This window comes from Cupressus sempervirens, chromosome 3, assembly GCF_028749045.1.
Source record: "Cupressus sempervirens isolate cs-2001-9-10 chromosome 3, ASM2874904v1, whole genome shotgun sequence".
In the NCBI taxonomy this organism is placed as follows: Eukaryota; Viridiplantae; Streptophyta; class Pinopsida; order Cupressales; family Cupressaceae; genus Cupressus; species Cupressus sempervirens.
In genome coordinates, this window is record NC_143120.1 from 695,511,171 (window position 1) to 695,646,767 (window position 135,597).

Below are 135,597 nucleotides of genomic sequence, written 5' to 3' on the forward strand. Positions count from 1 at the left end.
AATAACTAATTTATTATTTCATATTACTTTATATATATTTTGTACTCTATATTTTTAAGTACTCATTATCGGGTATCCGAAATTATTTTGGATATTTGATATAATATCAGGTATCTGATATCAAATCGAATATTTGATAAGGTTCGGGCCTTGCTTTCTAGGTTTGGTACTTGGATAGGTAAAAAAAGTTAGTGGATTTTGAAGCGCTTTTAGACATTTTCAAACTCTATTTTTTTCACATCGCCACTTTTTGGCACAACATGATCCTGCACATACCCTCACAGAACCCTACACACATAAGAGAACATAAATGTTGTGTAGAAAGGGGTTCTACTAAGTCAAACATGATCTAAGAAATCATCTTGCTATTGTAATGATCTATATACCAAATCTGAAAAAATAAAAATCTCTTATACCTTGATGTAATCACAAGTGTTGATGCAGTAACATGACCCCAAAAAGACCTAAAGGAAATCATTAAATACACACTTGCATGAAGGTTGTTGAAGGTTTACACAATGGTGAATATGTTGGGATGAAATCTCTTGAATATTAAGAAGTTATCCCTTGAATACCTAGATGTGAAAGTGTGTTGAAAGCTCTGGTTGCATTTGAGTGATTGGTTGTGGATATCAAAATGAGGAATCAATCTTTCTTTTAAACCTTTGACAACATTAAAACTCAATAAATGCTTAATTGGGTTAAAAATCCCACTAAGACAATGTAACTATTGAGTGGGTTGAATTTAAGTCCAATCACTAACGAATGAGGTCACTAAGGCACTTTGTCTTGCATAATGTGGCCTTAAATTGGGGCAATGGGCTCTATTAGGAAAAAGGAAGTTGAAATCACATGTGAAATTGAGCTAGGAAAGAAAAACTATATATGCAAGGCCATACATACTCAAGTAGGGCATAGGTAAGAGGAAAATCGCATAAGGGAGCAATAATTTTACGATGCTAGAGTATTATATTATTGTAATGATTCTTGTCTCTTTTTTCATCTTTTCTAATTTATTTTGTTCAACAAGAAAAATACAAATTTTAGTTTACCTATTTGTGAAGGAATGATAGTTTCAACAAATATTTTTAAATGGATATTTAGTTTACAGTATATGGCCATAGATACTTTTTTACATTTTTCACGGTCTACTCAACCATTCACTTTGCTCTCAATATTTGTACATGAGAAAAAATTAAATACAAATAATCAACTCTTTTAGAATTCAGAAGAATTTTTCCGACCCCATATTGCAAAAAATATTAAGATGCATTTTCTTGGATTTTAGGAGTTCAAAGAAATTTAATACACAAAAATGTCCATTGTAAATAACAAGGATATTTCTTGAGTATTACTCATCTAGGTTCCCAAAAGAGGGTGTTAGATCAAATCAGCTCCATAATGTCTAATAAGCCTCTAGTGAATATAAGAAAAATCCAACACACTAATGGGTTTGCTAGGTTGTCTTATCCACAAGCTCTCAATAACAATGTTGCAAATCTCAAACCCTTGTACATAATGCAAGTATCCAAACTCTCAAAGTAGATGCATAAATTTAGCCACCATAATTTGGATAGTATTAGCTCATAAATTCTTAACAACCATTTGATGATTACATGCATTTTTTCTTCTATTTATTAGGTGTTTAAAATTTTTAAAAAATGAGAACATATTATAAAACCTAAATAGAAAAATAATATATTCTATATAATTCATTTTGTTCAACAAGATATCACATATTTGTATGTTTTGATATAGAGAATCTCCTATAGTAACTCCCTTACATAGATAATTATGGTAAAACATATAAACTCCTAACAAATAATCATGGATGTATATTAAGACTAACAAACTTATCACCTAAGATTCATTAATGATGTAATATTTCTAACACCACACATTACATTAATCTATAGAAGGATATAGATGGAATAACAATACTTGATGGCCACATTTAATAGATTGTAGAAATAATATAGGGGAGGCATACATATCTACTCACAAAAAATACTATCTAGTCTTACAAGATTTTTTTAATAGAATTGAACATGCTTAAAGGATATATATCCTAACACTTCTATCCAACTTTAGGAATTTGGGTAAGAGAAAACACATATATTCAACATTCAATTTATGTTCAAGAACACTCACATTTTTTATATAATAATTATGGCCGGTTTCAAATACTACTACTAAATGTGACTAGGGATAAAAAAAAATCACAATTTTGAATTGGGATGGAAATATCTAGTTTCAACATAAATGATTTGAGAATTTTGTATCATGTATTTGTTAGCATGAATGCTGATGCTATGGGGGAGGAATGCAGAATAATGTTATGACTCTATTTGTCATTGATGACAACATAGTAAGACTGACAGAGCAGCAGACTGAGATTTGTGAATTAAGGACATCATGTTGCATATCTAGCTATGCGTAGTTAACAAAAGATACTACAACATGTATTTGACATGTGGTCAAGTGCGCAAAACCTAAATTGACATCGTATAGAAGATATCAGTGATTTATAGAGAATCGCAGAAACAGAGCATTAGGGAAACAATTTTTGTTGTATGATCAATACAATACTATATGTTTGGAATAAAGAGTTGCACAATTAACTGGAGGAAGAATACTATCAACTGATGATGTTAGCAAGTGCGTAGGTATGGAAGCCACACGTGTGAAAGTTTTGACCAGCTGAGAGCCGACAACATTAATTAAATGTTTATTTCATTTAATTAAATATGGAGCCAACTCAAAATAATGTTAAGTATGTGGAGCTAACTCAGAAGGCTAATAATTGAGTATGGTATAAAGGAAAAGTGTTTTCCAAGTTCTAATTATCATTTGTATGATCAAGGAGCAGAGTAGACTTGCGAATTGCGAAGGAGAAGAGCAGAGTAATCTGTTATGTGTGTAAGTAACGTTAAGGGTTATTGATGAGTTCCAGATCTGTTTGAATGATCTAAAGGTGAAGAAGTCTGATGTACTAGAAAGAGAAAGAGAGAAGGAGATTGTTCCACATCTATTATTCGAAAGGAATAGTACCGAGGTCAATTGGACAATGGGTTCGTTGATCTAATCCAGAAGTTGTTTGGACAGTGGGTTCAACTGCCTTCTTCAACTCCTAACAGGGTTGGAATCTCCTAACAGGGATTCAAAGTCTCCTAATAGGGACTCTTTGTACGAAGCATTGTAACAGACTCCTAATAGGATCTATCCTCTAATAAGGAATATTCAGATTAGTACATTATTCTGTGGGCGTCACTCCCATCGAGGTTTTCCCTCTAATCAAGGGTTTCCCTAGTCAACAAATCTGGTATATGTGTGCATGCGCATTTCTTTATGATTGCTTTGGTTGATAAAGTAAGAATTGTTTAAAATTGATATATAACTGATTCACCCCCCCCACCACTCTCAGTTTATTGGTGAACTATCACTTCTAACAATATCTAGTCATCATTATAGATCACTACACTCTATCACATAAATACATGATGGTTGTTATTACAGCCTATAAACAGATCTTGGATTAGTCATATTGGTACAAATATTTCTATCAACAATACAATTGTCTAGCCCCAATGCTAGTAATTATTGAGAACTCATCAATTATTATGCAATATAAATATGATATCAGATATTGTTGTGTGAATTCTTGGCATAGAGAAGAGGTTGAAGCACTCTTAGGAGGCATATAAGACTAGGCTTGGTGGCTTGAGAAAAGCTTCACATCCCAATAGATTTGAGAGGAGGAACAAAGTAAAAAAAAGGCAACCATGCCTCCACCTAAATACATGAGCTTAGGAGAAAATTCTTGAACATGAAGATGCATAGCACATTTCTTCGTAGCATAGGAAGAACCAACAAAAGGATCTACTCTAATTGGGAGGGGTGTGTAAAAGGAGGGCATAGGGACCAAAATGCCAGAAAAACCATCCCTAGGAGGGACACACTAGTAACATCTAGCATTTGGGATGCATTGGCAAAGGCATGGACTAAAGTCAGAATGAACAGATGACACATGAGTGAAAGTTGAAACAAAGGGTGCTTGGTTAGGAGCTACCACTTTTATTTTAGGTTATGTAGTAATTAGATAGTAAGTAGGAAGAAATACTTTTTAAAGCCATGACGTAGTGATGCAAATGTTGAAAATGAGTAGTTGACTTTATGATGTTAGAAAGTGTAACCCCCATGTATGTCTCACATTTTTAATAGTAAGTTTGTCTTTGAAAAACTACTTTTGAATTGTCCGCAAAGATGTACACCGAATACAAGCAATGGTGTGTCTAATAATAATTGAGGCAATTAAAATTTTTTTTTTATATATAATTTTTAAAAATTTAGACATCTATTTAGTGACTGACAAAAATAGACTCTATTTTAGAAAATATAATATTATGTTGACTTTTGAATATTAAATATCTTTATATGAAGTAATAATACATTTTGGGAAATAAAACAAGACTAAGTTATAATGAAATGTACAAATATGGTAGAATAAAAACTTAAGTTCAATCTAAAAACTATGATAAATGTTCAAACTAATAACACAAAATTTAAAAAATCCAAACAAAATATAACAAAATTCTTGGTTCAAATGATAACTTAATGTCTTGATCAATGTGAGCTACATTTCAAATAGTGAATTTGGAGTTGTTGGTCGTGTTTCATATCTTGGGATTGGTGCCTAATCAAGCTCCAAAATTTGCATGTTAGTGTTGTATCAAAGACTAAGATTTACTCATTATTGTGAATATTCTAAATTTCAATGTCGTGACCCTAGATGTCAAGATCCTAGGAGCGTGGCTTATAAATACCTCCATGATAAATAATTATGCCATCATGTTGAGCACATTAATGTTTGCAGGTGGTCAATTTTATTGTTCAATAGAAGCCACTGACAGAGTGAGGTCTTGTGGCATTGCGAAGGGTTGGTTGTCTAGAGAAATTGTTAAACTTCTACTACAACAAGATTCAAATATATAGGTAATTGTATTAAGTATTCTCAAAAGTTATGAATAATCCTAAAAAATCTCTATAAAACATCACAAAATGAAGTTTAATTAATGTGGGTTTTAGCCACACCACATAGTTGCATGCATTAACAATGAAAAGGAAGAATACTCATTGTATAGGCTTTTCTAGCAATCAATTCATGTGGATAATATAGTACATTCAACTTTTAAAATAATGATTATAGCATGTACATTCATGGAATCCCTTCCATGTTCCATACAATTAGAATGAACTCGTGACTAGAATGAAATTGATGTCATTGCATGGTGCATACCCTACAATTTAAGTAGAAAAGGTGCATGAACAATAGATTGTTAATGCTTTGACAACATGAGTACAGTGTGTCCAAAGATACAAAACTTCTCAGTCTCTAGACAAAGGAGCAGAGTGAAGCAATCATTAGATCAAAGGTGAATGCAACTATTAGATCTAAAACTCTGATACTATGTCAATTATTTTAACTCAATTTACAAAAACTAAATATAAATTGTTATACACAAATATACTTCACTATTTTCATTTTCTTCAATAAGATATTACATATTTATAGGTCTTTCATATCTTATAATATAGGAAACCTCTTATTACAACTCTCTAGATAATTATAAAATAAAATATTTAAAAAGTCCAACTAGTAATCTTGTATGTATTGTAGACTAACAAACCTATCACATCATCTAAACAAAAAAATTATACACAAATATGCATCAAAATTTTCATTTTGTTGAATATAATATTACATATTTATAGGACTTTAGATGAATATCTTATAATATAGGAAACCTCTTATTACAACTCTCTAGATAATCATAAAATAAAATATTAAAAAATCCAACTAATAATCTCGTTTGGCTCTATTGTTTGTTGAAGAAGCATCAGGATCATTGTGGTAGAGGTGTCTTCTTATACGTTTGTTTTTTCTATCACTTTTTGCACTATACATACTTGATATGGGCTTGGAAGAAGTATTGTTCTCTACTCTAATCTATTGAGTTTGTGGAGGTCTCTTAGTTATGTGCATAGCCAAATAATGAAGAATAAGAAGCGGAGTCATGACCTCTTGCTATGTTTTGAGGAGGCTTTAGGTTGTGCTTTGCAACCTATGGATGAGGGTGAAAACCTTGAAAGATACAAGTGGGTTTTTGGGTTCAAAGAACCATGTTTGAGTTGTGGATGTCGATTGAAGTGTATGTTACTACCTTGCATGGGCTAAAGACTATTGGATGAAGATTTGATCAATCTCTTTGGTTTAAGGGAACTTGTTGAGTGGATGAGCGAGTTGCACTCCATGGAGGACATATGGAGAGAGTTTTGTTGTCCCTACTTCTTGGGCCCTCTCTTGTTATCTATTTTGGAACAATTGTGAAGATGCCAGTGAGTCTCAAGTTTATGTCCAAAAAAAAAATGTTTTTGCCTCATTTTGAAGTTTTAGTTGGGTGGAGGTTGCATGCTCTTGTTATGCCCTCTCCTTGTAGATTATTTTCTCTATTCTTTTGGTCAAGTGTTTGTGCTCCTTTTGCAACAAGTGATGGTGATTTTTCGGGTTCTTCCCCTTTTGTTGGCCAAACAATTGCTAGAAGTTTTCAAGGCCCGTATCTGATCTTGTTTGGTTTTCGGTTAGGTCTTGGTTTTGTCGGGGTTTCTCCTATTCCTTTATGCATTCTTTGTACTAACTTACTAGATAGGTCTCTGGAAGTGAGGGTTTTGGAGTCCTTATGAATACCCCTCAAGGTTGTGGGATCCATAGGAAACCCCCTTTCTCTATTGTGGTAGTGTTGTATGTCTCTTGGTTTGCTCAACTATGCATAATGATGTGGTTTGATGTTTTGTTGTTGTAATAAAAATAAGGATTAAGGCCCTTTCAATCCTTGCCTACCTAATAAAAAAACAAACCTATCACACAAGATTTTTTACTAGGTCCAAACACATGATCTTAACAAAAGACATAATGCATCAAAGTTCTTGTCAATAGCTAAAGAAATGGAAATAGAAAACTAGAGAGGAAATATATGTAATAGGTAAATCCGACAAAAATTTAAAACAATCACAACGTAGATAAACATGTAAAACATAAATAATCACTTTTTAATAGGTGTAAAAAGTCATTTAAACAAAGAAAACAAATGTAAAAGTAATTCTTAATATATTTAATTTTTTTTTATCTATAATCATGAATAAAATTAATTAATTTACAACATAAATACAATATAAAGAACAAACAAAATATGAAGATGAGTGTATTTCAAATTAATATTATTTAATATCTATCTAAAAGGATGCTTATTATTTTAAATTAATATTATTTAATTTATCTATCTAAAAAGATGCCTATTTTGACAAATTTGTTATTTTTCAAAACCAATTGAATACAATTTTATTCAATCTTTAAACTTAAAAAACCTAAACCTTATATAATATCACAAATTTCAAAAAAGTAAATTATATTAATGTTGAACAATTTCAATTTTAATATAAATATATTTATACTTAACCAAATTAGTTGACATTTATGATGTCTTGGCACTACATTAAGTGCCACAAAGTTGCCAAATACAATCGACAAAATGGTTGTATACGGAAATTAATTAATTATTACAAAATTGTAAAACAATAGCATTCTAATTTTAATTAAATAATATATAATAATAAAATATTAAAAACAACCATTTTGTTGGCTATGTAGACGCTTCCCAAAGTTGCCGCCTCGAAAAATTAACAGTGAAAAAAGGTTTAGAAAATCAATGACGCATTAAAGGTAATTAAATAATTCAAGCATGGACAAAATTTAATAATTTGATATTATGCTTGTTGGTCAAGGACCTAATACCATTAGCAATATGGTGTTGTCAAGCAAGATATTACTATGATGTGCTGACATTAATGATGAAGTTGTCACAAGTAGGTTGACAATTTTTAACAATTGAAAATTTATTTATTTTATTAAAAAAATTGAATTTAATGTTGATTCAAATTAGTATAGACCAATAAGATTAAAGAAAAATAATAGTTATATAATCCTAGAAAATAAAAATTAGAAATTGAGTATATAAATTGTATTTGATTTTTGGAATTATGTAATTTGATTGGTTAATCTTTTTGAAAATTTGAATTTCAATAGGAACTAATAATAGAATATTTATAGTATGAGATAGGTGGTTCATAGTCAATTTTCAAAAGTATGTCTACTCTAGATTTGTTGTTGGTGATACTCTTATAAAGACAACTTTACAATTATACTACAACTTGCAGCAGAAGAAGGTGCAAGGGGTACACCGATAGGTTGTAGTTGTGAAAGCAATATTCAAGTAATAAGAGATATTGTGGAATAGTGACTTATAACATTTCAATTAATTTTAACACATTAGAAAATGATGTCCCAATTGATTTGTATGAGACACTAAGAAAGAAACGGAATAACTATGGATGGAAATTAAGATGAATTTTGCACAAAGAAATTATAAGTATTTGCATGTCATTGGGTTTAAATAATAACATAATACATACATTATGTTTTTTATTATGTTAAGATACTTTAAAAATTAATATAAGTAAATATGACTCCATATCTTACTAGACTAAAACTTGCATCCGCATAACAAAAAAATTGATGCATGCGAATACAAATTTCTTGTTAATTAATTATATCAAAAATTGAGAGATGTCTACTATAATACTCTTTAATAAAAAAATTGCATGTACTCTTGTAGAATGGAAAGAACTAAATTGATAAGTCATTGGGCATTCATAATAGAAGCTCACCTTCAAAGCCTTATTAGATATGTTACATGTTAATATTAGGTTACCACTCCACTACTGCCAATGATTACAACCATGAATTGTTGATTATCCATGGAACTGTAGTGACTCCTGATGATTGATCATAACGATACTATCTTTGAATATGGTACCGAAGCATGTTGGTTCATGTATCAAAAACATCTTAAAACAATTCAACTTGTATCTTCATAATAAAATGGGGAGGGGGGCCTCCCCCTTTTCCCACACATTGGGGACTTGGGGATTCTATTCCCCTATCCCTTATGGTGCCACCAAATTCCACCACCTCTGCCAAGGATGGGGGACATCCTGATGTTAACTATTTGTTGATTTTACTATTTATGGTCAATGTTTGATGTTCCAATTCAATGCAATATTCAAGTATTTATTCTTTTACATATTTATATTTTATATTGAAATAAATCTTTTCATTTTAAGTACCATATGTATAATATATACAACCCCCCCACCCCCTTGCCGTTGTCCCCCTATTGTCCCCAGATTAAGGCTCCTTTGTCCCCCTGTCCTAGAAACTTGTACCCTCGTTCCCCATCCCTCCTTCTCACACTGTCCCATGTCCCCCATGGTGGTGTAACTATGTGTATCTTTTATCTGTTATGCCCATATGTGACATACATAGTGAAAAAGGGAAATGGAGATATATGTAAAGATACATAGTGAACAAGGGAAATGGAGATATATGTAAAGATGTTTTTATTAGTCAGTTTATACTCTACCATATTTGTAATAGTTTGTAATAGTGACTTTATAGATAGTAATATATGTCTGTTCTGCAGACCATTTGTGACACCCTCTAACCTGCTAGCAAGTGTCCTAAATTTGTATTTAATTCAAATGGCTTTGTGATCCCATTAACTGAATCTTTCAATAACCTGACGGTATTTCCAATTTAGAAATGCTATTCAAATGACTACCTACTAAACAATTTGCAAAGAGACAAGTAAAAATATAACCATGGTACTTTCATGTGAAAATTTAGATGTATTTTACATGTTCTTTCACCTTTGTTGCTAGTACCATATAAATGTCTTTCAAAACCACGCAACCCTAAAGGGGAAAATAGGAAACCATACATATTATTGCCTATTTATAAGAATTATTTTGATATAGTTTAGATTATTCTCTGAACATATTAGAAAATCTAATGACATCCTAGCATGAGAAAAATATATGTACCTAGCAGGAAAAAGACAGAGGAAGCATAAGAAACACACTAAGAAGAGCTAACTCTAAATAATACAAAACTCATTTACGTGGTAAAAATGTTTTTCTCCCCAAAATGCAGTAATTCAAAGAAATGAGAAACATTAGTGAAAGGATAATAGAGAAAGGGTGAAGCGGTCATTTTCAAGTTCTCAGTTACAACTGCAGAGGTCCATGGACTAGTCATTTACACCTTTTAATACCACAAACACTACAAAAAAATTTAAAGCCCTTAAAATATCAGGAAAAAAAAAAAAAAAACTCACCCTCTTCACAAACTTTGTGATTGTTGAGTCAAAAAAAGAGCAAAAAACAACTAAGAAATGTATGCTCACGGTGGATAAGATTATGATTGTGTAGATGCAGAGTGAATTGCTCGCTGTAAGAGAAACGAAAAACCTTTGGCTGCAAATGTTTCTCCTTGTAGAATCTCTAGGCACAACAAAACCACCTTGAGATGACATGAGGTGGCATATGAAGAAAAGAAAGAAACTTCGAGACATCCGCAAAAGACTAAATGGTGGCTTTCCCGAGCACACTATGGTAGACGGAAATCAACAAATGCCATATTCGGCTACGGAAGTGGAACAAAAACCCTCATACACATCACATATGCAATCTGTTATCTATCATGCTTTGATGGAGATCCATAATCTCACAGAGTTCGATTATTGGCAGTAGTGGAGTGGCTACTTCGATAGGGTATACAATCAACATAGCACTATGAGCAATACATGGATCCAAAGATTTGTCCACAAAGCCATTGAAACACTAGTTCCCTTTACTTTCTCCATGTGACCACGCCCTTATAAATGATAATAGTGATTGTTACGAACCGTTTAATAAATACGTATATGCAGAGGCACAGGGCCCTACATGATTGTGTTAATTACAACACATATAGGACCTAAGAATAATTTGAGCAGACTGGGCATACCAAACAATCGATCTCTATACCTATGACGAATCTGTAGTTGTGCATTTCGAGTGTGAATGTTATATCCTTTGTGGATGTGAACTGGTTCTTCGTTCTTCCAGTTACTATTGTTCATAGAGCGGTGTCGTCTGAAACTCACTATTACTTGTCACTACTATTTGTCATGACTATTTCTCTTGTCACTACTACTTGTCATGACTACTTCTTTGGAATTTGAATTGAATATGACAAGTCCATGACCACTTCTGTTGTCACTACTATTTGTTATGACTACTTTTTTTAGAATTTGAATTGAAAATGTCAGTGAGACCTAAGTAGAACAATGTGCTGGCATAAACATACACATTGTAATTTTGTGAGACAACTGACTGCGCGTGAGACAATATTTTAGAGCATTCACTCCATTGGAGAAGCCTATTGGCTTAATTACAATTGTTGATTCTTAATTAAAATATTCGATTGCTTTGAAATGTGGGAGTTTTCTTCCAAAAGGATTTGGCCCTTGCTGTGATTTATTACTTTGACTTTTATAAAGATGTTTGCATATACCTTACAGGCTTACACATTAACATGGGAAGCATACTTTGCATATCTGCTTCATTTCATCTTCCTTCACACCTGCTAGGCAAGGCAGGGTAAGATCTAAGGAAAGATCTATTGTAACAAAATCTCTTTTATCAACTATGAGGACATACACTACCAAATGTATAGTAATGTGTGAAGTTGACTACTTAGTTTTTATTGAAAGATTTGATTATATGATCCACACGTTCTTTACATGACTTTGAGCTTATAAACATCAAGAAACAACAACTTCAAGGCTTCAACCTGATTCATTGGTATATTCCCCTTACTGGATAAGGCCTCATCCCTTATGTATGGTGCAACCAGCACTGGACAATCGGTCATAAGAAATCAATAATAAGACATCTTACAGCTTAAGGTCATCATCCCATTTGACAATATTTGCTTGCCATATTGTTTCCTGTTTATACCAAGGGTTAAAAAAAATCTTTACACACCCCAAGATACAAATTTGATGTTCGTTTCTAGTATTTCCTCATTGGAATAACCATAATTCAATCAACTCTTTACCCACTACTCTGCCTATATTTCATTAACCATTAATGAAGCCTGACAGAAGTGAATCTATCTTGTCGATTTGTCGAGCAGCAAATGGTAGTCTGAAACTCAGAGACAAAAAACATAACTTGTTTCAAATAAAACTCAAGCAAAGATGAAATGTGTCGCAGGGAATGATTAAATTAATAAATTTGAGCATTGCAACTTAAGTAATTGGTTGATATTTTCTTCGACTCCATGAGTTTTTTTATGAATGCATAACAAAAGGAAAACAATAGCCAATAATATTCTCTAGTGACAAACTGTAAATATGATTACCAAAACAATTGAACTTAACAAAAGAATACATCACTTTCTAACTCTTACGCCTCAATTGAAACTTATACTTGAGAAACACCCCATGTATCTATTAGGATGCAGTTTACCCACCAGTTCGTAAGTTTTTGAGTGTTGTATTCCCTGCTGCCTTTATTAAATAATTTACGAGGCAATCAGAAGTTCATACATTCCATAGAAAACCTTTATTAGACATTTTCCTAGAAAAATCAGTACTGACTTCCATCTTGCCCTTCCTGCAGAGGCCTTAAGAGGCACATCACACATAAAGATGTCAGCAGTAAAGCATTCTTCTAATACTTGCATGGTGGACTACAGCATATTTTCATCAGACCATCAATCAATATGCCAAAAGTGGAAAAGTTAGGAGGAAAACCCTTGCTTCAGCATGTCAGCCAAGATAAACAAGGTATTATTAAATTCGTCTAACTTAAAAGCAACTGCTGAGAAGCACAGTGTAAATGAAAGTGCTGCAATTTTGCCATTTCTGTTTCAAATCACAAAAAAAAAATCAGTGGCCTCACTTGCATAAAGAATAAATAACTTCTCATTGTACCCAAAACCGTGATTCATCAATGCATATAACTGTGAGATCCTCTTTCAATTAGTACAAATGTCACTGACCATAATGTTGTAAGCTTTCATGAAAATTGAATTTCTGCTAAACAAGTTCACAACATTAACCACTTTTCAATTAGCCAAATAATAAACTCATATAGGTATTGGCATCAGGCACTTAACTGTTCTTGCATTTTTTTCAAGAGTTCACATGGCTGTATCAGCCCGCAAAACCTATATATAATTTTAATTAATGGTACTATAAAAACTGATATCTGAAGAGGAATCACAAACATGCACATGCAATAGTTCAAAAATCTCATCTACGAGATATCAACCAGTAAAGTGACCATTGCCTGTCGTATCAAGAAGTTATTTGCAAGACATATCTAAAGTCTTGCAATACAAAAGCCATCTATTAATGCAAATTAAGTACTTTTCTCTGCAAAGACATTTAACTTCAACAAAATGCGTAGAAGTGCATGTCCATCATCAATTCTGCCAGCTTGGCTAAAGGCAGAAATGGTTTCACTACAATACAATAGTCAGGGACACATTGCTGTTTTGCACATGTTACAAATAATTTATAGGCATTATCAAGTTTCCCAGCTATGCACAGAGCACTGACAAGAAATGCCAATGTACCTTTACATGGAAAAAGACTAGCTTCTATCACATCATTGAGAACTCTGTAGGCCTCATTCACTCTTCCCAAGCTACACAGAGCATTTATAGGCTTACAATATGTAATATTATTAACAATAAAATCTCTCTGGTCTGTCATTGCAAAATCCAACTGCAACATTAATAAGATTCCCTTAGCAGGGTAAAGAAACTACAATATTCATAAACCTTGTGTTGGGGATGATACAATTATCTTTCATACTATCCATCCTAAATTGACCTTCCGTGTCTATTACTTTTAAAGGCCAGTTAGCAATGCACCATAGCATTGAGTTATGGAATGAAAAACTTTAGAGACCACATTTTCAAATTAACCCAATGCTTCATCTACTTGTTCTCGTCAAGGAGACACTAATCCATGTGAGATGTACTTTTATACATTGGAATCAGCACTCTTTTCCTGGACTCCTCAACTAATATCCTCATTTCAAAAAGTATTCCTCCTGTGCCGAGTGAACTGACAAGTGAAACAACACCAACCTCATTTGCTGAAAAAAAATCTCCCCCCAGTCATTGAGAAAGTATTTTGTTTCCTCCAGCTTAACCTGGTCACACAAACTCTTAAATATTTATTGACCATCCAACCTTAACTTCAAACTTTCTCCGTGGCATTTCTGCATTAATTTCATTTACTACTGCAAAATGATTTCCTTCGAAAATATGCTGATCAAATCATTGAGGGAAAACATATCCAACATCAAACCTTCACAATGCATTTCCTCAAACATTCTGCAATGCCAATTTAGGCTTCCCTTTCGAAAGAATACCCCACAATTTAATTGCACTAAAACCATGGCACAGAATCAAAGGTTTCTTTCTGAAATGAATCCAACCAATCCTTAAAAACCGTAGTGAACTTTTCCCCAGAAACATATTTAAAAATGTGTAGTAAGCATTTATACTGTAGGTGTATTTCCTCTGCTAACTAGCCTAATCAAGATAATTCATCTCAAGGAAAAAATCTTTTTGGTGCTTCCCATAATTACACATTGTTCTGTAAGGGTTAAGATCCTTGAGTAAGTTTGCATGTCTGCAGGAAAGCATAGAATTTCTATGTTTTTCGATGGCTTGCAAATTTGCAATTGTGCATTTTGAGGTGTTCAGCATTGCATTAGCAATTCTTTAGAGGATGACAAAACGTTTCTCCTCTGATCATAGGGCTCTTTTAGATGACTTGATGCATAACTTAATGATAACCTGATGCATACCTCAATGTTGAATAATGCCTATTGATACATTTTCTTTGGCATCTTGAAATGAATTATGGGAATAATACGTTACCCTTCACCTCTTTGTCTATCTTCAACTCCAAGTGCAGTAAAGGAAATGACTTGTATCTTCACAGTATTTGATTTAACTTACTGCCTACTGGATAACTATAGTATCCTGCAGAACATTGTTATGAAAAGAAGAAATACTAAATAGGGATGATATTCAACACAAGTATGAGCACCTTCCACTGAAACAGCCATGCCAACAGACAGTGTGACCACATAGAACATCGCCCCTCATAATTTTTTGGCGATTCATCCTTTCCAACAGTTGCATAGTTGAATACCCTCCTGTAAGATGCCCCACATTGAATGTCTGTACAATGTTATAGACATTAGCCTCTGAATCTAAAGACAGAATTACAGATAGTTTTATCTAAATGTTGCGCATCCAAAAATTGACAGATCAATGCAATGAAACAGTCAACTATTAAAAGAAATCAAATCAACATCAGAAAACTCTGAAATATAATAAAGAAAAACAACAAAAACAAGAGCTCTGAGTGAGCTTCAGTCCCTGCCTTATGGAAGGGTACTTGTAAGATTAAAAAAATAATGTAAAAGATAATCTTATTTTTATATATCAAAAGTATAAAATTCTATATAAATTTGTAATTATAATTAAATTTTTTGTTAGGTTGTTCTATTGTGAATCATGTTCTAAAATTTAGTTTGATAAGGTGGTACTTGATTGACATATGCGTCTTAGGCTAGCCTAGTTGTCATGTACTCTAATAAGGCAACTTTATACTTCATTTGATTAAACTTAGTCTACTCATGGTATATTTGTAAAAAAATTAAAAAATTAAAATTCAATTAAAAGTACCAAAATATAAAGTAATTGCTCTTAGAAATCTATAGTTATTAGAGGTGAACATAAGTTTAAGATAATTTTTATAAAACCTTTAAAATATTTTAACATAATTTATTAGTCCTTATCAATATATCTATTTATATATAAAATTCTAAATAATATATTTATAAAATAGTTTATTTTAAAATAGTTTTTTTTTTAATAAGAAAATAAATTATATAATTAATAGAATAATAGAAAAAATTTAAATTCAAAATTTATCATTGCTATAAATCACTTAAGATAGAATTATTAAAAATGATAATGCAATAAAGAATTATACAGCAAGATTGAATATAATAAAAAGACAATTAGACAAGACCACAGACAATGACCGCTATAATATCATGAGACCAAAATAACATATCACTGTTAACGTTTGTTTGTTTCAAATGTGTATCTTGGAAAATGAAATGCATGCTTATTGGAGAAATAATATACAAATAATATACCCTTTCTTATCTTTTGAGAGGCCACCTGTTATATATTTATTGTGCGCAATTGATTTATCACTTTTTGTCGACCCAATAATACATTGAGCACCTGGCCACTGGCCAGGAAGGAACAGATGTATTACAAAGAAGTTTCCAGATTATTATTTTCCTAATTTTCAGAGTAAAAAAATATTTTTGCCTCTGGGATAATTGGCATGGACCAATTAGAAAATAAGTAATCTTCATTTAAAATTATTTTAAAAATAATGAATTTTTGAACTTTAAAATTTTTTAGTTTGAATTGTAAAAAATTAATGATGGCCACCAGCGACAACATTAGTACCCTGCCTTATGCAAGGCAGGGACTAATAATAACTCTGCCAATTAAAAGAAATTAAATACGCAAAAGCAACATTGAAATAAAAGTAAAGCAAACAACCAAAAGAAACACTTATAAATGATAGTTAAAACTCACAGATTTGGATTGCAAGCAAATAAAAGCATAGCTTTAACCCTATTTCTTGTGAGTCCATTCTCGCCTAAACAACATACATCATAAACATAGCAAATGTACTACTAAACCTGAAATGCGGTTTCTTTTACCAGTTATTTGCCATTAAATATGCCATTCTATCTAAAGTGTAAATCATACATTTTTGAGGAATCACCTCCTTCCATACAAGATATATTGCCAAATAAATAGCATATATTCTGTAGATCCGTGGCTCCTTGATCAACCAATTATTTCTTCCTTCTCCCCTTAACTGATCTCGTCCCATCTGATGTTATTGGCAGTACATAACTGCTATTCTACAACACATTAAGCATATAGCTATTTTGCAGATATTAATTTGTGATTTTCAAATAAGCATATGCAGGAACATGTTCAAGTGACATCAAATAATGCATTATTCGTAAAAAATTATTAGTGTCGTAAGAGTTTATAATCAAACTTAATTGCAACTTGGCATTGGATACAGTTTTATTTATTACCATCTTCCTAGCCTATTAATCTAGTTGGATTTTAATGATATGAAACTTAAATTATTACCAACACAATTTATAGACTGTTTAAGGCTTTGTGGTCTAACTTCCGAGAATTACTTTTACTATTATATTTATTATATAAAGCATAAAAGCATCAAATCTTCCTAACATCAAAATGGTGGTGTTCAATACAAAACAGCAGTTGCAAGTGTAAGTAAGTTATATTCTATGTAAAAAATAAAATACTGTACTTTAAAAACTATGCGCTGCTCTTACCACAATGCCTCTGGAAAATCCACAATTTCAAATGTTTCCACTCACTTCAGATAACAAACTGAGTCTGGGTGCAACATTTGGAGTACAGTGATACGTGTTTCCAAATATACTATTGTTTGAGAATGAATGTTATAAATGCCTAAGCGGAGTTTGCATATTAGTTAGATTAGAAATTCAAGCTACACAATTTGTGAAATCATGGACATTGTTAATATTCCACATTTGTTGTTGCTTAATCATTGATTGGCAAGGTATTCTGGGTCTTGCGTGGAACAAAGTGAATGAAGAACTATGACTAATAATCCGACTTAGATATATAATTGAGCCTCTCAAATCTTAACATCTTAATCCTGATAGTTTCCATGTACACATCCTGAAATAATTGTCATATGCAGACATTAAAATGCATCTCTATTTATATGGATATAAACAATTTGAAGACTATATTTATTAGACATGCTTCAGTATAGGAATTTGTTTCAATATTTAGTAAAGTTCTATTAGTAAAGGAATATTTTTAAAAAGAAACAATTTAGAAATCACAGAAGCTCACAAGATACCTTAATACTGATTGATTTTTAATCAATTTTATTCTCTCTCCAGTCTATCAATATTAGTATTGGCGAATGTACTGAAAATGGCATTCGTAATACTAATTGGAATATCCCAAGAGTACAGGCGCCCCCTGCATTCAATGGATCTCTTTGAGCAATAGCGTCCTTACAAATGGTCTTTGAAAAAGTCTACAATGTATTAGTATTGGTGAATTTAGCAAAAATGACATTTGTAGTAGAAATATCCCAAGACCCCCTGCATTCAATGGACTTCTTTGAGCAACAGTGTTCTTAAAAATGGTCCATTAAGGACTAGAGTAGAACATCACTATATAAATTTATCCGTGTAAAATAACTAAAATTTGCCACTATAAACTTGTATCCCTTACAGAGGAACAATTTCCAAGCATGTGCCACAAAAGTTGAATGTAGTGCTATTGCAAAGGATGTGATCGAGATTCTTTGTTTCCAAGCGAGATAAAATGAAATCAGTGCAAGTGCTTGAGAAATGTTTTTTAGAACCTTTAGCACTTGCTTGAAACTTTGAAAGGTACAAGAGCCACCCCATAATAATGGAATATTTCAAGTGTGTGATAATTTGCGTTTATGGTACTCATACTAGAAGCATTACAGCAAGCACAATTGAACTTCAAAGTATAAAATCTTACAGCTAGGAACCTCAACGCCAAAAAACAAAGCATATACAAAGGTGTTCAATGATTTTTTTATAAGATTTTATTCTCTTTCTGCCTGCAAATTTGGTAGGAGTCGGTCAAAATTGACTTAGCGGGTTAGCCGTGATGGCTTTTGTGGGAGAGAACTGTGTAGCCATCAGGAGATAAATTGTTGTTAAAATATGTGTGTGATAATTTGCGTTTATGGTACTCATACTAGAAGCATTACAGCAAGCACAATTGAACTTCAAAGTATAAAATCTTACAGCTAGGAACCTCAACGCCAAAAAACAAAGCACATACAAAGGTGTTCAATGATTTTTTTATAAGATTTTATTCTCTTTCTGCCTGCAAATTTGGTAGGAGTCGGTCAAAATTGACTTAGCGGGTTAGCCGCGATGGCTTTTGTGGGAGAGAACTGTGTAGCCATCAGGAGATAAATTGTTGTTAAAATATGTTTTAAAACTACCATCACGTTAACCATCAAATCTATCTCAACTAAATATTGGAGATGAGTCCATCTGTGCGATTTTGAAAAAATATTTTATGATCTAGAATTCTTGTACAATCACTATTATTTTCACATTAAGGGTTATTATTTGGTATAAATTTAATGTATAAGTATTGCATTAAACAGTGCTTGGAGGGGACTTCACACTAGTAGATACATGAGTTGTGCAAGTTAGCAACTGTGGACGGTACATGACAAAGGAAACAGCCTTGGACATTCAAAATAGACATAATTATGTGTAGTTCTTGTAATCGAAGAATAAACTGAGAACTCTGATTGTAAATACCCCTGTTAGGTAAGATTCTCCAGACACATGCAAACCAGTCCAAAGACGTTTAGTTTTCTAAGGCATGCAAATTAATTTAAAGGAACCCCAATAGATGACTAGCACATTAAGCTTTGCAAACATTTGATGCGGTCTATTAGTCAATTGATATGAAAATTTAGATCCTTTGTCACATGCCTGCATTTTGGCATCAAATTGTTGAAGTCTGACATCTACTCATCAGATTTCCCTGGATCAGCCTAGTCCACAGTCCTTCCACCTACAACAAGAACTTGGCATAGGAGCGATGATTTGATACAATTATCATGCCAGTAATCAAACTGTAAACTATACAATATCCTAACCTTCTACCTATAACATAAATGAGATAGAGGAAGTATAAATGAAACATTTTAAGTTTCAACTGCCAATTTTGAAAAGACTTCCGTACTTGAAAATAATAATAAACTCTAATAGGAAAAAATCCATGCACATTGGGACTCACTCTAATCTAACTGGGACTGGCTCAAGTCTATTTAAGACTTGCCCTAGTCTAACTCATTGTGTGCATTTTCAAGCAATTATTCATAGTTAAATTAGCTAACTTGGATAATAATAGGGGAAAAAACTCAGCAAAGCAATAAGAATTAAATCTGTCATGTCCCCTATTTTCTTCTAATAGAATTTAATAATAAATGTAATAAAATAATAATAAAATAGATAAAAAATAATTTACTTTGAGAAATTAGATATTATAATATATTATTATTATATTATAATATAATATAATAATAATAACAATAAATGTGATTTTTTACAAAAATAATCATACTATAAAATAATTAAAATAATAATATATAGTTATAATTAAAGTGATTATAATAATGATAATCAAATTAATAATAATTAAATAGTAAAATACTATTTAATGAATAACAATATTAATAGATAAATCAATACATATTCTATTTTTATATTATTATACCAATTGAAATATAATGATAATACAATTTATTACTAGCAATCGCATGCTTTTGTACATGCAACGAGTGTGCCGATAGGAAATGAGATTTAAAAGAAAGATGTAGAATGAACATTAAATAATGTAAATATAATTTTTTTTAAAATAAAAATACAAAAATAAAAAAAAGTTGACGATTAAAATATAGATATAAAATTTGCAATATTTAGAAAATTTAAATATTGCTTAAGAAACATGTTCAATAATTTCAAGATTTTATAATTAAATTCAATTTATCATATATGAAAAAAAAATCATTAAAAAAAAAATATCAAAAAATTTATTACGAAGAAATAAAAAAAAAATAATATGACAAATAACGACATCTCTAACAAATATTCTATTGACTAAATAAATTATAGAAATTGAAAAAATAATATTTAAAGAAAAACTAAATTAATATAAAAATAATAATTTAAATTAATTTAAAAACTAAAATCTAAATCAATTTAAAAAATCAAAAGTTTAATAAATAGAGATCGCAACATAATCTAATGTGGAGATCACAAGTAACAATTTTTTAAATAAATAAGAAAAGAAAAACAATAGTTAAAATGGATATTTAAAATATAATCTTATGTGAACAAATTAGATTATTAATAATTTTTAATTTAAATTACATAATATTTATTAAAATCTTTTAAATAGATTAAAAAATATTATTTATTTAAATTAAATTTATCAAATATCATTTAAAAAAATGATCAAAAAAACTATTATGAAAAATTAATGAGAGAAATATAAAAATATAATATGTCTAACAAATATTCTATTGAATAAATAAATTATATAAACTGAAAAATAACGTTAAAGAAAAAATTAAACTAAAATTTAAAAATTAAAATCTAGATCAATTTTAAAAATCAAAAGTTCAATAATAGATCACAACATGAGCTAATGTGGAGATCACAACTAATAAATAGAAAAATAAAAACAATAGTTAAAATGGAGATAACAACTAATAAATATCAAAACAAGAGTTAAAAGTGGAGGGAGATTAAAAAAATGGCGAATTTTCAATTTTCTGGCCAAACTGACAACTTTCCCAGCCAACTTGCAAATTTTTCGTCAAAATTTAATTTCGCCTATTAGCTAAATTAATAATATAAACAAGATTGCAGATATTAAAGATTGGTATATATATTAAAAACAACTAGACTTAATACCAATTGCTAGGCTTTTATCTATTGATGGAATACTGATCGTATTTAGCGATAGACATCAATTATCATTCACTAAACTATACAATAGTTATAACTAGTTGCGACTATTAAGGAGAGACACTTTAGTGAATAAACGTGTCTTTAAAGAAACCACCCTAACATCATATATATGGAGGAGGATTGGAAAGAACAGGGGGCAGGCCGGCAACACGGGTTGTTAAATCATTTTAACAAACTCTTCTGTGGACAAACCCATCGGAGGAGAACAGAGAGAAGAAGATATTGATCAGAAGAACACATGCTGCTCACCTACCAGGACAGTCAGCTATTGAAGGCAAACAATTCATCTGCAGAATGATCGACACAGTCAGCTTGATGCAGCGAATAAGGATGATGAGATAGGGAATGCTAGAATGTATCTAATACACTCACAAGCCCAGTCAGCATCCGACAAACACAGAAGGGAATACACGACAGCTAACAGAACAATGTGAAATCAGATAAAAGATTAAAGATATAATTTCTAAAAGACCAGACAGAAGATATTCCGCAAATGGAGATGGCAACTATAATGACCAGCATCTAGTATGGATAACTATAGTTGGAGATACAAATATCTTCCACAATATTTAATCCACATTGATGGTAGCTTTTCTTTAAAGATAATCGGCTGCATATACTCAGATACTCGTATATTGATATTCCTAAGACAAGTAACATTCAATGAGACGTTTTCCAAGTTGCACAAACTAAAACCTACTAAGATGAACAGTAGCATAAACTAGATCTTAAAGAATAAGATAATAATAATTTGAAGTAATCTATGAAGCAATTACTGGAAAGTAGACACCATAAGCACATATAGGATCATTATTTTGAGACAGAGCTAAGACATTCAAAGTAAATATAAAACATATATATCAGGAAAGTACTAAAATATTGTGAAGATCATAATACTGCAAAGAAGTCTACAACACAACTCTACCCATGATTTTAGTAGCATAGCTCTAGAGATATAATCTGTAAGGAGAGAGGATTGTTTGATGATTGGCATCATTTCTTTGAGATAGCCAACCTAGGGACATTACGAAATCATAATATCTTGTCCCTTGGGTTTTCTGCACCCAGCATTGGAGAATCAATCCTAGGACTTTTCAATAGAAACATCTTATCACCTAAGCTCATCCTTATCCAGGGAATAAAAATAGATTCTTCAAACACATCCCAAAATGTAAACTTAGGGTTCACAATTTAGACTCTAGGATAATCATTATTGTATCAGCCCTTTGGCTACTGCTCACCCTATATTAAGCCATTAATAAAGCATGACAGTAGATGTAGCACACCAAACCATAACAAAAGAAATTCTGAAAAATTACTCAAAATTTTAAATTAAATAAAACCTTCATTTATCTATCAATTTAACAGAAAAGAAATGGTTTCTCGTTCACATGAACATGAAATCTTCCAAAGGTGAATTAGCCACCTTCAAGTAAATGGAAATTAAACATTTACAAAAGGTTTTGCATTCATATGAACAAGAGTATAACTAACAGTCTATAGGAGATACAAATGAAGCAGAACACAACTGAATGACAGAATTAACTAATTTCATTCAAGAGATAACTAGAAGCTGAGTGAGAAGAGAATAACTATGCTTTGATCTATTCTGTTAGATTTGAATCTTTAATGTCTTTTTGAGAGAGGGAGAGCATCATCAGAGGCTTTACCTCCCATCCAATGACCATTGTTCTCCCATACAACTTCCCTTCATAAGTGTTCTGGCCCTACACAAGAGGTGCAGAAACTGTGTTCAGTATTGCCATCCAAGTCTTTGGTGTTTAGAAACTCCATAAGCTTAGTCAGTCACACCCTCTAGAATCCATGCCTACGAGTATGACCTTCCTAACTCATCCTTTCCGTTAATATGATTGGCTGTCACATGCTAATTGCTTAGCGCCACCTTGGCCAGGTTTATAAATATAAGCACTGTACCTTGTGCTGTCAGATTGACCACCTTTCTCGTATAATTGAGTCCATCAAACTCTTTTCTGTCTCTACGACTCATCTCAAACTTCTTGTCCATTTAAAGCAATAATGGAATAATGACCCTTAAGGACTGGTTTCCTTATTTACAACTATTAACAAAAGTTGTTTTTTTAACAGTCAAGAAACCAAGGGAAGTCCCTTCCCAAGAGACCTCAGCTGTTATAAAAGATTGTTATAATTTATTCATTCTATTTTCGTTGCTAAGATATAAAAAGGGAACCCTCCTGAAAAAGATTATAAACTAGTTCCATGTAATGTCCCACCCCAAAGCTGGAACACTGTAAACTACAAGTATAGGTTTTTTGATTTCTGATTTCTGAAAAGAACTTGCAACAGATATACCTAAGATAACTTCAAAACACAATTTATCAAAAACCTAGAAAAGTAATTTTAAATTGGAAATGTTATTAATAGGAATCATGAAATAGCTTCATACAGCAATATATATCAGATTTTACTCTGGAGCTGTAAATTTAAAATTTGATGAAAAAACAAGTAACCAATTTAACAAAATGTTTAACATATATGATCTAGACATGGTTTGAAGAAGCTCTTTGTGCTTTGACGAAGATGGCAATAAAAACAGTTGATTGCAGGTCTGAAACACAAGCTGGCAGCCACATAGGTCACTTGGAAAACTTATTGCTGTAACAATAAATCTATCCTTTCCAACAAAACCCTCTCAATAGGGTAGTTTGATTTGATCACTCAAGAAGTGCAACTAGGGACACCAAAACCTAGCGGATTTGGCCTAGAACAACATGCCTTTAGGTAGTTATATGGACTAGCCTCAATGTGGTTATTACTGTTAATAAACATTTAATCAATGAAACTCATGAAACCTTTGCTCCAAACCACTAAGAATATAGAAACTGTTGTAGACCAACACTAAGCAACAATAGAAGGGCTTCTTCAACTCCAAAACGAAGCCAAGAAAGTGTGGCTAGACAAGCAAGCTACTCTCACAGAAATGACTAGACGATGCTCCAAGAAACTGACTTCTTTACTGCTCAGATGAAAATACACAGGATTTCCTCACACACTTTTGGAAGATCAGGTGTGATGACATGTTAAGGATTGTTGTCCGGCAAAAGAGGTAGTTAGACAGTTACCGGTGCAAACACGGTTGTGGCTGAACAAGGATTTTGTTAGAGTTTCCAGATCCTGGTGAGTCATCCGAGTCAACAAGTCGAGTCATACTCGACAAGTTAGATGGACTTTGACTAAGACACCTAACTTGTCGAGTTAGTGAGTCAAGTGGCTGACTCATCGAGTTCGAGCCTCCTGATTCGACTGACAACAATCAATGTTGAAAAAGGAAAAACACCAAGGTTTTTTTAACTTACCTCCAACCCTAAAAGGTGTCTTATTTGGTCTTATCAATATTGTATTTGGCATCTTACAAATTCAAGAAAATGATGCACGCTATGGAGTTTTTTGTGGTTCTCAAGGTGCTAATTTGGTCTTGGTGGCAGGGGCACTGCTCCTAGACCTCACCCTGTACCACAACAACGAGTGCGCTAGGGTCACTGCCCATTGACCTTGTTGGGGATGTTACCCCAAAACCCTCATTTTATTTTTTAAGTACACTACAACTTCGAGTTTGCATAGTACAAGTCATTATCTATACTCTTGTCATTAGTCATCCCGGTATTATTTGATGTATACTTGTTGTCTGGAAGATGACTTTTACTTTCGGGGGGGATGATGTAGTCGGCATAAAATGCCTTTGTTGTGTTTGATAATTGGCTATTTGTCAGTGTATTAATTGTCATTAATGTATTAATTTGTCTTTAAGCTTTATTCAATGATGGGTGCATGAAACAAGTTAAAAATCCTTTAAAATCTCTAAATTTCAAGGGTTTTTTCACTTTGTTGAGTCATTGCTGAGTCACGAGTCGAATCAGCCTTCTTGAGTTCAAGCCAGGTTTGAGTCTGGGAACTATGGGTTTTGCCTCCACAAGCTGCTCCAAACCCTCAAGCTCAGCTAAGCTCCTCTTAGGAGGCAAGAGAGAAAATAATCAACATAACTAAAATGATCTCTAAGTTGCCTTCTATCGAACTCCAAAACCATGTGCCCTTTTAGGGTTTTCTCTAGGGTTTCTCACTTAAATATATCTAAGTTCTATTTTTTGTTATTTCCAACTTAAGTAGAATAGCCCCCAAGTAAAGTGACTTTTATTTTTTATTATAAAATCACTTTTTCTTCTTTCTCCTCAAAGGACACCCAACTCATAGCTCCTCTTTCTCTCTCCAAGAAAGGTCCCAGCTCATCGCACCTCATCCTCTCTCCAAGCATCTCTTTCCCTAACTACACTCATTATAAATGCACCATTTTTCGAGATAATATTGCATAGGCTTATTGTTTAAACTTGGCAACTCAAAATATAATACCTACAATTCATAGATCTTCTACTCATCTTGTTAGTCTACAAGGATCTAGTGATAGACTAACCTTGATTAACTGTTATGGGCTAACATGGGGGCATTACAATCTGCTCTCCCCAAAATTGCTTGTCCACAAGCCATGCAAGTGTTGCAGGTAGCATTTGTCGTTGCACCAAAAGCTCGAACTGTTAATGCCCGATACAAATGCAGAGACTTACCTAGATACGTGACACAAATCTCCAAGGAGGTGTTGACCACCAAGTCAACACTGAACAATCTCCCCCTCGGCACCGAATGAGCCTTTAGCTCCAACTGAAGGGAGACTTAAACCCATGACCCAAGGGCTCCGATACCAATTGTAGCTAGAATTCACCGTTGCACCAAAAGCTCGAATTGTTAATGCCCAATACAAATGCAGAGACTTATCCGGATTCGTGGCACAAATCTCCAAGGAGGTGTTGACCTCCAAGTCAACAATGAACGAGTGTAATCCAGAAACCAAGAGTGATGACAGGGTCCCAAGTTGTCCTCAAAAAGTAATCACCATGACGATGTTGTACTACTCTAGTATAAATATCATTATACCTAGAGTTGTGAAGTAACTCATGATGACCCCAAGGAAATAGTGCACCAATCAAGCCACTGCCAGGACCCAAACCATTCTACCTCCCACACTAAAAGTGAGGAGAGATGTATCTCACCATACCACTAATGCCAAGTGTTATCTACATGTGTATAACAAGATGGCATATCAATCTTCATAATATGGTTCCACTAATTTACCGTATTTCTCTGATATAGCTATCATCAATATGTACCAAAAAGAGAAGCACTCCATTCACCATGTGAATCCTAGGATCCCAAGTCATCGTACTATCACACTCCCTCAAAAGGAAGAGATAGTTATCTCTCATAGTTATCTCTCATCATGTCATTGATGCCCTCTATCCATGTAAGTGAATCGGAAAAAATGTGATGAATGCCCATCAAAGGTGCAAGGAAATATCAAACCATAATAGGCCGTTGTTATAATTCAAAATAACATTTAACAATCTGAAACCCATACCCTAATGGTGTAAGAAATACATCTAACATCGTGTGTTATTGGACCCTCATTGCCATACCAATATCCAACATTAGAGTAACGGTCCCAATCATTTCAATCTATCCCCAACAACTACTGTTGTCAAATTACAATTTGAAACTTACATAACCAACAATGTAGGACAGCTTCCTAATAACAATGCTTGAATTAAAACCCAACAAGTTCTAGTGGGATTACTTCTATTCTCATGATCATCTCAATTAACAGTAGCATAGAAAACTCACCATTTCTGAGCATATACCCATGACATTTGCCTCGATCCTAATGTTAGGATTACTTCATACTCCACCAGAGAATCACCAACATGATGGGGTTGTGTCTCAACGCTAGCGATCTCCTCAAGCTCTTCATATGTAGCTAAAGACCTCATCAAATCTAAGTCACCCATGTCTCCATCTCTACATTTAGGCATAACCACAGTGGCTGATTCCCAAGGTGTGTGTTCAACTACCCCAACTATATCTATGACACAAGCCATTGAATGGCTCTCCAAAAGTGACTTGTGATCTCCATGATGCAAGTTGTGTATATACTTAGTTAATTTAGAATCATACCTATTCTCAAGCCAATGCAAATCTAAAAACTCCTAGTTCTTGACCATTGCAAGAGGTTCTCCCCTCAAACCATGAGTACCACTCTCATCCTCAAATGATATGGCAGCCATAGAAGACCAGATTTCAGTTGTGGATGATGATGCTTGAGCCAAGCTCAATTCTTCACGAAGCTCATATTTCTGAATTTTTTTACTCTTGAAGGGCCATCTGACTGTTGTTCAAAGAATCCTAGGCAACCTTAAGCTCATCAATAAGCTTATCTACCTCCTCTTCTTTCCCTTGAAGCACATAGAGAGAGAGAGAGAGAGAGAGAGAGAGAGAGAGAGATCTCACCAAGCATGAAAAAAATGATTTCTATCAAAAGTAGTTGTAGTAATTAGTCCTCATTACTACTAATGCTTCTCCAAGTCCTTGTAAATCTAAAAAGAAAAGTTCTTCAGCAAGGTCCATATGTACCTCTGAAGATTTCCAACACATTTTTCCCACTGTCTTATGGATGTCATCAAAATGTTAAATAGCTGAAATTATTTGAAATTCATTTAACTCCAATTTAACTATCAAATGATATAATTCTTGAGACCTATAAACCCCGTACAATTTTATTGATTTATGATCAGCATCATGTATCACTAAATCCGATTCGTTTTTGAGGTTAATATCAACACCATCAATGCTATCAATGCCATCCTTCATGCACAACTGTAAAGGTGAAGTTAGAACACAACTAAGCTCAAAAGTAGATCCATCCCAAATAGGGTCCACATTATATGTAGGGCCAATGTCACCCAAGCATGAAAAAAGTTATTTCTATCAAAAGTAGTTGTACGTAATTAGTCCTCATTACTACTAATGCTTCTCCAAGTCCCTGTAAATCTAAAAAGCAAAGTTCTTCAGCAAGGTCCATATGTACCTCTGAAGATTTCCAACACATTTTTCCCACCGTCTTATGGATGTCATCAAAATGTTAAATAGCTGAAATTATTTGAAATTCATTTAACTCCAATTTAACTATCAAATGATATAATTCTTGAGACCTATAAACCCCATACAATTTTATTGATTTATGATCAGCATCATGTAACACTAAATCCGATTTGTTTTTGAGGTTAATATCAACACCATCAATGCTATCAATGCCATCCTTCATGCACAACTGTAAAGGTGAAGTTAGAACACGACTATGCTCAAAAGTAGATCCATCCCAAATAGGGTCCACATTATATGTAGGGCCAATGTCACCCAAGCATGAAAAAAATGATTTCTATCAAAAGTAGTTGTACGTAATTAGTCCTCATTACTACTAATGCTTCTCCAAGTCCCTGTAAATCTAAAAAGCAAAGTTCTTCAGCAAGGTCCATATGTACCTCTGAAGATTTCCAACACATTTTTCCCACCGTCTTATGGATGTCATCAAAATGTTAAATAGCTGAAATTATTTGAAATTCATTTAACTCCAATTTAACTATCAAATGATATAATTCTTGAGACCTATAAACCCCGTACAATTTTATTGATTTATGATCAGCATCATGTAACACTAAATCCGATTCGTTTTTTGAGGTTAATATCAACACCATCAATGCTATCAATGCCATCCTTCATGCACAACTGTAAAGGTGAAGTTAGAACACGACTATGCTCAAAAGTAGATCCATCCCAAATAGGGTCCACATTATATGTAGGGCCAATGTCACCCAAGCCAACATATAACACTCACATAACATATGGAGACGGCATCATTGGCTGATTGGAGAACATCTTCATATATGCTATCAATATGCTCACCATATGCACTAGTGTGACCAAGCTCATAGGATAACTCTACCAGTAAGTTTCCTACCAAGAATCTCGAGCAATTATTTCCTGCAATAACATCTTTCCCATGGCTGAAAATTGCACTTTCACGTGGAGAATTTTCCTCAAATGTGATCACAATAGATCACTGATTTTCTGATTTGGTAACCTTTATGGCAATGTCTCCTTCAATCTTCATGTACTCTTCATATGTAGCTTCAGTAGGTGACTCTTCTATGTCCTTATCCTCATAGGGCTAAAATGAACTCATGGCTCTATTTCTTTAGAGTTTAAAATCCAACCTCCCAAGCATGTTGACTGATTTTTAGCTTCTCCAAGATCACCTATAGGCTGCAAGTCAGAAGCAAGTACTTTGTCCTTCACTAATCCTTCTTCAAGGGTATGTTCTGATTTTTCTTTCATTATTCTTCTATCTAATTCACCATGCTCATTTTACCAAGTCTCAAGATTACAACCACAGTTAAGAATTCATCAAAGGGAACCTGTTTTTTGTACTCTCACACATGCTTTTGTCCTCTTCAAGAGTTGGATAGCTTCCTATTCATAATTCTTCTTTTCATTTGTCTCTGGTTTTAACATCTTATTTTCAGTCTCTAGCTCATACTTTGATTTTAACCAAAGTCTTCTAGTTATCCTTGATGTCAAGGTTCTCCATTAATTTAGAGCCTACCAGCTCAAAATCTGCCTTACAAGTATTCATCTTTCCAATATTTTTTATCCCACTCACAAATTCAACAGAATGCCAAGTTCTTAAGCTCTCATACCATTGTAATGTCCAACCCCAAAGTTAAAACACTAAAAACTACAAAGTATTGTGTTCTTAAGCAAGTACTTTGTCCTTCACTAATCCTTCTTCAAGGGTATATTCTGATTTTTCTTTCATTATTCTTCTATCTAATTCACCATGCTCATTTTACCAAGTCTCAAGATTACAACCACAGTTAAGAATTCATCAAAGGGAACCTGTTTTTTGTACTCTCACACATGCTTTTGTCCTCTTCAAGAGTTGGATAGCTTCCTATTCATAATTCTTCTTTTCATTTGTCTCTGGTTTTAACATCTTATTTTCAGTCTCTAGCTCATACTTTGATTTTAACCAATGTCTTCTAGTTATCCTTGATGTCAAGTTCTCCATTAATTTAAAGCCTACCAGCTCAAAATCTGCCTTACAAGTATTCATCTTTCCAATATTTTTTATGCCACTCACAAACTCAACAGAATGCCAAGTTCTTAAGCTCTCATACCATTGCAATGTCCAACCCCAAAGTTAAAACACTAAAAACTACAAAGTACTGTGTTTTTTGTTTGATTTTTGTATTTCTTACAAGAGCTTGCAATAAATATTCTTAAGATAGCTTCAAATATCAATTTATCAAATTCCTAAAAAAATCTTTTCAACTAGAAGTGTCATTAATAGGTGAAATCATTGTTCAAATATTGTTATCGACAAGTTACTTCCAAGGGCAAAAAAATTATTGGGAAATATCAAAAGATAAGTTGGCAACTTATTAGGAAAATATCAAGGATTTAAAAAATTGCTTAAATTTAATTAGAAAAGTATTTTTTGGCAAAATTCAATGAGATACATTTGGTAAGTCAGTAAATGAGTAGACATATCAAACAAGCTGATTCTATATATATATATATATATATATATGCAAATAGGGTACAAAATCCCATCCTCAAGTGGAATGTTGATGTACATAGCCTAATAGTCTAAACTTTGAAGCAAACTAAAAATAGCAAAGTGTCTTAGTAAAACTATAAGAAAATACAAGTATAACATTGAAATAGTCTAGCATCTTCTTCCCTTTCCCAGCACCTCTACTAAGAACTACTATAGTAGGGGGTGTAGTCCTAGAAGTCCACTCTGACTATGGATGTGCCTTCTCTCTCTGCCCAATTGGTTGTCACTCAATCTCCCTCTTGGATGCAGATGATGCTACCACTGGCAATGACTCCTCATCGTCTGAGTCCTCCTCATTGTCCTCGTCCTCTTGAATGTCATCCAATCCCACTACGAATCCATCCTCCTCCATAGCCTACCTCTCCAAATTGCAGATGTCATCTTCTATGAACAATTGAGGCTTCTCCTATGATATCTAATCACAATAAGGATCTATGTTATCCAAATTAAGTGAACAAATTGGTACTTCCTCTGCCTTTCTTATGCACAACCGAAGGTTATATTGCACAAAAACAGGTTATTGAGGCGCTTTTGTGCTAACTTGTTCCTCTTCTTTGTGTGAATCGCCTCAAAAAAGCTCTAATTGCACTCACAATTAGATGAACTACAAGCATGGCATAAAATTCGAAGGGAAAGTCTTTGCAGTTTGGGAAATTTCCACCACAACTTCACCACAAGTGTTTGCAAAATAAAATATTGGAGTTAGAAAGCAAGGTGAAAACATATTTTAGTAACTTAGATTTAATCTACTTATCCTACATGTGGAAGACTCCAAAAATCCAAATATTGTACCTAGGGTTCAAGTAGTTCTTCCTCTCTTTGCCAAGTTTGAGGAGAATAGCTTGCCCGTTGCATTCTGCTACACTTCCACCTCAGCCACAATAAGCTCTCACCTCAACCTCAAGTACCATCCTCTGCATGCATTTAGTGAGCCCCTCCATGACCTCTCCATTGGGATACACGTGGGATGGAAAGAACTTAATAGAAGAAATCAATAACTTTTCAAAAATTAAAAGCTCAAATAAAAAGATAAAAATTATTCTTTTTGGTTTTGAATATCGGGAGAATTTGATTATTTAATATAGGGAGAATTTGATCATTTAATATTATGAGAATTTGATCATTCAATATTGTGATAATTTTATCAATTTTATCTCTAAATTCCCACTTTAGAACTTTCCAAATTGATGATAAAGTGCCCACAAAATATTCCCTACCGCATGAATGGTTTGGTGGAGCTGATTGTCTCGTTTCCTATTAATAATTTCCCATATGGGGTCAAATTTGAGGTTGGCCCCCTTGTCATAATTTTTGATAGCCTCTTTGGCCCTATCCATGGCCTCATAAAGATACCGCATTGGGGCTTGATCTCCATCTACTAAACTAAGAACTCTAACCAAGGGCATCATCTCCTATAATTGAAAAGTAGAAAAAGGTTATAATTACTCATTAGAGAGTAGAGTTACAAAATAATAATGGCAGGCTCGATTCTTAAATACAAAAAAATTAAATATTCAACTTTTGAAAATTCCAAGTTACCTTCACAATTTATGTAGCAATTTGTGCAAATTGGTTGTCAAAGATGATGTATGCAACACTTTCCCCATCAATCTTCTTTGAATAACTTGATTCTAGCCATGCTTGACTCATAAACATTTGCTTCAAAGTGGTCAAAGGAGAAAGAAGTAATAATACTTTGCAAGGCTAATAAAATTATTGCAAACCTTGTGGTTGTCACTCTAACCAACTCCCTCCCTTGGGTCTGTTCTTTCATCAAGCAAAGAACCCAAGGGTGATTATAGATATATTTTGTTATCTTTCTTGCACCCTCTACAACTGGTCTCCCCAATCCAATTTCCCATGTCCTCTAAAAGAAGGTCAAGGACATGTGCTACACAAGAGACCAAAAAAATGTACTATATTTATCTTGGAGGATCCTACCCGCTGCCACAAATGTTGCTGCTGCACAAAAATAAAAGTAATAATACTTTGCAATGTTCTGAAAATAGTTGCAAACCTTGTGACTGTTGCTCTAACCAACTCCATCCCTTGGATGCGTTCTCTAATCAAGCAAATAACCCAATGGTGATGTAGATATATTTGATTATCTTTCTTGCATCCTCGACAACCAGTCTCAGCCAATCCAATTTTCTTATGTCCTCCAAAAAAAGGTCAAGGACATGCGCTACACAAGGATACCAAAAAAATGTACTATATTTATCTTGGAGGATCCTACCCGCTGCCACAAATGTTGCTGCTGCACAAAAATTAAAGTAATAATACTTTGCAATGTTATGAAAATAGTTGCAAACCTTGTGACTGTTGCTCTAACCAACTCCATCCCTTGGATGCATTCTCTAATCAAGCAAATAACCCAATGGTGAATGTAGATATATTTGATTATCTTTCTTGCATCCTCGACAACCAGTCTCAGCCAATCCAATTTTCTTATGTCCTCCAAAAGAACGTCAAGGACATGCGCTACACAAGGATACCAAAAATATGTAATATATTTTTTCTTGGAGGATCCTGTCCGCTGCTAAAAATGTCATTGCATCGTTGCTTGTGATTTGCGCCACATTAGCAATCCCAAACTCCATCACAACTTTGTCTATGTAATATCCCTAATCGGATATTATCTTGTTTTCCCCTTTTTCAGTATATTTAAAACTCAATATTGCAGATGTATTACAATCACAATCGAAAAACAGTAAAAAAACCAACCGGCATTTATCCAGCCTCTTTATGAATATAATATTCAGATTCAATTACAAGAACATGCAATACGAGACAACAATGAAACTAAAGGCTTCTACACAAGATAACAATTCGTTATTTCCAAAATAACATTCAAGATGTCAAACATATAACCATGCATTACAAACTAATAAAATGAAACCAACAAACTCTTATAATTCCTTAAACAATGTTATTGCATTATACAACAGCAATACAATAACCAACAATAACAAATCCAATCCTAAATACAGTTTAACAGTCAGATTGGAAAACTAGAATAAGAACCTGTAAGCGCAAATGAGACACCTGAATTGATGTCTCCCGGGACAATGGGTTTGCGTCCACTATCTGCCAACACGAGGGGCTATGTCCTCAAACTAGCTAACTCTCACAAAAGAGAAAACTGAACTGAATCATAAAATCAAGCATGCCCAACAATGAGCCTCTTTCCCCTTTTAATACACAAACCAAGACTCTTCGACTCCTCTCTGGTTTTCATCCTATTCCCTTGTGGCTCTTCAACTTCCCTAAGGTATTTCATCTTGTTCCTCCTTGACCCTTTGTCCTTTGTATAACATTAAATTGACCTTTTTAATATTTTGTGTCTAAGTCTCAGAGTCAATTTTAATATTATATAGAATAAGACTTAAATATTTCTAATGTCCCTAAAGGGAATAGTACACTCTACATTAGAGCTAAAGTTGCAGCTGTCTTTACCTTGTCATAGGCATCCAAGCATTTGAAAAAGACCACTATCCTTGCAAGAAACCAAAAAATGATGATGGTATGGTTTTTTTCCATTTGTCAATCCATCTGAAAGTATAGTGCAACCAAATTGATTCCATTGAAATTTTTGGTCTTCTACCACATCTTTCGCTCTAGAAATGTCTTTGAGCAACCTACAAGCATAGAGTAAAATTAACATTATCTACACAATTTTTATTAAAAAGACTTACATTCAATGAAAATAATTAAAACTATAAAATATTTACAAATTAAAACAAGCAAACTAAACTCCCACTCAAGTCTACAAGAGTAGAGGCCTTGTAGCCCTTCCTTGCTGAAATAATTCCTGTCACAAAATTCAGTCAATAGGACAAGCTGTAATATTGAAGGAGATGTTGAAATTCTAGAAATCAACACATCGAGTGCCAACTTGTTAATGCATATCATTCTTCCACCTAGCAGCCTTGAATAATGGTTGTGCTCTAGGTGTGTTTCCATGCACAACAAAACTATCTATACAAGATCATTGTGGAAAAGATGGCGGTGGTCTACTACAATTAGTATAAGTGGTGGACGAGGGGATGGTAGATTTGTGGATACATGGGCCACGAAGAGAGCCCACAATGCCCTCAATTTTTGCTACTTCTTCTTCAAGGTTGACTAGGATACCTAGTCACAACCCACATTATTTCATTATGATCATTGTTTTAGCAAACATTCATAAGATTTGAGTCAGCCCATTATTGTCAACTTTTGAACATTTGGATTAGATGAGATAGAGCAATACTCAGAAATAGTTACCCTCATGGCTAATTTTGCCCTTTCCTTTTAAAACTTTTTCTCTTCCTGGGTAGTGAACAAGGCATTCATATCTCTTTATTTCTTCCGTAGTGTTGTCACAAACTCTTGTATCATGATTTGTGATCCCTCCAAGATGGTGCTTCAAACGAGATATGCCTCCACTAATTATTTTTCACATTTTATGCATATTATTATACTATAATTTATATTAGGGTCCTTCAAAGCAATATCTCCAAGTCATGTTTCTAGCCCCTTGACAACACGTGCCTACATATTCATATGGACATGCGTCTATTGGGGTGCTAACAAACCTTGCAACTAACCTAGTTGTGGAGGTATCCCTATTTGTCATTTTAATGAAATATCAACCTACACATACAAATTGAAGGCACAAATCAATATACTATATTTTAATAAAAAAATTCAACAAACTAAGCTAGTAAGAAACTTTGAATAATTTTAAACATAGCTAAAAGTTGAAAAAAAGGATATGAATTTTTTTTTTGACATGAAAAATATCACTATAAAATGGTGTTAAGTCTTGTTCATTACCTCTAAAGCGATTAGAGTGCATTGGAAATGCTACCATATAATTTGTATAACTTAGATGCAACAAAGACAAGACATTAATTTTAAAAATAAGGAAAAAGAATTTTGAAAACTTACTTGTGAATCTGAATTTTGCTTGAAAATATCTTTGAAACTGTTCCAAATCAACAACAAATTGCTCTAAAATGCTACAAATCTCATTCGTTCTCCTCCAAACCCTTTTATTCCTTTCCAAACACCAATTTGTAATAAAAAATTGTAATATGCATCTTTTTGGACCGTCAGTCCCTATAAGTTTTCAAAATATAGCCAATATTTTGGTGATAAACAAGAGATATATTTGTGATATTTTTAGATCTTCTCAGTGATAAGTTTTTGGCGCCTGGCTCAACTTATCGCGATAAGTAGACTTATTGGCTACATTACTAGATTCGCGTGTCCAGCTCCCGAATTAGATTTAGGTTCGTACCAAGTCCAATTTTTTTGAATTCATACATACTAGATTCACAAAGGGTCTATAAAAGACCCTGCAGATTTGCAAGTTGGAAATTCTCACGGATCTGCATAGTCATTTACGAACCTTGTGCAAATCATGCACAGACTTCGAGTGAGTCCACACAGACCAGGGGAATCCGCCCAAACATATGGACCAAAAATGGTTTGTGGGCCCAAAACAAGTTATGAAAACATTTTTTAATTGTGGTTTTTTGCATGAAACCCTAAAACAACCCCTTCTAGTTGCTCTCAAGCTCATTTTACACTCGCTCTCTCATTCTTGCAAGTTTGAGGTGAAGTGATTGAAATCCAAGGAAAATGATTGTGGGGCGACAATTTTTTCCTAAAGACAGATTTGAGTGTTGAAAATATGCATTTGAACCATTTTCTTTAGTTTTTTCTTACATTGTTTCAAATTTTTCTCAAGTTTTAAATTTATTTCAAGTTTTGTAGAAATTTTGAAGCTTTCTTTTTTGTTATAGATTGCAAGTGCAACAATGAGTAGTCAAAGCTCAGTGTGCGCAAAGGGATCTCAATTTAAAATTGATAAAGGGTCTTCTTTATGGAGATGCACTAAAAGAATTTCACAATGTACTGGAGGTAAGGGGTTCATTTGGAAATGTAATTTTTGTAATGTACAATATAGAAGCTCCTACTCTAGAGTCAAACTTCATTTCTTGGGACCTAGGGGTAAAGGGATTAATATGTGTAAGGGGCCAGAAAAGAAAGGGTTGCCACTTGGCAAATAATAGCGTTTGCAAAAGAACAAGAAAATGCTAAAAAAATGTTTCAAAAGGGAAACACGGTGCTTATAGCAAGAAACAAAAATCAATGACCCCACCCTAGACATCCTTTTTTGCCTATGCCTTCTAGGGAGGATGATGATGTAGAAAATCCACAAATCACCACCCGCAAGAAAGGCCCATTAGATAAGGCATTTCAAAATGAGTTGAGAGATATAGTTGACGAAAAAGTCGAAAAAGTTGGACATTGCCTCTTCGCAAATGGTGTTCCGTTCAACTTAGTTAGATCACCTGATTGGAGGGAGATGGTGCAAGAAATAAATAATGTGTTTTCTAGTTACCATTGCCTTAGATATGAAAAGATACACACTACCTTATTGCACAATAAGAGTAAAAATATAGACTCAACTAAAACCCATAAGAGACTCTTGGATTCAAACAGGTGTCTATTGTCTCAGATGAATGGAAAGATTGCAAAAATTGTCCTTTGATAAATATTATTGCTATGTCCTCCAAAGGGGAAATGTTTTTGAAGGTGGTTGATTGTGAAGTACAAGTGAAAGATGTTAAATTTATTGCTCATTTTCTCATTAATTCCACAGAGGCAATGGGTAGTGATAATGTCGTCCAAGTTATTAAAGACAATGCAAAAGTTTGTTGGGTTGTGGGTGCATTGATAGAGGCTAAATATAATCACATCTTTTGGACACCGTGCACCATCCATTCCCTCAATTTGGTGATGCAAGCCATTAGCACCCAAATAGATTGGATGAAACAAATATATGAGGATGAGTAGATTCAAATTTTTGTAACAAACTAACATGTGTCACAAGCAATTTTCAGAACTTTCTCCAAGTAGGAATTATTGAAGGTAAGTTTTATTAAGTTTCATTTATGAAATATCATTTTATGTCAAGTTCTACATAATTAAATGTGTTACTAACTATTATTAACATGTTCTTAGGTGGCTGAAACCCACTTTGCATCGCACACAATAGTCCTTAGATGACTTGTGAGGGTGAAGGAAGCATTGTCACAAATGTTGATTAGCAACCGATGGGGCATTTCGAAACAATCCAATACAAGGGCCCAAAAGGTCAAGGAAATAATATTGGATGATGATTGGTGGGCTCAAGTGGATTACGTATATAAATTAACTGAGCCTATCATGCCTATGCTTAGGTTTGTCGACACGGATCTACCATGCTTAGGGAACATCTATGATGCCATGAACACCACGTTGGAGAAAGTCAAATTGGTAAGTTATAAATATAATCCTCTATCCTGGTTTATTATTATTAAGAGATTGCTAAATTTAAACAGTTTTAATTTACATTACTTACATCAAGATAACTTACATGAACATCATTTGTTATTCATATCCTAGATCATTCAAAGAAGAGAGAATGACCCTGCAGACACCTTATACATAAAGGTGGAAGAAATTGTTCTTCACCGCAAGAACAAGACGACTACACCTTTGCATCTCCTAGCTTATGCTCTCTCCCCCAGGCATTATATCCTACAGGTACTTTCTATTCAGGTACAGTGGCACCTTATAGAGATGTTGAGGTTGCTTGTGGGTATAAGAGGGCATTCAATAGGATATTCAACAATCCAAAGGTGGGGGCAAATGTTAGGACATAATTTGAATTATTCATCTCCAGAAAGATGCAAAACCTATGCTTCTGATGATCAAAGCAGAATGGATGGCATTACATGGTGGTACCTCCAAAAGCAAGATTATGTGTACCTCAAGCCTCTTGCCATAAATATCTTATCACAAGTAAGTTTTTTATTTTAAAATTTTAAGTGTTTCTTTTAGGCACTTGCAATGTATATTTCAACACTTAATTTTGTTTGATTTCTCTCTAGGTTGCTACCTCTTCTTCCATTGAGCAGAATTGGGGGACATACTCCTTTATCCACTTAGTGTAACCGATTGAGCTCCAAAAAAGAAAAAAAACATAGTGTTTGTTCACAACAACTTGTGCCTCCAATTACATAAGAATCCAAAATATAAGAAGGGGGCAAAGAAGCTTAGGATGTGGCACCCGAGTCTGCGGACTTGGATATGACGATTCAAGATCTTGCTAGAGCCACACTGCTTGAAGTAGATGATGAGGATGACACAACACCTTCTACTACTAGTGGAACCGACTTTTGTTCCAATGATGATGAGGATCTATTAATTGCAGCCATCGAAGACTCCAATGATCCACATTTTTTAGATAATCCATTTGATGATTGAGAACACTTTCATGACTATTGAATCATGTTCCAAACATTATTGAACTATAAGTCAAGCATTTTTATAAATTCGATGTGATGATTTTCTTTTGAATCATAATGTTTATCTTTGACATTTGGCATTGATGAATGGTCAAGTGTCATAGATTCATAGTATGAAATGATTTACTTTTAGAATTATGGATATTTCTCTCTTTTTTTTAATATATAATGCATATATAGATAGGTAGATAGATAGATAATGTATATATATTATATATATACTCACGAATCCTTACGAATCATATTGTGAAAAAATTCACGAATCTGATTCGCCAACCCAAATCAGCAATGTAGCTTATTGGTTCTGCACTATTGTGTTATATGAGTGAAATCATGAAACAGCCTCATACAACAATAAATATCAGATTTTACTACAGAGCTATATCTTCAAAAATTTGGTGAAGAAAAAAGTAACCCAATTTAGCAAAGTGTTTTACATGTATGATTTAGGCATACCCAAAAAATTATCTTTACACTTTGATGAAGATAGCTTTAGAAACAGTTGATTGCAGGCTGGTAACACAAGGTGGCAGCCACATAGACCACTCAGAAAACTTATTGCAGCAACAATAAATCTATTATTTCCAACCTAAAAACTCTCTCAATAGGGTAATTTGATTTGGATGCTCAAGAAGTGCAATAGAGAACACCAAAACCTAGGCAACTTGGTCTAGAAGCAACACACTTCAGGGGAGATGTACAGACTGGCCTAAATCTGATTTTTGTTAGTATCACTTTAACCACTGAAATTGATTAAACCCTTGCCCCAAACCACAGAGAACGTAGAAACTATTATTGATGAACACTAAACATCAATAGAAGGGCTTCTTCAACTCCCAAATGAAGCCAAGAAAGATGCAGCTACGCAAGTAAGTGTTGTGAGGTTCTCACACCATCACCCCAAATTCTTTGGGGACCCCTTTTTCTTGATTGCCTTGGCAAATTTTTGGGTTGTCCAAAATTTTTGAGTTTTGAAAATTTCACGCCTTGGCACCTTCAGGACAAAATTGGGGAGGCTTAGCTTATTTTCACCCGGCTCGGTTTAATTTTCCAAAGCCACCAATTTCATCCTTAGGCCAGACAAAATTTTAAAGAGCAATATTTGGCAGGATAAAATTGTAAATTTGTTCCTAGAAGTTTTCTTTTGAAAATCTGGATATAAATGTGTAAATTTGAATAATCTTTCAAAAGGAAAATTTTGTTAGACTTCAGTTTTGGAAAATCTCAAAATTTTCTTTGGTGAAAATTTTAATTTTATTGAAATAAGGCTAAATTGCAAAAATCGATTGTTGGCTCTAGAGGCAATTTTATTTTATTTTTGTCAAAAAAATTCTAATTGGCATAGCAAAATCGATTTGGGAAAAAATTGCAAAAAGTTGGCTTTAATAGATTAAAATTGCCTTGAAAACTTTTTGCCTTTAATGAAATTGGTAATTTAATATTGAAAAATGGCTTTTGGTTAGCCAAAATCCAATTTTAATGACGTATTAATTACTAAGTCCTTATTAAATGGAAATATTTAACATCTCCAAGGCACCATTTAATTTCCTTTTGCAATTTAGAACTAATTGACAATTTTAAAAGGCAATTTTCATTTTAACAAAATTAATATTTATCTAAGTATTTAATTGTGGGCCATAATTTTTGCACTAATTATTGTTTTTCTTGCTCTCAGGGTCTAAGTTGGCTAGCTTGGGGGGAGTGAGAAAGTTGGGTATAAAAGGAGGCCTCTCTCCAATTTCTTCCTCACTTCTCCTTCTCAAGGTGTTGGTGATTTTGCAAGAGTAGATCTGCACTCTTCTTGCTTGGCAAATTTTGTGTGAAGGGCGAAATTTGTGGGAGCCGAATTTCGTGGAGGATGAATTTTGTGGGAGCCGAAATTTGTGGGAGATAAAATTCTGATTTTTACAAGAGGCTGCAATTTTTGCCCTAAGTTGGGTAATTTTATTTGGAGGTGAATTGCATGATAAATTTCTAATTTGCAAGGGATTTGAAGTTCTTAAGGTCAAGTCCTAATTCCGAAAAGTCGTTGTAAGATTATTGGTTAAGGTGAATTTAAATCATCTAGAGTTGCAAGGGGTCCTTAAGCTGGCATCCTTCTTTCGTTCTAGTCTTAGGATTGCTTCCCTTGGTTCTACTTGCCTTCTGGTCCACCACTCTACCATCCTGTAATAGGGCGACGAGCATGGAGGATGTTAGTGCAAGTAAGAATCCCAAGTGGGAAAACACTAAGAAAGACACAGAGGATATGATGCCCAAAATGCCCTTCTTCTTGAAAATGAAGAGAATAACCAACACCAATATCGGTACAGTGGACATGATATGGATGAAGGAAAGACTGAAGGAAGGACAATCCCCTTTGGCAAAGAGGATATACAAAAGTGGAATTGTACATGCGGCGGCTTTTCCTCCTACATTATCGTGTCCAGAGTTGATCATAGAGTGTGCATCCAAATTTGATCTAAACAGTAAATCCATCATTTTTGGTGAAGGGAAGAGAGTGTTGGCCAACATTGATGAACAAGCAATCGAAAAAAGCATTTGGGCACCCTTTCCTCTCTCAGTGCTTTTATTGGATTTGCGAAGGAATATGAGAAGGATCATGAAAAGATACTACAAGCAACAAGCAGCGTGGTGAAGTCAGTGGAAATCAAGGCGAAGCACACACCTTGTCCTCCTATGGAAGAAGTTAACGAAAGGCTAGCTAAGTTCACTACCTTAGCTAAAAAAATGAAAGAAAAGGGAAGATTTATATTAAAAGATCATTTGATGTAAGCCCAAGTGGCAATTTCTCTTTCTTCTAGAATAGGACAAGTGTCTATTTCTAATTGGCCACCATTTTGGTGCCTTCTCATTGGTTGCCACTTTTTGCACTTTTTTCATTGGTCCATTGATGAGGTGGCAGCTTCTCATTGGCCGATGGGGTGGCAACCCTAATTAGGGTTCATTGGCCGATGGGGTGGCAACCCTAATTAGGGTTTTGAGGATCCAATCTGGATCATTGATCTTGTTTTGATCTCCACCGTCCATTGTATTTTTGGCCCCTATAAAAGGCCATTTGCTCTCATTTGTAAAGTGTTGGAGAAATTGTTGCAAAGATAATACCAAAATTGCTCTCTTTTTCATTGTTGCAATTTGCATGTTGATTAAGAACATTGGGTGTTATTGCATGTTTTCTACTTCCACATAGTTAGATTTCCTTTCAAGTAGTTAAAGTTGGTTGCATTTGAAGTTGTTTAAGTGAGGTTAAAGTAGATGGATAGTTGTATGGTAGTATTGGTAGATGTTTGATAAGGATCAATACTAGACCACTAGCATCCTAGAGGCTGGTTGGAAAGCCTTGTGTGGTAAACTAGTTTATTATTCCTTCGAATCATTGCACCTGTGGAAGTGAGGCCGCTGGTCAGCTCTGATTAGATTTGATCCCCGTCCATTTGCTAACCTTCCATTCATAGGAATAGGAGTAGAATAGTGAGTAGCTGGGTAGTCGAAGCTTAGAGAAGTAAGTTAAGTGATAGAACTCATCCATTCACCTTCCACCACCACCGCTTTCCATCAACATCATCATTGGCAGACACACCCTCCATCATCACTACCATCAACATTATCTTCCACCCGCACATTTCACAAACCGAACCACCATCACCTTCATCCCACCAAAGTCCAAGTCATCCTTGAATGAATAACGTAAGGCCGCCTACGTGATTATCAGCGAATCACATCGATAAAACTGAGCGAGTATCCAACGGTGTAAGGAACAATGGAGTTATACTCATGTCTCATGAGCATTAACTTTTCAAGAGAGGAGTTGCATGTTTGATATCCCATATCAAATATTCAAATCCTAATATGTTATGTAAGTGATAAAAACTTGCATCAACAGTAAGCTGCTCTCACAGAAATAACTAAAAAAATAACCCAAGAAAATAATTTATTTACTTCTCAAACAAAACCCTTGACATAGGATTTCCTCACACACCCTTGGAAGATTTTTCACAAGTGTGATGACCTATGAAGGTTTTCGTCTCCACAAGCTACTTCAAACCCTCTGGCTGAACTAAGCTCCTCTTATGAGGCAAGAGAGAATAATCAATATAACATAGATGATCTCCAAGTTGCCTTTTTATCAAACTCCAAAACCATGCACCCTGATTAGGGTTTCCCACTTAAATCTGATTTAATTCTATTTTTTATAGTTTCATTTTTATTATGATCACTTTTCTTTCTTTCTTTCTTCTCAAAGGGCACCCAACTCATCTCTCTCTCTCTCTCTCTCTCTCCCCCCCCGAAAACACACCAACTTATAGCACCTCACTCTCTCTCCAAGCACCTCTTTCTCTCACTACACTCATAAGTGCACCCTTTTATGAGAGAATACTACTTAGGCTTAAATTGTTTAAACTTGGCAACTCAAAATTTTCAAGGTAATAACTGATATCTCCAATTCATGGATCCTCTATCCATCCTGTTAGTCTCTAAGGACTTGACAATAGACTAATTAACTATTACTCGGTAAGAAGGAGGGCATTACATTCCACCCCAACACTGTTATTTTTTCAATTTCTTGTTCTTATAACCTTTCTAATTAGGATTTGATCCAACAATTCAAGGAAGATGATACAACATGCTTCTTGATGACATGCTGTCATATTCGTAAATTGATCTAGCTTGCTCAATAACAGGTTGCTCATGAAATTTTTTAATTTTTTTTGAAGGTTCAGCTTTCGCCTAGCCACTTTGGTTAAGAAACAAGGACCTAGGGGTATCCATTCCGTCAATTCGCCCAGGGCACGATCCCAGCCTCATCCCTCTTAGATGTCGGGGGCCTTGCACTCAGCAAGACTTGATCCCTGGTGGGCTCTTTGTGAGCCTTTCAACTTCACCAATAGACCAAGGGCCCTTTAAAATTTAAGGTATTGTTGAACTATCTAGTTTATCATTGCAGAGGGATGTAATTTCACTTTCCCAAAATGCATATTTGTTGATTAGAGTAAATATCGCGTGAACAGTCAGAGTTCATGGGTGAGGGGCATAACCTTCCTTATGCAAATTAAGGAAATGAATAAGCATTATTCAACAGATAAGGCAACTCCTTGAACACATACAGGTTGTTCTTGATGGTAGAAGGCTAGGTGTTATGATCACCCTGTATTTAAAGATTGATATTGACCGCATTCTAGACTCGTAACTAAATTGCAACTCCATAACTGTTATACAGATTCAATATTTATACACATTCATTACAGATTGCAGATTTGTAAATGTTATATGTAATTCATATTTGAAATGCATATTCATTATAGTTAAGTTTGACATGGGTTTTCATTCTCCCATTCAGAACAGAGTGCGTCTGCTAATGCAAATTGAGTTCGATATGCAAATCTATAGTTTTGATTCTTATATGCAAACTTAGAGAATTGGTATACAGAAAGGACTCCAATATTCTACTTATTAGATGCAAGGCATAGAATATTTAAGCTAATATTTAAGCTACCACTAATGCATGGAAATGAACTCAATCTTACTCATTCATTTATTCAATTCACGAAATGCTTTGCATTACATTTAATTATTAGAAATCATTTGTTTTGATTCAACATATACCACCACTTCGAATCAACACAAAGGATTTTGATTCACTGTAAAAGAAAGTGACGAATGATGCAGTAGAATAGGGATAATGACGGAAGTATTGTCATTGAAGTCAAAGTAGCTCAAGAGCAAAAACGAAACTACAAGCATCATCAATGTGAATGGTTTGAAAGAAGTATGGATATAAGATTGATAAAAAGAAAATGAGTAAAACGAGGCTTGGCACCTTAGAAAAGACTTAATAGTACTAACAAGTTATCAAATATTTGTGACAAGAATCAAAGGCTTGGATAATAAGTAAAAAGGAGAGAATTTATAATAGATTGAGTCCACCTCAACAAAGACAACCGTAGAATGAATTTATAATTCATTTTATATTATATGATGGAGAAAGATTAATAAAATGAATTCCTCAAGTCTTTAAGACTTATACATATCTAAAGTTGATGTTATAGACCATGTTTATATTCAGTGACTTTGAAGAATATAATGGTCGGTGATTAAATGAAACACCAAGACAAGAAACATCAAATGGACAATGACAAACAACGATTTTACTGAGATAACACAGAAGTGATACTAGTAGTTGAAGAAGACAGTGATGCTAAAGAGGATTCATGTAAAGGTTGAAAGTGACCATGTTATTTGGCAGTGATGATTATATTCCAGCATGTAGCACCTTCTGTAGATGAGACTACTGGTAAAAGAGTCAACAGTAGTCATAATTGATGAATAATATCTATGCAGCATATAGGATTGACATAAACAAATATATATTGTATCAAAGGAACCTGCAACGATAATCAAATATTTGTATATAGCGAGCATGCCATCCTGAGTACATGTCAAACAAAAGACTTTTACATCACTGTATAGTCAATCTGAATTTGAGGAAGAAGACGTGTATGCTCTGTCTGGATCACCCAATCATGGATATTCAGAGAGAGTCATATTCAAAGTGTACAGTCAGCATATACAATAGAAGAATATTTGACACAGCAGCATTAACATTCAATAAGAATACAAAATGAATTAGATATAAACATGTTCTTCAGATAAAGACAACTATGGTATACACTCAGTAAAAAATAATCGTGGCTATGTCCAATTGCAACATTGGTTTGAAGAACCATCTGAGACAAGAAAACAATCACCAATCAAAAACATTAAGAAAGCAGCATATATTACATAATGTCAGACTTGGCACGGCATCTAACTGAAATTATTATAATCGATAGGTTGACTGGTGGCATGGAGAGCCTACGTTTTTCACACGGCAAAGTAGTAACAGTAATTTACAGACTTGGATGTGTTACCCGGATATTTTAGTGGGAGAGGTAGTTAAATTAATTTCAGAGAGAGAGAGAGAGAGAGAGAGAGAGACTAATTCCCCACTATTCAAAAAATTTCTCTCCACGTACTACCTCTCTCCACATACCAAGAGTTTCTCTCTCCCCATACCAAATCCATCTCTCTACATACTATCTCTCTCTACAATACTAGCTCCCTCCACGTACTAAAACTTCTAGAAAGCAGTTTGGATTTGGATTCCTCTCACTACTTATTAAAGTTCTTTTCTCTCTCCACGTACTAGACATACTCTCTCTCTATGTACTCAAACTTTTTGCCCCAATCTTAACCTGTACCAGAAATCTAAACAAGAACCGAAGGCAAAAGCAATGACATTTCTATATGCAACAGTAGTTGGTGGTTACGGAAAGTAGTCGTTGAGGAATACGCACTAAAGAAAGTGTGGAGGAGGAGATTTGAAACAGTAAGAAATGTTGTGGATGCTCAGCCACCCAAAGCCAGACAAGCTGCATGAAATCCATTTGACTAAGTGTTCCGCATGAAATCCATTTGACTAAGTGTTCCGCATGAAATCCATTTCACTAAGTGTTGCAATCTTTGGTCTGTTGTAGACCGTTCTCTGGTCACTTGAAAATCTATGCACTAAAGCCTTTGGTATTTCGAGCAACACGAGGCACAACCTGATGCATATGAATTTTTTTTATTGAAAGCCATTGAGAGCGGTGCCAGTTTGTGAAATGAAATCAGGTAATATTGCTTTGTTTTGCAATGTATCCCCTGTCACTTCTTGGAGCTCAACGACTATGTGGATATGCATTTGAGATACAAAACCATCCACATCAAAATTGGTAAGTGTAATGTGGTATGTGTGGGCCTCATAACTGAATGAAACCTTTCTCAATTGTACATGGACTGTTTGATAGAATGTCTGCACCAAGCATCCTTTCCCTATTGGAAAAGTAGAACATATACATCACTCCTTAGAACCATTTCCCTGTTGGGAGGGAACCAATCAGAAGTATGAATGGAGAGGAAGTGACTGAATTTTATGTGTGTATTCAAAGGTAAGAGCTTGCAAGCGAAGATAGAGGCAATGGAAACCCAAAATACGACCATTGACAAGGTGCATGACCTGTTTGGCAAATTATCCTTCGTTTCTCCAGCCGCGACATTTCATGGAAACATAAGCAAAGTATATAATTTGTTTCACTAGCTTTCATTCACCCTCCAACCTGCGGGATTCAAAATATGATGAGCATAGCAATTACAAGGCGTGTGAGCCATCATATCGCCCCATAGCTATAATTGCTTGACAAAGTACACTTCACCAGCTATTATGCCATTCTAAAACCACAGTCAAGATGCTTTTCAAAGCAGGATTTTGAACAGAGTCAGAAATACATATGGAAAGATATTTTAAAATCTGGCAAAGAACAATGCTTCATGGCGGTCAGGTTAATGACTTGTGAATGAAAATATATATGCTAATTAATGATTGGGTGAATATACAAAGCACACAAACTGTTTGATCAAATGCCTCTATGCATTATGCAAACTGCCACCTTCACAAAGTTTACCAAATGGACGCATGGAATGGAATGGTTGCAGAAGTTTACAATTCGAATTTGACATGAAAAAGCTTAAACTATTCTTGATATTGGGATCTCCTTGCTGATAGGCAGGCAAAATTCAGAGACATAAACAACATTGTTCAATTTTCTTGCATGCCAATGCAAAAACGTGATGTTTAAGTGTTGTCACCGTTGAAATGTTGGATGTAGAAGATGCACAACATGTATTTGAAAGAATGCCTCGTGGAGACGTCATTACATTGGATAATATGATTGCAAGCATGCTAACTGTTTGACGGAAATCATCTAAAAATATATTGAAGACTGTTAATGAAATGTCAAGTGGAAATAAATCCGCACAAGGAAGATTCATTGGTCAAAGGCCTACATATACATAAGAACTTTGAAAAGTAGAGGAAAAGATATGTTGCGAGCTTTTTGGTGGAAGGTGAATTAGGAATATGTAGTTCTTGGCTCAACCACATTTATGATCAATTGGTTGTCGGATACTAAGACATGAAGAAGAAAACATTAGTTGAAGTGGTTTCCCAAATCAAGCAGTGAACTTGAACCGAAGAGAGAAAGGCATGTGAAGTGATTGGCATGATACTTTAGGTGAATTTGTGTGCTTTGAAGCAAATAGTCTGAAAATATGAAGTCGAAGGAACATTTGTCAAGGAATTTGGTAAGCAATACTATGAGGTACAAATTCCAAGGCAAAGAGCCTCTTGTGATATTAACAAGCATACTTCCCGAGATATCGGATACGAAGACGAGACATATGGAAATTGCAGAGTTTTAGAAGATGATGAGCAGAGAAGGTAGATCACCTCTAGCACAACAAACATTGGAAAGTGGTCTAGCCCATGCAGGAGGACATCCACTTGCAATTCAATGTGCAGAACTAGTTTTGGAATGTATAAAGGTGTATGATTGGAATTCCAAGGACATCAAGACCTTAGGAGGCTAGATCCGAAGTCTATCTCCATCACATTCAGATTGCCAGTAAGAGAAGAATTCACAGAAATCTCTACAGAAAGTGCCCAAGGATACTTCCATCAGAATAAGAAAACATGTTTGAATGTTATTGCTAGGAGTTGGCTGGATCAACCTAGAAGGGGACAATCACAGTTACCAAGAGTGCTACGTAGAAATATCTTTAATGAAGACATTTTTGATATGATAATTCTCCTCAATAGGGTAGTGGGAAATCAGATTGCTGAAGACTTTCAGGATTGGATGTTTTTGTACATTAGTACCATCACCACTGGAAAACAATTTATAGATTGGGGAGAAATGATTAGTGATGCCCTTTATTATCAATTAACCAAATTCAATGCGAATCAGGGGTTTTACATGTCCTCGTACCTAATGTACACAATTGCTAGTATGAAGTCATGGCTTGGTCTTAATCCTTATGGGGAGTATAACTTAACCACGCAAATTTATAATTATTGCCCCTAGTTGCAATTAAAACAAAGCAGTGCACACTTCCGCAGGGTGAACGATGCTTTTTCTATGCTCACAGCCAGAGAGCTACAGGGAGATATAGGACTCCAAATTTCTCCTACAACAGCCAGTCTCATCAACACTTATAGTAGCTTTTTCATACAATACCCCGGATTCACTTACATCTGCATTGGAGGTTTTCAAGATTGTCCTCTTATGTTGCCTCGCTTCGTAGATGATAGGCTGGTGCTTTTAGAAGTTTGCAGGCAAATTGGTCAGGTAAACAAAAAGTGCAAGAACAAAAGATCAATTCCTTTCCCAATCGGTATTGGGCACTACAGTTGTCTTTCTTCTTCAAATGCTCAAAATATCAAAAGATCCATGGTGAACATGACTTTATACTCTTTCCATAGTCGTTTCCCATTTGATGGCAGTGGGTATGTTAAAAACAACTTGGCACTGGGCACTGGGACCTGGCTATCTCCATTTCCCTACAACGGAAGACTATTGAGAGAACTGCGAAAATGACTTCGAAGTGAGGAGGGACTAGATGAGATTCACGGTACAACAAATTATTGATTACAAAATGGGATGGGATGTGACAAGCATAAAAGAGGATAGTTTAGACTTAATTGATCCTTTCTTCTTTGAGTGGATACGACTGTTAGAATTGCCATACATTAAGTGGTCTCTGCTAAAATTGAAAGACCTCAAGGAAAGAACCTTCTTTGTAATTCAACGAACTGAGAACTGATTAAAGAATTTAAAGAAGTCACGACTACTAAATCTATACGAAGAGGCAGTGCAAAGAAAAATAATAAATCTCAGGAAGGTACATGGGTTTCAGCCATTCCATCTTCTATCCCTACTTCTTTTGGTTCTTTACATAGCACACTAGGTGGAGATGATGGTGAAGATCCAGATAAAGGAATTGATCTAGTTTCGACATGCGAGCTCAACGTAGTAACTAGGAACAAGAGATCAAAACCCAGGGAGAAGACTTTAAAACCAACTCAAAAGATGATAGATGAAGCTCCTGAGATGAACGCTTTACCATCATCATTCGTAGATGAGATGATTCAATCCATAGCATCCCCTGCACGCTCATTGTCTCCTGGAAATGTGGAAGAAACTCAAGAGGTGCCAATTGTAGAGAATGTGCATAACTTGGATTTATCATCTACAGTCCTACAGGTTCCTTCAATAATCGACCCATCATACCAATACCTCAACATCTTGGTTACAACAAAGTTTGGAGAGAAAGAAGAAAATGATGATCCAATTGGAAGCACCGAATTTGGATGTTGTAGCTGATTTAGTGCATAAAGGTACAAAGGTAAAAAAGACTAGAATAGATTCTGGACTGGCAGTGAATCCTACCTCAGGAAACCTATTTCTTGAAATTGCACAACCAGTCACAGAGAAGGGCATAAACGAGGCAAACGAAGCTGATTTTAGCATAACTAAAGTGGATCTAGGCCAGACCACCCGTAAGGGGAGAGAGCATAATTTTGAAGTGTCAGCTGCTGTCTTGATGGAACATTCAAGGAGAGATAAACAAGCTAAGAATCAACTCAAGTGTCAAGTTCGAGTCCTTTCTTCATGCATCCGATCGATGGTCAGAGATTCCTTTCCGGATCCTAGCTCATCTACAGAAATAATAGGAGATCCCAAGAAGATGTTTGATGAAAAAACCATTCAAGACATAGGAGAATGCCAAACTTATGGTAAGATGGTGAAAGCATGGATAAAATGCATGAAAGAACGAGCATCAAGCCTATTTCAGGAAGTTAAGGTTACATATGCTAAGGCAGATCATATACAACAAAACATTCAAAAAAAGTTAACTATCAAGGAACAACAAACATGGGGAATATACCAATGATTGTAGAAGGTATCCCTATTAGCAAACACACTCAAGATCCAGACATATCTTCCATTTTAGAATGCATAGAGGTAAAGATTACCACCAAACTTGGTAATAAACAAAGTTCAGCTGCTAACATTATGACAAGATTGAGTAGTCTCTCAATGGCATTGGACTCCTATATTCAAAACTTAGCAGGTTACGTCCTAGAGTTCGATGAAGTTAGAAAGAGACACGATCTATGCAAGCTGAAAATGCAAAGTTTAATCATCATAAAAAACAAGGCTTTGGCACAGGTCATCAAATCATTTAGAGCATACAAGGCAAACCTGACTCAGCTACTCACAGCACCTAGAGATCAAAGAGCAAGCTCAGAAAATATCAGTGATTATAGTTGAAAGTTAGAAGTACGATTGCATGAGAAGATAAGAGGGCATTCCATTCGGTTACTAAAAATTGTAACAAAGCCGTATGGCCTGAAAGGAGTGTTGGAACACCTTCGTACAAATTGAACAACCATTGTACAGCGCAATAAAATATCTTACACTAGTTCAAATACAAGAGACGACCACCATTCAGACACAGAAGAAGGGTGATAGGAGGTTCTATCAAAAAAAAAAACGATGACAAATCAAAAATGTTCACAATGAATAACGTATGATACGGAAGGGAAGGGAAAGACATAAACAGGTACTAAAACATAAGCGGTTGGCAGAAAGAGTATGGGATCAAAAGAAAATCACAAAAATGGTGTGTTCCATGGACTTTTATGTGGGTTTGAGAGTGCTAATTTGGTCTTGGTGGCAGGGGCGCTGCCCCTCGACCCCGCCCTATATCATGACAAGGAGCACGCCTGGGGCTTTGCCCCAAGACCCCATGGGGGTGATGCCCCCTAGACCCCCAATCAGTTCAGTTATCAGTCGAGGGAAGTGTGACTAGTTGATGAGACTTGGAGCTGCTGCAGGCATGGAGTGTTTGTATGCCAGAGGTGAAAAGGGCACTGGAGAAGCCTTTCGAGAGAGGTGCTACGTGTTGAGGCACTCAAAGTAGGTGTTTGGCGTGAGGTTATCTTGGTGGATGCATAGAGAGCTCGGGAGGAGCTGATCATCCAGTTGGAGGCAGTAGAGCGACACTTGGCTCAGCATAACCAGGCGTTGGAAGTAGAGAAGGCAACATAGGTGGCTATCAAAGTTAGATTCATTAAGGTGACAATATTGTGTAGGAGAGGCTACAGATGCAACGTGTTTTGGAGACTAGTTTGGTGCAGGCACGGGAGAAATGTGAATGTGATGTGACAGAAAAAAAATCTATCTTGTTATAGTTAGTCACAGTTAGTGTATTCTATTTTGTTAATCTGTCTCGGATATTTTGTAATTGTCGTCCGAAGACAACTTTACTTTTTGGGGGGGATGATGTTGTCAGTAAATTCTTTATTGTAGCCGATGGGTAGAATAGTATCTGAACGGGCGCGTGACGATTGAGTCACCCCTTCGAGAAAGTATATGTACACCATCCGGAAGGGACTTTGGGATCATCATTGTAATCAATCCTACCGAATATTGTAGTATCTTCTGTATATATGCGAATAATAAAAGGAATACTTTTGTGTTACATGTTCTTGTCTATTGTCTGAATGTATTAATAAACCGTTTACCCTGTACAGTAAACAATGGATATGTCTAAAGTTGTCTCAGATTTTTGTTTATACATTTTGTAAAGAGGTCAACTTTAGAATTAATTTTGGTTTTGGTCAATGTCTTAACTTTTTCTAACTGTAGTTAAGCATTGAAAGTTAGAGTTGGTTACAAACTATCTTCGGATTAGTCTAGACTCCAAACTCTAACTTTTTGAGTAGTTACGAACCTGAAAGGTTAGTTATTCTAGAATAGCAATAAATTCATGAATCTCAGTGTAATAAGGGACTTTTTTTGGACTTGGAGATAGGGAAGACTTATGTTTTGATAACAAGGCAATTTTTGGAAAGTGTGTACAATTGTTGTTCTTGTTATCAGTCATTTCTTAGGTTCTTGGTGCTAGGAAATATTAAAAAGTACATTTTGCATTCTCTTTTCTACAAATCTGAATTGTTGAAGCATTGATGCATTAGTCTGAATATTTTCATAGTATGGTGTAAATATTCGTGAATCGCTGAATTAGCATTGTGTTGATGATAGCTCTCAAGCGTAGTTCTTGTTTGTTTTCATTAGCAGTCTACCTCAATTTTATGGAAATACTGAAGTCGTATGGTGCATTCATCATCAATAGTTTCCTTTATATATTCTAAGTTGTAATCATCTTTATTGAAAAATCAAAATTTTATCTTATGAGGGAGCTGCCCCTCTAAACGCAAAGGAAGGCCGGATATCAAGGGCCTATCCAACTGTTGGAGAAATTGATTTGCCACACACTTCATTGGGCTAAATCACGTATTTTCTAAGTGACATTTGTTTACGAATAGGACGACTATCAATAACATATATGTACCAACGGAAGCAATGATAATAATTCCCAGCAACATACAAACAAATGCACTGCATTGAATTCATTTGAGATGATATAATCAGCATTCAAAAGGATATCATCAATGATGATGCCATCGAGAGTTTCAAAATCTACAATATATTAAATAAAATATAAAGTGGCTATTGATTTTTGGTTTGACAAACCCATTATATGCACCCGGAAACAAGTGTATATTAAATATTTATCTACAGCGAAGGAAGTAGTATCTACAGTATGACAGGGAAGATGCCAGACGTCTCAGCTCAATGAACGCTGATTCAAATGCTAAGAATGGTGTCAGAGTACATACAAAGCAACTGGATTCATGACAAGGTTTTTCAGCGATAAGCTTAAACTATTCTGTTTTAATCAATATTTGAAATAACGATTTCCTATGGCAGAAGATACAGATGCTTTTGAGATTGATGTTTGAAAGATTGAGATTTGGCAACTTTAGAAGATTAATCTAAATTGCTGCAGTCAACATAAGCAACGCTGGCAATTAAATTACTCTAGGATGTTTGGATGAAAAACATACAACATTAAGTTGTGTGTTAAAAAAGGAAGAACATTTGAACAGATAATCTTAAAAAGGACTAAAGTTATTTGGAAAGGCTGTGCTTAAATTAGAAATAAAATGATTAAGATAAAGAGGTGAGATTTATTTTTCCAAAGAAGTAACTCTTGGAATCGAAAAGATGCATTCTCCTTTTGATAAGATATAAAAATAATGTCATATCATTTGCAAGAGTGTGGAATTAGAGTGAAAAAAAAGGAATGACGAACTTGAAGACTAGTATGTATGAAAAGCCGTGAATGAAAATATATTAGTACGAAGTATGAAGACATGGATTTTATGTGGAGCCTGAAATAAAAAGAAGCACAAGCACACATGATATCATGCAGATTGGGGCAGATATACAAGAATTATTTATGGAGATATAAATAAAAAATATATATAGATATAGAAGAGTATGTAGATGGAAACCAAGGGAGAAAGAATGTGCAGACTTGAACCAGAGGTATGAAGGGTATGAGAAGATTAATCAAGCATCCATCATCAGTTGAAGCAAGCAACATAGTCAAGGTGGAAAAGGAGGTTGTGTACAGTGGGTTGGTGCTCACGAAGACAATAGTAGGAGAAGGTGCTTCCAGTAAGTCAGAGCCTGCGAAGTGTGGGAGTTGCAGCTTCCTGTGAGTCGGTGCTCATAAATATAAGGGGTTGGAGCCTCTAGTGGGTTGGCACCTACAAAACATTGTAAAAGAACAAAGTTTATATAAAAGCATTTATTTGTTGTGGCTTTCTTCCGCATTGGGTTTCCACGTCAAGATTGTGTTTGTCGTAGGTAAATATTGTGTAGCCGACGGGTTAATGTCGTCAGTAAATATTGTGTAGCCGATGGGTTAATGTTGTCAGTAATTGTTATGTAGCAGACGGGCCCCTTCGGGAAGATTCTTTAGAATGGTATATTTACAACTTTGGATCATCATTGTAACCATCATGGTAAGCGTTATGTAATCTCTTCGGCATATATGCGAATAATAAAAGGAGTACTGCTGTGTTACATGTTCTTGTCTATTGTCTGTATGCATTAATCTATTTACCCCATATGGTAAACATTTGGCGTCGTTGCCCAATGGACCTAGAACAAAGGCAAAGGAATGAAGACTAATGCCGAATCAGCCTAATAAGGATAGAAATAAGATAAAAGGAAAAGATGGAATACGCAACGCACAATAAATTTTAATTTTGGCACAACAGGCCAAGCGCAGACGAAGGTTTCAGCAGATTGCCGATGGACACCGAAGCATTGAGGAATTGTTGGAAGAGACTCGACAGTGGTTGGATTTGGTGGAAGAAACAAGGGAGGAATTTCTGAACTTGTATATGCCGAGGGAAGAGAATCCAAATGGAAGGGAATTAAATCACACAGTTCAGAGTGCTGAGAGAGCACGAGCGTATAGTGAACTCTTCGTCCGCGATACACTTCTGGAATGGACAACTTCGCTTAACAAAGACCCTTCTTCACCAAAGAACACAACTGTTGGAAATAAGACGACTGTCCGAAACAGCGCCGGTGTTGGAGTGCAGAGCATCGGTGTCAGAGTGCAGAGTGCCAATGTCCGAGTGCAGAGCAAAGCCGGTGTTGTAGTGTCAAATAGCACCAGTGGAGCAATTTTGAATGTACACAAAATCAAGTAATAATGGCAGGACCAAAGGAGTGTTGACCACGATGACTTTTTAAAAGGTGGCAAAATGCGGCAAAACATGTAAAGGAAGTTGGCAAAATGTGTATATTAAAAAGGTGATAATCAAATAAGGTATACATTAAAAGTTTGCAATGTGGTTAATAAAGAAAATGTGTCTTTGGTGGTAGCTATGACCGTAAATACTGACTGAAAAGACGTGGTATATAATTCTATTCTGCCAGTTCACGCCGAGTGTAAAAATCCTATGGCGGATTTCAAACAACAGTGAAATTTAATTTTCTTTGTGGGTGCTCATCTAGAATGAAAGAAACTACGATAGAATGTATGATGAAATTTTTGTTTGTTTTCTGTAAAATATATGGATCTGAGAAGGGCTCTTTGACAGCGAAATATGAACAGATCATAATCTTTCTTTGGATCTTTGGCATACAAAGGTTCAGTTCTTCATTGGAGGTAATGTATTCAATCGGCTGTATGGAATAGGTTGCAAGCACAAGTCTTCATGTGACATTTCTTTGCACAAGTCTTCATTATGTGACATTTCTTTGATGGATTCATTCACACTCATTTGTTGTTTTATTCCATGTGCATGCTCGAGGTGAATGGTGATATCTCTATCAACAAATAAACAAAGTTTCTTTTGGAGCAAATTCATAAAGGTTTTCAGGTAAAAATAAAAAGGGGCAATGGCTGTTTCAAGTATATGCCGTTTCTATACTGGAGCAGTATTTTCAATGATTTCCCACTTACAGTCTCAGGTGCTTGAATAAGTTTTCTTCTTCAAATCTGGCAACACCATATTTTATAAAGAAGATTTCTTTCTTTTCTCAACCTCAGTATGTTGAACAAGTTTGGGATAAATAATGAAAGCCCTAAAATGTTAGTTTGAAAGAGAAATGCTACCAGAGAATTTTTTTTTGTTTCGAGTTTAAAAGAAAATGTCATTTTCTTTTAAAAAAACAAATTTTTGAAAGGGGTTTGAAAGAATAATTTTTTTTTATAACAGTAAAATGATGTTCAAAATTCAAAAAGGGAAAAGCACAATCAAGATTATTTTCTTCAGATTTTCTTTGGAAACCTTAAACAGAATTTTGTTCTGGAAATAAAAGCAAACAAATAGAGCTTTTGGAAATCACAAACAGAGGTTTCTTGTCTTCATAACTAGTTTGAAATAAAGATGGATTCAGAGGCATTGTATGTTCAAACTCGAAACACTGAATGAAAGTTTAAAAACAGAGGTAAAATGGTTTTCTTCTTGAAGGCTAAATGATTTTTTTAAAGACCTTTTTGAGGGTATTAAACCCAGAATTCTACGAGCACAGTTTTGAATAAAAAGAAAATTATGGCTAACAGTTTTATAAGAGAAGGCCAGATTTGAGTTGTAACTAATTACAGTTGGTTTTTCAAATAGGATTTTTAAAAGAGGGTTTCTTAACAACTCTAATTGGTTCAATTGGTTCCATGTAACTAAACAATTTCGAAATTCATCTCTATTTATAGAGATCTCATTTGTAAATTTGAATGTGTGTGAGTGAAAAAGCACTGAAAGAAACAAATAAAGATTTGTAAATGTTCTGAAAGGAAGATGTGTTCAAAAGCTATATTATAAGCTTGTATACATGTATAGATGCAACATATACGTTTGTATGTTTATGTGTATATGAGACTGTAAAAGAACAGCAAGACAGAGAAAGGGTTGAACACCCTGAGCAGTACTTTCTGCTGATTGTAAAGGAATTTGAAGCAATAAAGATAACAGCTTCACGAAGTGGTTTTTCTCCCTATGACGAATCCTGTTTGAGGAATTTTGAGGGTTTCCCACTCGGCAAAATCTGTGTCTCTTCATTTTGTGAGTTGGCATTATTCTATTTATAATGAATGTTTATATTTCTGTATGATTTAATTACACTGCTGCTATAAATTGTGAATTGAATTTACTAAAATCAGATTGTGGGATAATTTAATAGTGTTCTGATTCACCCCCCCCCCCTCTCAGAATTATGATACTTCCAACAAGGAGAGGTTGCCAAAGTTTGATGGTGTAGGAGTGTAGAGCGCCGATGTCGGAGTACAAAGCGTCGGTGTCAGAGTACAAAGCATCAAGGTCGGAATACAAAGCGCTGGTGTCGAAGTGTAGAGCAGCGGCAATGTTGCAGTGCCAAACAACGCCGGTGGAGCAGTTTTGAACAGCGCCCATACACAAAATCAAGTAATAATGGCAAGACCAAAGGAGAAGTTGCCAAAGTTTGATGGTGATGGAACGGCCGATCCAATCAGACACTGTAACACATGCGAAACAATTTGGACGACAAATGGCGTAACCAACACAGATGAATGGGTCCGACAATTTCCAGCAACCCTACGGGGTGTAGCAGTGGATTGGTTTGCTAATGTCGATCCCCAAAAATTAACTACATGGGCGAGAGTTAAAAAGGAGTTTATCACCGAGTTTCAATTGTTGCGCAACGACAATGAGATAGTAACAAAAATCTACACCAAAAAGCAAGGGAAAAATGAAACCGCCCGCTTATATGCCAAAAAGCTAAAAGAATTAATAAATAAAATGGAAAGTAAGCCGGCAGATGGGCTGAAAAAGTGATGGTTCATTGAAGGACTACACCCGAAGTTAAGAAAGAAAATGAAGATTGTGCCGACATCATCATACACCGAAGCATACAATCGGGCGATGGACTTAGAGAGTGAACAAAAAACGAAAAAGAAGAAGAAAAGTAGCTCATTTGACTTAGATGACGCGTCTTCGGAAGAAGATAGCAGTGATGACGAAAAGGGCAGCAAGAAGGTTCGAGCTCTCCAGAAGAATATGATTAGAATGATGAAGGAATTTAAGAATATGCAGAAAGAAATGAAGGGAAACGAGCAATGGTGCACCGAATGCAAGACAGAAGGTCACACAAAGGGATCCTGTCCGAAGAACCAGTTCTGTGAGATCTGCCAAATTATGGGACATTCCATAAAAGAATGCCCCTTCAATATGAAAACGAGAGGACTTCAACAAGTGCTCCTAACTTAGGAGGCTTCTGCATCAGGAGGGAGCGGAAACACCAGCAGTGATGGTACCACTTCGGGTGGGTACAAAAACAATAGAAGAGGGCCAAACAACAATACCAACGATAATAATGGGGGCTACAGCCGAATTCAATATGATGCGAACGGTCGCCAAATGGTTCAATGCTGAGCATGCAATTTGTGGGGCCACTTTGCATGAAACTGTAGATCAACAATACACCAAAGTTGTTATGCAGATGGTGCGGTCCTGGAGATGATGAAGATGCCAAGTGCCCAAAATCAGGAGTGAATTTGATCAGCATCGGCGTGGACAAAGAAGAAGTCTTGGCAATCACCCATAAACAAGCAAAATTGTACCTCGACCAGACGGAAGAAAAGAAGAGATTGGAAGAAGTGCGGGTGGAAATTGAGAAAGCAACGCAAGCAGAGAAATCACAATTGAAGGACACTATTGGTACCTCAACAAAGAACTGCGTAGAACAAAACATCATAAGTTAGATAGTACAAACTGAAATACCAGCCAAGTTAAATGATCTGATTCTCACAATGCCCCAACTACGAACGGCACTCACAAACATCGCTCCAACTCCTAAATTACCAAGGGAATAAGGGAGAAGAAAAGCGGAGCAAGTGCAGAGGACCCAATGTTGCTAGCCCTTACATCTGGAGGACATCCGACGATCATCAAAATGGGAATTTTAGGAAGTATTCTGACAGACACAACTATGGACGGAGGTTTTGGGGTACACGTCCTACCAGAAGATAGTTGGAAAAAGTTAGGACAACCTACGCTGTGGCCACCAACCTTCCAATTGCTCACGAGAGACCAGCACGGGATCAAACCAATGGAAATCTTGATGGCACAACCAGTGACTATTGGAACACAATTGTTCTTGCTCGATTTCGTCATCTCGCTGAAGAGGAGAGGATATGACGCCATTCTAGGCCCAGGATGGCTCATACAAGCAAAGGTTAAGCATGACTGGAAGAAGAATACACTATCAATGGAGAGCAAAGGACAAAAATTCATTATTGATTTACACACATAAATGGTGGGCGAAGAAGCCGTATCATCTAATTCCGAAAAAGAGGATGAAGGAAAGCAGCGATTGGAACCGGTTGAGGAAGGAGTCCTACGATTGGAAGGTGGATCGACGAATGATGATTTGGATTCAGTGAACGGCCTTTTCCATTGGCAGATGGAGGATTATGAACTCTTCCAGAGCTGCAACATGTTGGGTGTCGAAGAAGAAAAAGGAAGAAACGAGTTCCCGAAGGAGTATAGTGAACTAAAGGAAGGAGAAGCGCAAGTGGATGAAACATTGGCCCATACATTCAGTAAAGATAAGCCAATAAAATATGAAGAGGCCACGGTACAAACCATGAACCTCAGAGATGATGTTGAACCAAAAAGCATATTGGTGGGAGATAACTGGAATCCAATATTAAAAATAGTTGCATTTAAAATAGCACAGCTTTTTAGGAGAGCAAAGCAAGTACACCATACGGACAAGCGTCAAAAAGAATTTTGGCCGTACGAGCACATGTGGAGGAGAGTAGAAGGGAGTACGTTTGCCATAAAACAAGGTCGAGTGTAAGCAAGAAAGGAAGGCAGTAAAGAAAAACAAAATGTTGTACAACCCAGGAAGGATGATGTACGACCAGGCAAAAGACGGCAGGAAATCATAGGTGACCCACCGTACAGCCAGACAGGAGAAGATATTGTGCATGACACACCGTATGACTCAAGAGGCAAAGAAGTATCACCGTGAATAATAACCAGCTAGTGAATTGGACCGTATGGACTCAAGGAGAACAGAAGTTACTGCACCATACGACCTTAAGGAAATCATAAAGACCGTACAATCGTAAAAGAGACACCAATTATAAAGTAGTGACTATCAGCCGTATGGATATAAGAAGAGCCCTATAGCAAACAAGTCATCACTGCAAAACCGTACGAAAGGAGGCTTAGATTGGATACTGTATGGTGTACAGCCTATACAAAGGGTAAAGCTCAGGCAAACAACAAAGACCGTACAGCATTATGCCAACGCAACTAGAGAAAGCTTGACTGCACGAAAAACAAAAGGAACACCGTACAGTGTACGGTTGGCAGCTTGGAGGAATAGGAACACCGTACGACCCATTTCTGTATAGTCGAAAACTTGCGGAAAATTAGAACACCGTACTGCGAAGAAAAGCAGAGAAACATCTTCTGTACGGCTCAAAAAGGAGGAGGAAGCAGTGTACGGTGGTCTGTACGACTCAAAAAGAAAAAAGTAAGCATCATTCGATGATCCGTACGGCCTAGTATTTTAGGAAGCAAGAAAAGGTAGGAAAGTTGTACGGCCACCACATACGGTAGCAGTAGCAAGGAAGTCATACGTCGAAGAAGGAGAAGTGGAAACATCTTCAATACAAGAAGGGAGTCATTTTGTATGGTAGGAACTGGAGAGGGATAAAAAGATTGCAGTACACCAGTAAACGTAGAAGAAGGGTGATATGAGGTTCTTAAAAAAAAAAAAATGACAAATAAAAAATGTTCAGAATGAATAACGCATGATGCCCAAAGGAAGGGAAAGACATAAACAGGTAGTAAAACAGAAGCAATTGCCAGAAAGAGTGTGGGATTGGAAGAAAATCACAAAAATGGTGTGTTCCATGGAGTTTTGTGTGGGTTTGAGAGTGCTAATTTGGTCTTGGCGGCAAGGGCGTTGCCCCTCAACCCTGCCTTATATCGTGACAAGGAGCGTGCCTCGGGCGCTACCCCTCGACCTTGCTGGGAGCGATGCCCCCTAGATCCCCAGTTAGTTCAGTTATCAGTCGTGGGAGTGTGACCAGTTGATGAGACTTGGAGCTGCTACAGGCATAGTGTGCTAGAGGTGGAGAGATCAACGGAGCAAGCCTTTCGAGAGGGGTGATACGCTTTGAGGCATTTGGAGTAGGTGTTGGATGTGAAGTTGTCTTGGTGGATGCATAGAGAGCTCGGGAGGAGCTGATCATCTAATTGAAGACAGTAGAGCAACACTTGGCTAAGTGTACCCAGGAGTTGGAAGAGAAAGCGACACGGGTGGCTATCAAGGTCAGCTTGACTAAGGAGACAGTATTGTGTTAGCAGAGGCTACAGATGCAACGTGGTTTGGAGACTAGTTTGATGCAAGCACAGGACGAATGCGAAAGTGGTGTGACAAAAGCAGATTTATCTTGTAGTTAGTCAGTTAATGTATTCTGTTTTGTTAATCTGTCTTGGATATTTTGTAATTGTCGTCCAGAGACAACTTTTTCTTTTGGGGGGGATGATGTCGTCGATAAATATTGTGTAGTCGACGGGTTGATGTTGTCGGTAAATATTGTGTAGTCAACGGGTTAATGTCGTCAATAATTGTTATGTAGCCTACGGGCCCCTTCAGGAAGGTTATTCGGAATGGTATATGTACAACTTTGGATCATCATTGTAATCATCATGGTAAGCATTATGTAATCTCTTCAGCATATATGCGAATAATAAAAGGAGTACTACTGTGTTACATGTTTTTGTCTATTGTCTGTATGCATTAATCTATTTACCCCATACGGTAAACAATGTTATTGTGTCAAGTGCATAATTGCTCATTTCAGCATTTGAAGTTAATTATTTGGATAAGAGGTTTTAAGTTGGCAATTTTTTTATTATATTGATTCACACCCCCCCTTCTCAGTATAACCATGTGCTCTTCAAATAAATCCCTTAATCAATCCTTAATAAAGTGAAGAGCTTAATGCAGCAACTTGATTTCTTAGCTGAAGAATGGATTTCAAATGCACAACGGTGATCATAGAATCCTTAATCGATAAAGTGAAGAGCTAATGCAGCAACTTAGTTTCTTGGCTGAAGAGTGGATTCCAAATGCACACCGGTGATAATATAATTGATTGCCATATAATTGTAGAATTCAAAGTCCCAAAGAAAAGTATTGTGCCACAAAAAGCTATAGTCAATAGCTTAAATTGTTTTGCATAAGTATATCAATACCATCCAAGGCTGGGAATAGAATAATGCATGGGATTCGCATTGAGAGGTCTTGAGAGCTAATGGGGCCGATGATTTCTATGCATTTGATGGAGGTTTCTATTGATTAAATGCATAAAAGATTCAGTTTGCTATACAAGCATTTGATTAATTGATCTTGGTCTAAGAAAATGGAAAAATCATATTGCCACTCCTGAAAGACGAAGAAACTCCCCTTAAACCGAACACGTCTCCTCAAAATTCCCCTTCGTTTGCAGAAAGAAATCCAAATGGGTGATGGTAGAGAGAGAGAGAGAGAGCATCACTGTTTATCCAAGTAGTCTAAAAACCTATGTTACCCCAAGTTTTTGGGATGAGGGGACGGGGGAAAAGGATTTTCGGGACTTTTTTTGGGCTGAAATAGGGGATGGCAAGGGACGGCTATATATATATATATTTCAGAATTACATAACATTGTCACATTCATCATAAAAACATAATTTAAAATCATCAATTTCATTCATCAAATCAGCATAGAGCATAGCATCAAATCAAATCATTGTCTAAGAATACTAAAGTCTAAGAATACGAACATAGGATGACATCAAATGAGAATCAATCTGCTTAGATGGGCAATATATTAAGACTTTAGAGCCTTTTCTTGTGGGTTGTGGAGAAGAATTGAATTTGTTGTGCCAAATCTTCCTAGACAGGTAGCAGCCATCTTGTTTGGACCGTAATCACCTACAACAATGTATTTCTGGGCGATTATTGCTGCTATCAGAGCATTATAAAAGATGAAAATGATCTGAGTATTTCTCATGTAATAACCCCAATAGGTTATAACTTCTTCAAACACCAAAAATCTTTATACTTCAGTTGTTTGACATTTCGTCAAACACTTTGCAAGCAAGCTCTGATACCACTGTAATGACCCTCCTCAAATTTGCCCTCAAAAATGCTGATAAAAGCTCAAAGAATTTTGTCAAACACTTTGCATACAAGGGGTCATATGACTGATATAACTTTTCAGGTTGCTGCAATAACTCTTGTTTCGATTTGCATCAAAGAGAATGCTTACAAAGACTCCAAATTTGTCTAAACAATGACCTAACATGAATGTGCAACTAATTTTGGCAATATTCAATACAAATATGTGACTTAAACTACTTACAATATGCAGCTACAGAAACTAGTGATTATGACAAATACTTTGGATGCAACCTAAGATGGCATTATGCACTTACAACCAAGTGGCATTAATATAAACACTTAGTATGCAAAATTATGACATTGTTTATGCCAAAAAGAGAATTTACAGCCAATTGACATTTTGTCAAACAATTGGCATGCAAACTAATAAGTTGATCATCAAACTCTAGGTTTGCAATATAGATAGTCTAAAAATTACAATGCTCTTTCAATTGCAAAATCCTTGCTTTCCTTTGATCCCAATAATGCCAAATGGCAAACAAAGACAAGTACAATATGAAAATAGCGAAGTGCTGATGCTATATTTTGTACTCGGCTGAAAACCTACATTTCTCAGAAAATATGCCAAATGAGAAGTGAAGAACCTGATTGTGGATGGCTGTAATAATTTTCTACAATGCTGCCCCTTCTGCTTTGCTTTTTTCGATTTGCTTTTTCGATTGCTTTTTCGGATTCGCTTTTTTGAACTGCTTTTACGGATTGCTTTTTCCGCCTGCTTTTTCGATTCCGCTTTTTCGGGCTGCTTTTTTGGTTTGCTTTTTCGATTCCGCTTTTTTGGGCTGCTTTTTCGTATCTACTTTTTTCAAACTACTACCTTGTTGAATCTCAAGACCATATCTTTCAATGGCATCAAGATTTTCAACTTGAAGGTGTTAGCCGACTGGATGGTTCCGGCGGTATTTTGTATTTGTAGCCGACGGTCCAGCGATGTTTCTGTAGCCGACGGTCCGGCGATGTTCCTGTAGTCGACGGTCCGACGATGTTCCTGTAGCCGACGGTCCGGCGGTGTTTCTGTAGCCGACGGTCCGGCGATGTTTCTGTAGCCGACGGTCCGGCGGTGTTTCTATATTCTGTAGCCGACGGTCCGGCGGTGTTTCGGTATTCCGTAGCCGACGGTTCGGCGGTAAATAGTTTGTAATGGATAGAATAATTGTGGCCGAAGGACTCCTTCGGGAAGGTTCGGCAGTAGTATTTATATCCCGTCTGGGATCATTGTAAATTGTCATTCACTTACTATTGCGAATATTATGCTACTATTCTGCTGTTACTTTTTGTATGCGTTCATTTACTTTACCTGTATGGTAAACATTTGGCGCCGTTGCCTTATGAATCTGGAAGGTGGGAGGAATGAAGATTAATGCCAAATCAGCTTAACAAGGATCGAAATAAGGCGAAGGGAAAAGATGGAATCCGTATTGCGCAAGAGAATTTAATTCTAGCACAGCAAGCCAGACGCTGACGGAGATTCTAGAAGATTGCTGACGGAAACCGAAGTGCGGAGGAATTGTTGAAGGAGACTCGGCAGCGGGTAGAATTGGTGGAAGAAGCACGGGAGGAGTTCTTGAATTTGTGTTCGCCGAGGGAAGAAAATTCAGACGGAAGAGCATCAACTCGCACGGCTCGCGGTGCCGACGGAGCACGAGCGTGGAGTGACCTCTTCGTCCAGGATAGACTTCCGTGGGAAACAATTTCGGAGGATCCTCCATCTTCACCAAGGGTTGCAACTGTCGACACCTCCGGTGTGGGAGTGCAGACTACCGGTGTGGGAGTGCCGATTGCCGGTGTGGGAGTGCCGACTGCCGGTGTGGGAGTGCAGACCACCGGTGTGGGAGTTCAGCCTGCCGGTGTGGGAGTGCCGACCACTGTAGGAGTGCAGACCTCCAAAGTTATGGCAGGACCCAAAGAAAAATTACCGAAATTTGAAGGCGATGGTACAGTCGACCCCCTCCGACATTGTAAGACATGTGAGATGATCTGACGAGCAAATGGAATCACAGATGCCGACGAATGGGCCAGGCAATTTCCGGCAACCCTACGGGGTGTCGCGATTGATTGGTTTTCAGATATGGATCCGCAGAAGCTAGATACATGGGATAACATTAAAAAGGAGTTCTTGGCGGAATTTAACTCTTGCGGGATGATAATGAAATTGTAGCGAAAATTTTCAATACCAAGCAAGGGAAGCACGAAACTGTTCGTGTCTATGCCAGGAGATTGAAAGACTTAATAAACAAAATGGAAAGCAAGCCAGCGGACGGATTGCAGAAAAGGTGGTTTGTGGACGGCCTACGCTTGAAACTGCAGAGGAAAATGAAAATTGTGCCACCGTCATCATATGCCGATGCTTACAACAGAGCCCTCGATCTTGAAAGTGAACAGAAGACAAAGAAGAAGAAAACTAGCTCATCTGATTCTGATGACGACGAGCCTGCCGGCGATGATAGTAGCGACGACGAAGGCAGAAGCAAGAAGGTTCGTGCCCTACAGAAGGATATGGTTCGCATGATGAAGGAATTTAAAAACATGCAGAAGGAGCCAAAAGGCAGTGAGCTGTGGTGCACGGAGTGTAAGACAGACGGGCATACTAAAGGATCGTGTCCAAAGAACCAATTCTGTGACATTTGTCAAATCATGGGCCATTCAACAAAGGAGTGCCCCTTTAACATGAAGACAAGAGGATCTCCGCAGGTGTTTCTCACACAGGAGGCTTCCCCGTCGGGTAGTAGCGGAAACACGAATATTGCCGGTGCTACATCCGGAGGATACAGGAATAATAACAAAGGGCAAAATAATAACAATAATAATGGAAGTCGAAGTCGAACCCAGTATGATACAAACGGACAGTCGATTGTTCAATGCCGAGCATGTAATTTGTGGGGTCATTTTGCGCGGGATTGTACAGCGGCAAACACACCGAAATTATTATGCAGATGGTGCGGACCCGGCGATCACGAAGATTCCAAGTGTCCAAAGGCTGGAGTAAACTTGATCACTGTCGGCACGGATGTAGAGGAGGTTCTGGCAATTACACGGAGACAAGCGGAGGAAAAGAGAAAAGTGGGGGAAGTGCAGGTGGACATTGTAAAGGCATCGACATCTCAGTTGAAGGACATCACCGGCACCTTGGCAAAGAACTTAGCAGAACAAAGCATTGTACGACAAATCTTACAAACGGAGATACCGGTCAAGATAAGTGACCTCCTTCTCACAATGCCCCAGTTACGGACGGCTATTCTGAATCATACACCGTTTTCGAAAGCACCGGAGGACACACGAAGGAATAGTAGGGAAGTAATGACAACAGACCCAATGCTGCTGGCACTCACCTCTGGACGGCATCCAGCGGTCGTCGAGATGGGGATTTTGGGAAATGTTTTGACAGAGACAATTGTTGACGGAGGGTCCGGCGTGAATGTGTTGCCGGAGGATGCTTGGAAGAAGTTGGGAAAACCGACGCTGTGGCCACCTGCATTTCAGTTGCTCACAGCCGACCAACATAGAATCAAACCGTTGGGAATTCTGAAAGCGCAACCGGTAACAATTGGTACACAACCATTTTTATTGGATTTTGTGGTCATTCCATTAAAAAGAAAAGGCTATGATGTTATTCTGGGACGGGATTGGTTGGTGCAAGCAAAAGTAAAACATGATTGGAAACGCAATACCCTATCAATGGAGCGCGGAGGCAAAAGATTCATAATTGACTTGCACACGCAAATGGTTGGCGAGGAGGCAGCATTGTCAGATTCTGACAGTGAAGGCGAGAGTGATGATGAAGGAAAGAGGAGAATGGAACTGGATGAAGGAGTATTGAGACTTGACGGAGGATCGAATGACGACGACCTGGACTCGGTGAATGGCCTTTACCACTGGCAGATAGAAGACTACGAACTCTTTCCGAGTTGTAATATGCTAGGGGTCGACGAAGATGAGAAAAAGGAGGAAAACGAATGTCCGGAGGAATGTAGGGAAGTGGAAGAGGGAAAATCTGCCATGGCTAAAGCTGAGGGGAACAACATACAGTCTGAACACAGAAAAACGAAAAATCCCATTCTCCGGTACATGGTGAATAGACCGCGCGGAAAGAAAATGTTACATCGCAGCATAAAATTAGTGGAAGGGCACCGACAGCAAGGAAATAATCCAGTTGCGCAACAACCGCAGGCACAGTGGGCGACGGGGGTGGCACAGAACAAACGTAAGGCGTACAACGGTCGGAATGAAATCAAAGTGGAAAAGTTTAAGGCTAGATGGGTTGGACCATATCAGATTCGGAAGGTCGGCGACAATGGAGCGATCAGATTATCAACTTTGGACAGGCAGAAGGTACCTCCGGCAGTCAACGGATCCAAACTCAAAATACATGGTGCCAGGAAGACTCTGTCGTTGTCACAGAAGGAGACTCCCTCGTCGTTGCCGAATGGCGACGGTCCGAGGTAAACTTTGAGGTGCTTTGTATTTTTCTTGTTCAAAAAAAAAAACAAAAAAAAATTTAAAAAATAATTTAAAAAAAAATGGAAAAAATTAAATTAAATTAAATTAAAAAAATAAAATAAAATAATAAATAAAAAAATTAAACAAAAGGACCAAAAAAAAAAAAAACCTCCCACAGAAAGGCCCCGCGGGCATCAGCTGTCCGCGGCCAGCGAAAAAGGCCCGCGGACAGTCTGTCCGCGGGTTAATAAAGCCCCGCGGGCAGCCTGTCCGCGGGCTCTATAGAAAACAGAAGCCTTTGCCAAAAACCCCGCGGGCAACTAACGGTCCGCGGGAGAAGAAGATAAGCCCCGCGGGAGAAGAAGGTAACGCCCCACGGGCTCTAAAACAATTTCGTCTCCGACACTGGCCGCGAGTAAGGAAGGAAAGGACGCAGGCGGGAAGGAGATTAGCCACGGGTAAAGAAAGAAAGGCCGCGGGGCGAAAAGAGATTAGCCGCGGGTGATCTTCATGATATTGGGCTCTGTTTTTGTTCCCGATTCTGCCATGGCGAAGTTCTTGAAAACGCACGATTTGGTTCTTGCAAGCAGGCCTGTTTTGCTGTTGGAAAATACGTTGGATATAACAACAAGGATCTGATATTTGCAGCCTACGGGACTTACTGGAGACACATGAAGAAGCTGTGTGTGGTAGAATTGCTGAATAAACCATTTTTTTTTTGCATGGAGTCAGCGGGCAAGCGGAAGCCGTGGAAGAGTCTGTTGGCAGCTAGCATGGAGAAAAATTTCTGTGTGCAGAGGGATTTGTGGTGGATTGTTGAGGAAGCAGTTACTTATAAAAAAAAAAAAAAAAAAAACGACAACAGATTCAAGTTGTTCAGAATGAGTTACAGATGATGCCAAAGGAAAGGGGACGCATATGTGGTTGCCAGAAAGAGTGCAGAATCGACAGAAAATGACAGAAATGGTGTGTTCCGTACATTTCTGTGTGGGTTGTGAAGTGTTAATTTAGTCTTGGCGGCGAGGGGCGCTGCCCCTCGACCCCGCCCTGTACTGCGACTGCCCTAGGACCCCGCGAGGGCGTTGCCCCCTGGACCCCCAGTCGTGGCGGATATCAGTCGTGGGAGTCTGACCAGTTGAGAAGAGTTGAAGTTGCTGCAGGCATGGACTTTCTGTGTACCAGAGGCAGTGGGAGCAGGTGTTGGCTGTGAGGCTGTCTGGGTGGATGCGTAGAGAGCTCGGGAGGAGCTGATCATCCGGTTGGAGGCAGTGCAGCGACACTTGGCTTAGGGTACCGAGGAATTGAAAACAGAGAAAGCAACACAGGTGGCTATCAAGGTCAGCTTGAGGAGACAGTATTGTGTTAGTAGAGGCTACAGATGTAACGGGATGAATGTGGAAGTGATATGACAGAAGCAGATTGCTCTTGTTGTAGTCACTCTATTAATGTATTTTGTTGTTAATTTGTCTCAGATATTTTGTCAGTCGTCAGGAGACGACTTTTCTTTTTGGGGGGATGGTGTTAGCCGACTGGATGGTTCCGGCGGTATCTTGTATTCTGTAGCCGACGGTCCGGCGATGTTTCTGTAGCCGACGGTCCGGCGGTGTTTCTGTAGCCGACGGTACAGCGATGTTCTGTAGCCGACGGTCCGGCAGTGTTTCTGTAGCCGACGGTCCGGTGGTGTTTCTGTAGCCGACGGTCTGACGGTAAATAGTTTGTAACGGATAAAATAATTGTGGCCGACGGACTCCTTCGGGAAGGTTCGGCAGTAGTATTTATATCCCGTCCGGGATCATTGTAAATCATCATTCATCTACTATTGCGAATATAATTCTGCTGTTCGTGTTCTATTGTCTGTATGCATTCATTCTCTTTATCTGTACGGTAAACATTTGAAAAGAGATAATCAGCACAGGTGGCTATCAAGGTCAGCTTGAGGAGACAATATTGTGTTAGCAGAGGCTACAGATGTAACGGGATGAATGTGGAAGTGATATGACAGAAGCAGATTTCTCTTGTTGTAGTCACTCTATTAATGTATTTTGTTTGTTAATTTGTCTCAGATATTTTGTCAGTCGTCAGGAGACGACTTTTCTTTTTGGGGGGGATGGTGTTAGCCGACTGGATGGTTCCGGCGGTATTTTGTATTCTGTAGCCGACGGTCCGGCGATGTTTCTGTAGCCGACGGTCCGGCGGTGTTCCTGTAGCCGACGGTCCGGCGATGTTTCTATAGCCGACGGTCCGGCGGTGTTTCTGTAGCCGACGGTCCAGCGATGTTTCTGTAGCCGACGGTCCGGCGGTGTTTCTATATTCTGTAGCCGACGGTCTGGCGGTGTTTCGGTATTCCGTAGCCGACGGTTCGGCGGTAAATAGTTTGTAATGGATAGAATAATTGTGGCCGAAGGACTCCTTCGGGAAGGTTCGGCAGTAGTATTTATATCCCGTCTGGGATCATTGTAAATTGTCCTTCACTTACTATTGCGAATATTATGCTACTGTTCTGCTGTTACTTTCTGTATGCGTTCATTTACTTTACCTGTACGGTAAACAGAAGGGATTTCGTCTTTCAAACTATTGAGACATAATCTCTAGAAAATTTCCCAATTTCTTTGATATTTTCCCAGCCTGCTTAAAAAAAGCTCTTCCATTTCTTTTATAGTGTTCTCACAAGAGCTCCATCCTTCGTTTTCTCAATGTGGGATAAAACATAACTCCCTTTATGTAACTTATGACTCCAATGTGTTATAAAATAAAGGGGACTCTTTTAATTTAAATATTTCCCACAAACTATAGTCTATGCATTAATAAAGTTAAATATTTAAATTTAACTTTATAAAATAGCTTTATCAATGCAAAACAAATCTTATCAATGATAAACAAGTCTTCTTGCCGATTTTAAACAATTACCATCGACATACCGCTGCCACTGGATGTCCACCCATGCCCAAGATGACTTATAAGTATGCCCAGAGTTGCCTCAAAACCCCTCAGAAAGACCTGCAACTGAAACTATCTAGGCCAAATAGCCTCTAAGCCCCTTTAATGTCCTGGTTAGCCTACGGGAGCGTGGGGAAATAGGCTAACGACAACATCATGCTATGAATGCTAAAAAGGGGACATTACATCTCACCCCAGCAACAATCATTTCCAAGTCTGCAATATGGATATCAAATAGAAGTCTGATTTACTATTATTTTCAGGTCTGGTTTGTTGAACAAAAGTTTGAATTTTTAGTCATAGTTGGATGCTAAGTTTGCAATGACTTCCAATGTGTGAGGCCTACGAATGGGCAAAAAATCACCATTTCTAAACGTTTTGAGTTAAATTTTATTTTAATATTGGAAACTTCAAGCAGTCCCTAGGATAGACAGGAAACGGCTATGGAGTCCCTGGGATAGTCAATGCCAGTTGTAAACACATTGACCGTTTCCGAAGCTTCGGGACGCATTTCTGATTTTCTTGCTTGGGTGGGGATGGCTTAGAAATGTTTCCGGCCAGCCCCAAGTCTCGAAATGGGGACGGTTTCCAAAACTCAAGCCAATTAACTCCTAGGTTGGTTATAGGTTGTTTCCTTGATGTGTAAACCTTTGCTTAATTGCCAACTAAATATAGTTGACTGCCTTTCTTGCCTTCAGAATTATCCTCCTATAGAAAGAAACATCAAATCAAAAGGTTCCTCACAAAGGAATGTATTTGACCATTTACTCTGAGTGGTGGCTAGTAATATAGTAATGATCATCTCCACTCCAGAAATCTTAATTTTGATTTACAATGTGCTACTGCTATCCAATCCTATTGGAATGTGACTGAATTTTGGTGTCTTCCTCGTTGAGTTGGGTTTTATTCCTGACTGGAGACTTGATACGATTATCTCTGTATGTTCACTGCCAAATGTATTAATGGCCTTTGTTGTCTATAATACTTTGCTGACTGTATATCTACTTATTACTGATTTGGCTTTTTAAAGACTCTTTTTATTCTATGCTTGATGCTGGTTGTGTAGGAACTGAAGACTGGGATTATCAATTCATTAAGGTCTGAATGGCTTTCATATATTAATCTCTAATTGAACATTAATACTCGGATGATTATATATCAATTGAAGATTGTATAAGGCTTTTGGATTGTATACAATTTCCCATTCAGTATTTTCTTTTATGTGTTGACGTGGATTCTTAATTTTTTATGTTGATTGGTTTGTTTCCTTCCTTATTCTCGAATCTCTCTATTCGCCCAATGCATTTCCTGGGTTTGTTTGGGTTCGTTAGTACAAAAACATGTACAAATTATATATATATATCTAAACACACACATACATTAGAAGCACAAGTTAAGATTTCAATGTCACACAATATCTTAAAAATATTTAACCAATCATGATCATACCATCATAGCATCATATTAACATATGCTCAAGTTCAACATCAAAGATTCAAAACATTAAAATGTCAAGTGATAAATCATTGTTAATCCTGTAATATACTAAGAGGGAGGGGTGAATTAGTGCCACTGTACATCTAAAACTGCAAACAGATATCTTTCACAATATGCAACATGCAATGAAAACTAATGTATAATAGTAAAGTAAATCAAGCATCCACACATGAGACAAAATAACACCAAGATTTTTCACCTAGACATCGTTGGTCATTTGTGGTTATTGATTCCCACCATAGTTTTCCCTATTCACCGCAACACAATTGTCGTCACAAATCGATCTTTCTTCTCCTTTTATACTTGTTTTAAATCAATGGAAAAACCCTAAAACATATTACCATGGGTTGGCTCCGCAAGCAATTCAAATTTCATGAGCAAGCGCAAATCCATTGATTTTTGTGCCTTGATGTTGGCCCAACACAATCCAATAATAAAATAATCCATCCTTTGACTTTGACCCTTTGGATTACCAATTCAACATAACTAACTCTATCAATCACTTTGTTCTACTAATTGACACTAATTCAACTCACTAAATCTCTATTTATACTTCACTCTAGATGATGTGATTCAAAACATAGACTGATATGACTCTGATGACACTTTCGTATCAACTGCACACTCTAAAACATTAGAACTCCTCATCACATATCACTAATTTTACAATTGGCTATCCAATTACTGGTACACTAAACACTTCATAATTCTGATTGTTTGATTTATTCCTCTGTCGGTATGGCTGATCCATCAACTCCAAAAACATTGTTGCTAGCAATGACAACACTATAACAATCTTCCATGCATTCTAATGCCAACAACCTTCCCAACCATAATCATTATGCCAACAATCTCCCCCTTTGGCATTGATGGCAACACTTAGTGAAAATTTGACTAAATTTCCAAAATAGCAAAAATGAATCGCTAACCACTAACCAAGAAGTGACTTCCCCAACAATTAGTGAAAAAATGACTAAGTGTCCAAAATGGTAAAAATGAATCACTAACCACTAACCAAGAAGTGACTCCCCCTCAATTGATGCAAACACACTATACACGACTCGAATAATCTAACCACTAACACCCGCTTACAATTTTTCACTGCTTACTACTCCCCCTTTGACACAAATGACAAAGGTATGCAAAATGTCAAAAATGTTTACCAATATATACGTAGACCCTCTTGAAAACATCTGCAAAATTTGTCTTCAAGACCTAAAGATCATTGTCCCACTTCTTCAATAGATTTCCCATTATAACTATCCAACCTCTTAGCAAAAATGCTAACTCTTCTAATGCATCAACTTGACACATCTGGTAAAGCTAGGACTATCGTTGCTTCCTTTAGACCTTTTTGCAACAAGACCATCTTGGGAATCAAGTTGCTCTGCAACTCTACCAATGTTGCAATCTTTTTTTCGTGCTCGTTACTAAAAGTCATTAGCTTATGATTAACTACTACTGACACTTCAACATTTGTAGTTGAATGGGCTGCCGGATCAAAATTAGCTACTAACTTCAACTCTTCTTGTATGTGAACCTTCCTTTTCTCAAGATCTTGCACAAACTTTGAAAATCACATATTACGGCAGGTAACTTACCACCTTCCTTTAGCGCCTCCTTTACTTGGTCCAACCTTCTTGTCAAAGTGGCTTTGTCTAGTGCTATTGACTGAACCAATTTTTCAAATCTTTTATGCTCGTACTCCTTTTGGACTTACATTGCAGGTACCTCCAAACTTTGCATTTGCTCACTAGTTGCAATCACGAATTTGACCAAATGTGCAATAGGTGTTGCACATCCATCATTATCAACTTCTAGCATTAAATCTGTCAACATCCCTTACTGATTGGATAACTTGAACATCCATCTTTTGTTCCTTTATCATTTGTTCATTTGCCTTAGATTGCATAGTTGTGGCAATCTCCATCAACTTAATTGGGCTCATGATATTCATATCGCTAGGCCCTTGAATGGTTGGTATGTCGTCATCATCATCGTCAACACTCTTCTTTAATGTAGATAAGATTTGCACTATGACTTCCTACTCTTTCTCCTTGTCTACAATACCTATCTCAACTTGTTCATGCTTTTCTTTTCACCTTCAATTTGTACATCATCAATATGTTCTTGCACATCCATGTGCTCATCACCTCTGGTAACAACTTCTACCAATACCTGTAGTTGTTCCTCGATAGGTACTCTTGTGTCATCACCAATAATTAATTCTTCCATTACCTAATCAATGCCTATTACCTCTGGCACTTCCATCTATACATTAGGAGCATTGAGGATAGGGATGTCTCTATAGTGACTTTGCCACTTCCAAGTTTCCATACTTCCTCAGCATGAGTAACCTCTATTTCCTCTAGTTCTAATTCATCTTCAACCGCATGAACTTTTTTTGGTTCTTCCACTTTCAAAAATGTCTTTAATATAACTCTTGTCTCATCTTGGACAGACTGAGACTTGCCACTCAACAATTTTGTCAACCTCTTCTTGGTCTTAAAGGTCAGTCTAGTCTTACCAAGGATTTCCTTGATCTCCTCAGGTCACAACTCTAGTTGTAATTTGTTACATCCCAAAATTTTGCTACATTTAATAATATTCTAGCCGTTGGAAAATTTCATGTGAAGTTAGTTGTTCGGTAAATTTTGTTAAATATAATAGTTCTTGTAAAATTGGTTATATTAATAAAATTATTGAGATATTCTGATTCATGAGAAATGGAATTGCGATTATTAGTCAATATATCATGTGGTTTGTTAGTAAGCCGTTAAGATGAAATTGGAAGAATGAATATCATAGAAATTTAGAATGATTATGTGATATATTTTATTTTTAAATTATGGAATATGTTATTACCAAGAACCATTTCCATTTTGCAAGAGCATGACAATGAAGGGGAAGTGTTACCAAAATAAGAGTTAGGAAGGGGACACCCAAATCCACCGTCAGATTGAAAGGTATGAACTTAACCAACTAGACCAAGGATTAGAACGGCTAGACAATCAAGAGAGTATAAGGACTACCATGAGCTATTCAAATAAACAAATAAAAAAAAGAAACATTATAAATGACTTAAATAACAATATTACCTTCATTATGTATTGACTTTTGTGCTCTGTGCAAGCTATCATACCTTGGTATAATAATATCTCATCTATACTGATACTTGTGTGGGTATGAAATATGTCCGTATGTATACACATACATACATGTGTGTGTGTGCGCGAAATAATCACTAGCGTATACATATATATGTATGTATGCATATATATACCTACATATCATATGACTTAGGCAAGCATGAATATATGGGAAGTGATATTCTTATACCAAAATATGTGTTATATTTCTTTTGCCCCTTGCTTTTATATTCTCTTCCTTGGCGAGGGCATGGTCATTTATTAGTTTGCTTGAACAACCTTATTGCATTTTGTATCCGTCACCTTGTGGCATCGAGTTAACAGTTTTGAATGTATATTCCTTTTTGAAATTTTTAATGATCTTGCAACGTTCATGCCACATCAATCTTGATTAACCAAACCATCACGGGAGGTCATATCCATCTTGGCTGATACATGTTTATTTATGCTTTATGATCTTGCGGGGGAAAAGTCTCTCTTGTTCTTTGATCTCTCTCTCTCTCTACAAATTATTTCCGAGCATTTAGAATTTTGCTACACCACAGTATAGTGTTATATGCGAGCCCTCTTAGAAGTGGTTATCCAAAATATATTGCTAGAGCTGAAGCTCGTGGGTTTGAGCTGTAATTATTCATCGATCTATTCAAAGGTCTTGGTGTTCGGTCATACTGCAATTTTCATATTTGTCAGACCGACATCGGAAATCAAGTCATGCTTTGTGAATTCCTTTGTAATGATTGTGTCTTATCTTTTGTTTATCATATGATTTTATCAGCTCTACTATTAAGTTTCACTACCTATCTGCAAGTTCAGAGTAGAGCATATTTGGATCTATGATGATCTCATTTTGTTTCATCTATATACTCTGCGAGTGTGATATTGTGTTGTGCTTTTCTTTTATAAATGATCTAAAATAAAGAAGCACCATACAGAGGCATAGTCGATATGTCCTTGAGATGGAAGACTCTCTCTTGATATGATAAAACAAAACTAAAAGCATATTGTCTTATGATGCCATAGGCCGATAAAGGCATGATGTATGGCAAAGGAATAAGATATCATGAAATCCTGAGATTTAATATTAACTTCCTCCAAGTATTAAGGACCATCATGGTCGAGCTAAGGGAGGAAAGAGAAGGAAAATCCTGCAACGAAAGAGGTAATTAAAATATGTATAAATACTTGAAAAACAAATATAAAAAATAGCTCATGGTAATACGTTTGCTTTTTCTTGTTGTCAAGTTAAGCGATGGGTGATTGGGCACATAATATGCACATCTAAAATCCTTGGCTAAGGTAGTTAATGGTGTTTACCACCATGATCACATGAGGTCAAGATGCCAACAATTGTAAGATAGGTTGATTGGAATGTGACCACAGCCTCGACAATTGACTAGTCGACACTCTAACACCAAGATGCTCAGTGGCTGGATAAGGGTGTCCTAAGCCAACTCCCAAGGTAGGGAGGGCCTTTCTCGTTGGAGATTGTGAGGGGATACTAAGGGTCTACGGTTGGGAGGTTAAGCCCATGGCAATGCTTCTCCTCTCTTCCCGATGCCAAGGCTTGCACAACTTTGTGCCATCAACTGTTTTTACTCTGGTAATCCTTTTAAGTTTCATTGTATTCCTTGTTATATGTTGTTATCTTTAGACTACTTATTGGAAATGGTAGTTAAGAACTGATTGTCAAGGGAGCTATTAGTTAAACTGTTTGTTATTTTCTATTTATATGCAAATCTTGAACATAACTAGATCGTATCTCCTTTTCATGTGCAGTAGTTGGGTAACTAATCAAATTGTATCTCTTTTCATTTGGTTAAGAATTAGATTATTATTTTATTTAAGAATTAAGTAGTTTCTAAATTTTTTAGTATGTTACATAATTGCACTAAGACATAATGAGTTCTTTGTCTTGCTTTAGTGCAATCTTCCATCTTGCTTCAAGATTATCATACAAAGACATGGGAATTCAACCTTGCAGTTCAATTAGAGCTTTACTTAATCATACTAAAAACTACAACATCTTCAATCTCCTTTTACTCATCCTTATTGAACTTATCATATTATTTATTGACTTCTACCAACATAACCCATTTTCTAACTTATTCTACAATCTAATCAACATCAACAAACTTTGTCATGTCAAGCTGAAAAGTCTTCACAATAGGAGCATCGACTACCTTAGACTTATTTCCAGTGGCCTTCATCTCTTTTTGTCATTCTTCCTTCTCCCTCTTTTCGGTAGCCTTTACCAATTCATATGCCTTCTTTCCTTTAGAGGGCTTAGGCTTATCAACCTTTTCCTTTCTTCTTACTGGTGACTTTACAGGAGAAATGGTTCTCCTTCTTGATTGTTGTGTGTTTGGTTTGCTTGTCAATTGGAGCTCTACCAATTGTTGAAGATGTAACTTCTTCAACTCCGCCTACAACAGTTGATGTACCAACTTATTGTGTTTGATACTAAACTCTTACTCTTATCAATTTACTGCTTAGTAAAACTTTTTATTTATGGAAAATTACGCCACTTCATAAATTTCTTCTCAATAACTAGTTGATTTGACTGGCTAGAAACTTCCCTATATTTCTCATCAATTGTCCCAAATTTAGGAACACTTGGGTTTCTAGGTTTAGACATTAGATCTTCTACATAGGTTGTCAACAAATTTGCCTCTACCTCATAGCCCATAGGCATAACCCATGATGTTTTTGGTTCAACTGCTTCAATCAAACATGTATTTGTATCTACCATGAAACATATTGTATCTTTATATATTTCAACAATGGCTAAGGTGATTCTCTCTCTTTGATGCATCTCTTCCTAGAAACTCTGTAAGTATCCCAAAACTTCACTTGTAAAGTTGTTTCAAAGCATTCTAATACAATTTTTTATCTGCAATATTGCCCGTGTGTCATTTGACCATGTGCTATTACCAACACCGGGAAAGAAATTATGGAAATAAAAGAACAGGCCCATGAGTAGCTGCTTGAATTTAAAGGATTGTCTTTTATCCTTTTTGATCTTTTCCATATTGAGACTAAATTGGTCCCTCATAATTTCACAAGGATCATAATTTGCATTGTCTTTTAGCATCCGATAAGCAATGAGAATTACTATAGATGAAATGTTGTTCATCCTGCTGAAGTAATAGACCAATTACCAATTACCATAGAAGCAAACTTCACTACAAGATCAACAATATCATTTATCGTCATTGCTCTTTTGTCCGGTCTCGATTTGGTCAATTGGATAACCTCACCTTGTTGTGCACTTCTTAGGTTTGATACCTCACCAGTAGCACAAAATCCAATTACTACATGCATTGCCTCCTTGCTGATCTGGTAGGGTCAATCTAACCACATAAATTGATTTTGTACACGACTCAAAACATATCTCACCTATTCATCCTCAAAATCCTTCGAGAAATACACCACATTTGAGAAACCCTTAATGGCAATAACCTTGTGTTCATTTTTCAGTACCAAATCATCACCACATAACTCCTATTATAGATTAAGATCATTGTTGCCCCTGACTTTTCTAGTTTAAAATGGATGTAGTCCCTTACATCCTCCACATGCATCACTCCATAGAGCATGCTAGATAGGGCACCTACCAGATCAACCTCAATTGACTTAAATGGATGTCTTTTGAACTTCGACCGAGGCCTCTCAATGACATCAAAAACAAAAGATGTAGCCATGGTGAAATTAACCGATGTAAGCCTCGTGATTCGATAAATACCTTTAAACCTTTGAAACTAGGGATCCTATTAGCAAACTTGAACACAACTTGCAATTCTACACCAATCGCTAACAAATGCTTCTCCCGGTCACTTAGATCACCTTGATTCGCACAAATGATCACTTTAGTAGCTTCTGGCCTGCTCTTTGAATGTGTAGATGATAAATGAAGCTCAAAAGACCTTTTAGCTACTTTAGCAAACTACCATTTAATGCATCACTAGTTGAGTAAAACAATGCACTAAACACCTAAGATCTTGCTTTTGGTAAAGTAAACCTTCATGCAATGCAACCAAACTTCACAAAATACCTCAATACATCATTATGCATCTAAATATGCAAACAGATCTTACCACGCATTCTACTAGGGGGGCCAGAGATTCATTTGACAATACTTTCTCCTCCTAAGCCAAATGCAAGCTTAGTTTGTAGATGAATTCTCTACCCTTGGTGGAGATGCAAACCCTTCTGATGGCTTGCTTTGATCCTTCTTCAACTATTTCTGACTCAACTAGTTTCTGGTCACTTCAACAGTTGCAATTCACTTCCCCTTCTAACCATTTAGCTTGTTCACCGGTTGGTTCACTTGGTTATTCCTTGACCTATAGAACCTTGCAATAAGACCAATCTTATGACAATAGAAACATGTCATGCCAATAACTCTCCAAGGTCCAACATTACCTCTGTTTGTCCTCGATTTGAAGTTAATGGCCATGTCCCCATAGTTGTGGCAATGTGAGCATGTAACACTACCAATTCTTATTCAGCTAAGGACTTTGTCAATTCACAAATGACCTTTAATTGTTCATCTTTGTCCTACACTCACTTGCTTTATGACCATACTTATTACAATTGTAACAATGACTATCAAAAGCATTAGATCTATTTCTGCAAACCCTAGCAGTATGACGTCCCATCTCATGACAAATACAACATGTATGAGTGCTAGGCCTATTCCTACAAACATTTGCAGCATGTCTCAACTTGTGACAATTGAAATATACAGGTTTGTAGGCTTTCTTACTAGGACTTCTCTTGGGTACCTTAGGTGGAAACTTAGCATCTTGCTTGGCTTTCTTAGATCCAAAAGATTCTTCAACTTCATGACTGGTATAGCCAAAGCCATATGTCTTGCCATGCATTCTATCTCTTGATCTGATCATCAAATTTTGCAAAACTTTCATTGAATTTCTTTAAGAGATCATTAGCAACTTTTAGTTCTTCTTGCAGCCTCATATTCTCATTGACTAGACTTTCATTACTCCTTAACAGATTGTCAAGCTCCTCTCTAAGATCTTGTTTCTCTTCATTGGTCTCATGTAGGTGCGCATACAAAGCATCGACCTCCTGTTCAGATTTGAAGAGCTCATCTGCCTTTGTCTTCAGAGCATCCTTTGCAACCTTCCTTTCTTCCTCTGTTGCTTTCCTTGCTTCCATCTCTTGACTCATCTAAACGAATAAAGCTTTCATTTCCCTTTTGATATTCTTCTTATTCTTATGTAGTTGCTCATTCTTTGTGACAAAACCTCCAAAGCCTCATATTCTTTAGATTCATTGTTGTTATATGCTTCTAGTTGATCACAAAGTTCTTTCCTCTTATCTCTTGACTTCTTGAGTTGTTCCTCCAACTACTCAATTGCATCCTCAACTTCTGCAAGCTAGTTCTCAAGTTGTCTCACAGACCTAGCTGACTCTATCTCTTCTTTAAGGATCTTCCTCAGATTGTTACACTCCTTCAAGGGAACTTGTGACTTTGGTACCAATTGTTAATGGTATAAGGCATTAAGAGGGGAAGGGGGGATCAATATCACCACAAATCTAAAACAACAAACATCTTCCACAATATCCAACATGCAATTAAAACTAATGCATAACATTAAAGTAAATCAAGCATCCACACATGAGATGAAATAACTCCAAGATTTTTCACATGGAAACCCTTGGGAGGTGGGAATTAGTACCCACGAATCTCACTACTACAATAATATGTTTTCCCTATTAGAAGCAATTTCATTCACCTAATTAAAGAGTATATTACCTAGTTAAGAGCTATGACAAAACCTATTAGGATCTACCTGGTTAAGGGATTTTATTAGAGGATTTGTTCTTCAAACCTATTATGATCCTGCTTACCTTGTTAGGAGTGACCAAGTTAAGGGATTTGACTTGCCAATTTGTTAGAATCAACAAGTGAAAGTGACCTACTATAGCACTCTAATACTTGACAAATCCAATGCACTTCTGCTCAAGTGCTTTGTTTTGAATTGCTTTCATAACATTTTTGCAATATCACCACAATTCATCGCAACACAACTGTCATTAAAACTCAATCTTTCATCTCCTATACTTGTTTTAAGGCAGTGAAAAAACCCTAAAATTTATTACCATGAGTTGGCTCCACGAATAATTCAAATTTCATGAGCGAGCACCAATCTATTGATTTTTGTTCCTTAATGTCAGCCCAACATAATCCAATATGAAAATAATCCATCCTTTGACTTTGACCCTGTTGGATTATCATTTCAACATAACTAACTCTACCACTTGCTCTACTCTATTTGCTAACACCAATTCGACACACCAAATCTATGTCTATAATTCACTTTGGATGATGCAAATCAAAACATAGACTAATATGACTCTAATGACGCTTCCATATCAACTACACACTCTGAAACATCAAAACTCCTCATTGTACTATCATAAATCCTATAATTGGCTATCCAATTACTAGTACACTGCACACTTCATAATTCTAATTGTTTGATTCCTTTCTCTACTAGTATGGTCGATCCATAAACTCCAGAACACAATGTTACCAACAATGACAACACTATAATGATTCTTCATGTATTTAGATGCCAACAACCTTCCTAAACATCATCATTATGCAAACAATCATAACATCAAGTTCAAGTATCATTTTTTCAAGTTCAACTAATAGATTAAAATTTTATTTATATTCTTCTTCTCATTAGCATTGATTGAGTCACAAACAAAGCCAAGGCCAATGGGATCAATTGTACCAATAACATTATTCATGTCAAAATCTTCATATTCATCAGCCGCAAGTTAAGTGAAAGCCAACATAAGCCTTTAGAATACACTTTTTAGGGTTGTGGATGTTATATGGAGCCAAATCAGAGTCGAAGGTTCAAAGTTTTTCAGCCTGGACCGCCTAGGTCCAAACTAGGCGTGGTCTGGTTTGAACCACTCCCTATGGGTCGGACCCTATTCGGATCCACAAATGAACCGTACTAGAACCACAGACCAATTCATCCCATGGCCGCTCCAAGGGCTCTTAGGGGTGAACTAGACATCTTAGCTCTCTGTTATGGATATTTATCTCCCCCCAATTCTTGTGTGGTGAAGGAAGTGACAATGTTTGTGACCTATTTCCATCAATTGTCACCTAATAATATTACTATTTTCTATGTTTCATATGTTAAACATATTTAGTATTTTGGCATATGGTATTTTTGGTAATTATTGTATTAATATGAACTATGTTATTTTTATTATATTTAGTATTTTTTATTTATATTTATATTTATAGTTAATTATTTTAACCATATGTGGTAATTTTTTAAAATATAATATTTATACAATGGTAATATATGATTTATATTTATATTGTAATATAAGATTAAATATTTGTATTATTATAATATATGATAATAGATCGAATATACAGTATTTATATTATTTAGTTATTTATTTTATATTTAAAATTATTAAAACTTATGTTGTTCAATTCTTATTTATTATTAAATCTTACATCAAATGGGGACATCACAACTCCCTTTGACCACGTTTCACATATTGTCAACCAAGGAGCAACGTTACTCCATCTTGCACAATATGGTGGGAAGATGGGGTTACTACCACCAGCACCTCAATAAGAATAAGAAAGTTGACTTATAACCATATAGTTAGGAAGTGATTGCTAAATCATGTTTTTTATATTACTCAATCTTGATTCCGAATATATCTACACATATGTAAATAAGAAGAAGCGTTCACATGAACTGCATTGACTATGTGTACATATATTTATGTACTTATTTATTCATTTAATCACGGTAGTAGGAATGTGAGAGCATCTATTTATATATAGATCATAGTAACGTGAATCGGAATCGTATCGGAATCGGCACGGCCGAATCGAATCGTGAATCGCCGGTGAATCGGCGATGAATCGGCAAATTTGAAAAAACCCTTTAAATGTAAAGATTTTAACAATTTAAGACTTATTTCATGCACCCTTTATTGAATATAACTTAAAAACACTATAACATCATCAAATAGAATCTAACATACATAAACATGAAACATAAAATCCATCACATACGTAACTATGTTATCATTATGTACTAAAATGTAAATTGTATGCTAGCTGAAGTAAATAAAAATCAAATGATCATAATGATTCAAATCATAGAATCAGTAAGATGAAATCATGAAGATCTATAAGACATCAAATCATAAATGTATGCATAAATCTAAGATGAAGATCCATGAAAGTTTGAAACATATGTCTACCAGTGATTCAGTATCACTATCAATATCTATACAGTGTAAACAAAATATAAAAACAAGGCTCCAGCTCAAGCCTCATCATCCTCATCATCATCCTCTAGCTCTGCTGCATCCTCAACCTCAGCCTCTGAGTATCCAGTTTGCCTATGAGAAAGGCGTGTAAGGTAGGTCCTAGAGGACCGCCGAGCCATGTCCCCTGCATGGGCAATGGGCTCATGAATAACGTCGCTAGGGCCTGCGTCTGTGCGTGCGCGTGTGCGTCTACCAATGCCTGAACGTGCTCTAGCTGCCTCCTCTGCCCTAGCCACAGCCTCAGCCTCTACATCCACCTGGTCAACCCACGTGCGGTCTTCCTCAGTGAAGACTGGGTCCACGATCTCTATGCTCCACTCTGATTCTGGATCAATCTCCTCTAGAATGATCGGAGAGGAGTCAGTGCCCAAAATCTGTCTAATCCTAAGACGAAGGTTGTAATGAACAAAGACAAGATCATTCAACCTCTGCACTGTCAACCTGTTTCTCCTCTTCGAGTGGATGTGCTCGAACATGGACCAACTGTGCTCACATCCAGAAGCGTTGCTCGGCTGACTCAGAATGCAGATGGCAATTTTTTGAAGGTTTGGGGTTGTGGCCCCAAACATTTGCCACCATCTATCTGAAATAAGGAAAAAATAAAAACAATTAGTCTCATTTACAAATTACAACTCTAAAATTAATGCATTATATAATCAACTTTAAGTTTAGAATCTAGATTCATGAACATTGAATATATTATTTAATTTTTACCTGGTTGTAGTGTTGTCTGAGCATTTATGGCCATCCTGCCAGAGAAAAGTGGCCCCTCCTTATTGTTGAATTGGTCTAGCTCAACAATCGCAGTAGCGCTATTTTCATCGCTACTCAATCTCTGAATCACTGTGTATAAGCCAGTGAGAACCTCCGCATCCGCCTTGAACTCAGGACGGAAACAAAATGCCGGATTCAGATAGTAAGTTGCTGCGTGGATGGGTCAATGGAGCTGATTCTGCCATCTCCTATCGATGATGTCCCAAATAGGGCCATACCTCTCCTGCACTCCTGCATATTGGGCTCTGATGGCCTCCTTGGCCCTATCCATGCCCTCATAAATGTAGCCCATAGAGTGCTTCTCCCCATCAGCAGTTCGTAGCAAAGCTACAAGGGGCTCAGTGACCTACATATAAAGTAAAACAAAAAATTTGAGTCAAAACTTAAATATAAAATAATATTACTTAAAGTAAAAGCAAAATACTAAATGTTAAATTGCAATAAATTTACCTTAAGGATTTCTCTAGCGGGTTTCCAAAAACCATCCTCATCAAATATGCAATCCGCCACATCTAACCCTACAGTGGTCGTAGCATAAGAAGTGCAAATCCACTCCTGCCCAACAAACATGCTCCTCAATCCATCCCTTGATGTCAACAAGGACTGCAAGGTGATGAAATTCGAGGCAAACCTCGTGATACCTGGGCGAGCTAACTCCTTGCCTTTTGTGTACTTCCTCATTGTGCTAAGGACAAATGCATGATTATAAATGAATTTGCATATATTTTTTGCCCTTTCCACACATGACTTGACAAACTCAAGTTTGCCAATTTCCTCCAACATGAGGTCAATGCAGTGTGCCGCACAAGGGGACCAAAATATGGTGGGGTGCCTCTCCATCAAAAGTTTACCTACAACAATTTTAAGTCAATTAGAAACTCAAATTTTAAAATTCAAATAAATTTATTTTCAAAACTTGCAAAGTTAAAAGTTTACCTGCTGCAACATAATTTGCTGCATTATCCGTCACCACCTGGATCACATTTTGTTCTCCCACCTCTGCTATAACTTCCTCAATAGCCTCACATAAATATGTGGCATTTTTCACATGTGCGGAAGCATCAATGGATTTTATGAACATGGTATATCCTACAAGTAACAAAACAGCGAATTATAATATTAAATGGATCATTAACGAATTAGCATTCAACAAATCAAAATTTACAATGTATGTAGGAAAGTAGAATGATCAATCACCTCCACAGGATACAAGAAAATTGAGGAGTGTTTTATTCCTCCTATCGGTCCAACCATCAGTCATGATGGTGCAACTCTTTGCAATCCATTCCTTTCGATTCTCCTCGAGGTCAACCCTCATGTCCTCTACCATCTCATCCAGGAGGTATCCGCTCAACTCAGCCTCAGTTGGGGCTTTAAACCCCGGACCACAAATAGCAACCGCATCTATCATATTCTGCCAATAAGGAGCCCTGTCACAAATAAAAGTTTAGATGTCAAAGACTCAAATTATAAAACAAGTAGATATAATTAAAGTTTTACTTTTACTTTTAATTTTAGCTTTAAAGAAAACAAAGAAAAAAGAATCAATTACCTGGCTGCAATAAATGGAATGTTGCAAAAGTACCAAAATTTGCATATCTCCTTTCTGGCAGCATCGTGAATCTCCTTGTTCAAACCCATGCCCTCAAGCGTGGGTTGGGAACCAGGAGTAGTGCGGACCACAAAGTAACTATCCATTCTGTTTTTCCGCACTCTAGGCTGCAATAGGTTGGTGTGGGACTCCGTCTCAGTATGTGACCGACTAGCACTAGCACTAGCACGAGCAGAAGAACTAGGATAAAAAGGAGGCCTAGAAGAACCCTCTCCAACACAACCTACGGATGCGGAAGCTGATGCAGATGCAGATGTGGATGCGGCTGCGGATGCGGGAACATGGGAGCCAATACCCCTTAACCCTTCAACTTGCATTTTCCTATTTGCTTTTTCTTTTTCAATTTTCTAATGCCATTAAGCAAGTGCGTTTTGCCTCAGGAGTTTGGTGAGTGCAAACTGTAACATCATGTCCAGGTATAGCAGCAATGTGGAATTTCAATCTATAAATACCCCCGGAAGTTATTTTTTCTTTACAAAACATGCATTTTGTTTGATATTTGGTTCTTCCAGGAAACTCTTCATTATATTTCCAACATTCATCTTTTTTACCCATTGGAATTTGCGAAAAATGAGAGCAAAGGCTGCTGCAATAAAAATTTTTATGTAAAATATCAAAGTTTGAAGCTAATAAAAATTAGAAAACAACAAACCCTAGCTTGCAACTTAGTAAAAATAAAGAGCATTCAAGATTTACACTAAAATTCTTGAAAACTATAGAAATTTAACAAAAAACGCATAATACACTAAAAATTTAACAAAAAATGCATAATACACTAACATGCAAGAAAAAAAATAAGCACTTACCTCTTGCAAATGAGTTGAGGAGTGTTGATATTGGCTCCTTAATGCTCCGAAAGCAATTGATGGGCTCCCCAAATGGCCTGCTGATCTCTTTGGTGCTCCTCCTTCTTGCCGGTTGGAAACCTATGGCTTTTCTTTTCTCTTCTTCTCTCTCACTTTTCCTCTCTTCTACTCATGCTTCACAAATAGAAGGCCCTTTAGGGTTATAACAAAGAGAATAGGTCAAAAACAAAGTGAAAAAAACAAGTGATTTTTTTTAAAATTTCAACTTCCCTTTTTACATGCCGCGAGCGATTCACAGCCGATTTTTTAAGGCGATTTTGGCGATTTTTACATGAATCGGTGATTCAGGCGATTCATGGCCCAGAAATCGGCGATACCGATTCACGATTCAAAAAAATCGCCCAGGATGAATCGGGTCGCGGAATCGCCGATTCAGGCGATTTTTGGGCAATTCTTGTTACTATGATATAGATATTGCACCCTTCACATCTATGCACAGGAATTCATGTGTATACATGTATATGTGTGTGTATACATATATAGATATATAGATATATAATTATTTAAAGATTGATCAAAGAATAAGATATTTCAAGCTTAATTTTGATTGTTTATATGATCGGTTAAATTGATTGAATTACTCAGATTATCAATCCAATTCTCAGATGATCGTTCTTATCAATGTGGATTAGATTATTTAATACAAAAAAGAACAAGGAAAGGACCTCCTATTCCCACTCTAGCAACGAGCGATAGACGACCAAAGCTAATCCTACAACCAAGCGACCAGATGACCAAGATTACTTTTCTATAGATTCCAACTTGAATGGCAATTTTAACCTTTTCCTCGCGTCTGCAATTCTCTCTCCTTGATGATACTCTCCCTCCCTTCTTTGAGGGTGACCATCCTCCTACATTCACTTACATGTGAGGTAGTTCACCATAACTGTCTTATCACTCTGATATCAATATATTAAACATTTCTTGCTAGCATAGATCATCTATCTTCATCAACATAATGTTCATTAGTATAGAACCTTATTCATCAATATATTTCAATATTCAAACAAATGCATCAATATTCATGAATACACGTGATAAACATATTTCATCATTAACCATACATTTCCAATTATGCATTTTAAAAAGTTATTTGAAAAAAATGTAACAGAAGAAAACCTAAGTTTTGGATTGTCAGGGACAGCAAATGGTAATATGGAAATCACAGATAGACAGCATAACCTGTTGCCAAAAAAGACTCAACAAAGATAAAATGCATCACAACAAACCTCTTATATAAATGGAATCTAGAACATTACAGTTTATATATTTTGGTTGAAAGTTTTCTGTATAAAGTTTAAATGAATAAATAATGAGAGGAAAGAAATAGCCCATAATTATCTCTGGTGACAGAATAAATGAGTACCAAAATAAGTGATCTTATCAAATGAATATTGTGCATCACTTACACAACTTTTAGATCTCAGTTGGAACCTATTTTTGAGAAATGACCCATGCATCTATAAGGATGCAGATTCTTTTCCACCATTTCTTCCCGAAGTTTCTGCGCATCGTAGACCCTGCCAGCTCTATTTAAATAATATATTAGGCAATCATAAGTTGACGCATTTGGTAGACAACCTTTCTGAGGCATTCTCCTCAGTAGATCCGTAGCAGCTTCCATTTTGCCCTCCTTGCAAAGACCTCGAATTAGCTTATTGTAAATAAAGATATCAGCAGTTGAGCATTCCTCCATCATTTCTTCCAATACTCCCATGGTAGATTCTAGCATATTAGCATCAGACAGACCAGCAATCAATATGCTGAAAGTGGAAACATTAGGAGGGCAACCTTGCTTTCGCATGCTATCAAAGATAAACCAAGCATGATTAACTTCATGTGACTTAAAGAAACTGCCAACAAGCACATTGTAAATGAAAGTGCTGCAGTGGTGCCCTTCCTGCTTCATATCCCAGAAGCATTTCAGTGCCTTATTCAAATTTCCTTGGTTGCACAATGCATTAATAACTTTCTCATAGCACCCAAAGCTGGGTTTCATTCCCTTCTGAATCATTTCATTAAAGTACATAACTGCCAGATCCGCTTTCTCTATAATGCAAAGGCCACTGACCATAACATTGTAAAGCTTTGACGAAATTTTAGTTTCTGCCAACAGTGCCCTAAACAAGTTCACGGCATTAACCACATATTTACTTTTCAAGTAACCATGTAACAAACTGATATAGGTTTTGGAATTAGGCCTGCAGTTGTTTTCACACATTTTTTCAATAATTTTGATGGCAATATCAGGCCTGCGGAACCTACAAATGACTCTTATAAATGTATTGTACAAATTGATATTTGAAGAGGAATCAGAAACATGCACATGTAATAGTTCAAGAACATCATCTTCATGACCTGTTTCACAGAGAACGCAAATTACACTTCTCAAAATGGAGCGACCAGGTAAGTGACCATAGCCTTTCATTTCAAGAAGCAATTTGGAAGCCATGTCTCCTTTTTTGGCAACACAAAAGCCATCTATTAATGCAAAATAAGATCTTTTCTTGACAAAGACATTTAACTTTAGCGACATGCAAAGAATTGCATATCCATCATCAATTCTGCCAGCTTGGCTAAAGGCAGAAATGATTTCACTACAAGTACAATAGTCAGGGACACATTGCCTTTCAACTCCTGCAACAAAAAGTTTATAAACTTCATCGAGTTTCCCAGCCATGCAGAGAGCACTGAGAAGAATAGCCAGTGTACCTGTATGTGGAAAAAAACCAGCTTCTATCCCATCTTCTAGAACTCTGTAGGCCTCATCCACTTTTCCCAAACTACAAAGAGCATTTATCAATTTACTGTATGTAATAATATCAGGAATAAATTCTATTTGTGATCTTTTACTGTAAAGATCAATTGCAACATTAATAAGTTTCTCTTTGCAGAGTAAACAAACTACAACATTCATAGTCCTTGAGTCAAGGCGGATATTATTATCTTTCATATTATTCAACAAGCAACTGACTACTCTGGGCCTATTATTTTTCAAAAGGCCAATTATCAATGCACCATAGCATTGAGAATTGGGATGAAAACCTTCCGAGAGGCCTTTTACAAAGTAATGTAGTGCATCATCTACTCTATTCTCTCCTAGAAGACATCCAATCCATGTGTGTTGTACTTTATACATTGGAATCAGCCCTACTTTTCTGCATTCCTCAATTAGCATCCTTGCTTCATTAATTTTTCCTGCTTTGCTCAGCACAGTAACAAGTGAAACAACACCGGCCTCATTTGCTGAGAACCCATTCTGCTTCAGCTCATTGAGAACATGAAGCGTTGCAAACATTTGATGAAGTCTATTAGTCAATTGGTATAAAAATTTTGGTCCTCTAGCACCCACCTGCATTTTGGCATCAAATCTTTGAAATGACATCAACTCATCAGATTTCCCTGGATTAGCCGTGCCCACATTCCTTCACACCTACAGAGTAATTTGACATAGTATCAAAGTTTTGACAAAATTGACAGACTAGTATTTCATGCCGCTAATCAACCTTTAAAAAGTGTTAATGTACAAATCCTAACCCTTTACTTATAACACGAATGAGATAAAGTAGGGTCTAGAAGTGACAAACATTTTATGCTTTTAACTGCCAATTTTGAAACGACTACCCTGCTTGAAAATAGAAAACTTGACTAAGAAGAAATCCAAGGCAAATAAATGACTAGGTAGATAACTAGGACTGACTCTAATGTAATTGGAACTTGCTCTATCTAAATCATGTTGTGGATTTTCAAAGAATTATCCATATTTACATCAGTTAATATGCACAATAAATTAACAATGATAAACAACTTACGAAAGCAATAAAACCTTAGGCCTTATGTATTGGGTCTTAAAAAAAGGGCCTATACATCAAGATCTCGCCTCCACCTCAGCAACAACTCTTTCAATCCAAAAACAAATTAGGGATGAGAGACTCGGATACCATTGATTTTTGATGCAAGAATCAGCATGAAATAGGTGATGCAAAAGGTGAAGTAATTCAATATGCCGAGTCAACAGAAGTTATTAACTGAATTGCTGCTGTCAAAGTTGATGACTTGACATAGAAGCCAGGTCAAGCAAAGATGCCACAACCAACTGAAGAGTTTGATCAACAAAACAACACAAACTTGTGCAAGCAAGATGATGAATAACAATTTGTTATTTGTGTTATTGTGTTGCATGCCCCCATCCAGGTTGATAAATGGCATAGTAAAGGTTTGTTATTTATGTATGTTTCTGTGTCAAACTATCACTCCCATGTCAAATTCCTGCAAGTGTGGGAAATGGTAACACTGATCCAGGGAATTCTGATGAGTTGAAGTCAGACTCCAGCATACTATCAGATCTCTGACACTATTGATCTCCTTCTCTTCAGTCTTGTTTCTGGCGCTGTCAAGCTGAAGCTTCTTTGTAAGGTCACTACCACCTCCTTCAGAATTGCCGCCTTTGGAGTTTTTGGGAGTAAAGTATCTACTATATTTGGTCCAGCACATCCACAACCAGATAAAAAACTATGAAACAACAAATCGCCTACAGGAAAATATAACCACCAATATGGGAAAAAAAGAACCAGACTATTGAAAACAAACAAGGAAGAAGGCAAAGGAAACAAATGAAGCCAAATGAAATTGCAGAAATGATGGAAGATTACAAAAAGGCAACTAGTATGTGCAACCTTGGTGCTGCGCTGCCTAATCCCTTTGAGAAATATGCAAAGACTCTCTACAATTTTATACAAGCTCAAAAACTCTACACAAACCTCAGATTTTCCAACCTTTTGAATGGACCTTCAAAATACCAAAGCTTCACTATATAAGCACATGCCACTTGCACTGTCCAGTAGTACGGAAAGTAGTCACTGAAATTAATGTATGACCAAGGAATAATTTAACCAGCAACCCGTTTGACACAGAAAAATCCCCTGTTGTGTTGAAAACACACAATTTTTTTGTTTAATTGCTTAGTTTGCTGCTTAGCAGTCTAGTAGTTTGTTTAGATTAGTCTTGGCTTAGCAACAATCATTTAAGGTCTTGAGGGTCGATGAGGTTTAAAATTTAGGCATGAAGAATCAAAAGGTGAGAGGTTGAGCATTTGGACATTGAAAGAATGAGAAGCATAAAGAAGCTCTAAGATGATGGATGAAAATCATGTGATAGAGTCCTGGGTATGGCAAATCAAAAATCCTTACACCTTGCCAATCTCTGACCTCTTGTTTCATGAGATTCCTAATCATCGGGGGATTGCAAAGCCAAATTTTCACACATGCATAATCGATGATCTGATTTCAATGTGAATTCACAGAAAATGGTTAATTTCTGATCTGATTGAGAAAGGCTGTCCCGATCATGTTGTGAATTCTGATCCATCTTGAAGGCCAGAACCAAAACAAGTGCATGAAATCTAATATAAACAAGGCAATTGTGCTGACATTCGATCTGGGTGTTGAGGTAAACAAGCGAAACAATTGTGAAATCTGGTTGTTGTTAGCTGAAATCACAAACAATTAGCAAAATTTGTCAAACCAACATGGAAATTCCATGAGTCATCAGAAATCTGACCTGGCTTGGAATAAATTTCAAAGGACATCATGAAATCTGACCAGCGTGAGATGAAATTCTTAAGAAAATTTTGGGGCCAAAGGAAAAATCTGGGCAGATAAACAGGGTGATATCCAAGCTAAGTGTTGATGAAAAGCCAAGGGAAAGCCTCAAAATCAAGATGGAAACTTGAACTTTCATGTGGAAATCCGATGTACTTAGCAAAATTTTGAAAGTAATTTCAATGTGAAAAATCCAAGACATGTTCGAATTCCAACTTACTTGGAATAAAATTCCAAGCATGGTCAGAATTCCAACCTTGCTTGGAATAAATTCCCAATCTCATGGCGGATGACAAAAAAACTAAGACATGGAAAATTTGGGCATTGTTATGAGTTGTTTTAAGCAAGCTTACAAACACATTTGACCTCCATCATCATTTTTAGGCAAACATCAAGCTTTCAGCATGGTGCAAGGCAATCAAGGATTTGGAATCATGAAATACAATTTACATGTGGCGATCTGGTCCATGACATGCTAAGAGTTCAACTTGAAATGGAGATCTAATTTTCATTTGTGGTGCAGGGCACCGAATGAAAATTTTGCGTTTTATAAGTTCTTTGTGATGTAATAAGGGGTTTGGATCATTTGGATCATCCATAAGGTCATTGGGTCCATAATGTAAGGCTAAGAGCCCAAATGTGTTTTATAAACCTTGGGTTTCATTCGACCAATAGGGCCATGATAGGAAGGTAGAATAGGATATCATATGTGGTTTTGAGATTATTTGTCCAATAATGGCCTTAGAAATGGCCTTGACATGAATCTTGATTATGTTTGGATCTTGGAGGCAAAATTGCAAAAGTTGCTAAAATGTTGTCAAGCAACTTATTATGTAATGCAACTTGATTTCCAATGGTCATACCTATTCAAAAGTTGGTTTGGGTCATTGGTCTGAGTCTATTTAAACATATTGTAACCATTCCCAAGTCAGTGGATGGAGATTGTATGAATTTCAAATTTGATCAATAAAGGAATACTGTTTTTCCTGTCTAATTTCATTGTTTTCTAAAGTTGTACCACTCAGTGCAGATTGGCACGTGTGATTAGGTGACATGGTTGGATAGTCCTCTGAATTACCTTACAATGCACTTGGCCTGATTCAAATTAGTGATTGTTGAAGGAAGTTAGAAGCAATTTTGTGTCAGCTGGTCTGAAACCCTCCTAGAAATCAGGGTTTTGTGTTAATGGAGGTCTAACTTGCAATTTCACCAGTGGATTTCCACGGCCACTTGGGAAATGCAAGTTAGGACAATGAACTTTAAGACTCCAAAAGCTTGGGACAGGAAATTGGTGCCTCCTATTTTCAGTATCAAGCCCTAGGTCAAATATCTCTACGTATTTGACCCTAAAATGTGGAGTTTGTGTAAGCAGTCAGGCACAACCTGCAAAGTGACCAGATAAATGGTGGATTCGGTGTATTTGGAGACTGATAGAACTTCCCAAAGGTTTGGCTTGACTCTATGAACCCATCTCATAGGTTTGGCTTTGTAAACCAAGCCTAATTAGGCTTATTAGGTATGTGTACATTGCAGGGGTTAGGGGATGTTGGAGTACAGTTAGAACCTGAAACTTTAGATTCATATAGAAGACCCAAAAGGGTATCCTACACACTACTTTGTTTGCCTGGTCAGTAGGATATTTTGAAAGTTGTGCTCAAATTTGCTTTTGGGTCAACCTAATTGCTTCTATGTCAGCCTACTAGGTCATTATGGGATAATTGGGTTGTGGGTGTCTTGGAACCCAATGAGTGTTTGAATTCCTATACAATTAGCCTAATAAAGGTGTTCCAACCATTAGATTGAGTCTGTGAGAAGCTTGGAGTGAATTTCCACAATTTGGCCTAGTTTAGAGAACTTGTCCGTAAAGCCTAGATTGGTGCCAACTTTGACTTGAACCGTAGGATTTTGTAGGGTTGATTTGAGCAATCCAAACAATTGGAAGGGTAGAGTATCCCTTGGAGAAGGTGTGTGTGAAGTTTGAAAGGAAGAAGACTAGGTGAAGGCTTGTAAGCAAGGAAGCCCATAAAGCACTCTTTTGGTTGTGCTCTCTACTACAATTAGCCTAAAAAAGGTGTTCCAGTCATTAGATTGAGTCTGTAAGAAGCTTGGAGTGTATTTCCACAATTTGGCATAGTTTAGGGAACTTGTCCCTAAAGCCTAGATTGGTGTCAACTTTGATTTGAACCCTAGGATTTTGTAGGGTTGATTTGAGCAATCCAAACAATTGGAAGGGTAGAGTATCCCTTGGAGGTGTGCGTGAAGTTTGAAAGGAAGAAGACTACGAGAAGGCTTGTAAGCAAAGAGGCCCATAAAGCACTCTTTTGGTTGTGCTCTCTACATTAGTTTGCAAAAGGAAATCAAGGAGAATGAACAGAACCTAGATTTTCTGTGCCGAATTCTAGAACTTAGGCAATCTTTTGAAGTGAACCATTATGGAAAATTCCAATAGAGGTCAAAATAAAACCTTCCTTGGAACAAAATTCCAAATGGTGTCAGATTTCCGACCTCCCTTGGAATTTATTTCCAAGCAATCTCCACCTCACCCAACGGCATGTTGGAGTCTAAACCACCCAAGGTGAATTCAATCTAATTTGAAAATATGCAATATAATTTTAAGATTCAAGGGAGAATCTGAATGCTTGACATAAGAAATCCACGAGATAAAAACCAAATTTGATTTTGTTCAAAATGAATTCAAAAGAATTGAAAAAAGGGAACATTTGATTTGTATATGTGAAATTTGAGTTGCGCAAAATGAAAGATGAGTTGTTTTTTTAATGAAAACAAGACTTGCAAAAGTTGGAAACAAAATTCCAAAGGAGATCAGAATTTCGACCTCCCTTGGAACAAAATTTTGAAGGGGGTCAGATTTCCAACGTCCCTTGGAATTAATTTCCAAGCACCCAAAATTTTGCGCAACAGAAAACGGTTTTTGAACACTAGAACCAGAATTGACTTCTCTAAAAGCAAATTTTGAATGGTGCATTGGAAAATCTGGGCAATTTGAGGGAAATCCACCATGCAATTGAGGGAGAATTAGATCAGTAAAAGTGAGAAATGAAAATGAAGGTCAACTTGTTCCAGATGAAAACCAAACAATTGAAAGAAAATTGGATTTGCAAATTGAAAACAATCTTGACTAGGCAAAGTAAGCTTGATGTGTTTTTAGATTGGCAAAGACTCGCAATACTTTGGAAAAAAATTCCAAAGGAGATCAAAATTCTGACTTCTTTTTAAAATTCCAAAGGAAGTTGAATTTCTGACCTCCCTTGGAGTTTATTCTAAACCCCATGTGATATGTGATCCTAAGGAAGAAGCCGGTTCTAAACCATGTGAATTTGTAAATCAAGGTGGCCAAGGGGAAAAGTAAGTTGCAAATTAAATGAAATTAGAGCACAATTGGCCTTAGTAGAGAGTAAATAAGTTACAATTTGAATGAACTTCCTAATCAGGTCGGCCTATGTAATAAGAGATGACTATTTCGTGCAAAAGCCTATAATATAAAGAAGAAATGCAAGGCTTCATTTCAAATCAAATGCATTTCTGTAATGACCCTTCTCCTAGCTTGAGTATTTGATGCTTAAGACCTGTAACAATTGTTAGTATATGGCAAAGGTAACATAAACATATATGAGTATTAAACAATTATTAGCAATTAACAAGATAAATAATTATTAAATCATCTAAGTACTAATTCACATACTAAACTCACCTAATCCTTAGTAAGTATGCTCTACTCAGATTTATGTAACCATATGATGAGAATAACTCTCAATTAAGCAAACATCGTGTTAAGAGTGTCTTCTAAGGCCTCTGGGATCTCTAAGAATGAGCCAACCCATTTACAACACATACTTGGCAAAGATCCCACCTAAACAAGCCTGTTGTCTCTAACATATGCATATGATTAACCACTATAATATATATTGTCTCTAAAAGATTCTCTACAAATCTCTCTCTGGATTCCAATTTGGAGTCCTAACATTCAATCAAGAATGCCCTCTAATTTATGAGTTCTCTTAAGAGAAACTCGAAATTCTAATGAATGCCTTCTACCAAGTTCTTACTTGGTCTCTGTGAGAAGTAAAATTCTCATCTCAAGCATGATTATCAATCCTTGATTGATAATTTTACCTACCAAATGATTCATATTTATTTCCGATATCAAAATATCAAATGAACATATCTCTAGTTCCTTGTAGTTCTACATTGTATAATCCTTCACAGAATATATATTATTTTAGTTTTCACCATTCATTCAAAATATATATTAGTTTATTTCTTTCGAGCAAATAGGAAGCTTTTCCCTCTTCCTTCTAAGATCTATCTTATGAGGATCTCACAAAATCACAAGTGGCAGAGTTGAAACATTCCCTGGGACTCATTGCAAAGGCTAGACACAACAAGAAGTGGGCAATTATTCGGAACCTCAGAGTTTTTATTCGGGATGGCCAAATGACAGTCTCGACAATAGTTGTACAAGCAAGAACCTCTTAGTGGTTCCTTGCTCATCAATTGTTGGAACAAAAATGACACTTTATGGTCCTTATCGGGTCTATTTCAAGACATTGTGGGCTCTGTCGATATTTTGATTGATATTGAGACTCATTAGAGTCCTGTTCATCCTCTTCCTAGGTTTTTTGGGTACCAGTGGCTTTCTATCTACAGGGATGAGGTCTGAACTTCAAGTGGGGTTAGGGGTTTAGGTGGTATCGCATGTCTGATTAGGGATTGTCTCTTTGGCACTACTTTTGTGGCTCACTGTAACACATTAGCTAGATTCTTGTGGATTCATACTGATCATACAACACAACATCATGGAGATATTTGCATTACTATCTGTAACTTTCCTCCGACCTCCTTGTCCTATGCAGTACACAGTACAAAGGGTGGTGACCCTATGTTGACTTACACAAGTGCATCTCTAGGTTGTCTACCATGGGGTACATCATCATTTTAGGGATTTTAATGCACAGACTAGAGATCTGCAGACCCCCCTCCATGATCACAAGTCTCACTCTATTTGTATTTATGAGGCTAATCTGACCAGCTTGGGTCTTCACCGCTTATCCGAGGACAATCAAGGGCCCCTTACAAGCTATGGACGCCACCTTCTCCAGTTTTGCGAGTCTTCTAACTTGGTGATTTTAAATGGGCTCCCCTCCTTCCCTGAGTCTAGGTTCTTCACTTCCTAGCCCCACTGTGGTGACGCAAGTGTTGTGGACTATCCTCTCTCTTGTCCTCTTTATTCCCTCCATTAGTTGCTTCACTATCTCCTACCTCCCCTTAGCTGACCATGCCATCCTTAGCCTCTCCCTCAAGGTCTCCCTACCCCCTCGCTCCCTCTCTCTCCTCTTCCCATGGTGAAACTCATCTACACCTCCTTTCATTTCTCTGAGAGCGACCGTGACCTCTTCTCTGTCCATATCAAGCAACTCCTTCCCTGGAATTCCTTCACCAAGATCGTTGATGCTTCCTCTATGTTTGGTTTACTGGTTGTTGCACTTTGGGAGTGTGCCCCCCTCTCCATCTCCCACCACACCACCTCCTTTCCCCTATCCCCAAGTGTAAGATCACTTGTCCTATGAACCAATGGTTTAGCGATGATTGCAAGTCTTTCCACCGTTTGGTCTAGTCAACTTTCACCACTTGCTCGTCCTTTGCCTAGCTAAGAGTCTCTTATTGTCGTTTTGTTCGTAAGCGATCGCACTTGTCATCCTAGTGTCGATCCCTTTGTGTCTCGATCCTACATTCCCCAAGCTCTTTTGGCACACCCTATTCCCTCACCATCCTCCTTCCACTTTGTACCACTACTCCCTGGTCTCCCACGCCTCCACCCTTAATGACATTCCTAGCCAACAATCTATCCACCTCACTCCCCTCACCCCATTGCCATCTCTTCACTTTCTCCAGCATCTGTGAAGCAATTAGATCCATTAGTTACAACAGGGCAATGGACGAGGAAGGCTTCCAAGCAGAGCTCTTCAAACTTGGTATCACAGTTTTGGGTTCCTTCCTCTATGTGCTTTTCAACAGAGTAGTTTGTACTGGTTTTCTTGATTCTTGGTCAAAGCACATCATTTATCCAATTCATAAGGCCAAGTTTCTCTCTGACCCCAAAAACTACAGGACCATTATGGTTGTGAACACTTTTGCCAAACTTTACGCGCTTGTGTTAAACATTATTCTATCTAGAGAGCTTGACAGTCAGCTTCATTGTGCGAGGGGCTAGCTTGGCTTTTGCACCAATTTTCAAACCATGGATCATATTCTAACATTGAATGCTATCATTGAGGAGGCTTAGCACATCTCGGCGAAAGTCTACTACTATTTTGTGGACTTTTGCAAAGCGTTTGAGTCTATTCCTCAAGTGGCGCTTTTTCAGAGGCTTAGGGACATTGGGGTTTCTAAGACTTATAGCGGCTATTACGCGACTTTATGAGATTGTGGTGGGCAAATTTAGGACTCTACCGAGGTTTCGTTCTAATCAAGAGTACCATTGGGGTGAAGCAGGGTTCCCCTCTCTCTCCCACCTTGTTCACCATTTACATTAATGAGCTTGATGCTTTCCTTCGTGATCAATCACTCCCTAACGACAATTGCTACTTGTACTAGGTCCTAATCTCCATTCTTCTTTTTTTCGATGAAGTGGTTCTTCTGGCCTCCTCCCCGAAGAGTCTTCTTGATGGTTTGCCTTCTTTTTGTGACTTGAGGCAGCTAATTGTGAATCTGGGCAAGACTTGAGTGATGGCCTTCAATTGCTTGAAGACGTCCCATCTCCACTTCTATTTACAAGCCCTTGAGATCGAGACTGCATCTTCCTACACTTACCTCGAGGTTACGTTCTCTAGACCTCACTTTAGTTTGAGACCTGCCATGCAGCCCATGGTCAATAAAGGGTTGGATTCCCTAGCCATGTTAGAGATGCAATGCTTCAGACACCACTTTCAAGGCACAGCATCCAAGTTGTCCCTCTTGGACTCCTTAAACCAACCATGCTCTACGAGTCTTTGGTTTGGGGACCCTCTCTCTTGGATTCTGATTCGACTTCGATTGAGAGAGTCTAGACTCTTCTCCTTCAATGCATCATCAGATGTCATCGATCTACTCACAGTGTCATTTTGGTTGAGTTCGAGGTCCATCCTTTCAGGCTGAAGACCATATTCGATCTGGACTAGATTCTTGCACCGTCTTTGAGGGTTAGTTGATTCAGCTGATAGGTGGCACACATACTCTTACCTTGCCTACTATTCCTCTAAGGTTATTTAAGGATCTAGCCCTGATGGTAGGACTCGTTGCTAGTACACCCAAGCTTCTGCTTTGTTGGGCTCAATCAGGATTGGCATTAACTGACTCCCCGCCTTTCAATTCTTGTTGGATGCTCCCATTCACCTCCTTCCCTCTCAACAAGGTTGAATAGTCATGTCAGACTTGACATCTACATACAATACATTAACATGACTTGAAGTAACCCTTCAAGGGGTCTCCGCTCACGGATGATGTTTTATGTTGAGCACTACTTGGACATTCAAGACAGAGTCATTGTGCGCCCTTACTACCTAACTCGACACTATAGTCATGCCCTTTGCATCTCCTTAGGTTCCTTGAGTGGTTTTCATCGGCTCTACATTCAAATGGACCATCAAATTGACAAAGCAAACCAGATTTGTTGCCTTTATGCTTTAACGGAGGTTGAGATGGAGACTCACTTCATCTTCTGTTGTCCCATTTACTGCGAGATCAAAGGGCGATTTCACTGCATGTTCAAGGAATACAGATTTCTTTCCTTTTTCTTCAAATACAGCGACCAAGGGTATCTCACACTTTACTTCGAGGAGGCCATGCAGCTTTGTGATCACAACTTGCAAGTTCAGTCCCCCTCAAACCAAATTTCGGATCAGTTTCATTTCCTTTTTCCCACTTGTATCCCCTATCAGGAGCACAACACGGCCTCTCCCTCCTACTTCCATTCACACTAAGTCTATCAAACCTTGCAGCGGATACACTTGGCAGCAACACCCCACCACCACCACCACCACCACCTCTAGTAATATCACGAGACAGTCTAGGGCGAGAATGTATCCTTCAGTGTTGGACTACTTCTTACTGCCCAGGAAGGACCTTTAGTCTTCTCCTCTTCAGTTCTTTTGGTTTCATTCTTGTTCTTTTCCTAGACACCATTTGGTGCTCCTCTTGTTGGCAATCGCCTTGGTTGTATGCTTTCAGTCCGTTAAGCCCTTTTGTGTTTTCTTGTTGGACATAAATAAATGTATCTTATCTTTACTTTCTCTACTTTGATGGCTCTACAGCCCAACTCTCTTAGGTATAATTGTTTTTCAATCCTTCCATATTTTATTTGTCATCTATGTCCTAAAAAGTCACAATCCTTCATAATCACAATCCTTTCAAAAAGTCACATGTCATTATTTAAAACCCTTTCAAAGAGTCAACACTTTATAATTACAACCTTTTCGAAGAATCACAACCATTCATAGTTACAACCCTTTGAAAGAGTCACATCATTTCAGCCTAAAAGTACATTCCTCTACTCATTCTTTTCTTCTTCCATTTATCCTTCTTTTACTCCAATCTTCTCCTCTTTCTTCCTCTTTCAAATGAACTCTCCTACCTTTTATATCTTAATATGAAGGAGTCACATCTCTTTATTACATATCTCTTGACTTTTCATTAGATTTAGTTAATTTATGTTATTCTATATTATATTATTTGTTTCCTTATTTATTTTATGTTTATTATCATTTATTATTAAATCCTATTTAGAAAGGTAACATAGATTCTAACAAATTCTCTTATAGCTAATTTTATTTTATTGTTCATTCATTGTAATCTTATTTAATTATTTTTAATCTATTTTAAATAGATTATACATGTTATTTATTTTTTGATCGGTAATTTTGATATGTTCTATTTAATTGGGAAATTGTATTACATATAATTCCAATTTTGTTGGGCAGAATTAGACTTTGACCCACCTACACAGATCCACAATCTACATGAAATTCTTCTCCATCTTAGTCTCGCTAGCATCAACAAAGCATGGCATGAGCCCCTACAAACTTCATACACTATATACCCTTAACCATAATCCCCAACTCTGCTCAGCTTATCTAACATACACAAGATTTTATATTTTATTATTTATATTATAATTTTATTATTATTTCTTATTTTTATATTCCAATATTAATTTTTAATATATGATTTTATTATCATTACTTATTTTTAAAATATCATATTATCTAAGTATTATTAATTAAATCTTTAAATGGGGATATGACATATTCAATCCATGTCCTAGAGGACTTATCAAACAAGTAGAGCAGATCTAAGGGAGAGCAAAAATAAAAAATGCAAACACATAAGACAAATTGCAACGAGATGCAATTCGTGTTCAAGCAGATCAGGATAATTTCCAACAATAAGGGCAATAAAAACTTCACTTCAAAGTAGGATAAGGTACAAGGCAGGCCTGATTGTGTACGGAAAGCAAAAATGGAGATTAAAATTATAACATTCGTAACCACCCAATCAAGTTAGTCTTGTTGGAGATGGAAGAGTTCAAGGCAAAAATCAAGAAATATCTCAATCACAAGTTGATAAGTGTAAACACTTGCAGACCTTAGACTTAGGAAATTAGAATTCAAACCACAACTAAAATTAATTAATGTCAATGCATGGATTCACACAATGCAACTTCAATGTCAGTTTAAGATCATGTGATGCTTCATCATAAGAATATCTTAATTTTGGTCATATTTGCCATTTTACCAACTTAACACAAGTGTTTTCTTGTTTTGAAAGGAAATAAAGATGAAGAGATCAGGTGAAAGAGGAGTTGTTGCAATATCAAGAGGAAACATGGAGAAAGAAGTGACATCACAACTTCAAGATTTCAAGCAAGGTCAAAGCAAAGGAAGAGTTGAAATTGCAAAGTTCAAGTTACAACTACAAAGCTGATTCAATATCAACATGAAAGATGATTACAAATTCAAGAACCAACATGAAATTTCAAGACCAAGGACAATTTCAAATGGCATGCCAAGCAAAAGAAGAGATTTGAAGTTGGAAAACAAAATGAAAGTGCAAGTGCAATGGTAATGACAATGTTCTTCAAGCTTGAAGGAGAAATTATGGCAACAAGAAGGCAAACATCAAGGAGTCATCATTGATATGATGATCACTATTGTATATCCACATTTGTTGGAAACCTTACCCAAGGATGATGATTGAATTGCAAATATACACATCTCAGGGAACAAGGAAAGTCAAGATACAAATCAAGTGCAAAGTGATGAAGAAAGATCAAGACAAAGACATCAAGATAAGAACCAAGACAAGTACAAGTTTAAGAGCATCCTAGCGTGAATATTTTCAAGGCAAGGAGGCTAAGGAAGTGGAGTTGAAACAAAGATTGCAAGATAAGCATGTTGAGCCGGCACACTCATCTTCAACAAATTAGAGAATTCTCACACCACATATACATGAGCATTCAATTGAGTTGTTCCAAGTGTACATGTGGACAGCATTTAATGCTTTACCACAATGAGTTTTCTCATCGGTCCATCCTTAAAAGGATATGTACTCAAAAGCAATGTAAATTTTTCATTGGCCCACAGATTGTTGCCCTATTGTCATTGGTTGGCATTTAATGCTTGTAGGTGGTAGTTATAGTAGGGTTTTGTTGGAATAACTTTGGCAGTTGATCTTGGATCAATTGAAGTCGTCCATCATACTTGAGGCCTCTATATAAAGCTTGCTCCAATCATTTGTACGGGGGTTGGTGAAATTGTTGCTAAAATGCTGCTAAAGTTGTGGATTCATTGTTGAATATGTGATGAATTATTTCTATTATTTTAGAGTGTTGCATGGTTTCCTATTTTCTCACTTAGAATAGGATTTTCTTATGTTAAGTAGTTGTTGTTTAAGTAGTTGAGTAGATATATGGAAGATATTATTGTTGTCGAATCATGGTAAAACTTAAGTTCTTAACTTTTGGTACTTGTGATTGCAAGTAACAATGTAAGGTTGGTCTAAACTCATTGCAAGGACTCAACTTTGATTGGAAATGTTCATTTGGATTGTGCCAAATTTGGATATTTTAATGAATGTTAGCAATTTTAAAATCATCCACGCACCCTTAGAAAATTGTATCTTCTCTTGCATAATTGTTTAAGTTGGTGAAGCAAGGATTGGTTTAATTTCACTTCATTATCAATAGTCTCTTGTATTAGTAGAGTTAAAAATATAATTAGTTTAGCTTCCTAAACCCTATCCTTTTTACACTTTATTTTATTAGAAGTGATTGAAGAGTTCAAATTGCCAAATCATTTGCATTTAGAAAGCTGATGTCCCATTGAATGAATAGTACAAGTCCCCACGTGGTTACCAGAAAATCACATCATATTCACTGAGTTATATCCAACGAAAAGTTGCTAGTTCACATTGCAAACCTTGGGGTTGCCTTGTTTGATAACATAATCGCCATATTACTTAGCATATAAGGTTTCCTTATTCAAGAGATGATAGGATACTTTGAATCTTGTTCTGCGTGTTGGAGTGGTCACAAAACTCACATCAACACGGCCATTCCTTAACAAATTTGAAGAGAGCATCTTTTGACCTTTCACAACTAATACACCATAGGAAGATGTGATATCCCTGCATTTTTAATCATTTTTTGCATTTTTAATAAACTTTGGAAAAAAAAAGGCAAACCTTGTCTTTTGTGCATAATCTACATTGTTTAGTTAGGAACAAACCATAATAGGGTTTATGATTACTTGAGTGATTGGTGTACTTAGACAATCACCATGTCATCAATCCTCCATGTAGCCAACACAATTATGATGCAATTTGTGAGTGACCTGTATGATTACTTATGAATGGCACCATATCATACTAAATATATGAGGCAAAGGTGACATGATGGGTGGCTGAGTCCACCCATCATCATGTAACCACCTTTCTTGCTAACTTGCATTTCAATAAATTGCATCTGTCCACAACTTTGAGACACATTACCATGTAGTTTATCTCATATCCCTCACTTTGGCATCATTCATACTCACACTCGCATATCTGAATCCATATATCGTAATACATGCATTCATAGCAGCATCTATATGTCATGGTTCTGATTGCATAGCTATTCCATTATCAATATATATTGCATTGGACAGTCATAGTTACTATCAGCATTCCAGAATAAAAAGTGATTACCACAATTGTATCATGCTCATTTATGGCATGATAAAATTATTGACTAAACCCAATCAAGCAGCTAAGTGAAGTAAATTATTATTTGCAAGGATTGTATTACAAGTAACAAATGATTATGATGTTAACAATTCATAATCGAAAAGGCACCATCAAAGATTCAAAATAAATATTATGAAAGGACATGTCTCATCCTTATACCGATTCATTGGCAAATGCAAAATATATAAACGTGATCAGTTTATTCTCTCACAGACCATCGAAGAATTCTTATAACATATTTCATTCCTTATTGGAACTACTCTTATGAGCTGCAGCTGCATAGACTACTCGCAGGTTGCAAGTATATATTGCCTCTTCAGAGATGACACCATTTGCAGGAATTATATCATAATATCAGACAGCATTATATATTAATAAATAATAATCAAAGACAAGAATCATACAGTGGAGGCCAGAACCTTTTTGGTCACTGTATATTGTTGAAAATTACATCAGATACAAGACCCTCAACATTACAAGAATTGAGTCTCTTACCAAGAGATTGCAAAGCTCAACGCTACGATCAATTTAGGAAATTGCAAGGAATACCTGCACACACAGCCAACATCATAGCATAGTGATATTGAGATATCCAATACACAATAGGACTAGTTACAGTGTAACTAAATAATTATATTGTTTGTAATACAAGTGCATAGATAAATCAGATTGTAAACTTATCTTCCACTACTTGCTTATAAACTCATATACAGTTGTTATTAGAGAAACATTATTAGAATTCATAATTATCTTCTATTACTTGATAAATATCTAATTAAGATAGTAAGTGAAAGATTGTGGAAATATAATCCTGAAGTGTCACAAAATAGAGAAAAGGGGGACATTACGGAAAATTTAATTGCATCATTTGATAGTCCAACAAAATGATCAACCACTTAACATCTGGCTTTGGCTAGTAGTAGTAGAGTGCACAAACACAGAAAAAGTTACATAAATCAACCATCTGTGGCTCTTCAGCACAAAGAAGCTTGTGCTCAACAGAGATGCAAATGGCACACAATCAAACAACACAAGACAAAAGCTGTCCAACACAACATAACACATGCCTAGTTCAGAAAACACACAACAAACTGCAACAGAAAAAAGCACACAAAAAATTAAACCTGCACAAAAGACTAAAAAGTTATCTTTAAATGCAAGATTTCACAGACCCAAGGATTCCCCTACATCAAATACCCTTGATATGAAGATTCTAAGCATGATGCTCATGTTGGCATAACTGATTTACAAGTTGCTCATGAAGAAAGGGAAGCTATTTATTATATTGTTCATCAGTTATACTGTTTGTCATGAATGTCAAAAGTTTGACATATTATTTCATGTTGTTCGCATATTTTTAGCAAGTCTACTGTTTGGAGCACTGAGGAACCGAGGAGAAAATAAGTAAGGCACCTTATCAGGTAACAGCTGGAATGATCAATGGAAGCAGTTTTATGTGATCAATTATCTTATCAGATTATTGGAACATAAGGCTTATCGGTGAAGTTATCTTTTATTGGTGAAGCGGGAAAGTCAAGGCAAGTTTTAGGTCAAGAAACAGAGATTGTTCAAGAAGTCTCTACATGAATGGAAAGATGTCTTTGTGATCATCGGATCTAGGTTTAAGGTATGTGAAATAGAATAAAGGAAAATATAAAAGAGGAGGGAGAGGGAGAGAGAGGGAGAGAGAGAGAGAGAGAGAAGAACAGTGGCTGAAAGTGAAACAGAGCTATCAGAGCATAGAAGGAAAAAGCTGTTTGCAAGCAAAGGAGAACGGTGAATGGTATCTTGTTGTATTAAACAGCTTTATTGGATCTAATATAGCAAGTCAGTGCGAATCACAGATCATTTTTATCTCTGGTACCTTTTTATCACTGTAACAGCCTAAATCCCTTACAAGGGCGACCTTAATTGGTCTGTTGTAAAACCTCTAACAAGGTGGCATTCTTAGATTAGAGTGTTGAAATACTTTTAACAAGGCTATTCCTAGCAAATTAAAGATCCTAATAGATCCACAGGTAAATCCTACAACAAGGTACACTTAACAGTGTTTTGTAACCTTTAACCGGGCAAGTTTCTAACAAAGCATATTCCAAAAGAGTACAATATTTATGAGCACTGATCTCACACCGTGGTTTTCACACAAAGCAGGTTTCCACGAGATAAATACTTATGTTACTGTTGTGTGGATGATTTTACTGATTGTTGTGATTTAAAACATATCTAACCGATAACAGCACTATACGTATAACTGAATCTTATCGGTAGACAGTTTGAAAGTTGTTGTTTTGGTGATTATTAAATCACCACTCCCCCCTCTTAGTAATCAATACTATACCTACAACTCACAATATGGACAACATTGAGTACTGATTTCAATCTCAAGCATGTCAGCCCCTACAAATATCAAGCATGTTAGCTTCTCCTTCACAAAGCTGCACTTCTTCAAGTTTATCCACTAGGCCTCTCATTAGTTGCACCAACACGTGCTACAAGTGCACAAGAACATTGCCTCTCGTCATGTTAAACACACAAATGTCATTAAAATTAACATCCATAATGTTAGTTTCTCCTTCATAAAGCTGCACTTATTCAAGTTTCTGTGCAAGTCCTCTACTTAGATGCACCAATTCATGTTGCAAGTGCACAAGATGCTCCTATCGTCTTGTTGAATGCCAACATGTCATCAACATTAAAAAACTAAGAAGTTGGATTCGTCCCCTGCTGCCCGGATTTGGGTCCGGGTCCGGATTTGCGTCTAGGTTCACTGCGGGTCCGGGCAGCGTCCTTGTTTTGGACTATGAGTTCACTTGGGTCCTTCCTGGAGCGAACCCGCGACGAACACAGGAGGACCTAGGACAGTAGGGTCCAAAATGTGAAATAAAACAGCTTTAAAAGAGTTTTTTTTTTTTTTTTATAATGTAACTCTAAAAGGAACCTAATAAAAAACATTTTACTCATCTAATCTCTCATGTTGAGGAGGAGGATGATTATATAGCAGCATCTGGGACTAGTGGAACCAGTTTGGGTTCCAATGATGAGTATCTAGATATTGTTGCAGTCGGGGATGAAGCCATTGATCCCTCATTTTTTGATGATCCATTTCACCCTTAAGGGCATTTGATACTATGATCATTTATAAACTACTAGACACTTGTCATCTATCATTGTGTTTTAAAATTTTATTATTTGATAAATTGATCTGTGTTTTGCAATTTAGTAATTCAATGTATGATTTTCTTTACAATCATAAAGATAGATTAATGAGCGAGTATTTAATGTTTATTGTTGACATTTGGCATTGATCAATGATCAAGCAACAATTATTCATACTATGAAATGACTTTTTTTTGCAACTATGCATGTTTCTCTTGTATATATACACTCACAAACCCAAATGGGAAGAACATTTGCTCGAACCCACGAACCCAAACCTCGAACCCAAATCCATCCCCTATCCCGAATCGGCAACTTAGTTAAAAACCACAAATTTGTTGTGAAATGGCTTCAAAAATTCATTCATTGGCCACATGAATGTACTTGGGAGATTCATTAGCCAAAATGGTACCACCATCCATTCAAACAACTCTTATTTTTTTTGTTGAATGTGGTCTTCCATTCATCTTCTTTGTCGATCTTTATTTGATAGTATCCACTCTAAAGGTTTATCTTGGATACGTAGCATGCTCCAAGCAACCATTCGAGTTATCCATTCACTACAATGGAAACCTGTACTTGATGATGATCTTATTAATCATGCAAAAAATTGTGCCCATCCTCCACTCTCCTTCTTTGCTACTAGTATTGGAGGTACTATGAAAGGATTCAAATATTCCCTTACACCTCATTTTAAGAATTCTTCAATCTACTTGTTCAACTCTAGACTTAATGTCAAGACTCGTTTTGTGGATGTAATGGGCACCCTAGGATGCCTAAAAACTGAACCAACCGCCGAAATAGATTTTTATGCAAATTGAAGATGGAACCGATGCTGAAATTATATTAATTTCCAAAATGATGAAATCAAGTACAAGCAATGTATTCCAAAAGCCAAACCCCAAAGGAATGATGGCTAGAATGTTACAAGAGAGGATGAACATCCCCTATTGCCAAGAAAGATATGTGATCCACACATCCAAGCTCTTATCAAATGTCATTCACAAAAATCCGATGCTCAACAATGAGATTTTCACCCCTATTTATCCTTTTCCTTCACCCTTCTAGAAGGAACTTAAACATTAATTAATTGCAAGTGCTAGAAGCTTCCCCCTTCCAATAATTAATGCATTCTCTAGAAACTCCTCTCTTTGCAATACAATAATTAATTGTGCTTCTAGAAAATTAAATTACTAGAGGCTTCCCCCTTTCCAATAATTAATACACACTCTAGAAGCTTTTCCCTTGTAATACAATAATTAATTAAATTAATTAAATATAAAGTCACCTTTTAATTTTTAATTTATTTAATGACTTCATAAGAAATTAATTTAATTTCCTCTTATGCCCCACTTAGACTTTGGAGAACGTGAAGGCTAAAAGATGGGGTCATTATAGTCCGCCCTCCTTGAAATTGCTTGTCCTCAAGCAATTTCAATCCTGTTTGTTGTAGCACCTGCTCACTCTCCCAAGTAGCATCTTCCTCTGGCAGATATCTCCATTTGACTAAATATTCTTTAATCAACCTGCTTCGCAGAGTCCTTTCTCTAATATCCAGAATAGCCTCAGGAATTAATACGAGCTCTCCCTCATCATCTAATAGTGGTAATTCTGCTGAAGGCACAACTCTCTGACCGATGGCTTTCTTAAGCCTCGACACATGAAACACAATATGTACCCGACTACCCTCTCGAAGCTCAATCTCGTAAGCAACCTCGCCCACCTTGCGAATCACTCTGTAGGGACCATAAAACCTAGGCTTCAATTTCTCTACTCCACTTTTCTTGAGTGATGACTATCTGTATGGTTGTAGCCGCAGGTAAACCATATCCCCAACCTCAAAACTGTGCTCTATCCGGTGCCGGTCCACATATAATTTCTGTTGATTTTGGGCTTGTTGTATATTCTCCTTGAGCACCCTCAAAATATCCTGACTATCCTGCAAAAAGTATTTCGCTTTGGGCACTCTACTATCCCCCAAAACCAGATCCATGAAACTAGGTGCTTCGTAACCGTATAGTACCATGAATGGAGTCATCTTGATAGACATATGATAAATGGTGTTATAACAGTACTCTCCCATATGTAGCCATTTAACCCAAGCCCTCTGTTGTGCAGTCACATAGTTCCTCAGATATCCTTCCACCCATTTATTCACAATCTCTGTCTACCCATCTGTCTGTGGATGATAACCAGTGCTAGGTGTAAGATCTGTACCACACAACCTAAACAGTTCCTACCAAAAAGTACTCATGAATTTACTATTCCGATCACTGACAATGAAACTAAGTAGCCCATGTAACCTGAATATCTCTTTGAAGAAAAGATCGACCACCTGTGTTGCTGTGTAAGTGGATGGAATAGCAAAGAAGTGGGCAAACTTAGTCAACCGGTCAACTATCACATAGATGCAATCTTTCCCTTGTACTCATGGTAACCCGGTGATGAAGTCCATAGAAATACTTTCCCATTTCCTATCCGAAATGGGCAAAGGTTGTAACAACCCTGTAGGATATGTGTGTTCTCCCTTATTCTGCTGGCAAATTGCACACTCCTTGACATGCTTCTGAACATCATCCTTGAGCCCTTTCCATGTAAACCGCTCATGGATCTGCCTGTAGGTCTTAAAGACCCGTGGATGTCCAGCTGTAGGTGCATTGTGAAAAGCCTTCAGTATTACCTCCCTAAACTGTGATGAAGGAATCAAATATATCCTACCCTGATACTTTATCAATCCGTCCATCACCACGTAACGATCATCATGTATGGTGCTTGCAAGTACTCCAGAAGCCCAAGTGTCCCTCGCATACTCTTCTATGATCTTATTTCTCCCATCTCCTGTATCTCAGCTAGAGCACAAATATGAGGTCTCCTGGATAAAGCATCTGCCACCACATTCTTCTTACCTTTGACAAACTCAATGTCAAAGTCATAGGCCTGTAACTTTGTAATCCACTTCTGTTGTCTATCATTCAAATCACGTTGGCTCATGAAGTATTTGATGCTGTTGTGATCGGTTTTAATAACAAATTTTCCCCCAACTAGGTAGGACCGAAACTTAGCCAATGCATGCATTATAACCAACATCTCCCAATCATAGATGGAATAGCTCCTCTCCACTCCACGAAGCTTCCTACTCTCAAAAACAATGGGATGCTTCTGTTGCATCAAGACCGCCCCAATCCCATCTCCTGATGCATTATAATGAAGCTCAAATGGCTTTGTGAAATCTGGTAGAGCTAGTACTGGACATAATGACATCACCTTCTTGAAATGATCGAAGCTTCTCTGAGCTACCTCTGTCCATGTAAAGGCCTCTTTCCTAGTAAGGTCTGTCAAGGGTGCAGCGATCTATGAAAATCTTTTAACAAATCTCCTGTAAAATCTACAAAGACCAAGGAACCCCTTAAGCTATGTAAGATTCGTAGGAGTAGGCCAATCAACAATAGCCCTAATCTTTTCAGGATCTACCCGAACTCCATCTGCACTGATGATATGCCCAAGGTATTGTAGCTCAGTCATCCCAAACTTGCACTTAGATTCCTTGGCATACAATGACTCTTTCTCCAAAGTGGACAACACCATCTCAAGATGTTGTAAATGCTCCTCCCAAGTCTTGCTAAAGACTAAAATGTCATCAAAGAAAATCAAGACAAATCTCCTAAGCTGCTCCTTGAATACCTGATTCATGCAACTCTAGAATGTAGCGGGGGCATTGGTTAGCCCAAATGGCATAACCAAAAACTTGAAGTGGCCATAGTGACACCGAAAAGTTGTCTTCTCAATGTCCTCCTCCCTCATCCTGATCTGATGATACCCTGACCGTAGATCAATCTTTGTAATAAAGCATGCACCATGTAACTCATCAATCAGCTCATCTATTCGTGGGATGGGATATCTGTTCTTAAAGGTTTTCTTGTTTAATGCCTTGTAATCGATGCACATGCCCATCGTCCCATCCTTCTTCTTTACCAACACTACTGCTGAAGCAAAGGGGCTCTTACTAGGCCCGATATGCCCTATTTCCAACAACTCCTTAATTGCCTTCTCTATCTCATCCTTATGTTTCTTAGGATGACGATAGGGAGTAACCATGACTAGTTTGGCTCCCTCCTCGAGCTCAATAACATGCTCTATCCCCCTGTCAGGAGGAGCCCCACGCGGAATCTCACCAAATACCTTAGTGTGCCTGTCAAGTATCCCCTGGATATCTGGTGGATGACTCTTCACCTATGGCTCTTGTGAAGTTGGCATAGTGAAACATTCTGATGCCCACTCTATGTTATTATGCCGAAAAAGTCTTTGCATTCTCCTCAGGGAAACTACTCTGCAACTCCATCTGAAAGTCCTCTAAGTACAACAGTTCTTCCCTCATGTTGAAACTTCATCTCCAATTTTGCTAGGTTAAGTGTGAACTCTATTAGCGAGGCCATCCATACCATGCCAAGAATGACATCATAGTCTCCCATGTCTACCACATAGAACTCATCTTCCAACTCATAACCATCTCCAAACCTGATGTGAAGATTAGATATCTTCTGAGTGCATAATAGTTTGTCACCATTAGCTACCATAACTCTAAATCTGGCATGCTCATCAGTCTATAGACCTCTCTTGGCTACCAATTGTGCATCTATAAAATTATGTGTAGCCCCAATGTCAATGAGTGAGATCACTTTCTGCCCTTGGATAGTACCTCTGACCTTAAATGTGATTGCTTTCTGAGTCCCAGTTAATCGTGCTAATAACTTCTCATCCTCAGGAATGCTGCTCTCCTCTGTAGTGCTATCCTCATCTTAATCAAAGTGTTGATCCTCCCTCTCTGACTGTGACTCTTCTGCTGAGAAATATTCCATTTGATTTGCCTTGGCCTTGAGAGGTCACTTGTGAGATAAATCCCAAGGCTCTCTATAGTGAAAACACAACTTCTTCTTTTTTAAATCATTCAAGGTGTCATTATCCAACTTATCTCTTTTGGGCTAAGCATCCTTGTGAAAAGATTTTTTGTCCTTCTCCTTGTCCTTTTTCATATAAGAATCCTTGTGCTGAAATCTGCTCCTAAATGAAGAAGGTGCTAAGTCACGAGCCTTTTTAATGGCCTCTTGCAACGTAGCTGCGTCATGCCCCTTGACCCAACCTCGTAAGGGTTCTAAGAGTCCATCCATAAACAATACTACTAACCTCCTCTCTGAAATATTAGTGACCAACACAGCTAACCTTTGAAACTCACTGATATACGTCTCAACTGATCCCCACTGCTTGAGTTGCGCCAACTCTTTAAACTGTAATTCGGGATCCCTGGTATCAAATCTCTCTATGAGCTTCTCAGTGAACTCCTCATAAGATGTGATCTGATTATGTCCCAAGGTTACCATGCCATGGTGCCAACACTCATGTGCCGATCCATCCAAGTGAATAGTTGCATACTTTATAGCCTCCTCTTCAGGCATAGGATTCAGCTACAAGTATGCATCCATCTTCTGCACCCAAGCTCGTGCAATCATCTTCCCTGAAGCATCATAATAAGGTAAAAAAAGTTTCCCGACTTTCTTTCTTAGCTCAAGGTTTTGATTTCGTCCTCTTGATCTAGGCATGTGTCTCATCCTTAGGTCCAAGTAATCTCTAAGAGAAATGTCCGCCTGAAAATCCGGTCCACTAGCCTCCCAATCCCTCCTGAACTGATCCTGTAACTCTGCAATTTTTGGTTCATTAATCGGTTGAACTGGATCTCAAGGTGGGAAGGTGGGTAGAAGAGGTCTCAAGCTGGCTGTTCGAGTTGAGCTTGCAACACGTCTAAAGTTATCAGCCTCATTTCCATTGTTGTCATGTCCATCATTAATGTTGTCTCGACCTCCATTATCATTGCCCCTATTATTGTTGTTTCCATTGTTGGCATCACCTGGATTAATATTGATGCCCATCTGTCTAGCCATTAACTGCAACATCATATCCATTCCCCTGTTCTACTCCTGTTGCATTATATCCATTCGCCTATTTTGCTCCTATTGCATCTGCTACCCCTCCTCTAATATACCCAATAATCTGAACATTACATTTTCTTGATCTGGACCAGTATCTCGATCACCCATACTGTTGTCTTGTTCAAAGAATATCTCCTCTATGTCTATATGACTAGATTGAATGTCCCTCTACTCAGATGAACTGCCTTGTTCGTTCTGCAAGTCTGAACTCCTACTTTGTCTTGCTCTGGTATTGCGAAAATTATAAAGCCCTTGTCGCATGCTCAAACATAGATGCTGAAGATCTCCACAGGATGGCAGGACTTATAGCTCTGATACCACTGTAATGGGCACCCTAGAATGCCTAAAAACTGAACCAACTGCCGAAATAGATTTTTATGCAAACTGAAGATGGAACCGATGTTGAAATTATATTAATTTCCAAAATGATGAAATCAAGTACAAGCAATGTATTCCAAAGGCCAAACCCCAAGGGAATGACGTCTAGAATGTTACAAGAGAGGATGAACGTCCCCTATTGCCAAGAAAGATATGTGATCCACACATCCAAGCTCTTATCAAATGTCATTCACAAAAATCCGATGCTCAACAAAAAGACTTTCACCCCTATTTATCCTTTTCCTTCACCCTTCTAGAAGGAACTAAAACATTAATTAATTGCAAGTGCTAGAAGCTTCCCCCTTCCAATAATTAATGCATTCCCTAGAAACTCCTCCCTTTGCAATACAATAATTAATCGTGCTTCTAGAAAATTAAATTACTAGAGGCTTCCGCCTTTCCAATAATTAATACACACTCTAGAAGCTTTTCCCTTGTAATACAATAATTAATTAAATTAATTAAATATGATCACCTTTTAATTATTAATTTATTTAATGACTTTATAAGAAATTAATTTAATTTCCTCTTATGCCCCACTTAGACTTTGGAGAATGTGAAGGCTAAAAGATGGGGTCATTACAGTGGATGCCTTGTTTGTCAAAATAGAACCCAAGATTAGATCTAGGCAATGTGAGATGACATGTACTAGTAATAACTCATCTACATTTCTTTGCTAATCCAACATGTAAACTCCTCAAGAGACACAACTTCTTGCTCCTCAAATTTATGCAACTCCATCTATTCCTTTTGTGTAGGCTTCACTACTATTACATAGCAATCCTACAAATCTCCCACCTCTTTTACTAACACTTTTGTCAGTAACTACACTTTTCCCTTCTACATATACTCCTCATCCTTCAAGGGATGGAATTTGAACTCTTCCCATCCTATCTAATGATAGTCTTATTCTTATACCCTATGTTGATAGTGCATCAATCATGCTACCAAAATGTTCCTAATAACATATGAATCACATCCATCGAGGTCACAGCGCACCACCTCATCTTCATATCCTATCTAACAATTCTCATTCTATCTATTGATTACTAAAGTGTATTCTTATGTTGATCATTGATAGTGCATCAATTATACTACTCCAATGTTCCCGTTAACATATGACAAACATCTATTGAGATCACATCAAACCATACCTCATTTGCATATCATACAATGTAAAAAGCAACTTGACATTGCTCTATACTATTTATTGTTGTCCCTTTTATAACCAACATCCTCTAAGCACAAAAATTTGATTGCCCATATCTAAAGCAAATCACACCAAAGCCTTTTCTACAACTTTGACTTCTATCTCCACCTCCATCAAAGATCTTCTCATCCATTGCACTCAACATGAATGCTATTGGATTTTAAGCTCTCTCTGTGTACAGATATCTCTTCTTGCACTCTAATTGTTCATCCTATCCTTACTGTTAACACTACAACACAGACTATGTTTTTTTTCATACTACTCCACCTTAGGTGCAAGTTGGTAGACTTCCTTTATAAACTAAATCTTTAGCATACACATTTGATATCGAACAAAGATGCACATTCCATTTATAAATCTCAACACTTCCAATTTCATCTTCCACGTGATCAATACTAATGCATAGTCTACAAAACTCCTTCATGTACTCTTTCACTAGTATCTCTCATGGGCATAGATTACAGAGATTCTTATGCAAATCCAATGCATTCTTGGCATAAACTTCCCCTATAGCTTAGTCATCATGCAATCCCATCATAAGATCTTGTGCTTCTTGCATGTAGTGTTTCCAAGTCAAGTCCCACAATAAGGCAACATTCCCTTTCAACTTCATGGCACTACATTTGACTCTTTTTGTGTCCTCAATGTCTTCAAATTCAATGTATCTCTCCTACTGAATGATCCAATCAATTGACTTGTTTGGATATGTTGACAGATAAGAAAGGGGTGGGGCACGACCCCAATTAGTCTCTGGGTGGTAAATTGTTAAGAATAAGAAAGGGATTAGGCAAACTTGTACATGTCAAATGTCCATGTCACAAATAGAGACCAATCCTAGCCCTTTCCCCTCCCCTTTTTTACCCTGACAAGCGCCCCCGAAGCTTCCAACATAGCACGGGAGATAAGTAATTAACTTGCTTCCAACATTCATTAAGGCATTAGCAAATCATTCCTCCATCGTGATGTCCATATCATCATTTGCATTAATGAGACTTCTTAACACAACAAAACCTACTTCACATCATTGATTTCCTCTATTTTCACAAGACTCCTATATGCAATCTCAACGACCTCAAGCCAAACTTGAATGGCTTATAGCGCATCAGCTAGGTCTAAGACACAAGATAATGGTTGGTTTCTTGCTTCTTTTCTTCTTAATCTATGAGCCATCTCCTCTAATTCAATTGTGTTGCAAAAGCCCTATGCACAAATGCTTCATTAATGGAACTCTCTTGAGTTCACCTCCAAGGCAAAGACTAAGCTTGGATACCAAATTGGTGCAACTGTCACGAGTGGGTTGACACAACCATCTACTAGGCATGAATGAAGCATACAACACAGACAAGAAAAAATGAAGCCAAGTAAGATTATTTATATAGTTAAAAATAGCAAAAAGACCGCTACAAAATAGAACCCTAAGCTATACTACCCAATTCCTAGGACAAATGTGCAAACTCTTTGTGATTATCTAAACATTCGAAAACTCTACCCAAAATTCAAATTTCCCAACCTTCCAAATGAACTCCTTCAAAAACCAAAACTTTACTATATAGGGCAGAAGACCTAGTAGTTGAGCACTCTAACTTCAAGCTACTCATAATTATGCATCAAAATTTCAAATCACTCCTAATTTTTGCAATAGCTTACTTGGCACGTCTCCTACTTATAACTAGGGTTTCAAGGCCACATCATCATATATAATGTCACATCAGTATGCTTTTTACCAAGATATCCAAAACTGCCCCAAAAAAGTGAGACCAATACATGTGCAAAACGGAGATTGATACTTGTGCAGCTGATGTGGCATCACATGATTCATTACTTTTTAGATCCAAGGAACACATTTCATTCAATTATGGGTAGTTGTCATCAGCAATAACAGCTTTAAAGTTGCAACTACTGCTACGATGTTGTCAAAAATATTAGTCATTAAATCAACAAGTGTGGGTATTAAATCAACAAATGCTATCACGGCCATTTGAATGCACTCAACTACTGGATCCTTTTCCCTATAACACGTGCTATCAAGAAGTAACTTGACCAGCCACTAGCCATTTGTAAGAGAACAATTCCAGCCTTTCCTCAGTAAACTCTAAGCAACATTATTCCAACCTTCATAACCGAGGCATCATCGTATCATAACATTTCACAATCCAATAGAATAACCAAACACCTGACATCTGACATTGATTGATCTCAATGGATTGCACACTTTAGGAACAGGCTGCACAAATCAATCATCAGCGGGTTTTCAATGGAAAGAACCTTGCACTTGGCAATGCACCAATAGACAGCAATGTGCACAAGACACAATCTGTCCAGTACAATATGTCACATGCATAATTAAGCCAGTTTTCGACAAGCTATAATGACATAGGATATGCACAAATTAAGCTTACACATGAAACTGACCAATTATTTTTGGATAATGCAAGCTTTTGCCAACCCAGGGATGACAAAAGTGTACCTGGGAAAAAATGCAGTTAGTATTTGCCTCATTGAAGAGGACCTCAATGCAATATTGATATCGTAAAGCTTATGAAATAAGCAACCTTCAATCATCCCAAGGATTAGAATTGGATTTTGAACTTGAGCTTCAATTGTATATTTGATCCTACAAAATAATTGTCCCCTAACCAAAGATTCAATATCAACGTTCTTCAAAACTATTTACACAATTTTACTCAAAAACAAAAAGTTAAGTAAAAGCAGCGAATGGAGCTACCAAAGTAGCTCTACAAGTCTACACTGATAAAGATTAAAAATATCATAAAATTGTCTCGACTTTTACATAGGAGTCTAAAGAATCCTAGACGCTTTTTAATAAAATCAGCGTTATAGACTAATAGGAATTCACCAAACAAATAGAAACGAATATGTTGTCTTTGCAGGGTTACGAAGAAAAATGGCACAAATCTTAGTTATCTAAGCAAGCAACAGAATGAGCTTATCCTTCAACACTCATTTGGTCGGCCTGCTAATGCAATTAGTTACAACCCAAACAAATCCTTAAAGTTATTTCATAAAAATAAATGCAAAGATAAATCCACTGAAACCCTAAAACAATTGCTCTTCAGCATTACTTATAAAGCAAAAACATAGTTTACCCTGACACATGGAATCATGGATCATATGCCCGCAATTTCTGTCCTGGCCAAATTAACTGCCTTGATGTAGTGTGTTATTTCTGAATTTATTGTTTGAATAAATATATGTCTGGTTCACTGTACTATTTATCAGAAGATTACATTTCCACAATCTATAAGGGTCCGTTTGGTTCGTGGAATTGTAGAAATCAGGATTTCTACAAATCTTGGTTTTGCCAAATCAAGGTTTTGCAAATCTTCATTCCTATTTTTGGGATTTTACTTGAACCGTTTGTTTCACTCGAAAGATGAGTGTGAAGACACATTTTTATACATAAACTTATTGTAAGCAGACTCCAAAAATTAGACCAATCTATTGTTTCAGACATGACAGTAATCATGTTAAATACAATTTCTTGTTGGATTCATTACGTGATGCCATCTTCGATATAAGCTTCCTGATATGGACAATGGCTTGTATAGGTCTTTGCATTGTTATCACACATAAAGTGTTATATTTATAAACCAAATGCAACAGAAAAGAAATAACCTTTATCTCCTGAATGCTGAAATTAGTGTACTTAATTTGCGAAGCATGCCCGACCCCACGTTCTACACTTGCTCCAAATAAAATACCCACAAAAGCTATCCTTTGCAACAGCGTTCTTCTTCTAAGCCTCTCAGGCCCATTGTTGCCTGCTACGCCTGTAAACTACAAGCATGCAGTATGTTAAAAATGTAATAACTGGGGGACAAAAACTTTAGTGGTAATTTCAAAACTCGAAATAACTATGAAAAACAAGAACAAAGACAAAATTGATTTGCACTTACATTTAGTTTGAATTGTAAGGCCTCGCAGCGACCCAAAAGAATTGTGATGCCACAGTCGATCCGGCAGTGTACGCCGTTTTCGAGCAGTTCTCTTGAGACCACTTCATGGCTTTATTTCAGACATGGCAGTGATCCTCCGTTCATTCACCCAATGGTGAAATGGCCCAAATTGCTTTCAGACATTAACATTTTACACTCCTCACACATATGTAATCAGGTGTTGATTAATTCCAGGTATGTGAGGAAGTGTAGGAACCAGGATTTGAGGCAAAATTATAATTTTATTTTTCTATTTTGACACAAACACTTTCATTTATCAAAATCGGTTTGTGCAAAAGTCAATTCTGATTTAATTCCACGAACCAAACAGACCCTAATATTAAAGATATTAGCTTGCTGATAAATAGCTCAAGTTTGGGTTAGCAACCATGGGCTGTGGACTGTAGCCAATTGCCAATGCTAATATGTGAGAAAATGTGTTAGAAGATAGAATATTTTGAGGAATTCCACTAGTGTTAACACGAGAGGCAATGCGTTTCCTGCGAATAATTGGAAAAGAAGGAAAATAGTGATTTATAATAGAAAGAAATTGAAAAGAAGGAAAATAGTGATTTATAATAGAAAGAAATTGAAGGAAGAATATGAAAAAAGAGCTAAAAGAGAGAATGATATGTTATTATAAGGACAAGTAAAGGTGGAATGATAGAGAGAGTTGAAGAGAATTTTAAAAATATTAATAATTATATTATTTCAAAAAATATATAAATAGCAATAAAAATTATATTAATTATAAGTTGAAATATTTAATTTTAAGAAATAAATTGTTGATTTCTTAATTCAAACTACAAAAAGATCTAGTAAGTTTAAGGGGTGATATTAGTTTTACAATTTGTAAAGTGGTATAAAAAAAACTAGAGCAAGATTGTAAAATATTAGCTAGTAAAACATAGTGTAAATTTAAAGAAATAATATTTTACAATTGTCAGGCAATAGTCTATAAAATAATGGTAAATTGTGAGCCTCTTAATTGGGAGGTCTTGGGTTCGAATCTACTCAAGCTTATATATATATATATATATATATATATATATATATATATATATATATATATATATATATATATAATATATATATATATATATATATATATATATATATATATAGTTATATAACTAATAATTGAAATAGTTAATCACAACAAATAATAATAATTAACCCGGACTTTGGCCTCTTATATATATTGTGATAATTAATCACATTAATACTAACCAACCAATCAAATCAAAGAATTTAAAAGATTATATGAAACTTCAAATGTTTATATCTTTTTCTAATTTTTCATTATTTTATAAATCATTTTTTTCATTCTTTTTATTGGTCCATACTATTTTTGGTGGGGGAGAAAATTAATTTTCTTCAATAAAAATACAAATATTAATTACAACTTTATCTTTGTGACAAGTTGATAAGATTTGGCTTTTTTCAATCATTTTATCTTCCACCTCACACAACATGTATAATCAATAATAATTCTCAATAGCAATATAATTTCAATATGTTATATCTTTGTATTTGAATTTATAATTTTTTAAAAACTTTGATTTTTTAATAAAAGTAGTTAAATTATTACTATTATTTTACTTTTGTAAAAATAAATTAAACTTATTTTTTAATCATATTTTATAATAGTGTTTGTAATATGTATAATTGATAAGTGTTACAATTTGTAAATTATATCATTTATTATTATTATTTTATATTTAAACAATTTATCATATATATATATATATATATAATTTTTTTTTTTTTTTTTTTTTTTTTTTTTTTTTTTTTTTTTTTTTGTATTAATAATCGGGAGATCAAAACATAGCACCAAGACAGGGGGTAGGCACGACCTCGACCCAATAGCAGGAGAGTATCAAAAAAAATAATCCACAAAAAAGTGTGGATAGCCCAACTACATAATAATCAAAATATACAAGAAATACAAAGCCTAACTGAAATTAGACTTGCAGAATTTGATCTTCAAATTTGTCCACCCAAGATGTCTAGCCAAGAAGCCCTTCCATCCAAATAACTATTTTTTGTTCTACCAAGTGAGAGAAGATATGAAGATTTTCAGGACCGAGATTTTCGATATTCTTAATTTCTTGCATAAGCTTTGCAAGCGCATCATCAAAAGGCATTAATTGTCCACAACATGGGCCAACTCATAGTCATTCTTCATTTCGTAAATGAACATAGAGGCATGCCCATCACGAAGGAACCTATGCAACTTTCGCTTTTTCAGGTTCATCACACAATAGACCTGTGAAGTAATTTTAAAACGGGTGGGTTTTCTATAAAACCTAGTAAGAGACCTACTAACACCTTGAAATTTAGCTTCATTTCTAGATTTCCAAATATACCAAAGGATGAGAGATGAGAGAACTTGCCAAAACAAGTTAGAATCTTTATGAAGGCCTATAATAACACTAGTAATGATATCAAGAGTGTAAACATATTTAGTGATACAAATACCAAACATAAGCCAAATTTCTCTAGCAACAGTGCAATCAAAAAAGATGTGCCTCATAGTCTCAGGTAATCTGCAGATAGGGCAAATGTCGAGGCTGGCTTGCTGGTTTCTGATAGGGAGTCTATCAAGGACAAGGCCACTTCAAACATTTAATTATGGGCTATATGGGGGCTTTCCAAAGTTTGTCAAATATTTTTTGCCAATCAAGAGGGGTGAAAGAGCAATACCAAATGTTATTAATATGCTAGGTAATAGAGGTATCATGGTTAAGGAACTTGTAGATATCCTTAGCTTTAACAGCAGTAAGGAGGGAACCATCCTTCCATCTAAAGGAAAGATAACAGTGTGAATCCAAATCAGAGTTGCGAGGGAGGTTAAGGGGGGCACAGGCCATCTTAATGAGGTTATAAGTATGCTTATGAGAAGCAGGGAGGTCAAATCTACTAACTAGGGTATCCCAGCTGATAAGCTGGTTATGCTCCATAATAGGCAAGGGGTTTCCCTTGATGAAGCAGATTCCACCATATTGATCTCTCACCATGCAAAGTATAATTATAATCAAAGGATGAGTTATCAATATAGTGACGAATGTTCTCCCAAGCCTTCCATATAGATCTGAAAACCCAAGTTCCGCAGACAGATATGGGGAACTTACCAACAATTAGATCACAGAAAAGAATATGCTTCCAAGACTTAGCAGCCTTAGACGCACCAGACTGAATGTTATTTCTAATAAGCACTTTCCAGGGCTCATCACCATCAAGAGCTTGGAAAATCTATTTAGAAGTTAAGGCCATACCTTGGAGTTTAAGATCTTTCAGACCAAGTCCTCCAAGACTTTTCTCAAGATGACACTAGCCCCATTTGACAGAGTGAGCTTTTTTATTACCTTTGACATCCAACCAAAGAAAATGACGAATGGCCTTTTGGACTTCCAAAATCTGGTAGTTACTGAACATCCAAACTGAAGAGTAGTAGATACTATATGAAGAAAGAATTTTTTGACAAACTTGGATTCTACCAGCAAGGGAAAGGAGTCCATTATTCCATTTATTAAGTTTTCTAAAAAAACTATCTTTAATCCAAAGCCACATTTCCTTAAGAGACAGGTTCACAGAGAAGGGAATACCAAGATATCTAACAATCTTGTTGGGACCTCCCCAGGAGTATCCAAACTGAGCAATCCAATTAGGAGGCAGATCTTTCCATCCTAGTAGAATGGATTTGGAATTGGAAATACGAGCTCCAGAGGCTTTGCCAAATAAGGCAAGCTTATGGTTGAGGCAAAGCAGACTATTCTGATTGAGATCAAGGAAGAGAGAAGTATCATCAACAAATTGAATGTTAAGAAGCTCAGAGCCATTATGAAGAGATATACCATGCACAATAGGGCAAATATTATTCTCTTTAAGAATATAGAAAAGGGCATCAGAGGCAATAACAAAGAGGGCGGGGGCAAGAGGGTAGCTCTGTCGAATAGACCAAGAAAGCATAATAGGATTAGATAAAGTCTCATTAACTTCAATCACGGTAGAGGCATCTCTAAGAAGAATTTGAATGTAGTTACAGAAAATATCAGGGAAACCAAAAGCTTTTAACATCATGATAATGAAGTCCCATTCAATCCTGTCATAGGCTTTCTCAAAGTCAAGGAGAAGCATGGCAGCCTCTTGATGGGAGGAGTTGGCCCAATCCATGGCCTCCCAGCTAGTGATAAGGTTTTCAAGAATAAATCTTCCCTTAATGAACCCAGTTTGGGTTGAGCAAATGAACTTCGGGAGAATAGTTTTAAGGCAAGAGGCAAGGACTTTAGCAAGGATTTTATAGGAGATGTTAAGTAAGGTAATAGGGTGCCAGTTCTTAAACAAGGCTTTGTCATCATCCTTAGGAATAAGCTTAATAATGTTAGTGTTAATAGAAGTCCCAAGAGTACCATTGTAGAGGGCCTCAAGATAAAGATCATAAAGATCTTTGGCAATCCAATCTATATTGGCTTTTTAAAATTCAATAGGAATGCCATCTGGACCAAGAGCCTTATTATCTTTGAGGTTCCGAATGGCATCAACAATTTCTTGTTGCGAAACAAGACTTTGAAGAGCAGGTATATATTCATCAAAAATCAACTTACGAATGAGATCAATGCACCTACGTCTCACCACCCTCAACTCATTGGTATCCTCAGAGGTGAATAGGTTACTATAAAATTTCTCAAAAGCTAAGGAGATATCATGACTAGTAAGAAGCTCCTTATCATTATCTATAATTCTATCAACCCTTTCTTTGTTATGTTTTTCCTTGAGCAGGTTAAAAAAGTATTTAGAACCTTTGTCACCAAATTGGAGACATTGGTTTTGACATCTAATAAAGGCACCCTTAGCTTTCATCTGTTGATGTTTCCTAAGCAAGTTCCTGGCATGGGAAACCTGCTCAGCAAGAGGGATGGAGTTAGGTTGGCCTTGGATATTAATCTCAGCCAAACGAAGTCGTTCAACAAGGATTTTCTCCACACTTCTATAATCTTTAGCCTTCTTTTGACCGAAGGTTTGGAAAATCCTAGTCCAAGAGGATAGGTTGAGGTGCCATCTACTGGTATGGGAGAGGGATTTGTTCTGAAGGTTAAAAATTCTAATTATCTTGATGGCAATACTAACATTCGGATCACTAAGAAGGGAAGTATTAAGAAAAAATTTCTAGTAAGCACCATGGGGAGGCAGGTTAAGGTTCCTAAAATTGACCGTAGCAAGGATAGGGTAATGATCAGATAAGGTGGCTGGAAGAGAGGCAACAAGAGAGCCAAAATGATTCAGGGAGAAGGAGAAGAAATTACTGTCAGCATAGAACCAATCCAGTCTGGAATAGATATGGCTAGGTCCCTGCTGGAGATTGCACCAAGTAAACCACGAGAAGCTAAATTTAGATTTATTTCCTACTAGGGGGTCAAAGAGATGAAAATGATATTTAAAATTATCCCAATGAGGCTTTTTAGTGGGTTTCCATTCAAACAGAATACCTCCAAGCTTATCATCAGGATTCTCTATCATATTAAAATCCCCACCAAAGAGCCAAGGGATGCTAGGAAGGGAAGTCAACCAATCCCAAAGCATAGTTCTTTTGTTATAGTTATTGGAAGCATAGATGGAACAAATTCCAAAATGAGAGTTGTTAACATTAAAAGAAACCCAAACAGCTCTGTTATAGGGAGAAATACCATAATTAGTGACATGTTTAGTCCAGTTAGGGCTAATGAGGAGAGCAACACCTCCCTTACCTTTAGCATGATTCGTAATAATTTTAAAGGCATCATTGTTGATGATATTTTGGGCAGTGTCAAGAATAAACCCAACCACCTTAATTTCATGAAGCATAATGATATCAGTTTTAGGATGACAATCCATCAAATTCCTAATGATAAACTTACAATCAGGAGACTCTAAGCCTCTCACATTCCAGGAAACAAGCTTCATTGAGAAGTTATTTTAGAAGAACTAGTAAGGAGACCAAAATCTCCACTTTTCTTTTGGTTCTTAGAGCCGAGGGGTCTCCCCTTTATCTTAGAGCCAGAGCCAAGCTCAACATCTTTTAGACTACTAGAATTACCAGTAATGTTACCAAAGTCCTTTGGGTCCATTGTGGACTTCTCAGGTACCAGAGCAGAATTAGCATAGATGACCTGAATAATCAGATCATCGTCTAATTCCTTGAGGGAGGAGGAAGAGGGCTTAGGAGGGTGCTCTTCAAGAAGAGGTTCAAGGCCAAGTGTAGGAGCCTTACAGACAAGATCAACGCAATTAGAGTCCCTATTGTCCTCCATAAGGGAGTCGCCCTGGTTAAAATCAATAGAACTAGGAAAAGATAGAAAAGAGTTGGAATCAGCTTGAGGCAAGGATGAGGTAAGGAGTTTGAACCTATTAACATGGGGTTTGAAAGGTCGAATTCGGTCCAAAGTTAAAGACTAGGAGTTATTTCGTTGGCGTTTCTGTTTGGAAACAATATGAAACTCATCAATAGAGGATGCATCTAAGGAGGAAAAAATAATAGGGTTTGAAGAGTTGCTATTAGGATTTTGTGAGTTAGTATTCAAAATGGGAAGGGCTTGATTGGGGTTTGTTTCAGAGGAAGAGGAATGTTTTGCACTAAAATTATTATTAATGCTAACATTCTTAACAATGGGTAGTTCCACAGGGGTTTGAGATATCTTCGTATGGTTGACAATTTTAGGCATATTCGGAGGGGGAATAACATTGTTGGGAGTGACAGTAGTATTTTTCTTTCTATTAGCAATAATAGGACAATTTTTCCTTTGATGCCCTTCTTTTTTACAAAGAAAGCATGCATTCAGACTCCCTAGAACCTCAACCGGGCAAGCAAATACTTTGCCACCAATATTGAGGTTCAAGTTCAGGGGGATATCAACCCTTGGTTTAATTGAAATCAACATTGGAGCATCCAGATTGGGCACCAATTGAGATGTCTCATCAATTCAAATGATTTTTCCAAACTCATCCATCAATTGTGGCAAAAATTTCCATAGAAAGGGAGGCACATCCTTAACAATTAGCCACCTAGGGCACGATAGGGAAAGGATTTCCTCATTAATCGCATCTTGAGACCAAGTAAGGGCACGAAAGGATTTTTTACCCACAGTCCAATAATGTCGCTTTAGGGCTTCAAGTTGCGATTCATGATTAGTGAAAAAAATGATGTATAAACCCTTATGAACTTGCCTACAAAAAGAAATCTTTAGACCAAGCTTCAAGTTCCATAAGCTATGAAACCAGTCATCCATGAACTTATGGGGAGGACATTTGTCCACATCCACGTAGGAGAAAAAAATAGCAATAGATCCTAACCTAGTTTTTTCCAGTGAAATGTCACGAAGCATCTCATCATTTGGGACAGTGAAGCTATCATTCAAGATGTTAGCAAGGCACTCACCTTCGGCTCCGGATTGCCCGCACTGAGCAACTGGAAGAAATCTCACAATAGGGGAGACACCATTGCTGGGAGGAGCCACAGTCTCAGCGAAGGTTTTCCTCGGCAGAGGGTCTAGGGCACCAAGGTCAGGAGGTAAAGGAGAATGGGCCATTTTTGGCTCCATAAAACAAAGAGATGCAAAGAAAACTTGCAAATTGAAGAAAATACAAAAATTAAATACAGAGCAGAAAAAAAAGAGGGTACACTAATTGGAGGAGAGATCTCTCCTCCATGTATTGATGGCCAGCGGGCGTGCATGGGAACCAGATTACTCCATTAATGCTTCAAAAACTTGGTCTAAATTTGCTGTAATCTTTAAATATATTTAAAACTTAAATATATATTTTAATATTAAATTAATAATTATATTTTACAATAAAAAATACTAAAGGAAATAACCGCAAAAAAGAAATAATTCAATTCTAAAAGATATGGAAATTATTATTAAGTTTTTATAAACTATGTATTAAAATTAAAAAGTTATATTCTATTTCTTATTTATTACATCATATTTATTCATCAACATCAAATTTATATGTATTACATCTATTTATTATTTACAAATGTACATATTAAATTATATAGATATTATTTCATAATTAAAAATTACTTAATTTTATGAAAAATTGAAACTACAACACATTAGATAGTAAACCTTCTCTAACTGTGTAAAATTAAACAATTAGTTTTATTTATAAAATATTTTTATATTTTAATACATTTCATTTTTTCTTATACAAATGTGAGTTTTAATATAAAAATTAAATTCTTAGTTTCATTGATTAAAATATAATATATTTTAATTTTTCATTATAACCATGATTTTATTTTGACTATTTGTTTTATTAAGAAAAATAATTATATTTAGCTCTCTCTCTCTCTCTCTCTCTCTCTCTCTCTCACACACACACACACACACACACACACACACACACACAACCTTATATTGGTATCAATCTATCTTACTATTTTATCTCTCTTCCTCTTCCTCTTATATATTACCTATCATTTTTTCCTCTTCATATATGTTTATGTTGTTATTGTTCTATATTGCTATTTATCTCTATCTAATGATTAAAAATAGTGTGACTTCCATTTGATAATCAAGATGAGAATAATACATAGTTAGGGATTTTAGCCTCTTATTATTGGACTTAAATGCCCAAACATATAATAATATAACAAGAAAACTTAACAACAAAATATGAGTCATCCTTGCAGATCACAACTGCATTTCCAGGATGAAAATTTAACAACAAAATATGAGTCATCTTATCAGATCACAAGTGCATTTCTAAGAAAAAATTAATGCATTCACAATTTTAATTTAGAACTATTTAACCTTATTCTCACTCATCTGCACCTCTACAACCATTATGCGTTAGGCATGAACTATGACGCATTACGTCTCTTATTCTTGTCCAAATTGTGAGGTGGAAGATAAAAATGATTTCTTCTTTGAAAAATTTAATCAACTTGTCACAAATGTGGAAAAGATAAAGTTGTAATTAATGCATCCATTAATGCATGATAGATTTGTTAGAAAATATTTGTATTTTTGTTGAAGAAAATTGAATTTTCTCCCTAAAAAAAATAGTATGGTCCAATAGAATGAATGAAAAATGAGATTTATAAAATAATGAAAAATTACAAAAAGATATAAACATTGAAGTTTCTTTTAATCTTTTAAATTCTATGAGTTTATTGATCAAATGAATTGAATTAAAGAAATAGTATCCAACCTTTGGTGGGAATTAATAAGGTGCATTGTCCATTTAGAGAGCAAAGATTTTCATAGTTCAATCAAGAATTAATGTACATTATGGTAGTGGACTTGAATGGTCAAAAGGGAGTATGGAATTAATAATCACACTTTGGTATGTGATGGGTATGTCAAAATGTTGTAAAAGGTTCATTAGGAAAAATAAGGGGCGCATGCGCCAAAGTTCTTGCCTTCATGTTTTTATGGTTGACTAAAGTAGCGTTTGCAATGATCTCTATCTTGTCAACGCCTCTATGTTACTCTGATGAAAACTTATGGCTCAAGATTAGTTTTTTGTGTTTAGTGAGGTGCTAATGGAAAATGTTGAAGTATCTTTTAAAATGGAAACATTCATAACATTTTTCTGTATATATACAACTAAGCTATTGTTGATATCAAGGATGCCTATGGCCCATGTGATATAATGTTATACAAAGAAAGAGGTAAAAGAGAGAATGATATGTTATTCTAAGGACAAGTAAAGGTAGAATAATAGAGAGAGTTGAAGAGAATTTGAAAAATATTAATAATTTTATTATTTTAAGAAATATATAAATAACAATATAAATTATAATATATGAATGAACTACTCATTTCTACCAATTTAATTATAAGTTGAAATATGTAATTAAAAAAAAATTGTTGATTACTTAAATCAAAATATCAAAATATGTAGTAAGTTTGAGGGGTAGTATTAATGGTATAAAAAAGAAATTGAGCAAAATTGTAAAATAGTAGCTAATAAAACATCGTGTGAACTTTAAAGAAAAAATATTTTACAATTGTCAAAAATAAACATCAATGTAAAACTAATAAGAAATATATATATCTATAAACATCAATGTAAAACTAATAATAAATATATTTAAAATAAGAAATATAAAATATTTAATTCTATATTTGATTAAAATATCTAAATTATACAACTTAAAAAACATTTAACTCTATAAATTCATATCACGACTTCTCCATAAACTATCTTAAATAATAAATGTATTTAAAATAAAAAATATAAAACATCTAACTCTATATTTGATTAAAATATTTATATTTGAATAGCATTTTACAAATTACAAAAATAAACATCAATGTAAAACTAATAATAAATATATTGAAAATAAGAATATAAAACATTTAACTCTATATTTGAGCTTGGTAAGGAAAATAGATAGGGATATAATTAAAAAATAGAAATTATATTATATGAATGAACTATCGATTTCTACCAATTCAATTATAAGTTGAAATACTTAATTTTAAAAAATAAATTCTTGATTAATTTATTCAAACTACCAAAATCTCTAGTAAGTTTGAGGGGTAGTATTAGAACAAGATTGTAAAATAGTAGCTAGTAAAATATAGTGTAAACTTAAAGAAATAACATTTTACAATTGAAAAGAATATATTGAAATAGCTAGTAAACTCTATATTTGAAAAGAAATATCTAAATTATACAACTTAAAAAACATTTAACTCTATATATTCATATCATGACTTCTCGATAAACTATCTTAAATAATAAATGTATTTAAAATATAAAATATAAAACATCTAACTCTATATTTGATTAAAATATTTATATTTGAATAACATTTTGCAAATTACAAAAATAAACATCAATGTAAAACTAATAATAAATATATTGAAAATAAGAATATAAAACATTTAACTCTATATTTGAGCTTGGTAAGGAAAATAGATAAGGATATAAATAACAATAGAAATTATATTATATGAATGAACTATTGATTTCTACCAATTCAATTATAAGTTGAAATATTTAATTTTAAAAAATAAATTGTTGATTAATTTATTCAAACTACCAAAATCTCTAGTAAGTTTGAGGGGTAGTATTAGAACAAGATTGTAAAATAGTAGCTAGTAAAATATAGTGTAAACTTAAAGAAATAACATTTTACAATTGGCAAAAAAAACATCAATGTAAAACTAATAAATATATTTAAAATAAGAAATATAAAATATTTAACTTTATATTTGAAATTGTGATAATTAATATTAATTAGACATTCATTGATTAAAATATCTAAATATTTATATTTGAATAACATTTTACAAATTACAAAAATAAACATCAATGTAAAACTAATAATAAATATATTGAAAATAAGAATATAAAACATTTAACTCTATATTTGAGCTTGGTAAGGAAAATAGATAGGGATATAAATAACAATAGAAATTATATTATATGATTGAACTATCAATTTCTACAAATTCAATTATAAGTTGAAATATTTAATTTTAAAAAATAAATTGTTGATTAATTTATTCAAACTATCAAAATCTCTAGTAAGTTTGAGGGGCAGTATTAGAATAAGATTGTAAAATAGTAGCTAGTAAAATATAGTGTAAACTTAAAGAAATAACATTTTACAATTGGCAAAAAAAAAATCAATGTAAAACTAATAAATACATTTAAAATAAGAAATATAAAATATTTAACTTTATATTTGAAATTGTGATAATTAATATTAATTAGACATTCATTGATTAAAACCTTAAATATATATTTTAATATTAAATTAATGATTATATTTTACAATAAAAAAATACTAAAGAAAATAACCGCAAAAAAGAAATAATTCAATTCTAAAAGATATGGAAATTATTATTAAGTTTTTATAAACTATGTATTAAAATTAAATAGTTATATTCTATTTCTTATTTATTACATCATATTTATTCATCAACATCAAATTTATATGTATTACAACTATTTATTATTTACAAATGTACATATTAAATTATATAGATATTATTTCATAATTAAAAATTACTTAATTTTATGAAAAATTGAAACTACAACACATTAGATAGTAAACCTTCTCTAACTGTGTAAAATTAAACAATTAGTTTTATTTATAAAATATTTTTATATTTCAATACATTTCATTTTTTCTTATACAAATGTGAGTTTTAATATAAAAATTAAATTCTTAGTTTCATTGATTAAAATATAATATATTTTAATTTTTCATTATAACCATGATTTTATTTTGACTATTTATTTTATTAAGAAAAATAATTATATTTAGCTCTCTCTCTCTCTCTCTCTCTCTCTCTCTCTCTCTCTCTCTCTCTCACACACACACACACACACACACACACACACACACACCCCCCCCCCTTATATTGGTATTGATCTATCTTACTATTTTATCTCTCTTCCTCTTCCTCCTATATATTATCTATCATTTTTTCCTCTTCATATATGTTTATGTTGTTATTGTTCTATACTGCTATTTATCTCTATCTAATGATTAAAAATAGTGTGACTTCCATTTGATAATCAAGATGAGAATAATACATAGTTGGGGATTTTAGCCTCTTATTATTGGGCTTAAATGCCCAAATATATAATAATATAACAAGAAAACTTAACAACAAAATATGAGTCATCCTTGCAGATCACAACTGCATTTCTAAGACGAAAATTTAACAACGAAATATGAGTCATCCTATCAGATCACAAGTGCATTTCTAAAAAAAAATTAATGTACTCACAATGTTAATTTAGAACTATTTAACCTTATTCTCACTCATCTACACCTCTACAACCATTATGCGTTAGGCATGAACTATGACGCATTACGTCTCTTATTCTTGTCCAAATTGTGAGGTGGAAGATAAAAATGATTTCTTCTTTGAAAAATTTAATCAACTTGTCACAAATGTGGAAAAGATAAAGTTGTAATTAATGCATTCATTAATGCATGATAGAATTGTTAGAAAATATTTGTATTTTTGTTGAAGAAAATTGAATTTTTTCCCTACCAAAAATAGTATGGTCCAATAGAATGAATGAAAAATGAGATTTATAAAATAATGAAAAATTACAAAAAGATATAAACATTGAATTTTCTTTTAATCTTTTAAATTCTATGAGTTGATTGATGAATTGAATTAAAGAAATAGTATCCAACCTTTGGTGGGAACTAATAAGGTGCATTGTCCATTTAGAGAGCAAAGATTTTCATAGTTCAATCAAGAATTAATGTACATTATGGTAGTGGACTTGAATGGTCAAAAGGGAGTATGGAATTAATAATCACACTTTGGTATGTGATGGGTATGTCAAAATGTTGTAAAAGGTTCATTAGGAAAAACAAGGGGCGCATGCGCCAAAGTTCTTGCCTTCATGTTTTTATGGTTGACTAAAGTAGCTTTTGCAATGATCTCTATCTTATCAACGCCTCTATGTTACTCTGATGAAAACTTATGGCTCAAGATTAGTTTTTTGTGTTTAGTGAGGTACTAATGGAAAATGTTGAAGTGTCTTTTAAAATGGAAACATTCATAACATTTTTCTGTATATATACAACTAAGCTAGTGTTGATATCAAGGATGCCTATGGCCCATGTGATATAATGTTATACAAAGAAAGAGGTAAAAGAGAGAATGATATGTTATTATAAGGGCAAGTAAAGGTAGAATAATAGAGAGAGTTGAAGAGAATTTGAAAAATATTAATAATTTTATTATTTTAAGAAATATATAAATAACAATATAAATTATATTATATGAATGAACTACTCATTTCTACCAATTTAATTATAAGTTGAAATATGTAATTAAAAAAAAATTAAATCAAAATATCAAAATATGTAGTAAGTTTGAGGGGTGGTATTAATGGTATAAAAAAGAAATTGAGCAAAATTGTAAAATAGTAGCTAGTAAAACATAGTGTGAACTTTTAAATTTTATTTTTTTTACAATTGTCAAAAATAAACATCAATGTAAAACTAAAAAGAAATATATATATAAACATCAATGTAAAACTAATAATAAATATATTTAAAATAAGAAATATAAAACATTTAGTTCTATATTTGATTAAAATATCTAAAGTATACAACTTAAAAAACATTTAACTCTATAAATTCATATCACGACTTCTCCATAAACTATCTTAAATAATAAATGTATTTAAAATAAAAAATATAAAACATCTAACTCTATATTTGATTAAAATATTTATATTTGAATAACATTTTACAAATTACAAAAATAAACATCAATGCAAAATTAATAATAAATATATTGAAAATAAGAATATAAAAAATTTAACTCTATATTTGAGCTTGGTAAGGAAAATAGATAGGGATATAAATAACAATAAAAATTATATTATATGAATGAACTATCGATTTCTACCAATTCAATTATAAGTTGAAATATTTAATTTTAAAAAATAAATTGTTGATTAATTTATTCAAACTACCAAAATCTCTAGTAAGTTTGAGGTGTAGTATTAGAACAAGATTGTAAAATAGTAGCTAGTAAAATATAGTGTAAACTTAAAGAAATAACATTTTACAATTGGCAAAAAAATACATCAATGTAAAACTAATAAATATATTTAAAATAAGAAATATAAACTATTTAACTTTATATTTGAAATTGTGATAATTAATAGTAATTAGACATTCATTGATTAAAATATCTAAATTATACAACTTTAAAAATATTTAACTCTATAAATTAATTTGACTTCTTCATCATAAACTATCTTAAATAATAGATGCATTTAAAATAAGAAATATAAAACATTTAATTCTATATTTGATTAAAAATATCTATATTTGAATAACATTTTACGAATTACAAAAACTAAACATCAATGTAAAACTAATAATAAATATATTTAAAATAAGAAATATAAAACATTTAACTCTATATTTGAAAAGGAAAATAGATAGGGATAATTAATATTGATTAGACATTCATTTGTGAGGTGGAAGATAAAAATGATTGTTTTCTTAAAAAGTTAATCCACTTGTCACAAATGTGAAAAAAATAAAATTGTAATTAATGCATTCATTAATAGAGTTGTTAGAAAATATTTGTATTTTTTTTGAAGAAAATTGAATTTTTTTTATTGCCTTTTTTTTTTATCATGGGCCAATACAATTTTCCAAAAATTGTATTTTTCAATTTCAAAAAAATATGCAAATTAATATAGTTTTTGCAAACATTAGTGTATCTTCAAATTTTTATTAGATATATGTAACTAATATGGAATCACATTATTCCATTAGTTTCCGACCTTTAACTAATAATATTAACAAGTTGATCATTTTGTAAATGACATTG

General features: G+C 35.8%; 2 protein-coding genes across 18 annotated transcripts; both read right to left on the reverse strand.

Moving 5' to 3' along the window:
• Positions 1–11,695: 11,695 nt before the first annotated feature.
• On the reverse strand, positions 11,696–120,547 carry LOC149568641 (pentatricopeptide repeat-containing protein At1g71210, mitochondrial-like). 17 transcript variants are annotated; one of them, XR_016362584.1, is made up of 7 exons: positions 120,230–120,547; positions 119,949–120,110; positions 106,083–106,136; positions 89,118–91,141; positions 34,685–34,866; positions 18,003–18,127; positions 17,332–17,815 (listed from the first exon to the last, which is right to left on the reverse strand). XR_016362584.1 is itself a non-coding variant. In XM_089821514.1 (5 exons), the coding sequence occupies exon 4, from the start codon at positions 91,091–91,093 to the stop codon at positions 89,132–89,134; it is 1,962 nt and encodes a 653-aa protein (XP_089677640.1). In that variant the 5' UTR covers positions 91,094–91,141; positions 106,083–106,136; positions 119,949–120,110; positions 120,230–120,547; the 3' UTR covers positions 13,328–15,208; positions 89,118–89,131. The 17 variants fall into 17 exon arrangements, 4 of the variants coding, with proteins under 4 accessions (XP_089677640.1, XP_089677638.1, XP_089677642.1 ...); XR_016362585.1 differs by lacking the exons at positions 17,332–17,815; positions 18,003–18,127 and adding an exon at positions 11,696–12,144; XR_016362586.1 differs by lacking the exons at positions 17,332–17,815; positions 18,003–18,127 and adding an exon at positions 12,351–12,866.
• LOC149568642 (uncharacterized) lies at positions 85,380–88,101 on the reverse strand. Its single transcript, XM_089817592.1, has 6 exons — positions 87,649–88,101; positions 86,783–87,428; positions 86,428–86,660; positions 86,167–86,319; positions 85,681–86,081; positions 85,380–85,576 (listed from the first exon to the last, which is right to left on the reverse strand). Exons 2-6 carry the CDS (start codon positions 87,157–87,159, stop codon positions 85,394–85,396), a joined length of 1,347 nt encoding a protein of 448 aa, XP_089673718.1. The 5' UTR covers positions 87,160–87,428; positions 87,649–88,101; the 3' UTR covers positions 85,380–85,393.
• Positions 120,548–135,597: the final 15,050 nt, after the last annotated feature.

Bases quoted from the DNA above. Each gene is read 5' to 3' on its own strand.
- LOC149568642 (XM_089817592.1), bottom strand. From the start codon at position 87,159: ATGCAAGTTGAAGGGTTAAGGGGTATTGGCTCCCATGTTCCCGCATCC. The intron at 86,661-86,782 runs GTAATTGATTCT...TATTTGTGACAG, and splicing joins ATTCCATTTATTGCAGCCAG to GGCTCCTTATTGGCAGAATA. The intron at 86,320-86,427 runs GTGATTGATCAT...TGTTACTTGTAG, and splicing joins TTTTCTTGTATCCTGTGGAG to GATATACCATGTTCATAAAA.
- LOC149568641 (XM_089821514.1), bottom strand. From the start codon at position 91,093: ATGTCATTTCAAAGATTTGATGCCAAAATGCAGGTGGGTGCTAGAGGA.